Source organism: Hyla sarda, unplaced genomic scaffold, assembly GCF_029499605.1.
Source record: "Hyla sarda isolate aHylSar1 unplaced genomic scaffold, aHylSar1.hap1 scaffold_992, whole genome shotgun sequence".
Taxonomy (NCBI): domain Eukaryota; kingdom Metazoa; phylum Chordata; class Amphibia; order Anura; family Hylidae; genus Hyla; species Hyla sarda.
In genome coordinates this window covers 1-135,000 of record NW_026611023.1, presented here as the reverse complement: position 1 = coordinate 135,000, position 135,000 = coordinate 1, and the positions used below count along the sequence as shown (strand labels likewise).

The following is a 135,000-nucleotide window of genomic DNA, read 5'->3' as shown; positions in this document are numbered from 1 at the left end:
TACACCTAGTGATGTCAGTGGTATTGAGTGACATCACAGCACAGTGCTAAGGCTCCTGGGCCTGGACACAGCAGCGGCTGCAATATCTCAACGGAGAATACGTTTATATCTATGTGTGTGTGTGCGCATATATATATATATATATATATATATATATATATATATATATATATATATATTTCTCCGCCGAAATCACTTTTAAACCCATTTCCACCTTTTTTTCCCTTCTCTTCCTCTTACTTTTTTTTCACGTTTTTTTACGTTTTTCTCCTTTTCGCCTCTTTTCTGGGCGTATTATTCTTCTTTTTCTTCTTTTTTTTCGTCTAATGCATACCCCATCAGTGCAGCAATGCTTATTCAATACCGCCAGCAGATGGAGACACTGGGGGATAATTTTCTAAGGATTTATACTGATTTTTCCTGTCTGAATTTGTCGCACAGAAAGTTGCAGGCCAAATATGTGTGACATTTCTGCGACTTTAGCTTCTAGAGCATTTTTACAACATTATACATAGGTGCTGAATACATAAAAAGCGACTGTTCAGCGACAGACAAGTCGCATCGGCTGAAAGTAGGCCAGAATGTCAGTCCATGTTGGAGCAGGTTTAGATACAGTCTAAAGCATAGATCTCAAAGTCTGTGCACAGAATTTAGCAAGGGCCTCGCACCTTCTGATGCATCAGGTAGGTGCACAATAGCATAGCCTAACCCTCTGTACTTTGGTCTATATTGATGCGGGACATAGACAGCCAGCTGATGACCAATCCATTAGTGCAATGGATGGCTGGAAGCATTTGTCTTTGCCTTTGCAATACCACAGAAGCAATGCATGGTCAATGTACAGCAATGACACACCTGTGTGAACAGCCAGGAGACCCCCCCCCCCCCCCCATGTTATGTTACATAGTTACATAGTTAGTACGGTCGAAAAAAGACATATGTCCATCACGTTCAACCAGGGAATTAAGGGGTAGGGGTGTGGCGCGATATTGGGGAAGGGATGAGATTTTATATTTCTTCATAAGCATTAATCTTATTTTGTCAATTAGGAACATTCAGCACCCACCCGCTATCAAGGCAGCTGCCTATCATGTCATGCCCTACCTGCACAGGTGTGCTGGCTACTCAAATGATCCAATTAAGGAGGCCATTTAGTCAGCAGCAGCAGAAGTCCTGTGCCTGGACGCTCCAACAGGGGCCAGACACAAGCAGAAGCAGAAGCAGCAGAAGCAGCAGCAGCACCACCTTTTGTTTTTTGGCTGCAGCAGCAGCAAGGCCCACAGGGCTGGCTAGCTGGCTAGCCAGCAAGCAGGTAGCAATGAAAGTAGGAATCTTTCTTTTTAACCCTGTAAGGGGGTGGTGCACTGTACCCGAAGATACTGCCATATCGGGTCAATGCATAGGGCGACGGAAGCAAGCTTCGAAATCGGCCCCCGTTCTCAAAAATCCATTTAATATATGGTCCCCAGATAGGGGACGTATCAGATATTAAACTGATAAGAACAGATACTACACTTGATCTTAGCCAAAAGGCCGAGAAGCGATAACCGTGAAAGGGGCGGGCCCAACAAGGTCCCCTTCATGGGCACTATCACTGCTTGCTGTCAGGGAGGCTGCCAGACAATTTTCCATGCACACTCTGGGCTGGGGGGCAGTCAACCACCAGTACACACAGCAGAACCTAAACCCATACCATTATTGCTAAGCAGCAAGACAGGGGTCCATTGCACTCCCACGGGGCCTTTTTAAATGCAATCCATAACCCGGATTTGCCAGGAACCCTTCTTACTCCTCCTACTTGCATGTGACACTGGGCTTAGGATCTGCATAGGAAACACACACACAAGCACACACCTACCTTTGTTGCCTGCAGATGCCTCCTTGGCTGTCCCCAAACGGTATCAAACCAACACCCACGGGAAGCTGTAAGCATAGAGGACATGCCTGCACCCCATTGGACTTACCTGTGTGGGTTAAATCCGGGTTATTTGACAACCTATGGCGGTGATGGTTCTGCTCAGGCAGAGCAGTGCTGATGCTCCTCATAAAGCTGTCGCTGCTGTGAAGGTTCTAGGTGACATCACAAATCCCTATGGTTACATACACAACAAAGCTGGGTTGTTGTTGTTTACACTCTGCAAGGCCTGTGGAAGTGAGTGACATCATAGCACTGTAGTTCTGAGGGTTCAAGATGGATGCAACAATCTCCTGTTGCTTCTATGAAGGCCGTAATAGACGACATCACCAAACAGCTCCATAGTCACATACACAGCAAAGGAGAGATGTTGTTTACACCTAGTGATGTCAGTGGTATTGAGTGACATCACAGCACAGTGCTAAGGCTCCTGGGCCTGGACACAGCAGCGGCTGCAATATCTCAACGGAGAATACGTTTATATCTATGTGTGTGTGTGCGCATATATATATATATATATATATATATATATATATATATATATATTTCTCCGCCGAAATCACTTTTAAACCCATTTCCACCTTTTTTTCCCTTCTCTTCCTCTTACTTTTTTTTCACGTTTTTTTACGTTTTTCTCCTTTTCGCCTCTTTTCTGGGCGTATTATTCTTCTTTTTCTTCTTTTTTTTCGTCTAATGCATACCCCATCAGTGCAGCAATGCTTATTCAATACCGCCAGCAGATGGAGACACTGGGGGATAATTTTCTAAGGATTTATACTGATTTTTCCTGTCTGAATTTGTCGCACAGAAAGTTGCAGGCCAAATATGTGTGACATTTCTGCGACTTTAGCTTCTAGAGCATTTTTACAACATTATACATAGGTGCTGAATACATAAAAAGCGACTGTTCAGCGACAGACAAGTCGCATCGGCTGAAAGTAGGCCAGAATGTCAGTCCATGTTGGAGCAGGTTTAGATACAGTCTAAAGCATAGATCTCAAAGTCTGTGCACAGAATTTAGCAAGGGCCTCGCACCTTCTGATGCATCAGGTAGGTGCACAATAGCATAGCCTAACCCTCTGTACTTTGGTCTATATTGATGCGGGACATAGACAGCCAGCTGATGACCAATCCATTAGTGCAATGGATGGCTGGAAGCATTTGTCTTTGCCTTTGCAATACCACAGAAGCAATGCATGGTCAATGTACAGCAATGACACACCTGTGTGAACAGCCAGGAGACCCCCCCCCCCCCCCCCATGTTATGTTACATAGTTACATAGTTAGTACGGTCGAAAAAAGACATATGTCCATCACGTTCAACCAGGGAATTAAGGGGTAGGGGTGTGGCGCGATATTGGGGAAGGGATGAGATTTTATATTTCTTCATAAGCATTAATCTTATTTTGTCAATTAGGAACATTCAGCACCCACCCGCTATCAAGGCAGCTGCCTATCATGTCATGCCCTACCTGCACAGGTGTGCTGGCTACTCAAATGATCCAATTAAGGAGGCCATTTAGTCAGCAGCAGCAGAAGTCCTGTGCCTGGACGCTCCAACAGGGGCCAGACACAAGCAGAAGCAGAAGCAGCAGAAGCAGCAGCAGCACCACCTTTTGTTTTTTGGCTGCAGCAGCAGCAAGGCCCACAGGGCTGGCTAGCTGGCTAGCCAGCAAGCAGGTAGCAATGAAAGTAGGAATCTTTCTTTTTAACCCTGTAAGGGGGTGGTGCACTGTACCCGAAGATACTGCCATATCGGGTCAATGCATAGGGCGACGGAAGCAAGCTTCGAAATCGGCCCCCGTTCTCAAAAATCCATTTAATATATGGTCCCCAGATAGGGGACGTATCAGATATTAAACTGATAAGAACAGATACTACACTTGATCTTAGCCAAAAGGCCGAGAAGCGATAACCGTGAAAGGGGCGGGCCCAACAAGGTCCCCTTCATGGGCACTATCACTGCTTGCTGTCAGGGAGGCTGCCAGACAATTTTCCATGCACACTCTGGGCTGGGGGGCAGTCAACCACCAGTACACACAGCAGAACCTAAACCCATACCATTATTGCTAAGCAGCAAGACAGGGGCCCATTGCACTCCCACGGGGCCTTTTTAAATGCAATCCATAACCCGGATTTGCCAGGAACCCTTCTTACTCCTCCTACTTGCATGTGACACTGGGCTTAGGATCTGCATAGGAAACACACACACAAGCACACACCTACCTTTGTTGCCTGCAGATGCCTCCTTGGCTGTCCCCAAACGGTATCAAACCAACACCCACGGGAAGCTGTAAGCATAGAGGACATGCCTGCACCCCATTGGACTTACCTGTGTGGGTTAAATCCGGGTTATTTGACAACCTATGGCGGTGATGGTTCTGCTCAGGCAGAGCAGTGCTGATGCTCCTCATAAAGCTGTCGCTGCTGTGAAGGTTCTAGGTGACATCACAAATCCCTATGGTTACATACACAACAAAGCTGGGTTGTTGTTGTTTACACTCTGCAAGGCCTGTGGAAGTGAGTGACATCATAGCACTGTAGTTCTGAGGGTTCAAGATGGATGCAACAATCTCCTGTTGCTTCTATGAAGGCCGTAATAGACGACATCACCAAACAGCTCCATAGTCACATACACAGCAAAGGAGAGATGTTGTTTACACCTAGTGATGTCAGTGGTATTGAGTGACATCACAGCACAGTGCTAAGGCTCCTGGGCCTGGACACAGCAGCGGCTGCAATATCTCAACGGAGAATACGTTTATATCTATGTGTGTGTGTGCGCATATATATATATATATATATATATATATATATATATATATATATATATTTCTCCGCCGAAATCACTTTTAAACCCATTTCCACCTTTTTTTCCCTTCTCTTCCTCTTACTTTTTTTTCACGTTTTTTTACGTTTTTCTCCTTTTCGCCTCTTTTCTGGGCGTATTATTCTTCTTTTTCTTCTTTTTTTTCGTCTAATGCATACCCCATCAGTGCAGCAATGCTTATTCAATACCGCCAGCAGATGGAGACACTGGGGGATAATTTTCTAAGGATTTATACTGATTTTTCCTGTCTGAATTTGTCGCACAGAAAGTTGCAGGCCAAATATGTGTGACATTTCTGCGACTTTAGCTTCTAGAGCATTTTTACAACATTATACATAGGTGCTGAATACATAAAAAGCGACTGTTCAGCGACAGACAAGTCGCATCGGCTGAAAGTAGGCCAGAATGTCAGTCCATGTTGGAGCAGGTTTAGATACAGTCTAAAGCATAGATCTCAAAGTCTGTGCACAGAATTTAGCAAGGGCCTCGCACCTTCTGATGCATCAGGTAGGTGCACAATAGCATAGCCTAACCCTCTGTACTTTGGTCTATATTGATGCGGGACATAGACAGCCAGCTGATGACCAATCCATTAGTGCAATGGATGGCTGGAAGCATTTGTCTTTGTTGCAATACCACAGAAGCAATGCATGGTCAATGTACAGCAATGACACACCTGTGTGAACAGCCAGGAGACCCCCCCCCCCCCCCCCATGTTATGTTACATAGTTACATAGTTAGTACGGTCGAAAAAAGACATATGTCCATCACGTTCAACCAGGGAATTAAGGGGTAGGGGTGTGGCGCGATATTGGGGAAGGGATGAGATTTTATATTTCTTCATAAGCATTAATCTTATTTTGTCAATTAGGAACATTCAGCACCCACCCGCTATCAAGGCAGCTGCCTATCATGTCATGCCCTACCTGCACAGGTGTGCTGGCTACTCAAATGATCCAATTAAGGAGGCCATTTAGTCAGCAGCAGCAGAAGTCCTGTGCCTGGACGCTCCAACAGGGGCCAGACACAAGCAGAAGCAGAAGCAGCAGAAGCAGCAGCAGCACCACCTTTTGTTTTTTGGCTGCAGCAGCAGCAAGGCCCACAGGGCTGGCTAGCTGGCTAGCCAGCAAGCAGGTAGCAATGAAAGTAGGAATCTTTCTTTTTAACCCTGTAAGGGGGTGGTGCACTGTACCCGAAGATACTGCCATATCGGGTCAATGCATAGGGCGATGGAAGCAAGCTTCGAAATCGGCCCCCGTTCTCAAAAATCCATTTAATATATGGTCCCCAGATAGGGGACGTATCAGATATTAAACTGATAAGAACAGATACTACACTTGATCTTAGCCAAAAGGCCGAGAAGCGATAACCGTGAAAGGGGCGGGCCCAACAAGGTCCCCTTCATGGGCACTATCACTGCTTGCTGTCAGGGAGGCTGCCAGACAATTTTCCATGCACACTCTGGGCTGGGGGGCAGTCAACCACCAGTACACACAGCAGAACCTAAACCCATACCATTATTGCTAAGCAGCAAGACAGGGGCCCATTGCACTCCCACGGGGCCTTTTTAAATGCAATCCATAACCCGGATTTGCCAGGAACCCTTCTTACTCCTCCTACTTGCATGTGACACTGGGCTTAGGATCTGCATAGGAAACACACACACAAGCACACACCTACCTTTGTTGCCTGCAGATGCCTCCTTGGCTGTCCCCAAACGGTATCAAACCAACACCCACGGGAAGCTGTAAGCATAGAGGACATGCCTGCACCCCATTGGACTTACCTGTGTGGGTTAAATCCGGGTTATTTGACAACCTATGGCGGTGATGGTTCTGCTCAGGCAGAGCAGTGCTGATGCTCCTCATAAAGCTGTCGCTGCTGTGAAGGTTCTAGGTGACATCACAAATCCCTTTGGTTACATACACAACAAAGCTGGGTTGTTGTTGTTTACACTCTGCAAGGCCTGTGGAAGTGAGTGACATCATAGCACTGTAGTTCTGAGGGTTCAAGATGGATGCAACAATCTCCTGTTGCTTCTATGAAGGCCGTAATAGACGACATCACCAAACAGCTCCATAGTCACATACACAGCAAAGGAGAGATGTTGTTTACACCTAGTGATGTCAGTGGTATTGAGTGACATCACAGCACAGTGCTAAGGCTCCTGGGCCTGGACACAGCAGCGGCTGCAATATCTCAACGGAGAATACGTTTATATCTATGTGTGTGTGTGCGCATATATATATATATATATATATATATATATATATATATATATATATATATATATTCTCCGCCGAAATCACTTTTAAACCCATTTCCACCTTTTTTTCCCTTCTCTTCCTCTTACTTTTTTTTCACGTTTTTTTACGTTTTTCTCCTTTTCGCCTCTTTTCTGGGCGTATTATTCTTCTTTTTCTTCTTTTTTTTCGTCTAATGCATACCCCATCAGTGCAGCAATGCTTATTCAATACCGCCAGCAGATGGAGACACTGGGGGATAATTTTCTAAGGATTTATACTGATTTTTCCTGTCTGAATTTGTCGCACAGAAAGTTGCAGGCCAAATATGTGTGACATTTCTGCGACTTTAGCTTCTAGAGCATTTTTACAACATTATACATAGGTGCTGAATACATAAAAAGCGACTGTTCAGCGACAGACAAGTCGCATCGGCTGAAAGTAGGCCAGAATGTCAGTCCATGTTGGAGCAGGTTTAGATACAGTCTAAAGCATAGATCTCAAAGTCTGTGCACAGAATTTAGCAAGGGCCTCGCACCTTCTGATGCATCAGGTAGGTGCACAATAGCATAGCCTAACCCTCTGTACTTTGGTCTATATTGATGCGGGACATAGACAGCCAGCTGATGACCAATCCATTAGTGCAATGGATGGCTGGAAGCATTTGTCTTTGCCTTTGCAATACCACAGAAGCAATGCATGGTCAATGTACAGCAATGACACACCTGTGTGAACAGCCAGGAGACCCCCCCCCCCCCCCCATGTTATGTTACATAGTTACATAGTTAGTACGGTCGAAAAAAGACATATGTCCATCACGTTCAACCAGGGAATTAAGGGGTAGGGGTGTGGCGCGATATTGGGGAAGGGATGAGATTTTATATTTCTTCATAAGCATTAATCTTATTTTGTCAATTAGGAACATTCAGCACCCACCCGCTATCAAGGCAGCTGCCTATCATGTCATGCCCTACCTGCACAGGTGTGCTGGCTACTCAAATGATCCAATTAAGGAGGCCATTTAGTCAGCAGCAGCAGAAGTCCTGTGCCTGGACGCTCCAACAGGGGCCAGACACAAGCAGAAGCAGAAGCAGCAGAAGCAGCAGCAGCACCACCTTTTGTTTTTTGGCTGCAGCAGCAGCAAGGCCCACAGGGCTGGCTAGCTGGCTAGCCAGCAAGCAGGTAGCAATGAAAGTAGGAATCTTTCTTTTTAACCCTGTAAGGGGGTGGTGCACTGTACCCGAAGATACTGCCATATCGGGTCAATGCATAGGGCGACGGAATATCGGGTCAATGCATAGGGCGACGGAAGCAAGCTTCGAAATCGGCCCCCGTTCTCAAAAATCCATTTAATATATGGTCCCCAGATAGGGGACGTATCAGATATTAAACTGATAAGAACAGATACTACACTTGATCTTAGCCAAAAGGCCGAGAAGCGATAACCGTGAAAGGGGCGGGCCCAACAAGGTCCCCTTCATGGGCACTATCACTGCTTGCTGTCAGGGAGGCTGCCAGACAATTTTCCATGCACACTCTGGGCTGGGGGGCAGTCAACCACCAGTACACACAGCAGAACCTAAACCCATACCATTATTGCTAAGCAGCAAGACAGGGGTCCATTGCACTCCCACGGGGCCTTTTTAAATGCAATCCATAACCCGGATTTGCCAGGAACCCTTCTTACTCCTCCTACTTGCATGTGACACTGGGCTTAGGATCTGCATAGGAAACACACACACAAGCACACACCTACCTTTGTTGCCTGCAGATGCCTCCTTGGCTGTCCCCAAACGGTATCAAACCAACACCCACGGGAAGCTGTAAGCATAGAGGACATGCCTGCACCCCATTGGACTTACCTGTGTGGGTTAAATCCGGGTTATTTGACAACCTATGGCGGTGATGGTTCTGCTCAGGCAGAGCAGTGCTGATGCTCCTCATAAAGCTGTCGCTGCTGTGAAGGTTCTAGGTGACATCACAAATCCCTATGGTTACATACACAACAAAGCTGGGTTGTTGTTGTTTACACTCTGCAAGGCCTGTGGAAGTGAGTGACATCATAGCACTGTAGTTCTGAGGGTTCAAGATGGATGCAACAATCTCCTGTTGCTTCTATGAAGGCCGTAATAGACGACATCACCAAACAGCTCCATAGTCACATACACAGCAAAGGAGAGATGTTGTTTACACCTAGTGATGTCAGTGGTATTGAGTGACATCACAGCACAGTGCTAAGGCTCCTGGGCCTGGACACAGCAGCGGCTGCAATATCTCAACGGAGAATACGTTTATATCTATGTGTGTGTGTGCGCATATATATATATATATATATATATATATATATATATATATATATATTTCTCCGCCGAAATCACTTTTAAACCCATTTCCACCTTTTTTTCCCTTCTCTTCCTCTTACTTTTTTTTCACGTTTTTTTACGTTTTTCTCCTTTTCGCCTCTTTTCTGGGCGTATTATTCTTCTTTTTCTTCTTTTTTTTCGTCTAATGCATACCCCATCAGTGCAGCAATGCTTATTCAATACCGCCAGCAGATGGAGACACTGGGGGATAATTTTCTAAGGATTTATACTGATTTTTCCTGTCTGAATTTGTCGCACAGAAAGTTGCAGGCCAAATATGTGTGACATTTCTGCGACTTTAGCTTCTAGAGCATTTTTACAACATTATACATAGGTGCTGAATACATAAAAAGCGACTGTTCAGCGACAGACAAGTCGCATCGGCTGAAAGTAGGCCAGAATGTCAGTCCATGTTGGAGCAGGTTTAGATACAGTCTAAAGCATAGATCTCAAAGTCTGTGCACAGAATTTAGCAAGGGCCTCGCACCTTCTGATGCATCAGGTAGGTGCACAATAGCATAGCCTAACCCTCTGTACTTTGGTCTATATTGATGCGGGACATAGACAGCCAGCTGATGACCAATCCATTAGTGCAATGGATGGCTGGAAGCATTTGTCTTTGCCTTTGCAATACCACAGAAGCAATGCATGGTCAATGTACAGCAATGACACACCTGTGTGAACAGCCAGGAGACCCCCCCCCCCCCCCCCATGTTATGTTACATAGTTACATAGTTAGTACGGTCGAAAAAAGACATATGTCCATCACGTTCAACCAGGGAATTAAGGGGTAGGGGTGTGGCGCGATATTGGGGAAGGGATGAGATTTTATATTTCTTCATAAGCATTAATCTTATTTTGTCAATTAGGAACATTCAGCACCCACCCGCTATCAAGGCAGCTGCCTATCATGTCATGCCCTACCTGCACAGGTGTGCTGGCTACTCAAATGATCCAATTAAGGAGGCCATTTAGTCAGCAGCAGCAGAAGTCCTGTGCCTGGACGCTCCAACAGGGGCCAGACACAAGCAGAAGCAGAAGCAGCAGAAGCAGCAGCAGCACCACCTTTTGTTTTTTGGCTGCAGCAGCAGCAAGGCCCACAGGGCTGGCTAGCTGGCTAGCCAGCAAGCAGGTAGCAATGAAAGTAGGAATCTTTCTTTTTAACCCTGTAAGGGGGTGGTGCACTGTACCCGAAGATACTGCCATATCGGGTCAATGCATAGGGCGACGGAAGCAAGCTTCGAAATCGGCCCCCGTTCTCAAAAATCCATTTAATATATGGTCCCCAGATAGGGGACGTATCAGATATTAAACTGATAAGAACAGATACTACACTTGATCTTAGCCAAAAGGCCGAGAAGCGATAACCGTGAAAGGGGCGGGCCCAACAAGGTCCCCTTCATGGGCACTATCACTGCTTGCTGTCAGGGAGGCTGCCAGACAATTTTCCATGCACACTCTGGGCTGGGGGGCAGTCAACCACCAGTACACACAGCAGAACCTAAACCCATACCATTATTGCTAAGCAGCAAGACAGGGGCCCATTGCACTCCCACGGGGCCTTTTTAAATGCAATCCATAACCCGGATTTGCCAGGAACCCTTCTTACTCCTCCTACTTGCATGTGACACTGGGCTTAGGATCTGCATAGGAAACACACACACAAGCACACACCTACCTTTGTTGCCTGCAGATGCCTCCTTGGCTGTCCCCAAACGGTATCAAACCAACACCCACGGGAAGCTGTAAGCATAGAGGACATGCCTGCACCCCATTGGACTTACCTGTGTGGGTTAAATCCGGGTTATTTGACAACCTATGGCGGTGATGGTTCTGCTCAGGCAGAGCAGTGCTGATGCTCCTCATAAAGCTGTCGCTGCTGTGAAGGTTCTAGGTGACATCACAAATCCCTATGGTTACATACACAACAAAGCTGGGTTGTTGTTGTTTACACTCTGCAAGGCCTGTGGAAGTGAGTGACATCATAGCACTGTAGTTCTGAGGGTTCAAGATGGATGCAACAATCTCCTGTTGCTTCTATGAAGGCCGTAATAGACGACATCACCAAACAGCTCCATAGTCACATACACAGCAAAGGAGAGATGTTGTTTACACCTAGTGATGTCAGTGGTATTGAGTGACATCACAGCACAGTGCTAAGGCTCCTGGGCCTGGACACAGCAGCGGCTGCAATATCTCAACGGAGAATACGTTTATATCTATGTGTGTGTGTGCGCATATATATATATATATATATATATATATATATATATATATATATATTTCTCCGCCGAAATCACTTTTAAACCCATTTCCACCTTTTTTTCCCTTCTCTTCCTCTTACTTTTTTTTCACGTTTTTTTACGTTTTTCTCCTTTTCGCCTCTTTTCTGGGCGTATTATTCTTCTTTTTCTTCTTTTTTTTCGTCTAATGCATACCCCATCAGTGCAGCAATGCTTATTCAATACCGCCAGCAGATGGAGACACTGGGGGATAATTTTCTAAGGATTTATACTGATTTTTCCTGTCTGAATTTGTCGCACAGAAAGTTGCAGGCCAAATATGTGTGACATTTCTGCGACTTTAGCTTCTAGAGCATTTTTACAACATTATACATAGGTGCTGAATACATAAAAAGCGACTGTTCAGCGACAGACAAGTCGCATCGGCTGAAAGTAGGCCAGAATGTCAGTCCATGTTGGAGCAGGTTTAGATACAGTCTAAAGCATAGATCTCAAAGTCTGTGCACAGAATTTAGCAAGGGCCTCGCACCTTCTGATGCATCAGGTAGGTGCACAATAGCATAGCCTAACCCTCTGTACTTTGGTCTATATTGATGCGGGACATAGACAGCCAGCTGATGACCAATCCATTAGTGCAATGGATGGCTGGAAGCATTTGTCTTTGCCTTTGCAATACCACAGAAGCAATGCATGGTCAATGTACAGCAATGACACACCTGTGTGAACAGCCAGGAGACCCCCCCCCCCCCCCCATGTTATGTTACATAGTTACATAGTTAGTACGGTCGAAAAAAGACATATGTCCATCACGTTCAACCAGGGAATTAAGGGGTAGGGGTGTGGCGCGATATTGGGGAAGGGATGAGATTTTATATTTCTTCATAAGCATTAATCTTATTTTGTCAATTAGGAACATTCAGCACCCACCCGCTATCAAGGCAGCTGCCTATCATGTCATGCCCTACCTGCACAGGTGTGCTGGCTACTCAAATGATCCAATTAAGGAGGCCATTTAGTCAGCAGCAGCAGAAGTCCTGTGCCTGGACGCTCCAACAGGGGCCAGACACAAGCAGAAGCAGAAGCAGCAGAAGCAGCAGCAGCACCACCTTTTGTTTTTTGGCTGCAGCAGCAGCAAGGCCCACAGGGCTGGCTAGCTGGCTAGCCAGCAAGCAGGTAGCAATGAAAGTAGGAATCTTTCTTTTTAACCCTGTAAGGGGGTGGTGCACTGTACCCGAAGATACTGCCATATCGGGTCAATGCATAGGGCGACGGAAGCAAGCTTCGAAATCGGCCCCCGTTCTCAAAAATCCATTTAATATATGGTCCCCAGATAGGGGACGTATCAGATATTAAACTGATAAGAACAGATACTACACTTGATCTTAGCCAAAAGGCCGAGAAGCGATAACCGTGAAAGGGGCGGGCCCAACAAGGTCCCCTTCATGGGCACTATCACTGCTTGCTGTCAGGGAGGCTGCCAGACAATTTTCCATGCACACTCTGGGCTGGGGGGCAGTCAACCACCAGTACACACAGCAGAACCTAAACCCATACCATTATTGCTAAGCAGCAAGACAGGGGCCCATTGCACTCCCACGGGGCCTTTTTAAATGCAATCCATAACCCGGATTTGCCAGGAACCCTTCTTACTCCTCCTACTTGCATGTGACACTGGGCTTAGGATCTGCATAGGAAACACACACACAAGCACACACCTACCTTTGTTGCCTGCAGATGCCTCCTTGGCTGTCCCCAAACGGTATCAAACCAACACCCACGGGAAGCTGTAAGCATAGAGGACATGCCTGCACCCCATTGGACTTACCTGTGTGGGTTAAATCCGGGTTATTTGACAACCTATGGCGGTGATGGTTCTGCTCAGGCAGAGCAGTGCTGATGCTCCTCATAAAGCTGTCGCTGCTGTGAAGGTTCTAGGTGACATCACAAATCCCTTTGGTTACATACACAACAAAGCTGGGTTGTTGTTGTTTACACTCTGCAAGGCCTGTGGAAGTGAGTGACATCATAGCACTGTAGTTCTGAGGGTTCAAGATGGATGCAACAATCTCCTGTTGCTTCTATGAAGGCCGTAATAGACGACATCACCAAACAGCTCCATAGTCACATACACAGCAAAGGAGAGATGTTGTTTACACCTAGTGATGTCAGTGGTATTGAGTGACATCACAGCACAGTGCTAAGGCTCCTGGGCCTGGACACAGCAGCGGCTGCAATATCTCAACGGAGAATACGTTTATATCTATGTGTGTGTGTGCGCATATATATATATATATATATATATATATATATATATATATATTTCTCCGCCGAAATCACTTTTAAACCCATTTCCACCTTTTTTTCCCTTCTCTTCCTCTTACTTTTTTTTCACGTTTTTTTACGTTTTTCTCCTTTTCGCCTCTTTTCTGGGCGTATTATTCTTCTTTTTCTTCTTTTTTTTCGTCTAATGCATACCCCATCAGTGCAGCAATGCTTATTCAATACCGCCAGCAGATGGAGACACTGGGGGATAATTTTCTAAGGATTTATACTGATTTTTCCTGTCTGAATTTGTCGCACAGAAAGTTGCAGGCCAAATATGTGTGACATTTCTGCGACTTTAGCTTCTAGAGCATTTTTACAACATTATACATAGGTGCTGAATACATAAAAAGCGACTGTTCAGCGACAGACAAGTCGCATCGGCTGAAAGTAGGCCAGAATGTCAGTCCATGTTGGAGCAGGTTTAGATACAGTCTAAAGCATAGATCTCAAAGTCTGTGCACAGAATTTAGCAAGGGCCTCGCACCTTCTGATGCATCAGGTAGGTGCACAATAGCATAGCCTAACCCTCTGTACTTTGGTCTATATTGATGCGGGACATAGACAGCCAGCTGATGACCAATCCATTAGTGCAATGGATGGCTGGAAGCATTTGTCTTTGCCTTTGCAATACCACAGAAGCAATGCATGGTCAATGTACAGCAATGACACACCTGTGTGAACAGCCAGGAGACCCCCCCCCCCCCCATGTTATGTTACATAGTTACATAGTTAGTACGGTCGAAAAAAGACATATGTCCATCACGTTCAACCAGGGAATTAAGGGGTAGGGGTGTGGCGCGATATTGGGGAAGGGATGAGATTTTATATTTCTTCATAAGCATTAATCTTATTTTGTCAATTAGGAACATTCAGCACCCACCCGCTATCAAGGCAGCTGCCTATCATGTCATGCCCTACCTGCACAGGTGTGCTGGCTACTCAAATGATCCAATTAAGGAGGCCATTTAGTCAGCAGCAGCAGAAGTCCTGTGCCTGGACGCTCCAACAGGGGCCAGACACAAGCAGAAGCAGCAGAAGCAGCAGCAGCACCACCTTTTGTTTTTTGGCTGCAGCAGCAGCAAGGCCCACAGGGCTGGCTAGCTGGCTAGCCAGCAAGCAGGTAGCAATGAAAGTAGGAATCTTTCTTTTTAACCCTGTAAGGGGGTGGTGCACTGTACCCGAAGATACTGCCATATCGGGTCAATGCATAGGGCGACGGAAGCAAGCTTCGAAATCGGCCCCCGTTCTCAAAAATCCATTTAATATATGGTCCCCAGATAGGGGACGTATCAGATATTAAACTGATAAGAACAGATACTACACTTGATCTTAGCCAAAAGGCCGAGAAGCGATAACCGTGAAAGGGGCGGGCCCAACAAGGTCCCCTTCATGGGCACTATCACTGCTTGCTGTCAGGGAGGCTGCCAGACAATTTTCCATGCACACTCTGGGCTGGGGGGCAGTCAACCACCAGTACACACAGCAGAACCTAAACCCATACCATTATTGCTAAGCAGCAAGACAGGGGCCCATTGCACTCCCACGGGGCCTTTTTAAATGCAATCCATAACCCGGATTTGCCAGGAACCCTTCTTACTCCTCCTACTTGCATGTGACACTGGGCTTAGGATCTGCATAGGAAACACACACACAAGCACACACCTACCTTTGTTGCCTGCAGATGCCTCCTTGGCTGTCCCCAAACGGTATCAAACCAACACCCACGGGAAGCTGTAAGCATAGAGGACATGCCTGCACCCCATTGGACTTACCTGTGTGGGTTAAATCCGGGTTATTTGACAACCTATGGCGGTGATGGTTCTGCTCAGGCAGAGCAGTGCTGATGCTCCTCATAAAGCTGTCGCTGCTGTGAAGGTTCTAGGTGACATCACAAATCCCTATGGTTACATACACAACAAAGCTGGGTTGTTGTTGTTTACACTCTGCAAGGCCTGTGGAAGTGAGTGACATCATAGCACTGTAGTTCTGAGGGTTCAAGATGGATGCAACAATCTCCTGTTGCTTCTATGAAGGCCGTAATAGACGACATCACCAAACAGCTCCATAGTCACATACACAGCAAAGGAGAGATGTTGTTTACACCTAGTGATGTCAGTGGTATTGAGTGACATCACAGCACAGTGCTAAGGCTCCTGGGCCTGGACACAGCAGCGGCTGCAATATCTCAACGGAGAATACGTTTATATCTATGTGTGTGTGTGCGCATATATATATATATATATATATATATATATATATATTTCTCCGCCGAAATCACTTTTAAACCCATTTCCACCTTTTTTTCCCTTCTCTTCCTCTTACTTTTTTTTCACGTTTTTTTACGTTTTTCTCCTTTTCGCCTCTTTTCTGGGCGTATTATTCTTCTTTTTCTTCTTTTTTTTCGTCTAATGCATACCCCATCAGTGCAGCAATGCTTATTCAATACCGCCAGCAGATGGAGACACTGGGGGATAATTTTCTAAGGATTTATACTGATTTTTCCTGTCTGAATTTGTCGCACAGAAAGTTGCAGGCCAAATATGTGTGACATTTCTGCGACTTTAGCTTCTAGAGCATTTTTACAACATTATACATAGGTGCTGAATACATAAAAAGCGACTGTTCAGCGACAGACAAGTCGCATCGGCTGAAAGTAGGCCAGAATGTCAGTCCATGTTGGAGCAGGTTTAGATACAGTCTAAAGCATAGATCTCAAAGTCTGTGCACAGAATTTAGCAAGGGCCTCGCACCTTCTGATGCATCAGGTAGGTGCACAATAGCATAGCCTAACCCTCTGTACTTTGGTCTATATTGATGCGGGACATAGACAGCCAGCTGATGACCAATCCATTAGTGCAATGGATGGCTGGAAGCATTTGTCTTTGCCTTTGCAATACCACAGAAGCAATGCATGGTCAATGTACAGCAATGACACACCTGTGTGAACAGCCAGGAGACCCCCCCCCCCCCCCCCATGTTATGTTACATAGTTACATAGTTAGTACGGTCGAAAAAAGACATATGTCCATCACGTTCAACCAGGGAATTAAGGGGTAGGGGTGTGGCGCGATATTGGGGAAGGGATGAGATTTTATATTTCTTCATAAGCATTAATCTTATTTTGTCAATTAGGAACATTCAGCACCCACCCGCTATCAAGGCAGCTGCCTATCATGTCATGCCCTACCTGCACAGGTGTGCTGGCTACTCAAATGATCCAATTAAGGAGGCCATTTAGTCAGCAGCAGCAGAAGTCCTGTGCCTGGACGCTCCAACAGGGGCCAGACACAAGCAGAAGCAGAAGCAGCAGCAGCACCACCTTTTGTTTTTTGGCTGCAGCAGCAGCAAGGCCCACAGGGCTGGCTAGCTGGCTAGCCAGCAAGCAGGTAGCAATGAAAGTAGGAATCTTTCTTTTTAACCCTGTAAGGGGGTGGTGCACTGTACCCGAAGATACTGCCATATCGGGTCAATGCATAGGGCGACGGAAGCAAGCTTCGAAATCGGCCCCCGTTCTCAAAAATCCATTTAATATATGGTCCCCAGATAGGGGACGTATCAGATATTAAACTGATAAGAACAGATTTTTTTTTTTATTTTTATCTAAAGCCGAGGAACGTGCTTTCGATTCACCCAAAGTGCAAGAAAAAGTGCAAACGTGTTACACTAAAAAAACGTGCACAAAGGATGCGGTCTATCGCAAGCCCTTCTCCGATAGGAGAGAGGCCCCCCAACAAACCTTACCCTTCGCCTCCGGACCAAAAGGTACCTGCGAGGTTCCAGGTTCGATGTCCCTTTTCGCCGAAGCTACTAGGGGACCACAAATGCTCCCGGCATCCCCCTTGGCGTTAGCCAAGGTATCTGCCCGCAGAGCCGATTACGGTAGGTACCCTGCCAAGCAGGAGTACCCGGGGTGTTTGCAGGGAGGTGCGGAACCTAATGGCCACACACACCTCCCCTAGACCGCCAGGAGGGACACCCAGAAGGGCTACCGCATCCTGACAAATCCTGTGAACACACAACACGCAAAAAGTGACACAGTGACGAAAAATAAATAAATAAGTGAATGTGTGCAGATATACTGCCCGGACATCCGGCCGGATCTATAAAAATTTCTCTGATCCTAGCCAGAAGGCCGGGAATCAAGAGGTGAGTGCCACAAGGTGAAGAGATTATGGTGCCCGTGCTTCAACTCAGTGAGTCTATCCTCCCAGTGAGTTTCGGCACCTCGGGGTCACCACTCCCCGAGGCACAAAAGTACCTCGGCTCTAGACCCTCTCAGCCTCATGGCGAGACCCGGAGGGAACAGGTCACATCGGGGCAGCCGTCGAGCTGATTCCTCAGAACCAGCCCCGGAAAGCCCTGGTACACCTGCATCCTCCATGCAGCACCCATCCCCACCAGCATGAAAACTGATAAGAACAGATACTACACTTGATCTTAGCCAAAAGGCCGAGAAGCGATAACCGTGAAAGGGGCGGGCCCAACAAGGTCCCCTTCATGGGCACTATCACTGCTTGCTGTCAGGGAGGCTGCCAGACAATTTTCCATGCACACTCTGGGCTGGGGGGCAGTCAACCACCAGTACACACAGCAGAACCTAAACCCATACCATTATTGCTAAGCAGCAAGACAGGGGCCCATTGCACTCCCACGGGGCCTTTTTAAATGCAATCCATAACCCGGATTTGCCAGGAACCCTTCTTACTCCTCCTACTTGCATGTGACACTGGGCTTAGGATCTGCATAGGAAACACACACACAAGCACACACCTACCTTTGTTGCCTGCAGATGCCTCCTTGGCTGTCCCCAAACGGTATCAAACCAACACCCACGGGAAGCTGTAAGCATAGAGGACATGCCTGCACCCCATTGGACTTACCTGTGTGGGTTAAATCCGGGTTATTTGACAACCTATGGCGGTGATGGTTCTGCTCAGGCAGAGCAGTGCTGATGCTCCTCATAAAGCTGTCGCTGCTGTGAAGGTTCTAGGTGACATCACAAATCCCTATGGTTACATACACAACAAAGCTGGGTTGTTGTTGTTTACACTCTGCAAGGCCTGTGGAAGTGAGTGACATCATAGCACTGTAGTTCTGAGGGTTCTAGATGGATGCAACAATCTCCTGTTGCTTCTATGAAGGCCGTAATAGACGACATCACCAAACAGCTCCATAGTCACATACACAGCAAAGGAGAGATGTTGTTTACACCTAGTGATGTCAGTGGTATTGAGTGACATCACAGCACAGTGCTAAGGCTCCTGGGCCTGGACACAGCAGCGGCTGCAATATCTCAACGGAGAATACGTTTATATCTATGTGTGTGTGTGCGCATATATATATATATATATATATATATATATATATATATATATATATATATATTTCTCCGCCGAAATCACTTTTAAACCCATTTCCACCTTTTTTTCCCTTCTCTTCCTCTTACTTTTTTTTCACGTTTTTTTACGTTTTTCTCCTTTTCGCCTCTTTTCTGGGCGTATTATTCTTCTTTTTCTTCTTTTTTTTCGTCTAATGCATACCCCATCAGTGCAGCAATGCTTATTCAATACCGCCAGCAGATGGAGACACTGGGGGATAATTTTCTAAGGATTTATACTGATTTTTCCTGTCTGAATTTGTCGCACAGAAAGTTGCAGGCCAAATATGTGTGACATTTCTGCGACTTTAGCTTCTAGAGCATTTTTACAACATTATACATAGGTGCTGAATACATAAAAAGCGACTGTTCAGCGACAGACAAGTCGCATCGGCTGAAAGTAGGCCAGAATGTCAGTCCATGTTGGAGCAGGTTTAGATACAGTCTAAAGCATAGATCTCAAAGTCTGTGCACAGAATTTAGCAAGGGCCTCGCACCTTCTGATGCATCAGGTAGGTGCACAATAGCATAGCCTAACCCTCTGTACTTTGGTCTATATTGATGCGGGACATAGACAGCCAGCTGATGACCAATCCATTAGTGCAATGGATGGCTGGAAGCATTTGTCTTTGCCTTTGCAATACCACAGAAGCAATGCATGGTCAATGTACAGCAATGACACACCTGTGTGAACAGCCAGGAGACCCCCCCCCCCCCCATGTTATGTTACATAGTTACATAGTTAGTACGGTCGAAAAAAGACATATGTCCATCACGTTCAACCAGGGAATTAAGGGGTAGGGGTGTGGCGCGATATTGGGGAAGGGATGAGATTTTATATTTCTTCATAAGCATTAATCTTATTTTGTCAATTAGGAACATTCAGCACCCACCCGCTATCAAGGCAGCTGCCCATCATGTCATGCCCTACCTGCACAGGTGTGCTGGCTACTCAAATGATCCAATTAAGGAGGCCATTTAGTCAGCAGCAGCAGAAGTCCTGTGCCTGGACGCTCCAACAGGGGCCAGACACAAGCAGAAGCAGCAGAAGCAGCAGCAGCACCACCTTTTGTTTTTTGGCTGCAGCAGCAGCAAGGCCCACAGGGCTGGCTAGCTGGCTAGCCAGCAAGCAGGTAGCAATGAAAGTAGGAATCTTTCTTTTTAACCCTGTAAGGGGGTGGTGCACTGTACCCGAAGATACTGCCATATCGGGTCAATGCATAGGGCGACGGAAGCAAGCTTCGAAATCGGCCCCCGTTCTCAAAAATCCATTTAATATATGGTCCCCAGATAGGGGACGTATCAGATATTAAACTGATAAGAACAGATACTACACTTGATCTTAGCCAAAAGGCCGAGAAGCGATAACCGTGAAAGGGGCGGGCCCAACAAGGTCCCCTTCATGGGCACTATCACTGCTTGCTGTCAGGGAGGCTGCCAGACAATTTTCCATGCACACTCTGGGCTGGGGGGCAGTCAACCACCAGTACACACAGCAGAACCTAAACCCATACCATTATTGCTAAGCAGCAAGACAGGGGCCCATTGCACTCCCACGGGGCCTTTTTAAATGCAATCCATAACCCGGATTTGCCAGGAACCCTTCTTACTCCTCCTACTTGCATGTGACACTGGGCTTAGGATCTGCATAGGAAACACACACACAAGCACACACCTACCTTTGTTGCCTGCAGATGCCTCCTTGGCTGTCCCCAAACGGTATCAAACCAACACCCACGGGAAGCTGTAAGCATAGAGGACATGCCTGCACCCCATTGGACTTACCTGTGTGGGTTAAATCCGGGTTATTTGACAACCTATGGCGGTGATGGTTCTGCTCAGGCAGAGCAGTGCTGATGCTCCTCATAAAGCTGTCGCTGCTGTGAAGGTTCTAGGTGACATCACAAATCCCTATGGTTACATACACAACAAAGCTGGGTTGTTGTTGTTTACACTCTGCAAGGCCTGTGGAAGTGAGTGACATCATAGCACTGTAGTTCTGAGGGTTCAAGATGGATGCAACAATCTCCTGTTGCTTCTATGAAGGCCGTAATAGACGACATCACCAAACAGCTCCATAGTCACATACACAGCAAAGGAGAGATGTTGTTTACACCTAGTGATGTCAGTGGTATTGAGTGACATCACAGCACAGTGCTAAGGCTCCTGGGCCTGGACACAGCAGCGGCTGCAATATCTCAACGGAGAATACGTTTATATCTATGTGTGTGTGTGCGCATATATATATATATATATATATATATATATATATATATATATATTTCTCCGCCGAAATCACTTTTAAACCCATTTCCACCTTTTTTTCCCTTCTCTTCCTCTTACTTTTTTTTCACGTTTTTTTACGTTTTTCTCCTTTTCGCCTCTTTTCTGGGCGTATTATTCTTCTTTTTCTTCTTTTTTTTCGTCTAATGCATACCCCATCAGTGCAGCAATGCTTATTCAATACCGCCAGCAGATGGAGACACTGGGGGATAATTTTCTAAGGATTTATACTGATTTTTCCTGTCTGAATTTGTCGCACAGAAAGTTGCAGGCCAAATATGTGTGACATTTCTGCGACTTTAGCTTCTAGAGCATTTTTACAACATTATACATAGGTGCTGAATACATAAAAAGCGACTGTTCAGCGACAGACAAGTCGCATCGGCTGAAAGTAGGCCAGAATGTCAGTCCATGTTGGAGCAGGTTTAGATACAGTCTAAAGCATAGATCTCAAAGTCTGTGCACAGAATTTAGCAAGGGCCTCGCACCTTCTGATGCATCAGGTAGGTGCACAATAGCATAGCCTAACCCTCTGTACTTTGGTCTATATTGATGCGGGACATAGACAGCCAGCTGATGACCAATCCATTAGTGCAATGGATGGCTGGAAGCATTTGTCTTTGCCTTTGCAATACCACAGAAGCAATGCATGGTCAATGTACAGCAATGACACACCTGTGTGAACAGCCAGGAGACCCCCCCCCCCCCCCCCATGTTATGTTACATAGTTACATAGTTAGTACGGTCGAAAAAAGACATATGTCCATCACGTTCAACCAGGGAATTAAGGGGTAGGGGTGTGGCGCGATATTGGGGAAGGGATGAGATTTTATATTTCTTCATAAGCATTAATCTTATTTTGTCAATTAGGAACATTCAGCACCCACCCGCTATCAAGGCAGCTGCCTATCATGTCATGCCCTACCTGCACAGGTGTGCTGGCTACTCAAATGATCCAATTAAGGAGGCCATTTAGTCAGCAGCAGCAGAAGTCCTGTGCCTGGACGCTCCAACAGGGGCCAGACACAAGCAGAAGCAGAAGCAGCAGAAGCAGCAGCAGCACCACCTTTTGTTTTTTGGCTGCAGCAGCAGCAAGGCCCACAGGGCTGGCTAGCTGGCTAGCCAGCAAGCAGGTAGCAATGAAAGTAGGAATCTTTCTTTTTAACCCTGTAAGGGGGTGGTGCACTGTACCCGAAGATACTGCCATATCGGGTCAATGCATAGGGCGACGGAAGCAAGCTTCGAAATCGGCCCCCGTTCTCAAAAATCCATTTAATATATGGTCCCCAGATAGGGGACGTATCAGATATTAAACTGATAAGAACAGATACTACACTTGATCTTAGCCAAAAGGCCGAGAAGCGATAACCGTGAAAGGGGCGGGCCCAACAAGGTCCCCTTCATGGGCACTATCACTGCTTGCTGTCAGGGAGGCTGCCAGACAATTTTCCATGCACACTCTGGGCTGGGGGGCAGTCAACCACCAGTACACACAGCAGAACCTAAACCCATACCATTATTGCTAAGCAGCAAGACAGGGGCCCATTGCACTCCCACGGGGCCTTTTTAAATGCAATCCATAACCCGGATTTGCCAGGAACCCTTCTTACTCCTCCTACTTGCATGTGACACTGGGCTTAGGATCTGCATAGGAAACACACACACAAGCACACACCTACCTTTGTTGCCTGCAGATGCCTCCTTGGCTGTCCCCAAACGGTATCAAACCAACACCCACGGGAAGCTGTAAGCATAGAGGACATGCCTGCACCCCATTGGACTTACCTGTGTGGGTTAAATCCGGGTTATTTGACAACCTATGGCGGTGATGGTTCTGCTCAGGCAGAGCAGTGCTGATGCTCCTCATAAAGCTGTCGCTGCTGTGAAGGTTCTAGGTGACATCACAAATCCCTATGGTTACATACACAACAAAGCTGGGTTGTTGTTGTTTACACTCTGCAAGGCCTGTGGAAGTGAGTGACATCATAGCACTGTAGTTCTGAGGGTTCAAGATGGATGCAACAATCTCCTGTTGCTTCTATGAAGGCCGTAATAGACGACATCACCAAACAGCTCCATAGTCACATACACAGCAAAGGAGAGATGTTGTTTACACCTAGTGATGTCAGTGGTATTGAGTGACATCACAGCACAGTGCTAAGGCTCCTGGGCCTGGACACAGCAGCGGCTGCAATATCTCAACGGAGAATACGTTTATATCTATGTGTGTGTGTGCGCATATATATATATATATATATATATATATATATATATATATATATATATATATATATTTCTCCGCCGAAATCACTTTTAAACCCATTTCCACCTTTTTTTCCCTTCTCTTCCTCTTACTTTTTTTTCACGTTTTTTTACGTTTTTCTCCTTTTCGCCTCTTTTCTGGGCGTATTATTCTTCTTTTTCTTCTTTTTTTTCGTCTAATGCATACCCCATCAGTGCAGCAATGCTTATTCAATACCGCCAGCAGATGGAGACACTGGGGGATAATTTTCTAAGGATTTATACTGATTTTTCCTGTCTGAATTTGTCGCACAGAAAGTTGCAGGCCAAATATGTGTGACATTTCTGCGACTTTAGCTTCTAGAGCATTTTTACAACATTATACATAGGTGCTGAATACATAAAAAGCGACTGTTCAGCGACAGACAAGTCGCATCGGCTGAAAGTAGGCCAGAATGTCAGTCCATGTTGGAGCAGGTTTAGATACAGTCTAAAGCATAGATCTCAAAGTCTGTGCACAGAATTTAGCAAGGGCCTCGCACCTTCTGATGCATCAGGTAGGTGCACAATAGCATAGCCTAACCCTCTGTACTTTGGTCTATATTGATGCGGGACATAGACAGCCAGCTGATGACCAATCCATTAGTGCAATGGATGGCTGGAAGCATTTGTCTTTGCCTTTGCAATACCACAGAAGCAATGCATGGTCAATGTACAGCAATGACACACCTGTGTGAACAGCCAGGAGACCCCCCCCCCCCCCCATGTTATGTTACATAGTTACATAGTTAGTACGGTCGAAAAAAGACATATGTCCATCACGTTCAACCAGGGAATTAAGGGGTAGGGGTGTGGCGCGATATTGGGGAAGGGATGAGATTTTATATTTCTTCATAAGCATTAATCTTATTTTGTCAATTAGGAACATTCAGCACCCACCCGCTATCAAGGCAGCTGCCTATCATGTCATGCCCTACCTGCACAGGTGTGCTGGCTACTCAAATGATCCAATTAAGGAGGCCATTTAGTCAGCAGCAGCAGAAGTCCTGTGCCTGGACGCTCCAACAGGGGCCAGACACAAGCAGAAGCAGAAGCAGCAGAAGCAGCAGCAGCACCACCTTTTGTTTTTTGGCTGCAGCAGCAGCAAGGCCCACAGGGCTGGCTAGCTGGCTAGCCAGCAAGCAGGTAGCAATGAAAGTAGGAATCTTTCTTTTTAACCCTGTAAGGGGGTGGTGCACTGTACCCGAAGATACTGCCATATCGGGTCAATGCATAGGGCGACGGAAGCAAGCTTCGAAATCGGCCCCCGTTCTCAAAAATCCATTTAATATATGGTCCCCAGATAGGGGACGTATCAGATATTAAACTGATAAGAACAGATACTACACTTGATCTTAGCCAAAAGGCCGAGAAGCGATAACCGTGAAAGGGGCGGGCCCAACAAGGTCCCCTTCATGGGCACTATCACTGCTTGCTGTCAGGGAGGCTGCCAGACAATTTTCCATGCACACTCTGGGCTGGGGGGCAGTCAACCACCAGTACACACAGCAGAACCTAAACCCATACCATTATTGCTAAGCAGCAAGACAGGGGCCCATTGCACTCCCACGGGGCCTTTTTAAATGCAATCCATAACCCGGATTTGCCAGGAACCCTTCTTACTCCTCCTACTTGCATGTGACACTGGGCTTAGGATCTGCATAGGAAACACACACACAAGCACACACCTACCTTTGTTGCCTGCAGATGCCTCCTTGGCTGTCCCCAAACGGTATCAAACCAACACCCACGGGAAGCTGTAAGCATAGAGGACATGCCTGCACCCCATTGGACTTACCTGTGTGGGTTAAATCCGGGTTATTTGACAACCTATGGCGGTGATGGTTCTGCTCAGGCAGAGCAGTGCTGATGCTCCTCATAAAGCTGTCGCTGCTGTGAAGGTTCTAGGTGACATCACAAATCCCTTTGGTTACATACACAACAAAGCTGGGTTGTTGTTGTTTACACTCTGCAAGGCCTGTGGAAGTGAGTGACATCATAGCACTGTAGTTCTGAGGGTTCAAGATGGATGCAACAATCTCCTGTTGCTTCTATGAAGGCCGTAATAGACGACATCACCAAACAGCTCCATAGTCACATACACAGCAAAGGAGAGATGTTGTTTACACCTAGTGATGTCAGTGGTATTGAGTGACATCACAGCACAGTGCTAAGGCTCCTGGGCCTGGACACAGCAGCGGCTGCAATATCTCAACGGAGAATACGTTTATATCTATGTGTGTGTGTGCGCATATATATATATATATATATATATATATATATATATATTTCTCCGCCGAAATCACTTTTAAACCCATTTCCACCTTTTTTTCCCTTCTCTTCCTCTTACTTTTTTTTCACGTTTTTTTACGTTTTTCTCCTTTTCGCCTCTTTTCTGGGCGTATTATTCTTCTTTTTCTTCTTTTTTTTCGTCTAATGCATACCCCATCAGTGCAGCAATGCTTATTCAATACCGCCAGCAGATGGAGACACTGGGGGATAATTTTCTAAGGATTTGTACTGATTTTTCCTGTCTGAATTTGTCGCACAGAAAGTTGCAGGCCAAATATGTGTGACATTTCTGCGACTTTAGCTTCTAGAGCATTTTTACAACATTATACATAGGTGCTGAATACATAAAAAGCGACTGTTCAGCGACAGACAAGTCGCATCGGCTGAAAGTAGGCCAGAATGTCAGTCCATGTTGGAGCAGGTTTAGATACAGTCTAAAGCATAGATCTCAAAGTCTGTGCACAGAATTTAGCAAGGGCCTCGCACCTTCTGATGCATCAGGTAGGTGCACAATAGCATAGCCTAACCCTCTGTACTTTGGTCTATATTGATGCGGGACATAGACAGCCAGCTGATGACCAATCCATTAGTGCAATGGATGGCTGGAAGCATTTGTCTTTGCCTTTGCAATACCACAGAAGCAATGCATGGTCAATGTACAGCAATGACACACCTGTGTGAACAGCCAGGAGACCCCCCCATGTTATGTTACATAGTTACATAGTTAGTACGGTCGAAAAAAGACATATGTCCATCACGTTCAACCAGGGAATTAAGGGGTAGGGGTGTGGCGCGATATTGGGGAAGGGATGAGATTTTATATTTCTTCATAAGCATTAATCTTATTTTGTCAATTAGGAACATTCAGCACCCACCCGCTATCAAGGCAGCTGCCTATCATGTCATGCCCTACCTGCACAGGTGTGCTGGCTACTCAAATGATCCAATTAAGGAGGCCATTTAGTCAGCAGCAGCAGAAGTCCTGTGCCTGGACGCTCCAACAGGGGCCAGACACAAGCAGAAGCAGAAGCAGCAGAAGCAGCAGCAGCACCACCTTTTGTTTTTTGGCTGCAGCAGCAGCAAGGCCCACAGGGCTGGCTAGCTGGCTAGCCAGCAAGCAGGTAGCAATGAAAGTAGGAATCTTTCTTTTTAACCCTGTAAGGGGGTGGTGCACTGTACCCGAAGATACTGCCATATCGGGTCAATGCATAGGGCGACGGAAGCAAGCTTCGAAATCGGCCCCCGTTCTCAAAAATCCATTTAATATATGGTCCCCAGATAGGGGACGTATCAGATATTAAACTGATAAGAACAGATACTACACTTGATCTTAGCCAAAAGGCCGAGAAGCGATAACCGTGAAAGGGGCGGGCCCAACAAGGTCCCCTTCATGGGCACTATCACTGCTTGCTGTCAGGGAGGCTGCCAGACAATTTTCCATGCACACTCTGGGCTGGGGGGCAGTCAACCACCAGTACACACAGCAGAACCTAAACCCATACCATTATTGCTAAGCAGCAAGACAGGGGCCCATTGCACTCCCACGGGGCCTTTTTAAATGCAATCCATAACCCGGATTTGCCAGGAACCCTTCTTACTCCTCCTACTTGCATGTGACACTGGGCTTAGGATCTGCATAGGAAACACACACACAAGCACACACCTACCTTTGTTGCCTGCAGATGCCTCCTTGGCTGTCCCCAAACGGTATCAAACCAACACCCACGGGAAGCTGTAAGCATAGAGGACATGCCTGCACCCCATTGGACTTACCTGTGTGGGTTAAATCCGGGTTATTTGACAACCTATGGCGGTGATGGTTCTGCTCAGGCAGAGCAGTGCTGATGCTCCTCATAAAGTTGTCGCTGCTGTGAAGGTTCTAGGTGACATCACAAATCCCTTTGGTTACATACACAACAAAGCTGGGTTGTTGTTGTTTACACTCTGCAAGGCCTGTGGAAGTGAGTGACATCATAGCACTGTAGTTCTGAGGGTTCAAGATGGATGCAACAATCTCCTGTTGCTTCTATGAAGGCCGTAATAGACGACATCACCAAACAGCTCCATAGTCACATACACAGCAAAGGAGAGATGTTGTTTACACCTAGTGATGTCAGTGGTATTGAGTGACATCACAGCACAGTGCTAAGGCTCCTGGGCCTGGACACAGCAGCGGCTGCAATATCTCAACGGAGAATACGTTTATATCTATGTGTGTGTGTGCGCATATATATATATATATATATATATATATATATATATATATATATATATTTCTCCGCCGAAATCACTTTTAAACCCATTTCCACCTTTTTTTCCCTTCTCTTCCTCTTACTTTTTTTTCACGTTTTTTTACGTTTTTCTCCTTTTCGCCTCTTTTCTGGGCGTATTATTCTTCTTTTTCTTCTTTTTTTTCGTCTAATGCATACCCCATCAGTGCAGCAATGCTTATTCAATACCGCCAGCAGATGGAGACACTGGGGGATAATTTTCTAAGGATTTATACTGATTTTTCCTGTCTGAATTTGTCGCACAGAAAGTTGCAGGCCAAATATGTGTGACATTTCTGCGACTTTAGCTTCTAGAGCATTTTTACAACATTATACATAGGTGCTGAATACATAAAAAGCGACTGTTCAGCGACAGACAAGTCGCATCGGCTGAAAGTAGGCCAGAATGTCAGTCCATGTTGGAGCAGGTTTAGATACAGTCTAAAGCATAGATCTCAAAGTCTGTGCAAAGAATTTAGCAAGGGCCTCGCACCTTCTGATGCATCAGGTAGGTGCACAATAGCATAGCCTAACCCTCTGTACTTTGGTCTATATTGATGCGGGACATAGACAGCCAGCTGATGACCAATCCATTAGTGCAATGGATGGCTGGAAGCATTTGTCTTTGCCTTTGCAATACCACAGAAGCAATGCATGGTCAATGTACAGCAATGACACACCTGTGTGAACAGCCAGGAGACCCCCCCCCCCCCCCCATGTTATGTTACATAGTTACATAGTTAGTACGGTCGAAAAAAGACATATGTCCATCACGTTCAACCAGGGAATTAAGGGGTAGGGGTGTGGCGCGATATTGGGGAAGGGATGAGATTTTATATTTCTTCATAAGCATTAATCTTATTTTGTCAATTAGGAACATTCAGCACCCACCCGCTATCAAGGCAGCTGCCTATCATGTCATGCCCTACCTGCACAGGTGTGCTGGCTACTCAAATGATCCAATTAAGGAGGCCATTTAGTCAGCAGCAGCAGAAGTCCTGTGCCTGGACGCTCCAACAGGGGCCAGACACAAGCAGAAGCAGAAGCAGCAGAAGCAGCAGCAGCACCACCTTTTGTTTTTTGGCTGCAGCAGCAGCAAGGCCCACAGGGCTGGCTAGCTGGCTAGCCAGCAAGCAGGTAGCAATGAAAGTAGGAATCTTTCTTTTTAACCCTGTAAGGGGGTGGTGCACTGTACCCGAAGATACTGCCATATCGGGTCAATGCATAGGGCGACGGAAGCAAGCTTCGAAATCGGCCCCCGTTCTCAAAAATCCATTTAATATATGGTCCCCAGATAGGGGACGTATCAGATATTAAACTGATAAGAACAGATACTACACTTGATCTTAGCCAAAAGGCCGAGAAGCGATAACCGTGAAAGGGGCGGGCCCAACAAGGTCCCCTTCATGGGCACTATCACTGCTTGCTGTCAGGGAGGCTGCCAGACAATTTTCCATGCACACTCTGGGCTGGGGGGCAGTCAACCACCAGTACACACAGCAGAACCTAAACCCATACCATTATTGCTAAGCAGCAAGACAGGGGCCCATTGCACTCCCACGGGGCCTTTTTAAATGCAATCCATAACCCGGATTTGCCAGGAACCCTTCTTACTCCTCCTACTTGCATGTGACACTGGGCTTAGGATCTGCATAGGAAACACACACACAAGCACACACCTACCTTTGTTGCCTGCAGATGCCTCCTTGGCTGTCCCCAAACGGTATCAAACCAACACCCACGGGAAGCTGTAAGCATAGAGGACATGCCTGCACCCCATTGGACTTACCTGTGTGGGTTAAATCCGGGTTATTTGACAACCTATGGCGGTGATGGTTCTGCTCAGGCAGAGCAGTGCTGATGCTCCTCATAAAGCTGTCGCTGCTGTGAAGGTTCTAGGTGACATCACAAATCCCTTTGGTTACATACACAACAAAGCTGGGTTGTTGTTGTTTACACTCTGCAAGGCCTGTGGAAGTGAGTGACATCATAGCACTGTAGTTCTGAGGGTTCAAGATGGATGCAACAATCTCCTGTTGCTTCTATGAAGGCCGTAATAGACGACATCACCAAACAGCTCCATAGTCACATACACAGCAAAGGAGAGATGTTGTTTACACCTAGTGATGTCAGTGGTATTGAGTGACATCACAGCACAGTGCTAAGGCTCCTGGGCCTGGACACAGCAGCGGCTGCAATATCTCAACGGAGAATACGTTTATATCTATGTGTGTGTGTGCGCATATATATATATATATATATATATATATATATATATATATATATATATATATTTCTCCGCCGAAATCACTTTTAAACCCATTTCCACCTTTTTTTCCCTTCTCTTCCTCTTACTTTTTTTTCACGTTTTTTTACGTTTTTCTCCTTTTCGCCTCTTTTCTGGGCGTATTATTCTTCTTTTTCTTCTTTTTTTTCGTCTAATGCATACCCCATCAGTGCAGCAATGCTTATTCAATACCGCCAGCAGATGGAGACACTGGGGGATAATTTTCTAAGGATTTATACTGATTTTTCCTGTCTGAATTTGTCGCACAGAAAGTTGCAGGCCAAATATGTGTGACATTTCTGCGACTTTAGCTTCTAGAGCATTTTTACAACATTATACATAGGTGCTGAATACATAAAAAGCGACTGTTCAGCGACAGACAAGTCGCATCGGCTGAAAGTAGGCCAGAATGTCAGTCCATGTTGGAGCAGGTTTAGATACAGTCTAAAGCATAGATCTCAAAGTCTGTGCACAGAATTTAGCAAGGGCCTCGCACCTTCTGATGCATCAGGTAGGTGCACAATAGCATAGCCTAACCCTCTGTACTTTGGTCTATATTGATGCGGGACATAGACAGCCAGCTGATGACCAATCCATTAGTGCAATGGATGGCTGGAAGCATTTGTCTTTGCCTTTGCAATACCACAGAAGCAATGCATGGTCAATGTACAGCAATGACACACCTGTGTGAACAGCCAGGAGACCCCCCCCCCCCCCCCCCATGTTATGTTACATAGTTACATAGTTAGTACGGTCGAAAAAAGACATATGTCCATCACGTTCAACCAGGGAATTAAGGGGTAGGGGTGTGGCGCGATATTGGGGAAGGGATGAGATTTTATATTTCTTCATAAGCATTAATCTTATTTTGTCAATTAGGAACATTCAGCACCCACCCGCTATCAAGGCAGCTGCCCATCATGTCATGCCCTACCTGCACAGGTGTGCTGGCTACTCAAATGATCCAATTAAGGAGGCCATTTAGTCAGCAGCAGCAGAAGTCCTGTGCCTGGACGCTCCAACAGGGGCCAGACACAAGCAGAAGCAGCAGAAGCAGCAGCAGCACCACCTTTTGTTTTTTGGCTGCAGCAGCAGCAAGGCCCACAGGGCTGGCTAGCTGGCTAGCCAGCAAGCAGGTAGCAATGAAAGTAGGAATCTTTCTTTTTAACCCTGTAAGGGGGTGGTGCACTGTACCCGAAGATACTGCCATATCGGGTCAATGCATAGGGCGACGGAAGCAAGCTTCGAAATCGGCCCCCGTTCTCAAAAATCCATTTAATATATGGTCCCCAGATAGGGGACGTATCAGATATTAAACTGATAAGAACAGATACTACACTTGATCTTAGCCAAAAGGCCGAGAAGCGATAACCGTGAAAGGGGCGGGCCCAACAAGGTCCCCTTCATGGGCACTATCACTGCTTGCTGTCAGGGAGGCTGCCAGACAATTTTCCATGCACACTCTGGGCTGGGGGGCAGTCAACCACCAGTACACACAGCAGAACCTAAACCCATACCATTATTGCTAAGCAGCAAGACAGGGGCCCATTGCACTCCCACGGGGCCTTTTTAAATGCAATCCATAACCCGGATTTGCCAGGAACCCTTCTTACTCCTCCTACTTGCATGTGACACTGGGCTTAGGATCTGCATAGGAAACACACACACAAGCACACACCTACCTTTGTTGCCTGCAGATGCCTCCTTGGCTGTCCCCAAACGGTATCAAACCAACACCCACGGGAAGCTGTAAGCATAGAGGACATGCCTGCACCCCATTGGACTTACCTGTGTGGGTTAAATCCGGGTTATTTGACAACCTATGGCGGTGATGGTTCTGCTCAGGCAGAGCAGTGCTGATGCTCCTCATAAAGCTGTCGCTGCTGTGAAGGTTCTAGGTGACATCACAAATCCCTATGGTTACATACACAACAAAGCTGGGTTGTTGTTGTTTACACTCTGCAAGGCCTGTGGAAGTGAGTGACATCATAGCACTGTAGTTCTGAGGGTTCAAGATGGATGCAACAATCTCCTGTTGCTTCTATGAAGGCCGTAATAGACGACATCACCAAACAGCTCCATAGTCACATACACAGCAAAGGAGAGATGTTGTTTACACCTAGTGATGTCAGTGGTATTGAGTGACATCACAGCACAGTGCTAAGGCTCCTGGGCCTGGACACAGCAGCGGCTGCAATATCTCAACGGAGAATACGTTTATATCTATGTGTGTGTGTGCGCATATATATATATATATATATATATATATATATATATATTTCTCCGCCGAAATCACTTTTAAACCCATTTCCACCTTTTTTTCCCTTCTCTTCCTCTTACTTTTTTTTCACGTTTTTTTACGTTTTTCTCCTTTTCGCCTCTTTTCTGGGCGTATTATTCTTCTTTTTCTTCTTTTTTTTCGTCTAATGCATACCCCATCAGTGCAGCAATGCTTATTCAATACCGCCAGCAGATGGAGACACTGGGGGATAATTTTCTAAGGATTTATACTGATTTTTCCTGTCTGAATTTGTCGCACAGAAAGTTGCAGGCCAAATATGTGTGACATTTCTGCGACTTTAGCTTCTAGAGCATTTTTACAACATTATACATAGGTGCTGAATACATAAAAAGCGACTGTTCAGCGACAGACAAGTCGCATCGGCTGAAAGTAGGCCAGAATGTCAGTCCATGTTGGAGCAGGTTTAGATACAGTCTAAAGCATAGATCTCAAAGTCTGTGCACAGAATTTAGCAAGGGCCTCGCACCTTCTGATGCATCAGGTAGGTGCACAATAGCATAGCCTAACCCTCTGTACTTTGGTCTATATTGATGCGGGACATAGACAGCCAGCTGATGACCAATCCATTAGTGCAATGGATGGCTGGAAGCATTTGTCTTTGCCTTTGCAATACCACAGAAGCAATGCATGGTCAATGTAAAGCAATGACACACCTGTGTGAACAGCCAGGAGACCCCCCCCCCCCCCCCATGTTATGTTACATAGTTACATAGTTAGTACGGTCGAAAAAAGACATATGTCCATCACGTTCAACCAGGGAATTAAGGGGTAGGGGTGTGGCGCGATATTGGGGAAGGGATGAGATTTTATATTTCTTCATAAGCATTAATCTTATTTTGTCAATTAGGAACATTCAGCACCCACCCGCTATCAAGGCAGCTGCCTATCATGTCATGCCCTACCTGCACAGGTGTGCTGGCTACTCAAATGATCCAATTAAGGAGGCCATTTAGTCAGCAGCAGCAGAAGTCCTGTGCCTGGACGCTCCAACAGGGGCCAGACACAAGCAGAAGCAGCAGAAGCACCACCTTTTGTTTTTTGGCTGCAGCAGCAGCAAGGCCCACAGGGCTGGCTAGCTGGCTAGCCAGCAAGCAGGTAGCAATGAAAGTAGGAATCTTTCTTTTTAACCCTGTAAGGGGGTGGTGCACTGTACCCGAAGATACTGCCATATCGGGTCAATGCATAGGGCGACGGAAGCAAGCTTCGAAATCGGCCCCCGTTCTCAAAAATCCATTTAATATATGGTCCCCAGATAGGGGACGTATCAGATATTAAACTGATAAGAACAGATACTACACTTGATCTTAGCCAAAAGGCCGAGAAGCGATAACCGTGAAAGGGGCGGGCCCAACAAGGTCCCCTTCATGGGCACTATCACTGCTTGCTGTCAGGGAGGCTGCCAGACAATTTTCCATGCACACTCTGGGCTGGGGGGCAGTCAACCACCAGTACACACAGCAGAACCTAAACCCATACCATTATTGCTAAGCAGCAAGACAGGGGCCCATTGCACTCCCACGGGGCCTTTTTAAATGCAATCCATAACCCGGATTTGCCAGGAACCCTTCTTACTCCTCCTACTTGCATGTGACACTGGGCTTAGGATCTGCATAGGAAACACACACACAAGCACACACCTACCTTTGTTGCCTGCAGATGCCTCCTTGGCTGTCCCCAAACGGTATCAAACCAACACCCACGGGAAGCTGTAAGCATAGAGGACATGCCTGCACCCCATTGGACTTACCTGTGTGGGTTAAATCCGGGTTATTTGACAACCTATGGCGGTGATGGTTCTGCTCAGGCAGAGCAGTGCTGATGCTCCTCATAAAGCTGTCGCTGCTGTGAAGGTTCTAGGTGACATCACAAATCCCTATGGTTACATACACAACAAAGCTGGGTTGTTGTTGTTTACACTCTGCAAGGCCTGTGGAAGTGAGTGACATCATAGCACTGTAGTTCTGAGGGTTCAAGATGGATGCAACAATCTCCTGTTGCTTCTATGAAGGCCGTAATAGACGACATCACCAAACAGCTCCATAGTCACATACACAGCAAAGGAGAGATGTTGTTTACACCTAGTGATGTCAGTGGTATTGAGTGACATCACAGCACAGTGCTAAGGCTCCTGGGCCTGGACACAGCAGCGGCTGCAATATCTCAACGGAGAATACGTTTATATCTATGTGTGTGTGTGCGCATATATATATATATATATATATATATATATATATATATATATATTTCTCCGCCGAAATCACTTTTAAACCCATTTCCACCTTTTTTTCCCTTCTCTTCCTCTTACTTTTTTTTCACGTTTTTTTACGTTTTTCTCCTTTTCGCCTCTTTTCTGGGCGTATTATTCTTCTTTTTCTTCTTTTTTTTCGTCTAATGGATACCCCATCAGTGCAGCAATGCTTATTCAATACCGCCAGCAGATGGAGACACTGGGGGATAATTTTCTAAGGATTTATACTGATTTTTCCTGTCTGAATTTGTCGCACAGAAAGTTGCAGGCCAAATATGTGTGACATTTCTGCGACTTTAGCTTCTAGAGCATTTTTACAACATTATACATAGGTGCTGAATACATAAAAAGCGACTGTTCAGCGACAGACAAGTCGCATCGGCTGAAAGTAGGCCAGAATGTCAGTCCATGTTGGAGCAGGTTTAGATACAGTCTAAAGCATAGATCTCAAAGTCTGTGCACAGAATTTAGCAAGGGCCTCGCACCTTCTGATGCATCAGGTAGGTGCACAATAGCATAGCCTAACCCTCTGTACTTTGGTCTATATTGATGCGGGACATAGACAGCCAGCTGATGACCAATCCATTAGTGCAATGGATGGCTGGAAGCATTTGTCTTTGCCTTTGCAATACCACAGAAGCAATGCATGGTCAATGTACAGCAATGACACACCTGTGTGAACAGCCAGGAGACCCCCCCCCCCCCCCCCATGTTATGTTACATAGTTACATAGTTAGTACGGTCGAAAAAAGACATATGTCCATCACGTTCAACCAGGGAATTAAGGGGTAGGGGTGTGGCGCGATATTGGGGAAGGGATGAGATTTTATATTTCTTCATAAGCATTAATCTTATTTTGTCAATTAGGAACATTCAGCACCCACCCGCTATCAAGGCAGCTGCCTATCATGTCATGCCCTACCTGCACAGGTGTGCTGGCTACTCAAATGATCCAATTAAGGAGGCCATTTAGTCAGCAGCAGCAGAAGTCCTGTGCCTGGACGCTCCAACAGGGGCCAGACACAAGCAGAAGCAGAAGCAGCAGAAGCAGCAGCAGCACCACCTTTTGTTTTTTGGCTGCAGCAGCAGCAAGGCCCACAGGGCTGGCTAGCTGGCTAGCCAGCAAGCAGGTAGCAATGAAAGTAGGAATCTTTCTTTTTAACCCTGTAAGGGGGTGGTGCACTGTACCCGAAGATACTGCCATATCGGGTCAATGCATAGGGCGACGGAAGCAAGCTTCGAAATCGGCCCCCGTTCTCAAAAATCCATTTAATATATGGTCCCCAGATAGGGGACGTATCAGATATTAAACTGATAAGAACAGATACTACACTTGATCTTAGCCAAAAGGCCGAGAAGCGATAACCGTGAAAGGGGCGGGCCCAACAAGGTCCCCTTCATGGGCACTATCACTGCTTGCTGTCAGGGAGGCTGCCAGACAATTTTCCATGCACACTCTGGGCTGGGGGGCAGTCAACCACCAGTACACACAGCAGAACCTAAACCCATACCATTATTGCTAAGCAGCAAGACAGGGGCCCATTGCACTCCCACGGGGCCTTTTTAAATGCAATCCATAACCCGGATTTGCCAGGAACCCTTCTTACTCCTCCTACTTGCATGTGACACTGGGCTTAGGATCTGCATAGGAAACACACACACAAGCACACACCTACCTTTGTTGCCTGCAGATGCCTCCTTGGCTGTCCCCAAACGGTATCAAACCAACACCCACGGGAAGCTGTAAGCATAGAGGACATGCCTGCACCCCATTGGACTTACCTGTGTGGGTTAAATCCGGGTTATTTGACAACCTATGGCGGTGATGGTTCTGCTCAGGCAGAGCAGTGCTGATGCTCCTCATAAAGCTGTCGCTGCTGTGAAGGTTCTAGGTGACATCACAAATCCCTATGGTTACATACACAACAAAGCTGGGTTGTTGTTGTTTACACTCTGCAAGGCCTGTGGAAGTGAGTGACATCATAGCACTGTAGTTCTGAGGGTTCAAGATGGATGCAACAATCTCCTGTTGCTTCTATGAAGGCCGTAATAGACGACATCACCAAACAGCTCCATAGTCACATACACAGCAAAGGAGAGATGTTGTTTACACCTAGTGATGTCAGTGGTATTGAGTGACATCACAGCACAGTGCTAAGGCTCCTGGGCCTGGACACAGCAGCGGCTGCAATATCTCAACGGAGAATACGTTTATATCTATGTGTGTGTGTGCGCATATATATATATATATATATATATATATATATATATATATATATATATTCTCCGCCGAAATCACTTTTAAACCCATTTCCACCTTTTTTTCCCTTCTCTTCCTCTTACTTTTTTTTCACGTTTTTTTACGTTTTTCTCCTTTTCGCCTCTTTTCTGGGCGTATTATTCTTCTTTTTCTTCTTTTTTTTCGTCTAATGCATACCCCATCAGTGCAGCAATGCTTATTCAATACCGCCAGCAGATGGAGACACTGGGGGATAATTTTCTAAGGATTTATACTGATTTTTCCTGTCTGAATTTGTCGCACAGAAAGTTGCAGGCCAAATATGTGTGACATTTCTGCGACTTTAGCTTCTAGAGCATTTTTACAACATTATACATAGGTGCTGAATACATAAAAAGCGACTGTTCAGCGACAGACAAGTCGCATCGGCTGAAAGTAGGCCAGAATGTCAGTCCATGTTGGAGCAGGTTTAGATACAGTCTAAAGCATAGATCTCAAAGTCTGTGCACAGAATTTAGCAAGGGCCTCGCACCTTCTGATGCATCAGGTAGGTGCACAATAGCATAGCCTAACCCTCTGTACTTTGGTCTATATTGATGCGGGACATAGACAGCCAGCTGATGACCAATCCATTAGTGCAATGGATGGCTGGAAGCATTTGTCTTTGCCTTTGCAATACCACAGAAGCAATGCATGGTCAATGTACAGCAATGACACACCTGTGTGAACAGCCAGGAGACCCCCCCCCCCCCATGTTATGTTACATAGTTACATAGTTAGTACGGTCGAAAAAAGACATATGTCCATCACGTTCAACCAGGGAATTAAGGGGTAGGGGTGTGGCGCGATATTGGGGAAGGGATGAGATTTTATATTTCTTCATAAGCATTAATCTTATTTTGTCAATTAGGAACATTCAGCACCCACCCGCTATCAAGGCAGCTGCCTATCATGTCATGCCCTACCTGCACAGGTGTGCTGGCTACTCAAATGATCCAATTAAGGAGGCCATTTAGTCAGCAGCAGCAGAAGTCCTGTGCCTGGACGCTCCAACAGGGGCCAGACACAAGCAGAAGCAGAAGCAGCAGAAGCAGCAGCAGCACCACCTTTTGTTTTTTGGCTGCAGCAGCAGCAAGGCCCACAGGGCTGGCTAGCTGGCTAGCCAGCAAGCAGGTAGCAATGAAAGTAGGAATCTTTCTTTTTAACCCTGTAAGGGGGTGGTGCACTGTACCCGAAGATACTGCCATATCGGGTCAATGCATAGGGCGACGGAAGCAAGCTTCGAAATCGGCCCCCGTTCTCAAAAATCCATTTAATATATGGTCCCCAGATAGGGGACGTATCAGATATTAAACTGATAAGAACAGATACTACACTTGATCTTAGCCAAAAGGCCGAGAAGCGATAACCGTGAAAGGGGCGGGCCCAACAAGGTCCCCTTCATGGGCACTATCACTGCTTGCTGTCAGGGAGGCTGCCAGACAATTTTCCATGCACACTCTGGGCTGGGGGGCAGTCAACCACCAGTACACACAGCAGAACCTAAACCCATACCATTATTGCTAAGCAGCAAGACAGGGGCCCATTGCACTCCCACGGGGCCTTTTTAAATGCAATCCATAACCCGGATTTGCCAGGAACCCTTCTTACTCCTCCTACTTGCATGTGACACTGGGCTTAGGATCTGCATAGGAAACACACACACAAGCACACACCTACCTTTGTTGCCTGCAGATGCCTCCTTGGCTGTCCCCAAACGGTATCAAACCAACACCCACGGGAAGCTGTAAGCATAGAGGACATGCCTGCACCCCATTGGACTTACCTGTGTGGGTTAAATCCGGGTTATTTGACAACCTATGGCGGTGATGGTTCTGCTCAGGCAGAGCAGTGCTGATGCTCCTCATAAAGCTGTCGCTGCTGTGAAGGTTCTAGGTGACATCACAAATCCCTTTGGTTACATACACAACAAAGCTGGGTTGTTGTTGTTTACACTCTGCAAGGCCTGTGGAAGTGAGTGACATCATAGCACTGTAGTTCTGAGGGTTCAAGATGGATGCAACAATCTCCTGTTGCTTCTATGAAGGCCGTAATAGACGACATCACCAAACAGCTCCATAGTCACATACACAGCAAAGGAGAGATGTTGTTTACACCTAGTGATGTCAGTGGTATTGAGTGACATCACAGCACAGTGCTAAGGCTCCTGGGCCTGGACACAGCAGCGGCTGCAATATCTCAACGGAGAATACGTTTATATCTATGTGTGTGTGTGCGCATATATATATATATATATATATATATATATATATATATATATATATTTCTCCGCCGAAATCACTTTTAAACCCATTTCCACCTTTTTTTCCCTTCTCTTCCTCTTACTTTTTTTTCACGTTTTTTTACGTTTTTCTCCTTTTCGCCTCTTTTCTGGGCGTATTATTCTTCTTTTTCTTCTTTTTTTTCGTCTAATGCATACCCCATCAGTGCAGCAATGCTTATTCAATACCGCCAGCAGATGGAGACACTGGGGGATAATTTTCTAAGGATTTATACTGATTTTTCCTGTCTGAATTTGTCGCACAGAAAGTTGCAGGCCAAATATGTGTGACATTTCTGCGACTTTAGCTTCTAGAGCATTTTTACAACATTATACATAGGTGCTGAATACATAAAAAGCGACTGTTCAGCGACAGACAAGTCGCATCGGCTGAAAGTAGGCCAGAATGTCAGTCCATGTTGGAGCAGGTTTAGATACAGTCTAAAGCATAGATCTCAAAGTCTGTGCACAGAATTTAGCAAGGGCCTCGCACCTTCTGATGCATCAGGTAGGTGCACAATAGCATAGCCTAACCCTCTGTACTTTGGTCTATATTGATGCGGGACATAGACAGCCAGCTGATGACCAATCCATTAGTGCAATGGATGGCTGGAAGCATTTGTCTTTGCCTTTGCAATACCACAGAAGCAATGCATGGTCAATGTACAGCAATGACACACCTGTGTGAACAGCCAGGAGACCCCCCCCCCCCCCCCCCATGTTATGTTACATAGTTACATAGTTAGTACGGTCGAAAAAAGACATATGTCCATCACGTTCAACCAGGGAATTAAGGGGTAGGGGTGTGGCGCGATATTGGGGAAGGGATGAGATTTTATATTTCTTCATAAGCATTAATCTTATTTTGTCAATTAGGAACATTCAGCACCCACCCGCTATCAAGGCAGCTGCCTATCATGTCATGCCCTACCTGCACAGGTGTGCTGGCTACTCAAATGATCCAATTAAGGAGGCCATTTAGTCAGCAGCAGCAGAAGTCCTGTGCCTGGACGCTCCAACAGGGGCCAGACACAAGCAGAAGCAGCAGAAGCAGCAGCAGCACCACCTTTTGTTTTTTGGCTGCAGCAGCAGCAAGGCCCACAGGGCTGGCTAGCTGGCTAGCCAGCAAGCAGGTAGCAATGAAAGTAGGAATCTTTCTTTTTAACCCTGTAAGGGGGTGGTGCACTGTACCCGAAGATACTGCCATATCGGGTCAATGCATAGGGCGACGGAAGCAAGCTTCGAAATCGGCCCCCGTTCTCAAAAATCCATTTAATATATGGTCCCCAGATAGGGGACGTATCAGATATTAAACTGATAAGAACAGATACTACACTTGATCTTAGCCAAAAGGCCGAGAAGCGATAACCGTGAAAGGGGCGGGCCCAACAAGGTCCCCTTCATGGGCACTATCACTGCTTGCTGTCAGGGAGGCTGCCAGACAATTTTCCATGCACACTCTGGGCTGGGGGGCAGTCAACCACCAGTACACACAGCAGAACCTAAACCCATACCATTATTGCTAAGCAGCAAGACAGGGGCCCATTGCACTCCCACGGGGCCTTTTTAAATGCAATCCATAACCCGGATTTGCCAGGAACCCTTCTTACTCCTCCTACTTGCATGTGACACTGGGCTTAGGATCTGCATAGGAAACACACACACAAGCACACACCTACCTTTGTTGCCTGCAGATGCCTCCTTGGCTGTCCCCAAACGGTATCAAACCAACACCCACGGGAAGCTGTAAGCATAGAGGACATGCCTGCACCCCATTGGACTTACCTGTGTGGGTTAAATCCGGGTTATTTGACAACCTATGGCGGTGATGGTTCTGCTCAGGCAGAGCAGTGCTGATGCTCCTCATAAAGCTGTCGCTGCTGTGAAGGTTCTAGGTGACATCACAAATCCCTATGGTTACATACACAACAAAGCTGGGTTGTTGTTGTTTACACTCTGCAAGGCCTGTGGAAGTGAGTGACATCATAGCACTGTAGTTCTGAGGGTTCAAGATGGATGCAACAATCTCCTGTTGCTTCTATGAAGGCCGTAATAGACGACATCACCAAACAGCTCCATAGTCACATACACAGCAAAGGAGAGATGTTGTTTACACCTAGTGATGTCAGTGGTATTGAGTGACATCACAGCACAGTGCTAAGGCTCCTGGGCCTGGACACAGCAGCGGCTGCAATATCTCAACGGAGAATACGTTTATATCTATGTGTGTGTGTGCGCATATATATATATATCTATATATATATAGATATATATATATATATATATATATATTTCTCCGCCGAAATCACTTTTAAACCCATTTCCACCTTTTTTTCCCTTCTCTTCCTCTTACTTTTTTTTCACGTTTTTTTACGTTTTTCTCCTTTTCGCCTCTTTTCTGGGCGTATTATTCTTCTTTTTCTTCTTTTTTTTCGTCTAATGCATACCCCATCAGTGCAGCAATGCTTATTCAATACCGCCAGCAGATGGAGACACTGGGGGATAATTTTCTAAGGATTTATACTGATTTTTCCTGTCTGAATTTGTCGCACAGAAAGTTGCAGGCCAAATATGTGTGACATTTCTGCGACTTTAGCTTCTAGAGCATTTTTACAACATTATACATAGGTGCTGAATACATAAAAAGCGACTGTTCAGCGACAGACAAGTCGCATCGGCTGAAAGTAGGCCAGAATGTCAGTCCATGTTGGAGCAGGTTTAGATACAGTCTAAAGCATAGATCTCAAAGTCTGTGCACAGAATTTAGCAAGGGCCTCGCACCTTCTGATGCATCAGGTAGGTGCACAATAGCATAGCCTAACCCTCTGTACTTTGGTCTATATTGATGCGGGACATAGACAGCCAGCTGATGACCAATCCATTAGTGCAATGGATGGCTGGAAGCATTTGTCTTTGCCTTTGCAATACCACAGAAGCAATGCATGGTCAATGTACAGCAATGACACACCTGTGTGAACAGCCAGGAGACCCCCCCCCCATGTTATGTTACATAGTTACATAGTTAGTACGGTCGAAAAAAGACATATGTCCATCACGTTCAACCAGGGAATTAAGGGGTAGGGGTGTGGCGCGATATTGGGGAAGGGATGAGATTTTATATTTCTTCATAAGCATTAATCTTATTTTGTCAATTAGGAACATTCAGCACCCACCCGCTATCAAGGCAGCTGCCTATCATGTCATGCCCTACCTGCACAGGTGTGCTGGCTACTCAAATGATCCAATTAAGGAGGCCATTTAGTCAGCAGCAGCAGAAGTCCTGTGCCTGGACGCTCCAACAGGGGCCAGACACAAGCAGAAGCAGCAGAAGCAGCAGCAGCACCACCTTTTGTTTTTTGGCTGCAGCAGCAGCAAGGCCCACAGGGCTGGCTAGCTGGCTAGCCAGCAAGCAGGTAGCAATGAAAGTAGGAATCTTTCTTTTTAACCCTGTAAGGGGGTGGTGCACTGTACCCGAAGATACTGCCATATCGGGTCAATGCATAGGGCGACGGAAGCAAGCTTCGAAATCGGCCCCCGTTCTCAAAAATCCATTTAATATATGGTCCCCAGATAGGGGACGTATCAGATATTAAACTGATAAGAACAGATACTACACTTGATCTTAGCCAAAAGGCCGAGAAGCGATAACCGTGAAAGGGGCGGGCCCAACAAGGTCCCCTTCATGGGCACTATCACTGCTTGCTGTCAGGGAGGCTGCCAGACAATTTTCCATGCACACTCTGGGCTGGGGGGCAGTCAACCACCAGTACACACAGCAGAACCTAAACCCATACCATTATTGCTAAGCAGCAAGACAGGGGCCCATTGCACTCCCACGGGGCCTTTTTAAATGCAATCCATAACCCGGATTTGCCAGGAACCCTTCTTACTCCTCCTACTTGCATGTGACACTGGGCTTAGGATCTGCATAGGAAACACACACACAAGCACACACCTACCTTTGTTGCCTGCAGATGCCTCCTTGGCTGTCCCCAAACGGTATCAAACCAACACCCACGGGAAGCTGTAAGCATAGAGGACATGCCTGCACCTCATTGGACTTACCTGTGTGGGTTAAATCCGGGTTATTTGACAACCTATGGCGGTGATGGTTCTGCTCAGGCAGAGCAGTGCTGATGCTCCTCATAAAGCTGTCGCTGCTGTGAAGGTTCTAGGTGACATCACAAATCCCTATGGTTACATACACAACAAAGCTGGGTTGTTGTTGTTTACACTCTGCAAGGCCTGTGGAAGTGAGTGACATCATAGCACTGTAGTTCTGAGGGTTCAAGATGGATGCAACAATCTCCTGTTGCTTCTATGAAGGCCGTAATAGACGACATCACCAAACAGCTCCATAGTCACATACACAGCAAAGGAGAGATGTTGTTTACACCTAGTGATGTCAGTGGTATTGAGTGACATCACAGCACAGTGCTAAGGCTCCTGGGCCTGGACACAGCAGCGGCTGCAATATCTCAACGGAGAATACGTTTATATCTATGTGTGTGTGTGCGCATATATATATATATATATATATATATATATATATATATATATATATATTTCTCCGCCGAAATCACTTTTAAACCCATTTCCACCTTTTTTTCCCTTCTCTTCCTCTTACTTTTTTTTCAAGTTTTTTTACGTTTTTCTCCTTTTCGCCTCTTTTCTGGGCGTATTATTCTTCTTTTTCTTCTTTTTTTTCGTCTAATGCATACCCCATCAGTGCAGCAATGCTTATTCAATACCGCCAGCAGATGGAGACACTGGGGGATAATTTTCTAAGGATTTATACTGATTTTTCCTGTCTGAATTTGTCGCACAGAAAGTTGCAGGCCAAATATGTGTGACATTTCTGCGACTTTAGCTTCTAGAGCATTTTTACAACATTATACATAGGTGCTGAATACATAAAAAGCGACTGTTCAGCGACAGACAAGTCGCATCGGCTGAAAGTAGGCCAGAATGTCAGTCCATGTTGGAGCAGGTTTAGATACAGTCTAAAGCATAGATCTCAAAGTCTGTGCACAGAATTTAGCAAGGGCCTCGCACCTTCTGATGCATCAGGTAGGTGCACAATAGCATAGCCTAACCCTCTGTACTTTGGTCTATATTGATGCGGGACATAGACAGCCAGCTGATGACCAATCCATTAGTGCAATGGATGGCTGGAAGCATTTGTCTTTGCCTTTGCAATACCACAGAAGCAATGCATGGTCAATGTACAGCAATGACACACCTGTGTGAACAGCCAGGAGACCCCCCCCCCCCCCCCATGTTATGTTACATAGTTACATAGTTAGTACGGTCGAAAAAAGACATATGTCCATCACGTTCAACCAGGGAATTAAGGGGTAGGGGTGTGGCGCGATATTGGGGAAGGGATGAGATTTTATATTTCTTCATAAGCATTAATCTTATTTTGTCAATTAGGAACATTCAGCACCCACCCGCTATCAAGGCAGCTGCCTATCATGTCATGCCCTACCTGCACAGGTGTGCTGGCTACTCAAATGATCCAATTAAGGAGGCCATTTAGTCAGCAGCAGCAGAAGTCCTGTGCCTGGACGCTCCAACAGGGGCCAGACACAAGCAGAAGCAGAAGCAGCAGAAGCAGCAGCAGCACCACCTTTTGTTTTTTGGCTGCAGCAGCAGCAAGGCCCACAGGGCTGGCTAGCTGGCTAGCCAGCAAGCAGGTAGCAATGAAAGTAGGAATCTTTCTTTTTAACCCTGTAAGGGGGTGGTGCACTGTACCCGAAGATACTGCCATATCGGGTCAATGCATAGGGCGACGGAAGCAAGCTTCGAAATCGGCCCCCGTTCTCAAAAATCCATTTAATATATGGTCCCCAGATAGGGGACGTATCAGATATTAAACTGATAAGAACAGATACTACACTTGATCTTAGCCAAAAGGCCGAGAAGCGATAACCGTGAAAGGGGCGGGCCCAACAAGGTCCCCTTCATGGGCACTATCACTGCTTGCTGTCAGGGAGGCTGCCAGACAATTTTCCATGCACACTCTGGGCTGGGGGGCAGTCAACCACCAGTACACACAGCAGAACCTAAACCCATACCATTATTGCTAAGCAGCAAGACAGGGGCCCATTGCACTCCCACGGGGCCTTTTTAAATGCAATCCATAACCCGGATTTGCCAGGAACCCTTCTTACTCCTCCTACTTGCATGTGACACTGGGCTTAGGATCTGCATAGGAAACACACACACAAGCACACACCTACCTTTGTTGCCTGCAGATGCCTCCTTGGCTGTCCCCAAACGGTATCAAACCAACACCCACGGGAAGCTGTAAGCATAGAGGACATGCCTGCACCTCATTGGACTTACCTGTGTGGGTTAAATCCGGGTTATTTGACAACCTATGGCGGTGATGGTTCTGCTCAGGCAGAGCAGTGCTGATGCTCCTCATAAAGCTGTCGCTGCTGTGAAGGTTCTAGGTGACATCACAAATCCCTATGGTTACATACACAACAAAGCTGGGTTGTTGTTGTTTACACTCTGCAAGGCCTGTGGAAGTGAGTGACATCATAGCACTGTAGTTCTGAGGGTTCAAGATGGATGCAACAATCTCCTGTTGCTTCTATGAAGGCCGTAATAGACGACATCACCAAACAGCTCCATAGTCACATACACAGCAAAGGAGAGATGTTGTTTACACCTAGTGATGTCAGTGGTATTGAGTGACATCACAGCACAGTGCTAAGGCTCCTGGGCCTGGACACAGCAGCGGCTGCAATATCTCAACGGAGAATACGTTTATATCTATGTGTGTGTGTGCGCATATATATATATATATATATATATATATATATATATATATATATATTTCTCCGCCGAAATCACTTTTAAACCCATTTCCACCTTTTTTTCCCTTCTCTTCCTCTTACTTTTTTTTCACGTTTTTTTACGTTTTTCTCCTTTTCGCCTCTTTTCTGGGCGTATTATTCTTCTTTTTCTTCTTTTTTTTCGTCTAATGCATACCCCATCAGTGCAGCAATGCTTATTCAATACCGCCAGCAGATGGAGACACTGGGGGATAATTTTCTAAGGATTTATACTGATTTTTCCTGTCTGAATTTGTCGCACAGAAAGTTGCAGGCCAAATATGTGTGACATTTCTGCGACTTTAGCTTCTAGAGCATTTTTACAACATTATACATAGGTGCTGAATACATAAAAAGCGACTGTTCAGCGACAGACAAGTCGCATCGGCTGAAAGTAGGCCAGAATGTCAGTCCATGTTGGAGCAGGTTTAGATACAGTCTAAAGCATAGATCTCAAAGTCTGTGCACAGAATTTAGCAAGGGCCTCGCACCTTCTGATGCATCAGGTAGGTGCACAATAGCATAGCCTAACCCTCTGTACTTTGGTCTATATTGATGCGGGACATAGACAGCCAGCTGATGACCAATCCATTAGTGCAATGGATGGCTGGAAGCATTTGTCTTTGCCTTTGCAATACCACAGAAGCAATGCATGGTCAATGTACAGCAATGACACACCTGTGTGAACAGCCAGGAGACCCCCCCCCCCCCCCCCCATGTTATGTTACATAGTTACATAGTTAGTACGGTCGAAAAAAGACATATGTCCATCACGTTCAACCAGGGAATTAAGGGGTAGGGGTGTGGCGCGATATTGGGGAAGGGATGAGATTTTATATTTCTTCATAAGCATTAATCTTATTTTGTCAATTAGGAACATTCAGCACCCACCCGCTATCAAGGCAGCTGCCTATCATGTCATGCCCTACCTGCACAGGTGTGCTGGCTACTCAAATGATCCAATTAAGGAGGCCATTTAGTCAGCAGCAGCAGAAGTCCTGTGCCTGGACGCTCCAACAGGGGCCAGACACAAGCAGAAGCAGAAGCAGCAGAAGCAGCAGCAGCACCACCTTTTGTTTTTTGGCTGCAGCAGCAGCAAGGCCCACAGGGCTGGCTAGCTGGCTAGCCAGCAAGCAGGTAGCAATGAAAGTAGGAATCTTTCTTTTTAACCCTGTAAGGGGGTGGTGCACTGTACCCGAAGATACTGCCATATCGGGTCAATGCATAGGGCGACGGAAGCAAGCTTCGAAATCGGCCCCCGTTCTCAAAAATCCATTTAATATATGGTCCCCAGATAGGGGACGTATCAGATATTAAACTGATAAGAACAGATACTACACTTGATCTTAGCCAAAAGGCCGAGAAGCGATAACCGTGAAAGGGGCGGGCCCAACAAGGTCCCCTTCATGGGCACTATCACTGCTTGCTGTCAGGGAGGCTGCCAGACAATTTTCCATGCACACTCTGGGCTGGGGGGCAGTCAACCACCAGTACACACAGCAGAACCTAAACCCATACCATTATTGCTAAGCAGCAAGACAGGGGCCCATTGCACTCCCACGGGGCCTTTTTAAATGCAATCCATAACCCGGATTTGCCAGGAACCCTTCTTACTCCTCCTACTTGCATGTGACACTGGGCTTAGGATCTGCATAGGAAACACACACACAAGCACACACCTACCTTTGTTGCCTGCAGATGCCTCCTTGGCTGTCCCCAAACGGTATCAAACCAACACCCACGGGAAGCTGTAAGCATAGAGGACATGCCTGCACCCCATTGGACTTACCTGTGTGGGTTAAATCCGGGTTATTTGACAACCTATGGCGGTGATGGTTCTGCTCAGGCAGAGCAGTGCTGATGCTCCTCATAAAGCTGTCGCTGCTGTGAAGGTTCTAGGTGACATCACAAATCCCTATGGTTACATACACAACAAAGCTGGGTTGTTGTTGTTTACACTCTGCAAGGCCTGTGGAAGTGAGTGACATCATAGCACTGTAGTTCTGAGGGTTCAAGATGGATGCAACAATCTCCTGTTGCTTCTATGAAGGCCATAATAGACGACATCACCAAACAGCTCCATAGTCACATACACAGCAAAGGAGAGATGTTGTTTACACCTAGTGATGTCAGTGGTATTGAGTGACATCACAGCACAGTGCTAAGGCTCCTGGGCCTGGACACAGCAGCGGCTGCAATATCTCAACGGAGAATACGTTTATATCTATGTGTGTGTGTGCGCGTATATATATATATATATATATATATATATATATATATATATATATATTTCTCCGCCGAAATCACTTTTAAACCCATTTCCACCTTTTTTTCCCTTCTCTTCCTCTTACTTTTTTTTCAAGTTTTTTTACGTTTTTCTCCTTTTCGCCTCTTTTCTGGGCGTATTATTCTTCTTTTTCTTCTTTTTTTTCGTCTAATGCATACCCCATCAGTGCAGCAATGCTTATTCAATACCGCCAGCAGATGGAGACACTGGGGGATAATTTTCTAAGGATTTATACTGATTTTTCCTGTCTGAATTTGTCGCACAGAAAGTTGCAGGCCAAATATGTGTGACATTTCTGCGACTTTAGCTTCTAGAGCATTTTTACAACATTATACATAGGTGCTGAATACATAAAAAGCAACTGTTCAGCGACAGACAAGTCGCATCGGCTGAAAGTAGGCCAGAATGTCAGTCCATGTTGGAGCAGGTTTAGATACAGTCTAAAGCATAGATCTCAAAGTCTGTGCACAGAATTTAGCAAGGGCCTCGCACCTTCTGATGCATCAGGTAGGTGCACAATAGCATAGCCTAACCCTCTGTACTTTGGTCTATATTGATGCGGGACATAGACAGCCAGCTGATGACCAATCCATTAGTGCAATGGATGGCTGGAAGCATTTGTCTTTGCCTTTGCAATACCACAGAAGCAATGCATGGTCAATGTACAGCAATGACACACCTGTGTGAACAGCCAGGAGACCCCCCCCCCCCCCATGTTATGTTACATAGTTACATAGTTAGTACGGTCGAAAAAAGACATATGTCCATCACGTTCAACCAGGGAATTAAGGGGTAGGGGTGTGGCGCGATATTGGGGAAGGGATGAGATTTTATATTTCTTCATAAGCATTAATCTTATTTTGTCAATTAGGAACATTCAGCACCCACCCGCTATCAAGGCAGCTGCCTATCATGTCATGCCCTACCTGCACAGGTGTGCTGGCTACTCAAATGATCCAATTAAGGAGGCCATTTAGTCAGCAGCAGCAGAAGTCCTGTGCCTGGACGCTCCAACAGGGGCCAGACACAAGCAGAAGCAGAAGCAGCAGAAGCAGCAGCAGCACCACCTTTTGTTTTTTGGCTGCAGCAGCAGCAAGGCCCACAGGGCTGGCTAGCTGGCTAGCCAGCAAGCAGGTAGCAATGAAAGTAGGAATCTTTCTTTTTAACCCTGTAAGGGGGTGGTGCACTGTACCCGAAGATACTGCCATATCGGGTCAATGCATAGGGCGACGGAAGCAAGCTTCGAAATCGGCCCCCGTTCTCAAAAATCCATTTAATATATGGTCCCCAGATAGGGGACGTATCAGATATTAAACTGATAAGAACAGATACTACACTTGATCTTAGCCAAAAGGCCGAGAAGCGATAACCGTGAAAGGGGCGGGCCCAACAAGGTCCCCTTCATGGGCACTATCACTGCTTGCTGTCAGGGAGGCTGCCAGACAATTTTCCATGCACACTCTGGGCTGGGGGGCAGTCAACCACCAGTACACACAGCAGAACCTAAACCCATACCATTATTGCTAAGCAGCAAGACAGGGGCCCATTGCACTCCCACGGGGCCTTTTTAAATGCAATCCATAACCCGGATTTGCCAGGAACCCTTCTTACTCCTCCTACTTGCATGTGACACTGGGCTTAGGATCTGCATAGGAAACACACACACAAGCACACACCTACCTTTGTTGCCTGCAGATGCCTCCTTGGCTGTCCCCAAACGGTATCAAACCAACACCCACGGGAAGCTGTAAGCATAGAGGACATGCCTGCACCCCATTGGACTTACCTGTGTGGGTTAAATCCGGGTTATTTGACAACCTATGGCGGTGATGGTTCTGCTCAGGCAGAGCAGTGCTGATGCTCCTCATAAAGCTGTCGCTGCTGTGAAGGTTCTAGGTGACATCACAAATCCCTTTGGTTACATACACAACAAAGCTGGGTTGTTGTTGTTTACACTCTGCAAGGCCTGTGGAAGTGAGTGACATCATAGCACTGTAGTTCTGAGGGTTCAAGATGGATGCAACAATCTCCTGTTGCTTCTATGAAGGCCGTAATAGACGACATCACCAAACAGCTCCATAGTCACATACACAGCAAAGGAGAGATGTTGTTTACACCTAGTGATGTCAGTGGTATTGAGTGACATCACAGCACAGTGCTAAGGCTCCTGGGCCTGGACACAGCAGCGGCTGCAATATCTCAACGGAGAATACGTTTATATCTATGTGTGTGTGTGCGCATATATATATATATATATATATATATATATATATATATATATATATTTCTCCGCCGAAATCACTTTTAAACCCATTTCCACCTTTTTTTCCCTTCTCTTCCTCTTACTTTTTTTTCACGCTTTTTTACGTTTTTCTCCTTTTCGCCTCTTTTCTGGGCGTATTATTCTTCTTTTTCTTCTTTTTTTTCGTCTAATGCATACCCCATCAGTGCAGCAATGCTTATTCAATACCGCCAGCAGATGGAGACACTGGGGGATAATTTTCTAAGGATTTATACTGATTTTTCCTGTCTGAATTTGTCGCACAGAAAGTTGCAGGCCAAATATGTGTGACATTTCTGCGACTTTAGCTTCTAGAGCATTTTTACAACATTATACATAGGTGCTGAATACATAAAAAGCGACTGTTCAGCGACAGACAAGTCGCATCGGCTGAAAGTAGGCCAGAATGTCAGTCCATGTTGGAGCAGGTTTAGATACAGTCTAAAGCATAGATCTCAAAGTCTGTGCACAGAATTTAGCAAGGGCCTCGCACCTTCTGATGCATCAGGTAGGTGCACAATAGCATAGCCTAACCCTCTGTACTTTGGTCTATATTGATGCGGGACATAGACAGCCAGCTGATGACCAATCCATTAGTGCAATGGATGGCTGGAAGCATTTGTCTTTGCCTTTGCAATACCACAGAAGCAATGCATGGTCAATGTACAGCAATGACACACCTGTGTGAACAGCCAGGAGACCCCCCCCCCCCCCCCCATGTTATGTTACATAGTTACATAGTTAGTACGGTCGAAAAAAGACATATGTCCATCACGTTCAACCAGGGAATTAAGGGGTAGGGGTGTGGCGCGATATTGGGGAAGGGATGAGATTTTATATTTCTTCATAAGCATTAATCTTATTTTGTCAATTAGGAACATTCAGCACCCACCCGCTATCAAGGCAGCTGCCTATCATGTCATGCCCTACCTGCACAGGTGTGCTGGCTACTCAAATGATCCAATTAAGGAGGCCATTTAGTCAGCAGCAGCAGAAGTCCTGTGCCTGGACGCTCCAACAGGGGCCAGACACAAGCAGAAGCAGAAGCAGCAGAAGCAGCACCACCTTTTGTTTTTTGGCTGCAGCAGCAGCAAGGCCCACAGGGCTGGCTAGCTGGCTAGCCAGCAAGCAGGTAGCAATGAAAGTAGGAATCTTTCTTTTTAACCCTGTAAGGGGGTGGTGCACTGTACCCGAAGATACTGCCATATCGGGTCAATGCATAGGGCGACGGAAGCAAGCTTCGAAATCGGCCCCCGTTCTCAAAAATCCATTTAATATATGGTCCCCAGATAGGGGACGTATCAGATATTAAACTGATAAGAACAGATTTTTTTTTTTTTTTTTTGATTGAAAGAGCTTTATTTTCCGTTCAGTCATTACAAGTCGTACAATAAATTACAGTCACACAAAGCATGATAGTACAATACACAGCAAAGGTTCCCTAAGCTATACATCGCACACCATGCTACTCTAACATTCAGCTCAATCCTGCAATAGAAAAGCACAAGAGATCAAACAAAAACCAAATAATACAATCTGTGATCGGGGTAGGGGTGTGGGCGACTATGTGGGGGTAGGGAGGGGGCGGATCACAGGGCCAAACTGTTGGGCTGTATCTTCAGGGAGACATGGGAGAAGGAGAGGGGTCTTCACTCCTCTTCTTCCTCATCAACGGCCGAGCTGTCCAAGATGGAATAGTCTCTAAGCAGGTTCTTGATGAACCTGCGGCAGTCCCGGACGGACATGTTTTCCCTGTTGATCACGAGGCGGTTCCTGGAGAGCCACACTGCGTCCTTAAAACAGTTCATAAGGCGCCAGGCCTCCTGGATGGCCTCCACGTCGTGGGTCCCAGGGAACAGGCCGTAAAGCACCGAATGGTACGATAGGCAGCTCCTGGGCACTGAGTCTCTGAGTTCCTGTTCTAGGGCGTCCAACAGACCCTGTGCAAAGGGGCACTGCCAAAACACGTGGAAAGATGTTTCCTCCACGTAGGGGCAACGGGGGCAGTACCGGGTCTTGCACAGGTTGCGGGCATGCATGAATGACCTGAGAGAGAGACCTCCCATGACGGCCATCCACGACAAGTCCTTGTGTCCATTGGTAAGCCGCTTTGAGGCCACATTGTTCCAAACTGTCTCTGCAGTGGCTGCGGGGAGTCCCGGAACCAGCTCGGTCGAGTCCTTAGCTCGGATGAGCTTGTGGATTGTCTTTGGCTTCCATAGGTCTGGTTTCAGTCCTTCCAGCTGGTGCTCCCTCACAAACCGGACAACATCCCCATAGAACCAGGGAGTGTTCCAGTTGTAAGGGATGGAGCTGTCCCACTTGTCCCAGCCCAGCTGTCTCCAGAGGGGCATGAGAAGCAAGCGAGACATGGACCTGCCCGCTGAGCCAGTCTTTTCTACAAGAGTCCGCTGCACCGTGACACATGCAAAGGAGGCCCTCAGCAGAGCGGGGATGTCGGGTATTCCCTTCCCACCCTTGCGGGGTTCCTTGTACATCACGGTCCTCTTGACTCTGTCCATTTTGCCCCAGACGAAGCCAAATACTGTCCGGGTGATGGCCTTGCAAACGGTGGTATGGGGAGGCCAGGCCTGTGCGGTATATTGGAGCACAGGCAAAACTTCACTCCGCAGGACAAGTGCCTTGCCTTCCATCGTGAGCTTTCTGGAGCTCCACAGTCCGATCTTTGAGTTTATCCTTCCTAGTCGGTCTTGCCAAGACTTAAGGGCCGCTCCTTCCTTCCCGAACCAGACTCCAAGAATTTGAATGAAGTCCGGCTTAATAGTAAAGGGGAAGGGGGCGGAAGAAGCCAGGTGCCACTCCCCGAAGAGCATGGCCTCCGACTTCCCGCAGTTGACTTTTGCCCCCGAAGCTCTGCCGAAGTCCTCGCAGGTCTGGACGAGTGCAGTCACCGAACGCTGGTCAGCGCAGAAGACGGTCACGTCGTCCATGTAGAGCGAGCACTTGACCTCGTGGCGATCTGGTCCTGGTGCGGTGATCCCTCTGATCTCTCCACTCTGCCGGATAGTCTCAGCGAAGAGCTCTATAACACAAACAAAAAGGAGAGGTGAAAGAGGGCAGCCTTGTCTAACCCCTGAAAGAATGGAAAAGGGGTCAGTCTTCCAGCCGTTCACCAACACCGTGCTGTAAATGTCAAAATACATAACGTTAACAAAAGAGCAAAACATCTTCCCCAGACCCAGCCTGCGCAAAACCCTGTCCATGAATGCGTGGGAGACACGGTCGAACGCCTTCTCCTGATCTAAGCTGACCAGGGCGGCGCGGCCCCCGCGGTCCTGGATGTAATGGACCGTGTCTCTCACAAGGGCAAGGCTGTCGGCAATCCTGCGGCCAGGAATGCTGCAGGTCTGGTCCGGATGGACGATCTGCCCCATGACAGGTTTCAGCCTGTTGGCCAGCACCTTGGCGAGGATCTTGTAGTCCACGTTCAGGAGAGAGATGGGACGCCAGTTTTTCAGGTCACATCTCTCCCCCTTCCGCTTATACAAGATCGTGATCATCCCTTCCCTCAACGACGGAGGCATTCTGCCCCCCACCACCATCTCCTCGTACACCTCCAACAGGTCCGGACAGGTCAGGTCACCCAGCGCTACGTAGAGCTCGGCCGGGAGACCGTCACTGCCCGGGGTCCTGCCGGGCTTAAAGGATTTAGCGGCAGAGAGCAGCTCCCCCACCGTCAAGGGATCGTCCATAGCCGCCGCACCTGCGGGATCAACAACGTTAGTGACACCTGACAGGAACCTCTCGGCGGCTTCGGGGTCGGATGACTTGGGGGCGTAGAGGTTGCTGTAGAAGTCGTGGACGACCCCCATCACTTCCTCCTTGCCGCTCCTCATGTGTCCGGTCTCATCTCGTAGCTCAGTCAGGGGCGTGTGGCCGGCATGGAGCTTCCTGAAAAAGAAAGAGTTACATTTCTCACCCTTCTCCAGGTTCTCCACCTTGGAACGAAAGACGATTCGCTTGGATTCCTCCTCAAAGTGCCTTTTCAAGCTCTTTTTGGTCTCCTCCAGCTCCTCCCTGACGTCCCAGCCACACTGGAGCAGGTCCTGCAGGGACCGCAGCTCGCGCTGCAGTTTCCTCAAGTCCCACTTCTTCGCACACGCCTGTTGTCTGCCTTTTGCCTGAAAGAAACAACGGAATTCGACTTTAACATATTCCCACCAGTCGCTGATGCACTTGAACAGACATTTGTCATTTCGCCATACAAGGTACGCATCCCTAAGTTCCTCCATGACCTCCCTCTGCTCCAACAGGGCACAATTCAACTTCCAGGAGCCTGGGCCAGGTGGGAATCCATGGCCCAGAGTCCCCCGGAATCGAATGGCCCTGTGGTCAGAGAAGAAGCAGGGGACCATAGAGTACGACACCTTTCTGACTGCTCTCGAAGTGAAGATGAAGTCTATCCGAGAACGGAGCGAGCCATCGGGGCGGCTCCACGTATAGTTTACGGAGCCGTTCCCGATGGACCCGACAACGTCCTGCAAGGATGCCTCCGTCACCATCTCAATCAGCAGTTTAGACGTCACGTCCAGGTTGGCGGATGTGCCAGAACTGCGCCCGTCCACCTCAATGGGGCAGTTGAAGTCACCACCCAACACTACTGCCCTAGTGGTGGCGAGTTCAGCCCGCAGGGCCTGGAGAACCTCCAGTCGGACATCCCTCTCAGGGGAGGCGTACACGTTGATGAGCCGCACGGGCTCACCCGCCCAGGAACCGTCTGCGACAAGAAGTCTGCCACAGACGAGCTCCCGGACGGAATCAAGTGCAAAGTTACCTCCCCTGATCAGGATGGCCACCCCCGCAGACCTATTGTCGCCCCCACCAGACCAGTAGGAAGGGCCGTGAGGCCACTGCCTGGCCAGATGGTTGTAAGACCTAGAAGCAGACAAAGCACATTCCTGCAACATGTAAACATCACACCTCTGGGAATCTAAGAACGTAAGAACAGTCTGGAATCTAAACCAAGCTCTAATACTCCTCACATTAATGCAGAAGATGTTGAGATCAGCCATGGGAATAAAAAAGAGAGGTTAGTTCTGATACTAGTTACCAGTCTGGTCGGACGGGTCCTCTTCTCTGGCGCCTGTCGGCTCGTGTGGCTTCTCGTAGCGCCCTTCCAAGAACTCGTCGTAGACCGTGTTGGACGGAGTGTCCAGGATTTTCTTAACCTCTGGGTCCTGCAGCAGCTCCTCCATAGATTGAGCTTGGACTGGCTCTGCTTGGACCTGCTCCACTTGGGCCTGCTCCATCACCTCCTCTCCTTCTGAAGCCTCAGGGCTCTCGCAGACCTGCTCCATCTCCTCCTCCTCATCTGAAGCTTGAGGGGTTTCGCAGGTCTCGATTATCTTTCTTTTGTGGGACTCTTCTGATACGTTGTCCCTTCCTTTCCTCTTCCTCTGTATGGTACCTGGGGGAGGAAGCACAGGAAAGTCCTCCGAAGGGCGGGCACCAGCAGCTGGAGGGGGGTTAGGTGCTGCTGGGCCAGGAGAGAAAGGAGGCTGGGTGGGGCGGGGGGCAGGAGAGAGTGCCCGGGCAGGGGAGGACGGGGCAGGGGTGGGCCGGGCAGGGGAGGACGGGGCAGGGGTGGGCCGGGCAGGGGAGGACGGGGCAGGGGTGGGCCGGGGTGGGGTACGGGGGGCAGGGGTGGGCCGGGGTGGGGTACGGGGGGCAGGGGTGGGGCGGGATGGGGCAGGAGGGGTGGGGGTGGGACGGGATGGGGCAGGAGGGGCAGGGGTGGGACGGGATGGGGCAGGAGGGGCAGGGGTGGGACGGGATGGGGCAGGGGTGGGACGGGATGGGGCAGGGGTGGGGCGGGATGGGGCAGGAGATGGGGCGGGAGGGGCAGGGGATGGGGCGGGAGGTGCAGGGGAGGGGCGGGACGGGGCAGGGGTGGTGGCTTTCGCCTTCTTACCCTCCTTGGTCGGCTTGGCCATCCGTGGTGTTGGCTCCGGAGCTGGGGCTGGCTTCGGTGCTCTCGCTGCCACAGATGCCCATGTTCTCTCCCTCTGGGGGCAGTCCTTGTAGCTGTGGGCTGCCAGTCCGCAGAGGTTGCAGGTCTTGCTCTTGGGGCAGTCCTTGGTCGTGTGACCTGTCACACGGCAATACCTGCAGGCATCCTCCGTACAGTCCTTGCCCTCGTGGCCCATCTTGCCACATCTCCTGCAGGTCTGCGGCATGTCCGGGTAGAAGATAAGTCCTGTGGAGTTGCCCAAGGAAAATGTCGTTGGCAGGTGCTGTAGTCCGTCTGGAGAAGCAGGGTTCTTGTTGAGTCTGACGACCACAGACCACTTGCAGGTCCAGTATCCGAGTGAGTTCAGGATGCGGGTGGGCTCCCTCACCACGGTGCAGAAGCGCTTCAGGAAGGTCGAGATGTCCGTGCCTGGGGTGTGTGGGTTCCGCATTGAGACCGTCACCCGCCTCTCCTCTCCTTGAATAAGGCAGTTGCCCACAAAGCGAGAGAAAGGGGATTCGGGACTCGCCGCTTTCACCACCTCCCAGTATCTTCTACAGGTCCCAATGGTGGCAAAGGTGATGTAGAAGATTCCCGAAAAGAAGGTTGCTATTCCCAGGGTGTCAGCCGTGGGGAAGCCTTGATCCGCCAGCATCTTCTTGCAGAACACGTCGTGGGACATGTCCGGCACCCTTCCGTCCACGGGCTTGAGCTTCAAGGCAACAGTCTGCCTCATCCAGGGCTCCAGGGTTGGAGCTTCCAGGTTAGGAATTCTGCCGCCCTTCTGCCTTGCCGTGGTGGAGGTTGAAGCTTGCTGTGGTTGGGGCTGGACCTCCAGGCCTTGCCCTGCAGCCTCCTGGGTGGACTTGCTGGTTGAGGCCATGGCTTCTTCCAGCAGGCTCTTTTCCGCTTCCTTGCTTGCTTGTGGAGAGAGGCTTCGCAAAGTCTTCTTTCCCGGGTGGGAGGAGCTATGCAGATCCGGTCCCGGTGGGAGGAGCTATGCAAATCCTTCTCCAGAGGCAGCGAGTTTCTTCGAAAAGATTCTGCGCCGCCTTCCTCTTCGCCGCTGTTCCGGAATTCACCGCCGATTCCCTTCTTCCAGGTTCTTCGTCGGCTTCTTCCGGAGCTGCAGTCTTCAAGATCTTCTCCTTCTTCAGATGTTCCGAGGCAGGCAGGAGACGATCTTCAGGTGGTATGCTCTAGAGAAATGCGGTTCTAATAAGAACGAAAAGTACTGCAATCGTACTACGCAAAATCTCTACCACAATGCTTGGAGTTCTTCAGACCTTAGTGATCATGGTATCTCCCCTGCCAGGTAAGTAAACTGATAAGAACAGATACTACACTTGATCTTAGCCAAAAGGCCGAGAAGCGATAACCGTGAAAGGGGCGGGCCCAACAAGGTCCCCTTCATGGGCACTATCACTGCTTGCTGTCAGGGAGGCTGCCAGACAATTTTCCATGCACACTCTGGGCTGGGGGGCAGTCAACCACCAGTACACACAGCAGAACCTAAACCCATACCATTATTGCTAAGCAGCAAGACAGGGGCCCATTGCACTCCCACGGGGCCTTTTTAAATGCAATCCATAACCCGGATTTGCCAGGAACCCTTCTTACTCCTCCTACTTGCATGTGACACTGGGCTTAGGATCTGCATAGGAAACACACACACAAGCACACACCTACCTTTGTTGCCTGCAGATGCCTCCTTGGCTGTCCCCAAACGGTATCAAACCAACACCCACGGGAAGCTGTAAGCATAGAGGACATGCCTGCACCCCATTGGACTTACCTGTGTGGGTTAAATCCGGGTTATTTGACAACCTATGGCGGTGATGGTTCTGCTCAGGCAGAGCAGTGCTGATGCTCCTCATAAAGCTGTCGCTGCTGTGAAGGTTCTAGGTGACATCACAAATCCCTATGGTTACATACACAACAAAGCTGGGTTGTTGTTGTTTACACTCTGCAAGGCCTGTGGAAGTGAGTGACATCATAGCACTGTAGTTCTGAGGGTTCAAGATGGATGCAACAATCTCCTGTTGCTTCTATGAAGGCCGTAATAGACGACATCACCAAACAGCTCCATAGTCACATACACAGCAAAGGAGAGATGTTGTTTACACCTAGTGATGTCAGTGGTATTGAGTGACATCACAGCACAGTGCTAAGGCTCCTGGGCCTGGACACAGCAGCGGCTGCAATATCTCAACGGAGAATACGTTTATATCTATGTGTGTGTGTGCGCATATATATATATATATATATATATATATATATATATATATATATTTCTCCGCCGAAATCACTTTTAAACCCATTTCCACCTTTTTTTCCCTTCTCTTCCTCTTACTTTTTTTTCACGTTTTTTTACGTTTTTCTCCTTTTCGCCTCTTTTCTGGGCGTATTATTCTTCTTTTTCTTCTTTTTTTTCGTCTAATGCATACCCCATCAGTGCAGCAATGCTTATTCAATACCGCCAGCAGATGGAGACACTGGGGGATAATTTTCTAAGGATTTATACTGATTTTTCCTGTCTGAATTTGTCGCACAGAAAGTTGCAGGCCAAATATGTGTGACATTTCTGCGACTTTAGCTTCTAGAGCATTTTTACAACATTATACATAGGTGCTGAATACATAAAAAGCGACTGTTCAGCGACAGACAAGTCGCATCGGCTGAAAGTAGGCCAGAATGTCAGTCCATGTTGGAGCAGGTTTAGATACAGTCTAAAGCATAGATCTCAAAGTCTGTGCACAGAATTTAGCAAGGGCCTCGCACCTTCTGATGCATCAGGTAGGTGCACAATAGCATAGCCTAACCCTCTGTACTTTGGTCTATATTGATGCGGGACATAGACAGCCAGCTGATGACCAATCCATTAGTGCAATGGATGGCTGGAAGCATTTGTCTTTGCCTTTGCAATACCACAGAAGCAATGCATGGTCAATGTACAGCAATGACACACCTGTGTGAACAGCCAGGAGACCCCCCCCCCCCCCCCCATGTTATGTTACATAGTTACATAGTTAGTACGGTCGAAAAAAGACATATGTCCATCACGTTCAACCAGGGAATTAAGGGGTAGGGGTGTGGCGCGATATTGGGGAAGGGATGAGATTTTATATTTCTTCATAAGCATTAATCTTATTTTGTCAATTAGGAACATTCAGCACCCACCCGCTATCAAGGCAGCTGCCTATCATGTCATGCCCTACCTGCACAGGTGTGCTGGCTACTCAAATGATCCAATTAAGGAGGCCATTTAGTCAGCAGCAGCAGAAGTCCTGTGCCTGGACGCTCCAACAGGGGCCAGACACAAGCAGAAGCAGAAGCAGCAGAAGCAGCAGCAGCACCACCTTTTGTTTTTTGGCTGCAGCAGCAGCAAGGCCCACAGGGCTGGCTAGCTGGCTAGCCAGCAAGCAGGTAGCAATGAAAGTAGGAATCTTTCTTTTTAACCCTGTAAGGGGGTGGTGCACTGTACCCGAAGATACTGCCATATCGGGTCAATGCATAGGGCGACGGAAGCAAGCTTCGAAATCGGCCCCCGTTCTCAAAAATCCATTTAATATATGGTCCCCAGATAGGGGACGTATCAGATATTAAACTGATAAGAACAGATACTACACTTGATCTTAGCCAAAAGGCCGAGAAGCGATAACCGTGAAAGGGGCGGGCCCAACAAGGTCCCCTTCATGGGCACTATCACTGCTTGCTGTCAGGGAGGCTGCCAGACAATTTTCCATGCACACTCTGGGCTGGGGGGCAGTCAACCACCAGTACACACAGCAGAACCTAAACCCATACCATTATTGCTAAGCAGCAAGACAGGGGCCCATTGCACTCCCACGGGGCCTTTTTAAATGCAATCCATAACCCGGATTTGCCAGGAACCCTTCTTACTCCTCCTACTTGCATGTGACACTGGGCTTAGGATCTGCATAGGAAACACACACACAAGCACACACCTACCTTTGTTGCCTGCAGATGCCTCCTTGGCTGTCCCCAAACGGTATCAAACCAACACCCACGGGAAGCTGTAAGCATAGAGGACATGCCTGCACCCCATTGGACTTACCTGTGTGGGTTAAATCCGGGTTATTTGACAACCTATGGCGGTGATGGTTCTGCTCAGGCAGAGCAGTGCTGATGCTCCTCATAAAGCTGTCGCTGCTGTGAAGGTTCTAGGTGACATCACAAATCCCTTTGGTTACATACACAACAAAGCTGGGTTGTTGTTGTTTACACTCTGCAAGGCCTGTGGAAGTGAGTGACATCATAGCACTGTAGTTCTGAGGGTTCAAGATGGATGCAACAATCTCCTGTTGCTTCTATGAAGGCCGTAATAGACGACATCACCAAACAGCTCCATAGTCACATACACAGCAAAGGAGAGATGTTGTTTACACCTAGTGATGTCAGTGGTATTGAGTGACATCACAGCACAGTGCTAAGGCTCCTGGGCCTGGACACAGCAGCGGCTGCAATATCTCAACGGAGAATACGTTTATATCTATGTGTGTGTGTGCGCATATATATATATATATATATATATATATATATATATATATTTCTCCGCCGAAATCACTTTTAAACCCATTTCCACCTTTTTTTCCCTTCTCTTCCTCTTACTTTTTTTTCACGTTTTTTTACGTTTTTCTCCTTTTCGCCTCTTTTCTGGGCGTATTATTCTTCTTTTTCTTCTTTTTTTTCGTCTAATGCATACCCCATCAGTGCAGCAATGCTTATTCAATACCGCCAGCAGATGGAGACACTGGGGGATAATTTTCTAAGGATTTATACTGATTTTTCCTGTCTGAATTTGTCGCACAGAAAGTTGCAGGCCAAATATGTGTGACATTTCTGCGACTTTAGCTTCTAGAGCATTTTTACAACATTATACATAGGTGCTGAATACATAAAAAGCGACTGTTCAGCGACAGACAAGTCGCATCGGCTGAAAGTAGGCCAGAATGTCAGTCCATGTTGGAGCAGGTTTAGATACAGTCTAAAGCATAGATCTCAAAGTCTGTGCACAGAATTTAGCAAGGGCCTCGCACCTTCTGATGCATCAGGTAGGTGCACAATAGCATAGCCTAACCCTCTGTACTTTGGTCTATATTGATGCGGGACATAGACAGCCAGCTGATGACCAATCCATTAGTGCAATGGATGGCTGGAAGCATTTGTCTTTGCCTTTGCAATACCACAGAAGCAATGCATGGTCAATGTACAGCAATGACACACCTGTGTGAACAGCCAGGAGACCCCCCCCCCCCCCCCCATGTTATGTTACATAGTTACATAGTTAGTACGGTCGAAAAAAGACATATGTCCATCACGTTCAACCAGGGAATTAAGGGGTAGGGGTGTGGCGCGATATTGGGGAAGGGATGAGATTTTATATTTCTTCATAAGCATTAATCTTATTTTGTCAATTAGGAACATTCAGCACCCACCCGCTATCAAGGCAGCTGCCTATCATGTCATGCCCTACCTGCACAGGTGTGCTGGCTACTCAAATGATCCAATTAAGGAGGCCATTTAGTCAGCAGCAGCAGAAGTCCTGTGCCTGGACGCTCCAACAGGGGCCAGACACAAGCAGAAGCAGAAGCAGCAGAAGCAGCAGCAGCACCACCTTTTGTTTTTTGGCTGCAGCAGCAGCAAGGCCCACAGGGCTGGCTAGCTGGCTAGCCAGCAAGCAGGTAGCAATGAAAGTAGGAATCTTTCTTTTTAACCCTGTAAGGGGGTGGTGCACTGTACCCGAAGATACTGCCATATCGGGTCAATGCATAGGGCGACGGAAGCAAGCTTCGAAATCGGCCCCCGTTCTCAAAAATCCATTTAATATATGGTCCCCAGATAGGGGACGTATCAGATATTAAACTGATAAGAACAGATACTACACTTGATCTTAGCCAAAAGGCCGAGAAGCGATAACCGTGAAAGGGGCGGGCCCAACAAGGTCCCCTTCATGGGCACTATCACTGCTTGCTGTCAGGGAGGCTGCCAGACAATTTTCCATGCACACTCTGGGCTGGGGGGCAGTCAACCACCAGTACACACAGCAGAACCTAAACCCATACCATTATTGCTAAGCAGCAAGACAGGGGCCCATTGCACTCCCACGGGGCCTTTTTAAATGCAATCCATAACCCGGATTTGCCAGGAACCCTTCTTACTCCTCCTACTTGCATGTGACACTGGGCTTAGGATCTGCATAGGAAACACACACACAAGCACACACCTACCTTTGTTGCCTGCAGATGCCTCCTTGGCTGTCCCCAAACGGTATCAAACCAACACCCACGGGAAGCTGTAAGCATAGAGGACATGCCTGCACCCCATTGGACTTACCTGTGTGGGTTAAATCCGGGTTATTTGACAACCTATGGCGGTGATGGTTCTGCTCAGGCAGAGCAGTGCTGATGCTCCTCATAAAGCTGTCGCTGCTGTGAAGGTTCTAGGTGACATCACAAATCCCTATGGTTACATACACAACAAAGCTGGGTTGTTGTTGTTTACACTCTGCAAGGCCTGTGGAAGTGAGTGACATCATAGCACTGTAGTTCTGAGGGTTCAAGATGGATGCAACAATCTCCTGTTGCTTCTATGAAGGCCGTAATAGACGACATCACCAAACAGCTCCATAGTCACATACACAGCAAAGGAGAGATGTTGTTTACACCTAGTGATGTCAGTGGTATTGAGTGACATCACAGCACAGTGCTAAGGCTCCTGGGCCTGGACACAGCAGCGGCTGCAATATCTCAACGGAGAATACGTTTATATCTATGTGTGTGTGTGCGCATATATATATATATATATATATATATATATATATATATATATATATATATATATATATATTTCTCCGCCGAAATCACTTTTAAACCCATTTCCACCTTTTTTTCCCTTCTCTTCCTCTTACTTTTTTTTCACGTTTTTTTACGTTTTTCTCCTTTTCGCCTCTTTTCTGGGCGTATTATTCTTCTTTTTCTTCTTTTTTTTCGTCTAATGCATACCCCATCAGTGCAGCAATGCTTATTCAATACCGCCAGCAGATGGAGACACTGGGGGATAATTTTCTAAGGATTTATACTGATTTTTCCTGTCTGAATTTGTCGCACAGAAAGTTGCAGGCCAAATATGTGTGACATTTCTGCGACTTTAGCTTCTAGAGCATTTTTACAACATTATACATAGGTGCTGAATACATAAAAAGCGACTGTTCAGCGACAGACAAGTCGCATCGGCTGAAAGTAGGCCAGAATGTCAGTCCATGTTGGAGCAGGTTTAGATACAGTCTAAAGCATAGATCTCAAAGTCTGTGCACAGAATTTAGCAAGGGCCTCGCACCTTCTGATGCATCAGGTAGGTGCACAATAGCATAGCCTAACCCTCTGTACTTTGGTCTATATTGATGCGGGACATAGACAGCCAGCTGATGACCAATCCATTAGTGCAATGGATGGCTGGAAGCATTTGTCTTTGCCTTTGCAATACCACAGAAGCAATGCATGGTCAATGTACAGCAATGACACACCTGTGTGAACAGCCAGGAGACCCCCCCCCCCCCCCCCCATGTTATGTTACATAGTTACATAGTTAGTACGGTCGAAAAAAGACATATGTCCATCACGTTCAACCAGGGAATTAAGGGGTAGGGGTGTGGCGCGATATTGGGGAAGGGATGAGATTTTATATTTCTTCATAAGCATTAATCTTATTTTGTCAATTAGGAACATTCAGCACCCACCCGCTATCAAGGCAGCTGCCTATCATGTCATGCCCTACCTGCACAGGTGTGCTGGCTACTCAAATGATCCAATTAAGGAGGCCATTTAGTCAGCAGCAGCAGAAGTCCTGTGCCTGGACGCTCCAACAGGGGCCAGACACAAGCAGAAGCAGAAGCAGCAGAAGCAGCAGCAGCACCACCTTTTGTTTTTTGGCTGCAGCAGCAGCAAGGCCCACAGGGCTGGCTAGCTGGCTAGCCAGCAAGCAGGTAGCAATGAAAGTAGGAATCTTTCTTTTTAACCCTGTAAGGGGGTGGTGCACTGTACCCGAAGATACTGCCATATCGGGTCAATGCATAGGGCGACGGAAGCAAGCTTCGAAATCGGCCCCCGTTCTCAAAAATCCATTTAATATATGGTCCCCAGATAGGGGACGTATCAGATATTAAACTGATAAGAACAGATACTACACTTGATCTTAGCCAAAAGGCCGAGAAGCGATAACCGTGAAAGGGGCGGGCCCAACAAGGTCCCCTTCATGGGCACTATCACTGCTTGCTGTCAGGGAGGCTGCCAGACAATTTTCCATGCACACTCTGGGCTGGGGGGCAGTCAACCACCAGTACACACAGCAGAACCTAAACCCATACCATTATTGCTAAGCAGCAAGACAGGGGCCCATTGCACTCCCACGGGGCCTTTTTAAATGCAATCCATAACCCGGATTTGCCAGGAACCCTTCTTACTCCTCCTACTTGCATGTGACACTGGGCTTAGGATCTGCATAGGAAACACACACACAAGCACACACCTACCTTTGTTGCCTGCAGATGCCTCCTTGGCTGTCCCCAAACGGTATCAAACCAACACCCACGGGAAGCTGTAAGCATAGAGGACATGCCTGCACCCCATTGGACTTACCTGTGTGGGTTAAATCCGGGTTATTTGACAACCTATGGCGGTGATGGTTCTGCTCAGGCAGAGCAGTGCTGATGCTCCTCATAAAGCTGTCGCTGCTGTGAAGGTTCTAGGTGACATCACAAATCCCTATGGTTACATACACAACAAAGCTGGGTTGTTGTTGTTTACACTCTGCAAGGCCTGTGGAAGTGAGTGACATCATAGCACTGTAGTTCTGAGGGTTCAAGATGGATGCAACAATCTCCTGTTGCTTCTATGAAGGCCGTAATAGACGACATCACCAAACAGCTCCATAGTCACATACACAGCAAAGGAGAGATGTTGTTTACACCTAGTGATGTCAGTGGTATTGAGTGACATCACAGCACAGTGCTAAGGCTCCTGGGCCTGGACACAGCAGCGGCTGCAATATCTCAACGGAGAATACGTTTATATCTATGTGTGTGTGTGCGCATATATATATATATATATATATATATATATATATATATATATATATATATTTCTCCGCCGAAATCACTTTTAAACCCATTTCCACCTTTTTTTCCCTTCTCTTCCTCTTACTTTTTTTTCACGTTTTTTTACGTTTTTCTCCTTTTCGCCTCTTTTCTGGGCGTATTATTCTTCTTTTTCTTCTTTTTTTTCGTCTAATGCATACCCCATCAGTGCAGCAATGCTTATTCAATACCGCCAGCAGATGGAGACACTGGGGGATAATTTTCTAAGGATTTATACTGATTTTTCCTGTCTGAATTTGTCGCACAGAAAGTTGCAGGCCAAATATGTGTGACATTTCTGCGACTTTAGCTTCTAGAGCATTTTTACAACATTATACATAGGTGCTGAATACATAAAAAGCGACTGTTCAGCGACAGACAAGTCGCATCGGCTGAAAGTAGGCCAGAATGTCAGTCCATGTTGGAGCAGGTTTAGATACAGTCTAAAGCATAGATCTCAAAGTCTGTGCACAGAATTTAGCAAGGGCCTCGCACCTTCTGATGCATCAGGTAGGTGCACAATAGCATAGCCTAACCCTCTGTACTTTGGTCTATATTGATGCGGGACATAGACAGCCAGCTGATGACCAATCCATTAGTGCAATGGATGGCTGGAAGCATTTGTCTTTGCCTTTGCAATACCACAGAAGCAATGCATGGTCAATGTACAGCAATGACACACCTGTGTGAACAGCCAGGAGACCCCCCCCCCCCCCCCCCCATGTTATGTTACATAGTTACATAGTTAGTACGGTCGAAAAAAGACATATGTCCATCACGTTCAACCAGGGAATTAAGGGGTAGGGGTGTGGCGCGATATTGGGGAAGGGATGAGATTTTATATTTCTTCATAAGCATTAATCTTATTTTGTCAATTAGGAACATTCAGCACCCACCCGCTATCAAGGCAGCTGCCTATCATGTCATGCCCTACCTGCACAGGTGTGCTGGCTACTCAAATGATCCAATTAAGGAGGCCATTTAGTCAGCAGCAGCAGAAGTCCTGTGCCTGGACGCTCCAACAGGGGCCAGACACAAGCAGAAGCAGAAGCAGCAGAAGCAGCAGCAGCACCACCTTTTGTTTTTTGGCTGCAGCAGCAGCAAGGCCCACAGGGCTGGCTAGCTGGCTAGCCAGCAAGCAGGTAGCAATGAAAGTAGGAATCTTTCTTTTTAACCCTGTAAGGGGGTGGTGCACTGTACCCGAAGATACTGCCATATCGGGTCAATGCATAGGGCGACGGAAGCAAGCTTCGAAATCGGCCCCCGTTCTCAAAAATCCATTTAATATATGGTCCCCAGATAGGGGACGTATCAGATATTAAACTGATAAGAACAGATACTACACTTGATCTTAGCCAAAAGGCCGAGAAGCGATAACCGTGAAAGGGGCGGGCCCAACAAGGTCCCCTTCATGGGCACTATCACTGCTTGCTGTCAGGGAGGCTGCCAGACAATTTTCCATGCACACTCTGGGCTGGGGGGCAGTCAACCACCAGTACACACAGCAGAACCTAAACCCATACCATTATTGCTAAGCAGCAAGACAGGGGCCCATTGCACTCCCACGGGGCCTTTTTAAATGCAATCCATAACCCGGATTTGCCAGGAACCCTTCTTACTCCTCCTACTTGCATGTGACACTGGGCTTAGGATCTGCATAGGAAACACACACACAAGCACACACCTACCTTTGTTGCCTGCAGATGCCTCCTTGGCTGTCCCCAAACGGTATCAAACCAACACCCACGGGAAGCTGTAAGCATAGAGGACATGCCTGCACCCCATTGGACTTACCTGTGTGGGTTAAATCCGGGTTATTTGACAACCTATGGCGGTGATGGTTCTGCTCAGGCAGAGCAGTGCTGATGCTCCTCATAAAGCTGTCGCTGCTGTGAAGGTTCTAGGTGACATCACAAATCCCTATGGTTACATACACAACAAAGCTGGGTTGTTGTTGTTTACACTCTGCAAGGCCTGTGGAAGTGAGTGACATCATAGCACTGTAGTTCTGAGGGTTCAAGATGGATGCAACAATCTCCTGTTGCTTCTATGAAGGCCGTAATAGACGACATCACCAAACAGCTCCATAGTCACATACACAGCAAAGGAGAGATGTTGTTTACACCTAGTGATGTCAGTGGTATTGAGTGACATCACAGCACAGTGCTAAGGCTCCTGGGCCTGGACACAGCAGCGGCTGCAATATCTCAACGGAGAATACGTTTATATCTATGTGTGTGTGTGCGCATATATATATATATATATATACATATATATATATATATATATATATATATATATATATATATATATATTTCTCCGCCGAAATCACTTTTAAACCCATTTCCACCTTTTTTTCCCTTCTCTTCCTCTTACTTTTTTTTCACGTTTTTTTACGTTTTTCTCCTTTTCGCCTCTTTTCTGGGCGTATTATTCTTCTTTTTCTTCTTTTTTTTCGTCTAATGCATACCCCATCAGTGCAGCAATGCTTATTCAATACCGCCAGCAGATGGAGACACTGGGGGATAATTTTCTAAGGATTTATACTGATTTTTCCTGTCTGAATTTGTCGCACAGAAAGTTGCAGGCCAAATATGTGTGACATTTCTGCGACTTTAGCTTCTAGAGCATTTTTACAACATTATACATAGGTGCTGAATACATAAAAAGCGACTGTTCAGCGACAGACAAGTCGCATCGGCTGAAAGTAGGCCAGAATGTCAGTCCATGTTGGAGCAGGTTTAGATACAGTCTAAAGCATAGATCTCAAAGTCTGTGCACAGAATTTAGCAAGGGCCTCGCACCTTCTGATGCATCAGGTAGGTGCACAATAGCATAGCCTAACCCTCTGTACTTTGGTCTATATTGATGCGGGACATAGACAGCCAGCTGATGACCAATCCATTAGTGCAATGGATGGCTGGAAGCATTTGTCTTTGCCTTTGCAATACCACAGAAGCAATGCATGGTCAATGTACAGCAATGACACACCTGTGTGAACAGCCAGGAGACCCCCCCCCCCCCCCCCATGTTATGTTACATAGTTACATAGTTAGTACGGTCGAAAAAAGACATATGTCCATCACGTTCAACCAGGGAATTAAGGGGTAGGGGTGTGGCGCGATATTGGGGAAGGGATGAGATTTTATATTTCTTCATAAGCATTAATCTTATTTTGTCAATTAGGAACATTCAGCACCCACCCGCTATCAAGGCAGCTGCCTATCATGTCATGCCCTACCTGCACAGGTGTGCTGGCTACTCAAATGATCCAATTAAGGAGGCCATTTAGTCAGCAGCAGCAGAAGTCCTGTGCCTGGACGCTCCAACAGGGGCCAGACACAAGCAGAAGCAGAAGCAGCAGAAGCAGCAGCAGCACCACCTTTTGTTTTTTGGCTGCAGCAGCAGCAAGGCCCACAGGGCTGGCTAGCTGGCTAGCCAGCAAGCAGGTAGCAATGAAAGTAGGAATCTTTCTTTTTAACCCTGTAAGGGGGTGGTGCACTGTACCCGAAGATACTGCCATATCGGGTCAATGCATAGGGCGACGGAAGCAAGCTTCGAAATCGGCCCCCGTTCTCAAAAATCCATTTAATATATGGTCCCCAGATAGGGGACGTATCAGATATTAAACTGATAAGAACAGATACTACACTTGATCTTAGCCAAAAGGCCGAGAAGCGATAACCGTGAAAGGGGCGGGCCCAACAAGGTCCCCTTCATGGGCACTATCACTGCTTGCTGTCAGGGAGGCTGCCAGACAATTTTCCATGCACACTCTGGGCTGGGGGGCAGTCAACCACCAGTACACACAGCAGAACCTAAACCCATACCATTATTGCTAAGCAGCAAGACAGGGGCCCATTGCACTCCCACGGGGCCTTTTTAAATGCAATCCATAACCCGGATTTGCCAGGAACCCTTCTTACTCCTCCTACTTGCATGTGACACTGGGCTTAGGATCTGCATAGGAAACACACACACAAGCACACACCTACCTTTGTTGCCTGCAGATGCCTCCTTGGCTGTCCCCAAACGGTATCAAACCAACACCCACGGGAAGCTGTAAGCATAGAGGACATGCCTGCACCCCATTGGACTTACCTGTGTGGGTTAAATCCGGGTTATTTGACAACCTATGGCGGTGATGGTTCTGCTCAGGCAGAGCAGTGCTGATGCTCCTCATAAAGCTGTCGCTGCTGTGAAGGTTCTAGGTGACATCACAAATCCCTTTGGTTACATACACAACAAAGCTGGGTTGTTGTTGTTTACACTCTGCAAGGCCTGTGGAAGTGAGTGACATCATAGCACTGTAGTTCTGAGGGTTCAAGATGGATGCAACAATCTCCTGTTGCTTCTATGAAGGCCGTAATAGACGACATCACCAAACAGCTCCATAGTCACATACACAGCAAAGGAGAGATGTTGTTTACACCTAGTGATGTCAGTGGTATTGAGTGACATCACAGCACAGTGCTAAGGCTCCTGGGCCTGGACACAGCAGCGGCTGCAATATCTCAACGGAGAATACGTTTATATCTATGTGTGTGTGTGCGCATATATATATATATATATATATATATATATATATATATATATATATATTTCTCCGCCGAAATCACTTTTAAACCCATTTCCACCTTTTTTTCCCTTCTCTTCCTCTTACTTTTTTTTCACGTTTTTTTACGTTTTTCTCCTTTTCGCCTCTTTTCTGGGCGTATTATTCTTCTTTTTCTTCTTTTTTTTCGTCTAATGCATACCCCATCAGTGCAGCAATGCTTATTCAATACCGCCAGCAGATGGAGACACTGGGGGATAATTTTCTAAGGATTTATACTGATTTTTCCTGTCTGAATTTGTCGCACAGAAAGTTGCAGGCCAAATATGTGTGACATTTCTGCGACTTTAGCTTCTAGAGCATTTTTACAACATTATACATAGGTGCTGAATACATAAAAAGCGACTGTTCAGCGACAGACAAGTCGCATCGGCTGAAAGTAGGCCAGAATGTCAGTCCATGTTGGAGCAGGTTTAGATACAGTCTAAAGCATAGATCTCAAAGTCTGTGCACAGAATTTAGCAAGGGCCTCGCACCTTCTGATGCATCAGGTAGGTGCACAATAGCATAGCCTAACCCTCTGTACTTTGGTCTATATTGATGCGGGACATAGACAGCCAGCTGATGACCAATCCATTAGTGCAATGGATGGCTGGAAGCATTTGTCTTTGCCTTTGCAATACCACAGAAGCAATGCATGGTCAATGTACAGCAATGACACACCTGTGTGAACAGCCAGGAGACCCCCCCATGTTATGTTACATAGTTACATAGTTAGTACGGTCGAAAAAAGACATATGTCCATCACGTTCAACCAGGGAATTAAGGGGTAGGGGTGTGGCGCGATATTGGGGAAGGGATGAGATTTTATATTTCTTCATAAGCATTAATCTTATTTTGTCAATTAGGAACATTCAGCACCCACCCGCTATCAAGGCAGCTGCCTATCATGTCATGCCCTACCTGCACAGGTGTGCTGGCTACTCAAATGATCCAATTAAGGAGGCCATTTAGTCAGCAGCAGCAGAAGTCCTGTGCCTGGACGCTCCAACAGGGGCCAGACACAAGCAGAAGCAGAAGCAGCAGAAGCAGCAGCAGCACCACCTTTTGTTTTTTGGCTGCAGCAGCAGCAAGGCCCACAGGGCTGGCTAGCTGGCTAGCCAGCAAGCAGGTAGCAATGAAAGTAGGAATCTTTCTTTTTAACCCTGTAAGGGGGTGGTGCACTGTACCCGAAGATACTGCCATATCGGGTCAATGCATAGGGCGACGGAAGCAAGCTTCGAAATCGGCCCCCGTTCTCAAAAATCCATTTAATATATGGTCCCCAGATAGGGGACGTATCAGATATTAAACTGATAAGAACAGATACTACACTTGATCTTAGCCAAAAGGCCGAGAAGCGATAACCGTGAAAGGGGCGGGCCCAACAAGGTCCCCTTCATGGGCACTATCACTGCTTGCTGTCAGGGAGGCTGCCAGACAATTTTCCATGCACACTCTGGGCTGGGGGGCAGTCAACCACCAGTACACACAGCAGAACCTAAACCCATACCATTATTGCTAAGCAGCAAGACAGGGGCCCATTGCACTCCCACGGGGCCTTTTTAAATGCAATCCATAACCCGGATTTGCCAGGAACCCTTCTTACTCCTCCTACTTGCATGTGACACTGGGCTTAGGATCTGCATAGGAAACACACACACAAGCACACACCTACCTTTGTTGCCTGCAGATGCCTCCTTGGCTGTCCCCAAACGGTATCAAACCAACACCCACGGGAAGCTGTAAGCATAGAGGACATGCCTGCACCCCATTGGACTTACCTGTGTGGGTTAAATCCGGGTTATTTGACAACCTATGGCGGTGATGGTTCTGCTCAGGCAGAGCAGTGCTGATGCTCCTCATAAAGCTGTCGCTGCTGTGAAGGTTCTAGGTGACATCACAAATCCCTATGGTTACATACACAACAAAGCTGGGTTGTTGTTGTTTACACTCTGCAAGGCCTGTGGAAGTGAGTGACATCATAGCACTGTAGTTCTGAGGGTTCAAGATGGATGCAACAATCTCCTGTTGCTTCTATGAAGGCCGTAATAGACGACATCACCAAACAGCTCCATAGTCACATACACAGCAAAGGAGAGATGTTGTTTACACCTAGTGATGTCAGTGGTATTGAGTGACATCACAGCACAGTGCTAAGGCTCCTGGGCCTGGACACAGCAGCGGCTGCAATATCTCAACGGAGAATACGTTTATATCTATGTGTGTGTGTGCGCATATATATATATATATATATATATATATATATATATATATATATATATTTCTCCGCCGAAATCACTTTTAAACCCATTTCCACCTTTTTTTCCCTTCTCTTCCTCTTACTTTTTTTTCACGTTTTTTTACGTTTTTCTCCTTTTCGCCTCTTTTCTGGGCGTATTATTCTTCTTTTTCTTCTTTTTTTTCGTCTAATGCATACCCCATCAGTGCAGCAATGCTTATTCAATACCGCCAGCAGATGGAGACACTGGGGGATAATTTTCTAAGGATTTATACTGATTTTTCCTGTCTGAATTTGTCGCACAGAAAGTTGCAGGCCAAATATGTGTGACATTTCTGCGACTTTAGCTTCTAGAGCATTTTTACAACATTATACATAGGTGCTGAATACATAAAAAGCGACTGTTCAGCGACAGACAAGTCGCATCGGCTGAAAGTAGGCCAGAATGTCAGTCCATGTTGGAGCAGGTTTAGATACAGTCTAAAGCATAGATCTCAAAGTCTGTGCACAGAATTTAGCAAGGGCCTCGCACCTTCTGATGCATCAGGTAGGTGCACAATAGCATAGCCTAACCCTCTGTACTTTGGTCTATATTGATGCGGGACATAGACAGCCAGCTGATGACCAATCCATTAGTGCAATGGATGGCTGGAAGCATTTGTCTTTGCCTTTGCAATACCACAGAAGCAATGCATGGTCAATGTACAGCAATGACACACCTGTGTGAACAGCCAGGAGACCCCCCCCCCCCCCCCCCCATGTTATGTTACATAGTTACATAGTTAGTACGGTCGAAAAAAGACATATGTCCATCACGTTCAACCAGGGAATTAAGGGGTAGGGGTGTGGCGCGATATTGGGGAAGGGATGAGATTTTATATTTCTTCATAAGCATTAATCTTATTTTGTCAATTAGGAACATTCAGCACCCACCCGCTATCAAGGCAGCTGCCTATCATGTCATGCCCTACCTGCACAGGTGTGCTGGCTACTCAAATGATCCAATTAAGGAGGCCATTTAGTCAGCAGCAGCAGAAGTCCTGTGCCTGGACGCTCCAACAGGGGCCAGACACAAGCAGAAGCAGAAGCAGCAGAAGCAGCAGCAGCACCACCTTTTGTTTTTTGGCTGCAGCAGCAGCAAGGCCCACAGGGCTGGCTAGCTGGCTAGCCAGCAAGCAGGTAGCAATGAAAGTAGGAATCTTTCTTTTTAACCCTGTAAGGGGGTGGTGCACTGTACCCGAAGATACTGCCATATCGGGTCAATGCATAGGGCGACGGAAGCAAGCTTCGAAATCGGCCCCCGTTCTCAAAAATCCATTTAATATATGGTCCCCAGATAGGGGACGTATCAGATATTAAACTGATAAGAACAGATACTACACTTGATCTTAGCCAAAAGGCCGAGAAGCGATAACCGTGAAAGGGGCGGGCCCAACAAGGTCCCCTTCATGGGCACTATCACTGCTTGCTGTCAGGGAGGCTGCCAGACAATTTTCCATGCACACTCTGGGCTGGGGGGCAGTCAACCACCAGTACACACAGCAGAACCTAAACCCATACCATTATTGCTAAGCAGCAAGACAGGGGCCCATTGCACTCCCACGGGGCCTTTTTAAATGCAATCCATAACCCGGATTTGCCAGGAACCCTTCTTACTCCTCCTACTTGCATGTGACACTGGGCTTAGGATCTGCATAGGAAACACACACACAAGCACACACCTACCTTTGTTGCCTGCAGATGCCTCCTTGGCTGTCCCCAAACGGTATCAAACCAACACCCACGGGAAGCTGTAAGCATAGAGGACATGCCTGCACCCCATTGGACTTACCTGTGTGGGTTAAATCCGGGTTATTTGACAACCTATGGCGGTGATGGTTCTGCTCAGGCAGAGCAGTGCTGATGCTCCTCATAAAGCTGTCGCTGCTGTGAAGGTTCTAGGTGACATCACAAATCCCTATGGTTACATACACAACAAAGCTGGGTTGTTGTTGTTTACACTCTGCAAGGCCTGTGGAAGTGAGTGACATCATAGCACTGTAGTTCTGAGGGTTCAAGATGGATGCAACAATCTCCTGTTGCTTCTATGAAGGCCGTAATAGACGACATCACCAAACAGCTCCATAGTCACATACACAGCAAAGGAGAGATGTTGTTTACACCTAGTGATGTCAGTGGTATTGAGTGACATCACAGCACAGTGCTAAGGCTCCTGGGCCTGGACACAGCAGCGGCTGCAATATCTCAACGGAGAATACGTTTATATCTATGTGTGTGTGTGCGCATATATATATATATATATATATATATATATATATATATATATATTTCTCCGCCGAAATCACTTTTAAACCCATTTCCACCTTTTTTTCCCTTCTCTTCCTCTTACTTTTTTTTCACGTTTTTTTACGTTTTTCTCCTTTTCGCCTCTTTTCTGGGCGTATTATTCTTCTTTTTCTTCTTTTTTTTCGTCTAATGCATACCCCATCAGTGCAGCAATGCTTATTCAATACCGCCAGCAGATGGAGACACTGGGGGATAATTTTCTAAGGATTTATACTGATTTTTCCTGTCTGAATTTGTCGCACAGAAAGTTGCAGGCCAAATATGTGTGACATTTCTGCGACTTTAGCTTCTAGAGCATTTTTACAACATTATACATAGGTGCTGAATACATAAAAAGCGACTGTTCAGCGACAGACAAGTCGCATCGGCTGAAAGTAGGCCAGAATGTCAGTCCATGTTGGAGCAGGTTTAGATACAGTCTAAAGCATAGATCTCAAAGTCTGTGCACAGAATTTAGCAAGGGCCTCGCACCTTCTGATGCATCAGGTAGGTGCACAATAGCATAGCCTAACCCTCTGTACTTTGGTCTATATTGATGCGGGACATAGACAGCCAGCTGATGACCAATCCATTAGTGCAATGGATGGCTGGAAGCATTTGTCTTTGCCTTTGCAATACCACAGAAGCAATGCATGGTCAATGTACAGCAATGACACACCTGTGTGAACAGCCAGGAGACCCCCCCCCCCCATGTTATGTTACATAGTTACATAGTTAGTACGGTCGAAAAAAGACATATGTCCATCACGTTCAACCAGGGAATTAAGGGGTAGGGGTGTGGCGCGATATTGGGGAAGGGATGAGATTTTATATTTCTTCATAAGCATTAATCTTATTTTGTCAATTAGGAACATTCAGCACCCACCCGCTATCAAGGCAGCTGCCTATCATGTCATGCCCTACCTGCACAGGTGTGCTGGCTACTCAAATGATCCAATTAAGGAGGCCATTTAGTCAGCAGCAGCAGAAGTCCTGTGCCTGGACGCTCCAACAGGGGCCAGACACAAGCAGAAGCAGAAGCAGCAGAAGCAGCAGCAGCACCACCTTTTGTTTTTTGGCTGCAGCAGCAGCAAGGCCCACAGGGCTGGCTAGCTGGCTAGCCAGCAAGCAGGTAGCAATGAAAGTAGGAATCTTTCTTTTTAACCCTGTAAGGGGGTGGTGCACTGTACCCGAAGATACTGCCATATCGGGTCAATGCATAGGGCGACGGAAGCAAGCTTCGAAATCGGCCCCCGTTCTCAAAAATCCATTTAATATATGGTCCCCAGATAGGGGACGTATCAGATATTAAACTGATAAGAACAGATTTTTTTTTTTATCTAAAGCCGAGGAACGTGCTTTCGATTCACCCAAAGTGCAAGAAAAAGTGCAAACGTGTTACACTAAAAAAACGTGCACAAAGGATGCGGTCTATCGCAAGCCCTACTCCGATAGGAGAGAGGCCCCCCAACAAACCTTACCCTTCGCCTCCGGACCAAAAGGTACCTGCGAGGTTCCAGGTTCGATGTCCCTTTTCGCCGAAGCTACTAGGGGACCACAAATGCTCCCGGCATCCCCCTTGGCGTTAGCCAAGGTATCTGCCCGCAGAGCCGATTACGGTAGGTACCCTGCCAAAGCAGGAGTACCCGGGGTGTTTGCAGGGAGGTGCGGAACCTAATGGCCACACACACCTCCCCTAGACCGCCAGGAGGGACACCCAGAAGGGCTACCGCATCCTGACAAATCCCGTGAACACACAACACGCAAAAAGTGACACAGTGAGACAAAAAAGAAATAAATAAGTGAATGTGTGCAGATATACTGCCCGGACATCCGGCCGGATCTATAAAAATTTCTCTGATCCTAGCCAGAAGGCCGGGAATCAAGAGGTGAGTGCCACAAGGTGAAGAGATTATGGTGCCCGTGCTTCAACTCAGTGAGTCTATTCTCCCAGTGAGTTTCGGCACCTCGGGGTCACCACTCCCCGAAGCACAAAAGTACCTCGGCTCTAGACCCTCTCAGCCTCATGGCGAGACCCGGAGGGAACAGGTCACATCGGGGCAGCCGTCGAGCTGATTCCTCAGAACCAGCCCCGGAAAGCCCTGGTACACCTGCATCCTCCATGCAGCACCCATCCCCACCAGCATGAAAACTGATAAGAACAGATACTACACTTGATCTTAGCCAAAAGGCCGAGAAGCGATAACCGTGAAAGGGGCGGGCCCAACAAGGTCCCCTTCATGGGCACTATCACTGCTTGCTGTCAGGGAGGCTGCCAGACAATTTTCCATGCACACTCTGGGCTGGGGGGCAGTCAACCACCAGTACACACAGCAGAACCTAAACCCATACCATTATTGCTAAGCAGCAAGACAGGGGCCCATTGCACTCCCACGGGGCCTTTTTAAATGCAATCCATAACCCGGATTTGCCAGGAACCCTTCTTACTCCTCCTACTTGCATGTGACACTGGGCTTAGGATCTGCATAGGAAACACACACACAAGCACACACCTACCTTTGTTGCCTGCAGATGCCTCCTTGGCTGTCCCCAAACGGTATCAAACCAACACCCACGGGAAGCTGTAAGCATAGAGGACATGCCTGCACCCCATTGGACTTACCTGTGTGGGTTAAATCCGGGTTATTTGACAACCTATGGCGGTGATGGTTCTGCTCAGGCAGAGCAGTGCTGATGCTCCTCATAAAGCTGTCGCTGCTGTGAAGGTTCTAGGTGACATCACAAATCCCTATGGTTACATACACAACAAAGCTGGGTTGTTGTTGTTTACACTCTGCAAGGCCTGTGGAAGTGAGTGACATCATAGCACTGTAGTTCTGAGGGTTCAAGATGGATGCAACAATCTCCTGTTGCTTCTATGAAGGCCGTAATAGACGACATCACCAAACAGCTCCATAGTCACATACACAGCAAAGGAGAGATGTTGTTTACACCTAGTGATGTCAGTGGTATTGAGTGACATCACAGCACAGTGCTAAGGCTCCTGGGCCTGGACACAGCAGCGGCTGCAATATCTCAACGGAGAATACGTTTATATCTATGTGTGTGTGTGCGCATATATATATATATATATATATATATATATATATATATATATATATTTCTCCGCCGAAATCACTTTTAAACCCATTTCCACCTTTTTTTCCCTTCTCTTCCTCTTACTTTTTTTTCACGTTTTTTTACGTTTTTCTCCTTTTCGCCTCTTTTCTGGGCGTATTATTCTTCTTTTTCTTCTTTTTTTTCGTCTAATGCATACCCCATCAGTGCAGCAATGCTTATTCAATACCGCCAGCAGATGGAGACACTGGGGGATAATTTTCTAAGGATTTAAACTGATTTTTCCTGTCTGAATTTGTCGCACAGAAAGTTGCAGGCCAAATATGTGTGACATTTCTGCGACTTTAGCTTCTAGAGCATTTTTACAACATTATACATAGGTGCTGAATACATAAAAAGCGACTGTTCAGCGACAGACAAGTCGCATCGGCTGAAAGTAGGCCAGAATGTCAGTCCATGTTGGAGCAGGTTTAGATACAGTCTAAAGCATAGATCTCAAAGTCTGTGCACAGAATTTAGCAAGGGCCTCGCACCTTCTGATGCATCAGGTAGGTGCACAATAGCATAGCCTAACCCTCTGTACTTTGGTCTATATTGATGCGGGACATAGACAGCCAGCTGATGACCAATCCATTAGTGCAATGGATGGCTGGAAGCATTTGTCTTTGCCTTTGCAATACCACAGAAGCAATGCATGGTCAATGTACAGCAATGACACACCTGTGTGAACAGCCAGGAGACCCCCCCCCCCCATGTTATGTTACATAGTTACATAGTTAGTACGGTCGAAAAAAGACATATGTCCATCACGTTCAACCAGGGAATTAAGGGGTAGGGGTGTGGCGCGATATTGGGGAAGGGATGAGATTTTATATTTCTTCATAAGCATTAATCTTATTTTGTCAATTAGGAACATTCAGCACCCACCCGCTATCAAGGCAGCTGCCTATCATGTCATGCCCTACCTGCACAGGTGTGCTGGCTACTCAAATGATCCAATTAAGGAGGCCATTTAGTCAGCAGCAGCAGAAGTCCTGTGCCTGGACGCTCCAACAGGGGCCAGACACAAGCAGAAGCAGAAGCAGCAGAAGCAGCAGCAGCACCACCTTTTGTTTTTTGGCTGCAGCAGCAGCAAGGCCCACAGGGCTGGCTAGCTGGCTAGCCAGCAAGCAGGTAGCAATGAAAGTAGGAATCTTTCTTTTTAACCCTGTAAGGGGGTGGTGCACTGTACCCGAAGATACTGCCATATCGGGTCAATGCATAGGGCGACGGAAGCAAGCTTCGAAATCGGCCCCCGTTCTCAAAAATCCATTTAATATATGGTCCCCAGATAGGGGACGTATCAGATATTAAACTGATAAGAACAGATACTACACTTGATCTTAGCCAAAAGGCCGAGAAGCGATAACCGTGAAAGGGGCGGGCCCAACAAGGTCCCCTTCATGGGCACTATCACTGCTTGCTGTCAGGGAGGCTGCCAGACAATTTTCCATGCACACTCTGGGCTGGGGGGCAGTCAACCACCAGTACACACAGCAGAACCTAAACCCATACCATTATTGCTAAGCAGCAAGACAGGGGCCCATTGCACTCCCACGGGGCCTTTTTAAATGCAATCCATAACCCGGATTTGCCAGGAACCCTTCTTACTCCTCCTACTTGCATGTGACACTGGGCTTAGGATCTGCATAGGAAACACACACACAAGCACACACCTACCTTTGTTGCCTGCAGATGCCTCCTTGGCTGTCCCCAAACGGTATCAAACCAACACCCACGGGAAGCTGTAAGCATAGAGGACATGCCTGCACCCCATTGGACTTACCTGTGTGGGTTAAATCCGGGTTATTTGACAACCTATGGCGGTGATGGTTCTGCTCAGGCAGAGCAGTGCTGATGCTCCTCATAAAGCTGTCGCTGCTGTGAAGGTTCTAGGTGACATCACAAATCCCTTTGGTTACATACACAACAAAGCTGGGTTGTTGTTGTTTACACTCTGCAAGGCCTGTGGAAGTGAGTGACATCATAGCACTGTAGTTCTGAGGGTTCAAGATGGATGCAAAAATCTCCTGTTGCTTCTATGAAGGCCGTAATAGACGACATCACCAAACAGCTCCATAGTCACATACACAGCAAAGGAGAGATGTTGTTTACACCTAGTGATGTCAGTGGTATTGAGTGACATCACAGCACAGTGCTAAGGCTCCTGGGCCTGGACACAGCAGCGGCTGCAATATCTCAACAGAGAATACGTTTATATCTATGTGTGTGTGTGCGCATATATATATATATATATATATATATATATATATATATATATATTTCTCCGCCGAAATCACTTTTAAACCCATTTCCACCTTTTTTTCCCTTCTCTTCCTCTTACTTTTTTTTCACGTTTTTTTACGTTTTTCTCCTTTTCGCCTCTTTTCTGGGCGTATTATTCTTCTTTTTCTTCTTTTTTTTCGTCTAATGCATACCCCATCAGTGCAGCAATGCTTATTCAATACCGCCAGCAGATGGAGACACTGGGGGATAATTTTCTAAGGATTTATACTGATTTTTCCTGTCTGAATTTGTCGCACAGAAAGTTGCAGGCCAAATATGTGTGACATTTCTGCGACTTTAGCTTCTAGAGCATTTTTACAACATTATACATAGGTGCTGAATACATAAAAAGCGACTGTTCAGCGACAGACAAGTCGCATCGGCTGAAAGTAGGCCAGAATGTCAGTCCATGTTGGAGCAGGTTTAGATACAGTCTAAAGCATAGATCTCAAAGTCTGTGCACAGAATTTAGCAAGGGCCTCGCACCTTCTGATGCATCAGGTAGGTGCACAATAGCATAGCCTAACCCTCTGTACTTTGGTCTATATTGATGCGGGACATAGACAGCCAGCTGATGACCAATCCATTAGTGCAATGGATGGCTGGAAGCATTTGTCTTTGCCTTTGCAATACCACAGAAGCAATGCATGGTCAATGTACAGCAATGACACACCTGTGTGAACAGCCAGGAGACCCCCCCCCCCCCCCCCCATGTTATGTTACATAGTTACATAGTTAGTACGGTCGAAAAAAGACATATGTCCATCACGTTCAACCAGGGAATTAAGGGGTAGGGGTGTGGCGCGATATTGGGGAAGGGATGAGATTTTATATTTCTTCATAAGCATTAATCTTATTTTGTCAATTAGGAACATTCAGCACCCACCCGCTATCAAGGCAGCTGCCTATCATGTCATGCCCTACCTGCACAGGTGTGCTGGCTACTCAAATGATCCAATTAAGGAGGCCATTTAGTCAGCAGCAGCAGAAGTCCTGTGCCTGGACGCTCCAACAGGGGCCAGACACAAGCAGAAGCAGAAGCAGCAGAAGCAGCAGCAGCACCACCTTTTGTTTTTTGGCTGCAGCAGCAGCAAGGCCCACAGGGCTGGCTAGCTGGCTAGCCAGCAAGCAGGTAGCAATGAAAGTAGGAATCTTTCTTTTTAACCCTGTAAGGGGGTGGTGCACTGTACCCGAAGATACTGCCATATCGGGTCAATGCATAGGGCGACGGAAGCAAGCTTCGAAATCGGCCCCCGTTCTCAAAAATCCATTTAATATATGGTCCCCAGATAGGGGACGTATCAGATATTAAACTGATAAGAACAGATACTACACTTGATCTTAGCCAAAAGGCCGAGAAGCGATAACCGTGAAAGGGGCGGGCCCAACAAGGTCCCCTTCATGGGCACTATCACTGCTTGCTGTCAGGGAGGCTGCCAGACAATTTTCCATGCACACTCTGGGCTGGGGGGCAGTCAACCACCAGTACACACAGCAGAACCTAAACCCATACCATTATTGCTAAGCAGCAAGACAGGGGCCCATTGCACTCCCACGGGGCCTTTTTAAATGCAATCCATAACCCGGATTTGCCAGGAACCCTTCTTACTCCTCCTACTTGCATGTGACACTGGGCTTAGGATCTGCATAGGAAACACACACACAAGCACACACCTACCTTTGTTGCCTGCAGATGCCTCCTTGGCTGTCCCCAAACGGTATCAAACCAACACCCACGGGAAGCTGTAAGCATAGAGGACATGCCTGCACCCCATTGGACTTACCTGTGTGGGTTAAATCCGGGTTATTTGACAACCTATGGCGGTGATGGTTCTGCTCAGGCAGAGCAGTGCTGATGCTCCTCATAAAGCTGTCGCTGCTGTGAAGGTTCTAGGTGACATCACAAATCCCTATGGTTACATACACAACAAAGCTGGGTTGTTGTTGTTTACACTCTGCAAGGCCTGTGGAAGTGAGTGACATCATAGCACTGTAGTTCTGAGGGTTCAAGATGGATGCAACAATCTCCTGTTGCTTCTATGAAGGCCGTAATAGACGACATCACCAAACAGCTCCATAGTCACATACACAGCAAAGGAGAGATGTTGTTTACACCTAGTGATGTCAGTGGTATTGAGTGACATCACAGCACAGTGCTAAGGCTCCTGGGCCTGGACACAGCAGCGGCTGCAATATCTCAACGGAGAATACGTTTATATCTATGTGTGTGTGTGCGCATATATATATATATATATATATATATATATATATATATATATATATATATATATTTCTCCGCCGAAATCACTTTTAAACCCATTTCCACCTTTTTTTCCCTTCTCTTCCTCTTACTTTTTTTTCACGTTTTTTTACGTTTTTCTCCTTTTCGCCTCTTTTCTGGGCGTATTATTCTTCTTTTTCTTCTTTTTTTTCATCTAATGCATACCCCATCAGTGCAGCAATGCTTATTCAATACCGCCAGCAGATGGAGACACTGGGGGATAATTTTCTAAGGATTTATACTGATTTTTCCTGTCTGAATTTGTCGCACAGAAAGTTGCAGGCCAAATATGTGTGACATTTCTGCGACTTTAGCTTCTAGAGCATTTTTACAACATTATACATAGGTGCTGAATACATAAAAAGCGACTGTTCAGCGACAGACAAGTCGCATCGGCTGAAAGTAGGCCAGAATGTCAGTCCATGTTGGAGCAGGTTTAGATACAGTCTAAAGCATAGATCTCAAAGTCTGTGCACAGAATTTAGCAAGGGCCTCGCACCTTCTGATGCATCAGGTAGGTGCACAATAGCATAGCCTAACCCTCTGTACTTTGGTCTATATTGATGCGGGACATAGACAGCCAGCTGATGACCAATCCATTAGTGCAATGGATGGCTGGAAGCATTTGTCTTTGCCTTTGCAATACCACAGAAGCAATGCATGGTCAATGTACAGCAATGACACACCTGTGTGAACAGCCAGGAGACCCCCCCCCCCCCCCCCCCCATGTTATGTTACATAGTTACATAGTTAGTACGGTCGAAAAAAGACATATGTCCATCACGTTCAACCAGGGAATTAAGGGGTAGGGGTGTGGCGCGATATTGGGGAAGGGATGAGATTTTATATTTCTTCATAAGCATTAATCTTATTTTGTCAATTAGGAACATTCAGCACCCACCCGCTATCAAGGCAGCTGCCTATCATGTCATGCCCTACCTGCACAGGTGTGCTGGCTACTCAAATGATCCAATTAAGGAGGCCATTTAGTCAGCAGCAGCAGAAGTCCTGTGCCTGGACGCTCCAACAGGGGCCAGACACAAGCAGAAGCAGAAGCAGCAGAAGCAGCAGCAGCACCACCTTTTGTTTTTTGGCTGCAGCAGCAGCAAGGCCCACAGGGCTGGCTAGCTGGCTAGCCAGCAAGCAGGTAGCAATGAAAGTAGGAATCTTTCTTTTTAACCCTGTAAGGGGGTGGTGCACTGTACCCGAAGATACTGCCATATCGGGTCAATGCATAGGGCGACGGAAGCAAGCTTCGAAATCGGCCCCCGTTCTCAAAAATCCATTTAATATATGGTCCCCAGATAGGGGACGTATCAGATATTAAACTGATAAGAACAGATACTACACTTGATCTTAGCCAAAAGGCCGAGAAGCGATAACCGTGAAAGGGGCGGGCCCAACAAGGTCCCCTTCATGGGCACTATCACTGCTTGCTGTCAGGGAGGCTGCCAGACAATTTTCCATGCACACTCTGGGCTGGGGGGCAGTCAACCACCAGTACACACAGCAGAACCTAAACCCATACCATTATTGCTAAGCAGCAAGACAGGGGCCCATTGCACTCCCACGGGGCCTTTTTAAATGCAATCCATAACCCGGATTTGCCAGGAACCCTTCTTACTCCTCCTACTTGCATGTGACACTGGGCTTAGGATCTGCATAGGAAACACACACACAAGCACACACCTACCTTTGTTGCCTGCAGATGCCTCCTTGGCTGTCCCCAAACGGTATCAAACCAACACCCACGGGAAGCTGTAAGCATAGAGGACATGCCTGCACCCCATTGGACTTACCTGTGTGGGTTAAATCCGGGTTATTTGACAACCTATGGCGGTGATGGTTCTGCTCAGGCAGAGCAGTGCTGATGCTCCTCATAAAGCTGTCGCTGCTGTGAAGGTTCTAGGTGACATCACAAATCCCTATGGTTACATACACAACAAAGCTGGGTTGTTGTTGTTTACACTCTGCAAGGCCTGTGGAAGTGAGTGACATCATAGCACTGTAGTTCTGAGGGTTCAAGATGGATGCAACAATCTCCTGTTGCTTCTATGAAGGCCGTAATAGACGACATCACCAAACAGCTCCATAGTCACATACACAGCAAAGGAGAGATGTTGTTTACACCTAGTGATGTCAGTGGTATTGAGTGACATCACAGCACAGTGCTAAGGCTCCTGGGCCTGGACACAGCAGCGGCTGCAATATCTCAACGGAGAATACGTTTATATCTATGTGTGTGTGTGCGCGTATATATATATATATATATATATATATATATATATATATATATATATTTCTCCGCCGAAATCACTTTTAAACCCATTTCCACCTTTTTTTCCCTTCTCTTCCTCTTACTTTTTTTTCAAGTTTTTTTACGTTTTTCTCCTTTTCGCCTCTTTTCTGGGCGTATTATTCTTCTTTTTCTTCTTTTTTTTCGTCTAATGCATACCCCATCAGTGCAGCAATGCTTATTCAATACCGCCAGCAGATGGAGACACTGGGGGATAATTTTCTAAGGATTTATACTGATTTTTCCTGTCTGAATTTGTCGCACAGAAAGTTGCAGGCCAAATATGTGTGACATTTCTGCGACTTTAGCTTCTAGAGCATTTTTACAACATTATACATAGGTGCTGAATACATAAAAAGCGACTGTTCAGCGACAGACAAGTCGCATCGGCTGAAAGTAGGCCAGAATGTCAGTCCATGTTGGAGCAGGTTTAGATACAGTCTAAAGCATAGATCTCAAAGTCTGTGCACAGAATTTAGCAAGGGCCTCGCACCTTCTGATGCATCAGGTAGGTGCACAATAGCATAGCCTAACCCTCTGTACTTTGGTCTATATTGATGCGGGACATAGACAGCCAGCTGATGACCAATCCATTAGTGCAATGGATGGCTGGAAGCATTTGTCTTTGCCTTTGCAATACCACAGAAGCAATGCATGGTCAATGTACAGCAATGACACACCTGTGTGAACAGCCAGGAGACCCCCCCCCCCCCCCCATGTTATGTTACATAGTTACATAGTTAGTACGGTCGAAAAAAGACATATGTCCATCACGTTCAACCAGGGAATTAAGGGGTAGGGGTGTGGCGCGATATTGGGGAAGGGATGAGATTTTATATTTCTTCATAAGCATTAATCTTATTTTGTCAATTAGGAACATTCAGCACCCACCCGCTATCAAGGCAGCTGCCTATCATGTCATGCCCTACCTGCACAGGTGTGCTGGCTACTCAAATGATCCAATTAAGGAGGCCATTTAGTCAGCAGCAGCAGAAGTCCTGTGCCTGGACGCTCCAACAGGGGCCAGACACAAGCAGAAGCAGAAGCAGCAGAAGCAGCAGCAGCACCACCTTTTGTTTTTTGGCTGCAGCAGCAGCAAGGCCCACAGGGCTGGCTAGCTGGCTAGCCAGCAAGCAGGTAGCAATGAAAGTAGGAATCTTTCTTTTTAACCCTGTAAGGGGGTGGTGCACTGTACCCGAAGATACTGCCATATCGGGTCAATGCATAGGGCGACGGAAGCAAGCTTCGAAATCGGCCCCCGTTCTCAAAAATCCATTTAATATATGGTCCCCAGATAGGGGACGTATCAGATATTAAACTGATAAGAACAGATACTACACTTGATCTTAGCCAAAAGGCCGAGAAGCGATAACCGTGAAAGGGGCGGGCCCAACAAGGTCCCCTTCATGGGCACTATCACTGCTTGCTGTCAGGGAGGCTGCCAGACAATTTTCCATGCACACTCTGGGCTGGGGGGCAGTCAACCACCAGTACACACAGCAGAACCTAAACCCATACCATTATTGCTAAGCAGCAAGACAGGGGCCCATTGCACTCCCACGGGGCCTTTTTAAATGCAATCCATAACCCGGATTTGCCAGGAACCCTTCTTACTCCTCCTACTTGCATGTGACACTGGGCTTAGGATCTGCATAGGAAACACACACACAAGCACACACCTACCTTTGTTGCCTGCAGATGCCTCCTTGGCTGTCCCCAAACGGTATCAAACCAACACCCACGGGAAGCTGTAAGCATAGAGGACATGCCTGCACCCCATTGGACTTACCTGTGTGGGTTAAATCCGGGTTATTTGACAACCTATGGCGGTGATGGTTCTGCTCAGGCAGAGCAGTGCTGATGCTCCTCATAAAGCTGTCGCTGCTGTGAAGGTTCTAGGTGACATCACAAATCCCTTTGGTTACATACACAACAAAGCTGGGTTGTTGTTGTTTACACTCTGCAAGGCCTGTGGAAGTGAGTGACATCATAGCACTGTAGTTCTGAGGGTTCAAGATGGATGCAACAATCTCCTGTTGCTTCTATGAAGGCCGTAATAGACGACATCACCAAACAGCTCCATAGTCACATACACAGCAAAGGAGAGATGTTGTTTACACCTAGTGATGTCAGTGGTATTGAGTGACATCACAGCACAGTGCTAAGGCTCCTGGGCCTGGACACAGCAGCGGCTGCAATATCTCAACGGAGAATACGTTTATATCTATGTGTGTGTGTGCGCATATATATATATATATATATATATATATATATATATATATTTCTCCGCCGAAATCACTTTTAAACCCATTTCCACCTTTTTTTCCCTTCTCTTCCTCTTACTTTTTTTTCACGTTTTTTTACGTTTTTCTCCTTTTCGCCTCTTTTCTGGGCGTATTATTCTTCTTTTTCTTCTTTTTTTTCGTCTAATGCATACCCCATCAGTGCAGCAATGCTTATTCAATACCGCCAGCAGATGGAGACACTGGGGGATAATTTTCTAAGGATTTATACTGATTTTTCCTGTCTGAATTTGTCGCACAGAAAGTTGCAGGCCAAATATGTGTGACATTTCTGCGACTTTAGCTTCTAGAGCATTTTTACAACATTATACATAGGTGCTGAATACATAAAAAGCGACTGTTCAGCGACAGACAAGTCGCATCGGCTGAAAGTAGGCCAGAATGTCAGTCCATGTTGGAGCAGGTTTAGATACAGTCTAAAGCATAGATCTCAAAGTCTGTGCACAGAATTTAGCAAGGGCCTCGCACCTTCTGATGCATCAGGTAGGTGCACAATAGCATAGCCTAACCCTCTGTACTTTGGTCTATATTGATGCGGGACATAGACAGCCAGCTGATGACCAATCCATTAGTGCAATGGATGGCTGGAAGCATTTGTCTTTGCCTTTGCAATACCACAGAAGCAATGCATGGTCAATGTACAGCAATGACACACCTGTGTGAACAGCCAGGAGACCCCAACCCCCCCCCCCCCCCATGTTATGTTACATAGTTACATAGTTAGTACGGTCGAAAAAAGACATATGTCCATCACGTTCAACCAGGGAATTAAGGGGTAGGGGTGTGGCGCGATATTGGGGAAGGGATGAGATTTTATATTTCTTCATAAGCATTAATCTTATTTTGTCAATTAGGAACATTCAGCACCCACCCGCTATCAAGGCAGCTGCCTATCATGTCATGCCCTACCTGCACAGGTGTGCTGGCTACTCAAATGATCCAATTAAGGAGGCCATTTAGTCAGCAGCAGCAGAAGTCCTGTGCCTGGACGCTCCAACAGGGGCCAGACACAAGCAGAAGCAGAAGCAGCAGAAGCAGCAGCAGCACCACCTTTTGTTTTTTGGCTGCAGTAGCAGCAAGGCCCACAGGGCTGGCTAGCTGGCTAGCCAGCAAGCAGGTAGCAATGAAAGTAGGAATCTTTCTTTTTAACCCTGTAAGGGGGTGGTGCACTGTACCCGAAGATACTGCCATATCGGGTCAATGCATAGGGCGACGGAAGCAAGCTTCGAAATCGGCCCCCGTTCTCAAAAATCCATTTAATATATGGTCCCCAGATAGGGGACGTATCAGATATTAAACTGATAAGAACAGATACTACACTTGATCTTAGCCAAAAGGCCGAGAAGCGATAACCGTGAAAGGGGCGGGCCCAACAAGGTCCCCTTCATGGGCACTATCACTGCTTGCTGTCAGGGAGGCTGCCAGACAATTTTCCATGCACACTCTGGGCTGGGGGGCAGTCAACCACCAGTACACACAGCAGAACCTAAACCCATACCATTATTGCTAAGCAGCAAGACAGGGGCCCATTGCACTCCCACGGGGCCTTTTTAAATGCAATCCATAACCCGGATTTGCCAGGAACCCTTCTTACTCCTCCTACTTGCATGTGACACTGGGCTTAGGATCTGCATAGGAAACACACACACAAGCACACACCTACCTTTGTTGCCTGCAGATGCCTCCTTGGCTGTCCCCAAACGGTATCAAACCAACACCCACGGGAAGCTGTAAGCATAGAGGACATGCCTGCACCCCATTGGACTTACCTGTGTGGGTTAAATCCGGGTTATTTGACAACCTATGGCGGTGATGGTTCTGCTCAGGCAGAGCAGTGCTGATGCTCCTCATAAAGCTGTCGCTGCTGTGAAGGTTCTAGGTGACATCACAAATCCCTTTGGTTACATACACAACAAAGCTGGGTTGTTGTTGTTTACACTCTGCAAGGCCTGTGGAAGTGAGTGACATCATAGCACTGTAGTTCTGAGGGTTCAAGATGGATGCAACAATCTCCTGTTGCTTCTATGAAGGCCGTAATAGACGACATCACCAAACAGCTCCATAGTCACATACACAGCAAAGGAGAGATGTTGTTTACACCTAGTGATGTCAGTGGTATTGAGTGACATCACAGCACAGTGCTAAGGCTCCTGGGCCTGGACACAGCAGCGGCTGCAATATCTCAACGGAGAATACGTTTATATCTATGTGTGTGTGTGCGCATATATATATATATATATATATATATATATATATATATATATATTTCTCCGCCGAAATCACTTTTAAACCCATTTCCACCTTTTTTTCCCTTCTCTTCCTCTTACTTTTTTTTCACGTTTTTTTACGTTTTTCTCCTTTTCGCCTCTTTTCTGGGCGTATTATTCTTCTTTTTCTTCTTTTTTTTCGTCTAATGCATACCCCATCAGTGCAGCAATGCTTATTCAATACCGCCAGCAGATGGAGACACTGGGGGATAATTTTCTAAGGATTTATACTGATTTTTCCTGTCTGAATTTGTCGCACAGAAAGTTGCAGGCCAAATATGTGTGACATTTCTGCGACTTTAGCTTCTAGAGCATTTTTACAACATTATACATAGGTGCTGAATACATAAAAAGCGACTGTTCAGCGACAGACAAGTCGCATCGGCTGAAAGTAGGCCAGAATGTCAGTCCATGTTGGAGCAGGTTTAGATACAGTCTAAAGCATAGATCTCAAAGTCTGTGCACAGAATTTAGCAAGGGCCTCGCACCTTCTGATGCATCAGGTAGGTGCACAATAGCATAGCCTAACCCTCTGTACTTTGGTCTATATTGATGCGGGACATAGACAGCCAGCTGATGACCAATCCATTAGTGCAATGGATGGCTGGAAGCATTTGTCTTTGCCTTTGCAATACCACAGAAGCAATGCATGGTCAATGTACAGCAATGACACACCTGTGTGAACAGCCAGGAGACCCCAACCCCCCCCCCCCCCCATGTTATGTTACATAGTTACATAGTTAGTACGGTCGAAAAAAGACATATGTCCATCACGTTCAACCAGGGAATTAAGGGGTAGGGGTGTGGCGCGATATTGGGGAAGGGATGAGATTTTATATTTCTTCATAAGCATTAATCTTATTTTGTCAATTAGGAACATTCAGCACCCACCCGCTATCAAGGCAGCTGCCTATCATGTCATGCCCTACCTGCACAGGTGTGCTGGCTACTCAAATGATCCAATTAAGGAGGCCATTTAGTCAGCAGCAGCAGAAGTCCTGTGCCTGGACGCTCCAACAGGGGCCAGACACAAGCAGAAGCAGAAGCAGCAGAAGCAGCAGCAGCACCACCTTTTGTTTTTTGGCTGCAGCAGCAGCAAGGCCCACAGGGCTGGCTAGCTGGCTAGCCAGCAAGCAGGTAGCAATGAAAGTAGGAATCTTTCTTTTTAACCCTGTAAGGGGGTGGTGCACTGTACCCGAAGATACTGCCATATCGGGTCAATGCATAGGGCGACGGAAGCAAGCTTCGAAATCGGCCCCCGTTCTCAAAAATCCATTTAATATATGGTCCCCAGATAGGGGACGTATCAGATATTAAACTGATAAGAACAGATACTACACTTGATCTTAGCCAAAAGGCCGAGAAGCGATAACCGTGAAAGGGGCGGGCCCAACAAGGTCCCCTTCATGGGCACTATCACTGCTTGCTGTCAGGGAGGCTGCCAGACAATTTTCCATGCACACTCTGGGCTGGGGGGCAGTCAACCACCAGTACACACAGCAGAACCTAAACCCATACCATTATTGCTAAGCAGCAAGACAGGGGCCCATTGCACTCCCACGGGGCCTTTTTAAATGCAATCCATAACCCGGATTTGCCAGGAACCCTTCTTACTCCTCCTACTTGCATGTGACACTGGGCTTAGGATCTGCATAGGAAACACACACACAAGCACACACCTACCTTTGTTGCCTGCAGATGCCTCCTTGGCTGTCCCCAAACGGTATCAAACCAACACCCACGGGAAGCTGTAAGCATAGAGGACATGCCTGCACCCCATTGGACTTACCTGTGTGGGTTAAATCCGGGTTATTTGACAACCTATGGCGGTGATGGTTCTGCTCAGGCAGAGCAGTGCTGATGCTCCTCATAAAGCTGTCGCTGCTGTGAAGGTTCTAGGTGACATCACAAATCCCTTTGGTTACATACACAACAAAGCTGGGTTGTTGTTGTTTACACTCTGCAAGGCCTGTGGAAGTGAGTGACATCATAGCACTGTAGTTCTGAGGGTTCAAGATGGATGCAACAATCTCCTGTTGCTTCTATGAAGGCCGTAATAGACGACATCACCAAACAGCTCCATAGTCACATACACAGCAAAGGAGAGATGTTGTTTACACCTAGTGATGTCAGTGGTATTGAGTGACATCACAGCACAGTGCTAAGGCTCCTGGGCCTGGACACAGCAGCGGCTGCAATATCTCAACGGAGAATACGTTTATATCTATGTGTGTGTGTGCGCATATATATATATATATATATATATATATATATATATATATATATATTTCTCCGCCGAAATCACTTTTAAACCCATTTCCACCTTTTTTTCCCTTCTCTTCCTCTTACTTTTTTTTCACGTTTTTTTACGTTTTTCTCCTTTTCGCCTCTTTTCTGGGCGTATTATTCTTCTTTTTCTTCTTTTTTTTCGTCTAATGCATACCCCATCAGTGCAGCAATGCTTATTCAATACCGCCAGCAGATGGAGACACTGGGGGATAATTTTCTAAGGATTTATACTGATTTTTCCTGTCTGAATTTGTCGCACAGAAAGTTGCAGGCCAAATATGTGTGACATTTCTGCGACTTTAGCTTCTAGAGCATTTTTACAACATTATACATAGGTGCTGAATACATAAAAAGCGACTGTTCAGCGACAGACAAGTCGCATCGGCTGAAAGTAGGCCAGAATGTCAGTCCATGTTGGAGCAGGTTTAGATACAGTCTAAAGCATAGATCTCAAAGTCTGTGCACAGAATTTAGCAAGGGCCTCGCACCTTCTGATGCATCAGGTAGGTGCACAATAGCATAGCCTAACCCTCTGTACTTTGGTCTATATTGATGCGGGACATAGACAGCCAGCTGATGACCAATCCATTAGTGCAATGGATGGCTGGAAGCATTTGTCTTTGCCTTTGCAATACCACAGAAGCAATGCATGGTCAATGTACAGCAATGACACACCTGTGTGAACAGCCAGGAGACCCCCCCCCCCCCCCCCATGTTATGTTACATAGTTACATAGTTAGTACGGTCGAAAAAAGACATATGTCCATCACGTTCAACCAGGGAATTAAGGGGTAGGGGTGTGGCGCGATATTGGGGAAGGGATGAGATTTTATATTTCTTCATAAGCATTAATCTTATTTTGTCAATTAGGAACATTCAGCACCCACCCGCTATCAAGGCAGCTGCCTATCATGTCATGCCCTACCTGCACAGGTGTGCTGGCTACTCAAATGATCCAATTAAGGAGGCCATTTAGTCAGCAGCAGCAGAAGTCCTGTGCCTGGACGCTCCAACAGGGGCCAGACACAAGCAGAAGCAGAAGCAGCAGAAGCAGCAGCAGCACCACCTTTTGTTTTTTGGCTGCAGTAGCAGCAAGGCCCACAGGGCTGGCTAGCTGGCTAGCCAGCAAGCAGGTAGCAATGAAAGTAGGAATCTTTCTTTTTAACCCTGTAAGGGGGTGGTGCACTGTACCCGAAGATACTGCCATATCGGGTCAATGCATAGGGCGACGGAAGCAAGCTTCGAAATCGGCCCCCGTTCTCAAAAATCCATTTAATATATGGTCCCCAGATAGGGGACGTATCAGATATTAAACTGATAAGAACAGATACTACACTTGATCTTAGCCAAAAGGCCGAGAAGCGATAACCGTGAAAGGGGCGGGCCCAACAAGGTCCCCTTCATGGGCACTATCACTGCTTGCTGTCAGGGAGGCTGCCAGACAATTTTCCATGCACACTCTGGGCTGGGGGGCAGTCAACCACCAGTACACACAGCAGAACCTAAACCCATACCATTATTGCTAAGCAGCAAGACAGGGGCCCATTGCACTCCCACGGGGCCTTTTTAAATGCAATCCATAACCCGGATTTGCCAGGAACCCTTCTTACTCCTCCTACTTGCATGTGACACTGGGCTTAGGATCTGCATAGGAAACACACACACAAGCACACACCTACCTTTGTTGCCTGCAGATGCCTCCTTGGCTGTCCCCAAACGGTATCAAACCAACACCCACGGGAAGCTGTAAGCATAGAGGACATGCCTGCACCCCATTGGACTTACCTGTGTGGGTTAAATCCGGGTTATTTGACAACCTATGGCGGTGATGGTTCTGCTCAGGCAGAGCAGTGCTGATGCTCCTCATAAAGCTGTCGCTGCTGTGAAGGTTCTAGGTGACATCACAAATCCCTTTGGTTACATACACAACAAAGCTGGGTTGTTGTTGTTTACACTCTGCAAGGCCTGTGGAAGTGAGTGACATCATAGCACTGTAGTTCTGAGGGTTCAAGATGGATGCAACAATCTCCTGTTGCTTCTATGAAGGCCGTAATAGACGACATCACCAAACAGCTCCATAGTCACATACACAGCAAAGGAGAGATGTTGTTTACACCTAGTGATGTCAGTGGTATTGAGTGACATCACAGCACAGTGCTAAGGCTCCTGGGCCTGGACACAGCAGCGGCTGCAATATCTCAACGGAGAATACGTTTATATCTATGTGTGTGTGTGCGCATATATATATATATATATATATATATATATATATATATATATATTTCTCCGCCGAAATCACTTTTAAACCCATTTCCACCTTTTTTTCCCTTCTCTTCCTCTTACTTTTTTTTCACGTTTTTTTACGTTTTTCTCCTTTTCGCCTCTTTTCTGGGCGTATTATTCTTCTTTTTCTTCTTTTTTTTCGTCTAATGCATACCCCATCAGTGCAGCAATGCTTATTCAATACCGCCAGCAGATGGAGACACTGGGGGATAATTTTCTAAGGATTTATACTGATTTTTCCTGTCTGAATTTGTCGCACAGAAAGTTGCAGGCCAAATATGTGTGACATTTCTGCGACTTTAGCTTCTAGAGCATTTTTACAACATTATACATAGGTGCTGAATACATAAAAAGCGACTGTTCAGCGACAGACAAGTCGCATCGGCTGAAAGTAGGCCAGAATGTCAGTCCATGTTGGAGCAGGTTTAGATACAGTCTAAAGCATAGATCTCAAAGTCTGTGCACAGAATTTAGCAAGGGCCTCGCACCTTCTGATGCATCAGGTAGGTGCACAATAGCATAGCCTAACCCTCTGTACTTTGGTCTATATTGATGCGGGACATAGACAGCCAGCTGATGACCAATCCATTAGTGCAATGGATGGCTGGAAGCATTTGTCTTTGCCTTTGCAATACCACAGAAGCAATGCATGGTCAATGTACAGCAATGACACACCTGTGTGAACAGCCAGGAGACCCCCCCCCCCCCCCCATGTTATGTTACATAGTTACATAGTTAGTACGGTCGAAAAAAGACATATGTCCATCACGTTCAACCAGGGAATTAAGGGGTAGGGGTGTGGCGCGATATTGGGGAAGGGATGAGATTTTATATTTCTTCATAAGCATTAATCTTATTTTGTCAATTAGGAACATTCAGCACCCACCCGCTATCAAGGCAGCTGCCTATCATGTCATGCCCTACCTGCACAGGTGTGCTGGCTACTCAAATGATCCAATTAAGGAGGCCATTTAGTCAGCAGCAGCAGAAGTCCTGTGCCTGGACGCTCCAACAGGGGCCAGACACAAGCAGAAGCAGAAGCAGCAGAAGCAGCAGCAGCACCACCTTTTGTTTTTTGGCTGCAGCAGCAGCAAGGCCCACAGGGCTGGCTAGCTGGCTAGCCAGCAAGCAGGTAGCAATGAAAGTAGGAATCTTTCTTTTTAACCCTGTAAGGGGGTGGTGCACTGTACCCGAAGATACTGCCATATCGGGTCAATGCATAGGGCGACGGAAGCAAGCTTCGAAATCGGCCCCCGTTCTCAAAAATCCATTTAATATATGGTCCCCAGATAGGGGACGTATCAGATATTAAACTGATAAGAACAGATACTACACTTGATCTTAGCCAAAAGGCCGAGAAGCGATAACCGTGAAAGGGGCGGGCCCAACAAGGTCCCCTTCATGGGCACTATCACTGCTTGCTGTCAGGGAGGCTGCCAGACAATTTTCCATGCACACTCTGGGCTGGGGGGCAGTCAACCACCAGTACACACAGCAGAACCTAAACCCATACCATTATTGCTAAGCAGCAAGACAGGGGCCCATTGCACTCCCACGGGGCCTTTTTAAATGCAATCCATAACCCGGATTTGCCAGGAACCCTTCTTACTCCTCCTACTTGCATGTGACACTGGGCTTAGGATCTGCATAGGAAACACACACACAAGCACACACCTACCTTTGTTGCCTGCAGATGCCTCCTTGGCTGTCCCCAAACGGTATCAAACCAACACCCACGGGAAGCTGTAAGCATAGAGGACATGCCTGCACCCCATTGGACTTACCTGTGTGGGTTAAATCCGGGTTATTTGACAACCTATGGCGGTGATGGTTCTGCTCAGGCAGAGCAGTGCTGATGCTCCTCATAAAGCTGTCGCTGCTGTGAAGGTTCTAGGTGACATCACAAATCCCTTTGGTTACATACACAACAAAGCTGGGTTGTTGTTGTTTACACTCTGCAAGGCCTGTGGAAGTGAGTGACATCATAGCACTGTAGTTCTGAGGGTTCAAGATGGATGCAACAATCTCCTGTTGCTTCTATGAAGGCCGTAATAGACGACATCACCAAACAGCTCCATAGTCACATACACAGCAAAGGAGAGATGTTGTTTACACCTAGTGATGTCAGTGGTATTGAGTGACATCACAGCACAGTGCTAAGGCTCCTGGGCCTGGACACAGCAGCGGCTGCAATATCTCAACGGAGAATACGTTTATATCTATGTGTGTGTGTGCGCATATATATATATATATATATATATATATATATATATATTCCTCCGCCGAAATCACTTTTAAACCCATTTCCACCTTTTTTTCCCTTCTCTTCCTCTTACTTTTTTTTCACGTTTTTTTTACGTTTTTCTCCTTTTCGCCTCTTTTCTGGGCGTATTATTCTTCTTTTTCTTCTTTTTTTTCGTCTAATGCATACCCCATCAGTGCAGCAATGCTTATTCAATACCGCCAGCAGATGGAGACACTGGGGGATAATTTTCTAAGGATTTATACTGATTTTTCCTGTCTGAATTTGTCGCACAGAAAGTTGCAGGCCAAATATGTGTGACATTTCTGCGACTTTAGCTTCTAGAGCATTTTTACAACATTATACATAGGTGCTGAATACATAAAAAGCGACTGTTCAGCGACAGACAAGTCGCATCGGCTGAAAGTAGGCCAGAATGTCAGTCCATGTTGGAGCAGGTTTAGATACAGTCTAAAGCATAGATCTCAAAGTCTGTGCACAGAATTTAGCAAGGGCCTCGCACCTTCTGATGCATCAGGTAGGTGCACAATAGCATAGCCTAACCCTCTGTACTTTGGTCTATATTGATGCGGGACATAGACAGCCAGCTGATGACCAATCCATTAGTGCAATGGATGGCTGGAAGCATTTGTCTTTGCCTTTGCAATACCACAGAAGCAATGCATGGTCAATGTACAGCAATGACACACCTGTGTGAACAGCCAGGAGACCCCCCCCCCCCCCCCATGTTATGTTACATAGTTACATAGTTAGTACGGTCGAAAAAAGACATATGTCCATCACGTTCAACCAGGGAATTAAGGGGTAGGGGTGTGGCGCGATATTGGGGAAGGGATGAGATTTTATATTTCTTCATAAGCATTAATCTTATTTTGTCAATTAGGAACATTCAGCACCCACCCGCTATCAAGGCAGCTGCCTATCATGTCATGCCCTACCTGCACAGGTGTGCTGGCTACTCAAATGATCCAATTAAGGAGGCCATTTAGTCAGCAGCAGCAGAAGTCCTGTGCCTGGACGCTCCAACAGGGGCCAGACACAAGCAGAAGCAGAAGCAGCAGAAGCAGCAGCAGCACCACCTTTTGTTTTTTGGCTGCAGCAGCAGCAAGGCCCACAGGGCTGGCTAGCTGGCTAGCCAGCAAGCAGGTAGCAATGAAAGTAGGAATCTTTCTTTTTAACCCTGTAAGGGGGTGGTGCACTGTACCCGAAGATACTGCCATATCGGGTCAATGCATAGGGCGACGGAAGCAAGCTTCGAAATCGGCCCCCGTTCTCAAAAATCCATTTAATATATGGTCCCCAGATAGGGGACGTATCAGATATTAAACTGATAAGAACAGATTTTTTACTTTTAGATATAATATTCTTAGACTAAAAGACCTTACGCAGTCCAGATTACACTTAGTCTGCTAAAAGCATATTCCACAGATGTAGATTCCAAAGACTTTTAGCCACTTTGTGACCTAATCTTTTTTTATCCAATAAATAGAAAACATACATCTCACTAAGAGCTAGGCGAACACAATCTTTAGAGGTAATAGTGTCTCTTTTAAAAAGAAGAATATTCCTTGTCTTCCATAGTGCAATTTTAATACAATTTATACTAATCCACAAAACCCGAGACTTCTCCACAGATAAAACATTATAAAATCCATATAAAATAACTTCATGATTTAAAAAATTAAGATCAGAAATGAATTTTAGTAAGGGTCCTATCAAAGTCCATATCTCTTGGGCGTAAAAACAGTTCCAAAAAATGTGTAAAACTGTTTCCTCACTAGGACACCCCATTCTCGGGCACTTTGCACTTCGACACAATCCTCTTCTGTGTTGGAATTCTCTGGTAGGCAAACATTGATGTGCTATCTGCCAGGCCAGATCTTTTAAGTCATTAGATAAGAATCCCATATTCACCATCCTCCAAACTTTTAGAGATTTCTCAGTGGAATAATTAGATATTAAGCAAATCTGTTCTATCTTCCTGATTTCAGGAACTAATTTTCGTGCATTACTACAAATTTCTTGACTAAAATTAGCAATGCCATAAATACGAATAATCTTTTCTAAAACCACATAGTGCGCTGGGGGAATAAATAAGATTGGGGACGTTAAAGGTAAGGTTATCCACTTTCTTTTTCTAAAAATGTGACCTGCAGCATATTTTAAAAAATAAGACCAATAACAGTTTCTTTGCAAGCCATTAAAACACATAGAAAAAAAGTGAATATATAAAAACCTTTTTAAATCAGGCACATCCTTACCCCCCAATTTCTTTGTCTTCATCATTACATCTCTCCTGAGTTTATCCATTTTAGACCCCCATAAAAAATGAAAGCAAATCTTGTTTAAAAACTTTAAGGTGCGTTCACTCGGTGGGAAAACCAAGCTTAAATATAGCATGATAGGTAGCAACAAAGCTTTCATTATCAGTACTTTTCCTTCTATTGTTAATTTCCTCATTTTCCAAAAACTTATTTTCTTTTGCACTTTCTCTTTGACGATGGACCAGCTTTCCTCTCCATTATTTTCATTGTCAAAGATGACACCCAAGATTTTGATTTTATCATATTGCACATTCACCTCCGTATTGCCCCAATTCCCTATTGCAAAGCAATCACATTTATTTTTATTTAATTTGAAGCCAGAGCCCTCACAAAAAAATTCTGTCTGTCTGATAGCACGTTTCAGGGATGGTTCATCTGAACATAGAATATTAACATCATCCATGTATGCTATCGTCTTTACGCTCTGTCCTCCACTTCCAGGGATTGGCACTCCTCTAATGAGCTTATCTTTTCTCAAAACATTCAACAGAGGTTCTATTGCACATATGAAAAGAATGGGTGATAGGGGGCACCCCTGTTTCACCCCAGACTGTAAACATACCTCTTGGGATAAAAAACCGTTAATTAAAATACGACTAAAACAGTTTTTATATAAAAGTGCAATTTTTCCAACAATAAAATCAGGAAAATTCATTTTCTTTAAAACCAACCATAAAAAATCATGAGAAACACGGTCATAAGCCTTTTGAAAATCCAAGGATAAAATTGCCAATTTCTGATCACATTGTTTCTGATACCATAAAACATCTTTTACAAGGTTTAGATGATCACTTATTTTCCTTCCAGGTACTCCGCATACTTGGTCACTGTGTATAACCTTAGCAATTACCTGCTTGAGCCTATTTGCTAAAATTTTTGCTAAAACCTTATAGTCTGTATTTAGCAGGGTAATAGGCCTCCAATTTTCTAATTTAGAGATGTCTCCTTTTTTAAAAATCAGAGTAACAACACCATCTCTCCAGGACGCAGGTAAAATCTCAGATTTAAAAGCACAGTTAAAAATACCTAAAAGATCATCTTTTAAAATGGACCAAAAACACAGATAAAATTCAACTGGCAACCCATCCGAACCAGGTGTTTTACCATTTAAAAAACTCTTAAAAGTGCTTAAAAGTTCAGGTAAAAAGATTTCATCACAAAGGCTCTCTTGGTCAGTTTTGTCAAGTTTTGAATCCAAGGTATCTAAAACATCATTAGTAAAGGAAATATCAATATCTTTTTTATTAAAAAGCTCCTGATAAAATACTTGTGCTTCTCGCAACATCTCTTCATTAGTTATCTTCCCTTCTATTACAGATATCATTTCTTTCTTTCCCACCACCTTCTTAAAAAAGAATCTTGAACACTTTTCATCATTCTCCAGACATTGCACTTTGCTGTTAAAAATCATTTCTTTTCCTTTTTGACTAATGGCATTTTTTATTTCATTCTTTGTCTGAGCAATAACATCATCCATCTCAAGCCCGGCTTGCTTTAGTTTATAATATGTTTGGATTTTAGTGTTTAACATTTTAAACCATAACTTTTTCTCCTTAGCCTTTTGGATGCCCACACGGATAAAAAACAGTTTAGTCCACTTTTTAACATCCTCCCACCAATCCAAAATATTTTTATATTGGGATTGACGCAATCTCCATTTGTTATAAGCAGCAATAAAATCATTTTTTGTTTTCATGTCCTCTAATAAAGTAGTGTTGAGCTTCCAAACGCCTCTGCCTTTCTCTAGGCCAGGTAAAGTGACATGTGCATATAATAACTTATGATCAGAGAAAATATTCGATAAAAGAGAAACATCAACTAGATTAAAACTTTCCGATAAAAAAATAAAATCAATCCTGGATTTGCAGACATTATTTTCCCATGTGTAACCAGGGTCGTCTGGGTATTTTCTCCTCCAGACATCGGTAAAGTTAAAATCCTCAGTCATACTCTTAATCTGTTTCTCTGTTTTATCCACTCTGACATGCACACTTCCACTCTCACGATGATCACCACTCATACAACAATTAAAATCTCCAGCCATTAAAATAGGTGTTGAACCTGGGATAAAAGCCTGAATATCATTAATCAAGTCGGCTCTCTCATTTTTTTCAGGAGAAGCATAGATGTTAAAAAGCTTAATCTCCGAGCCATTGTACTTAATATTAACTAATTGCGCTCTACCAGGTATAATTTCTAAGAAGGACAAAACTTGTACATCTGAACCTCTAAACAAGATCCCAACACCTGAAGATCTGTTCATATTGTCACCCGACCAGACCGATGGTCCCAAAGTCCAGCCACGACAAAGGTCCTCATAATTTGGACTATGTTCAATTCCACATTCTTGTAAAAAGAACAGAGAACAGTCCAAGGTCTCTAAAAAACTAAACAAAGCAGCCCTTCTCGTAGGGCTCTTTAGACCTCTCACATTAAGAGAGGAGCACTTTAAGGAAGCTATTCGCTACTGGAGTTTGAGTCCGATATGAAACCCACAGGTGACTCCGGGCTTTCGAACTCTTTGATATTTTTTGGATCGGACGCTGATCTTATAGAAGGCCTCCATGCATGTTGACTGTCCTCACATTCGTCTGAGCTTTTTTTGACAGGCCGTTTAATGCCAAGTTGTGGCTCATCTCCGAGTTCCTTCTTTCGCTTGATCTCCTTCACGCCAACCTCCATGGCTTCACTGCTCACTAGTGACCCTCCACCGCCAGAACCCTCCACAGAAGGTCTCCCCTCTGTCTCAGGCACAGCAGCAGAAAGGTCCATAAGCTCCGCCACGACATCAGAAGTTACAGCCGGCTTTTCTGAAGGCGCCTCAGACCGCTGGGGTGCTTTCGCAGGTGGTACTTCAGCTTGCACTACACCCACTCTCCCTGCTACACGGTCAGCCCACGATCTAGCTACACTGGAACGGAGACTGCAATCTTTAAAGGCATGGCCTTCTTCACCACAAATGTTGCAGACGATTTTAGCGCAGTCCTTAGAAACATGGCCTTCTTGATTGCACCGACCACAGCGAACTGTAGTGTCCGTGCAAACTTCCACAGTATGTCCGAATTTCTTACATTTCCTACAAAAAGTAGGCATCTCGGGATAAAACAAATAGCCCTTATCCCGACCGATAGAAAAGTTGGAGGGTGGATGACACAACCCTCCAATGCCAGTAGCATCCTCCTTCATTTTCACAAAAAACTTATGTTTCCCCGTCCATAGGTCTTCTGAATTCATCACCTTATGGGAATACTTAACAGAACTGCAGTATTTCCCCAAAAAGAGCTCAATATGGGACACAGTCACAAAGGGATTGTGCATACACACAACTAGAGGAATATCGCCTCCAGTATACAACACTGTGACCGTGATCCCATCAAGCTCAGCAAGGTCTTGATTGCTTTTCAGCTTCTCAAAAAGATTCTGGCATGCATAAGCAGAGTCCAGAGTTAGGATGAAGCTGCCCTTCCGAGGATCTCTGAGACAGACGATGTTCTCTTTCTTCACCCCAAGAAGCTTGTAGAGAGTTTCTTTCACAAAATAAGAAAGTTGGACGAGTTCTTGCTTGTCTTCAGCAACATCAAAGCGAAAGGAAAAACGAATCCGCGTTTCACCGGATGTAAGGTAACGGATGCGGACACCCATCTTGTCGATCGCCTTTTCGGTTCCTCGTAGCAGCCCCCCTTGGAAAAGGTAGGACAAACTCCCAGGATCCTCCTGACCAGACACTTGATCTAGCCAAAAGGCCGAGAAGCGATAACCGTGAAAGGGGCGGGCCCAACAAGGTCCCCTTCATGGGCACTATCACTGCTTGCTGTCAGGGAGGCTGCCAGACAATTTTCCATGCACACTCTGGGCTGGGGGGCAGTCAACCACCAGTACACACAGCAGAACCTAAACCCATACCATTATTGCTAAGCAGCAAGACAGGGGCCCATTGCACTCCCACGGGGCCTTTTTAAATGCAATCCATAACCCGGATTTGCCAGGAACCCTTCTTACTCCTCCTACTTGCATGTGACACTGGGCTTAGGATCTGCATAGGAAACACACACACAAGCACACACCTACCTTTGTTGCCTGCAGATGCCTCCTTGGCTGTCCCCAAACGGTATCAAACCAACACCCACGGGAAGCTGTAAGCATAGAGGACATGCCTGCACCCCATTGGACTTACCTGTGTGGGTTAAATCCGGGTTATTTGACAACCTATGGCGGTGATGGTTCTGCTCAGGCAGAGCAGTGCTGATGCTCCTCATAAAGCTGTCGCTGCTGTGAAGGTTCTAGGTGACATCACAAATCCCTTTGGTTACATACACAACAAAGCTGGGTTGTTGTTGTTTACACTCTGCAAGGCCTGTGGAAGTGAGTGACATCATAGCACTGTAGTTCTGAGGGTTCAAGATGGATGCAACAATCTCCTGTTGCTTCTATGAAGGCCGTAATAGACGACATCACCAAACAGCTCCATAGTCACATACACAGCAAAGGAGAGATGTTGTTTACACCTAGTGATGTCAGTGGTATTGAGTGACATCACAGCACAGTGCTAAGGCTCCTGGGCCTGGACACAGCAGCGGCTGCAATATCTCAACGGAGAATACGTTTATATCTATGTGTGTGTGTGCGCATATATATATATATATATATATATATATATATTTCTCCGCCGAAATCACTTTTAAACCCATTTCCACCTTTTTTTCCCTTCTCTTCCTCTTACTTTTTTTTCACGTTTTTTTACGTTTTTCTCCTTTTCGCCTCTTTTCTGGGCGTATTATTCTTCTTTTTCTTCTTTTTTTTCGTCTAATGCATACCCCATCAGTGCAGCAATGCTTATTCAATACCGCCAGCAGATGGAGACACTGGGGGATAATTTTCTAAGGATTTATACTGATTTTTCCTGTCTGAATTTGTCGCACAGAAAGTTGCAGGCCAAATATGTGTGACATTTCTGCGACTTTAGCTTCTAGAGCATTTTTACAACATTATACATAGGTGCTGAATACATAAAAAGCGACTGTTCAGCGACAGACAAGTCGCATCGGCTGAAAGTAGGCCAGAATGTCAGTCCATGTTGGAGCAGGTTTAGATACAGTCTGAAGCATAGATCTCAAAGTCTGTGCACAGAATTTAGCAAGGGCCTCGCACCTTCTGATGCATCAGGTAGGTGCACAATAGCATAGCCTAACCCTCTGTACTTTGGTCTATATTGATGCGGGACATAGACAGCCAGCTGATGACCAATCCATTAGTGCAATGGATGGCTGGAAGCATTTGTCTTTGCCTTTGCAATACCACAGAAGCAATGCATGGTCAATGTACAGCAATGACACACCTGTGTGAACAGCCAGGAGACCCCCCCCCCCCCCCCCCCATGTTATGTTACATAGTTACATAGTTAGTACGGTCGAAAAAAGACATATGTCCATCACGTTCAACCAGGGAATTAAGGGGTAGGGGTGTGGCGCGATATTGGGGAAGGGATGAGATTTTATATTTCTTCATAAGCATTAATCTTATTTTGTCAATTAGGAACCCACCCGCTATCAAGGCAGCTGCCTATCATGTCATGCCCTACCTGCACAGGTGTGCTGGCTACTCAAATGATCCAATTAAGGAGGCCATTTAGTCAGCAGCAGCAGAAGTCCTGTGCCTGGACGCTCCAACAGGGGCCAGACACAAGCAGAAGCAGAAGCAGCAGAAGCAGCAGCAGCACCACCTTTTGTTTTTTGGCTGCAGCAGCAGCAAGGCCCACAGGGCTGGCTAGCTGGCTAGCCAGCAAGCAGGTAGCAATGAAAGTAGGAATCTTTCTTTTTAACCCTGTAAGGGGGTGGTGCACTGTACCCGAAGATACTGCCATATCGGGTCAATGCATAGGGCGACGGAAGCAAGCTTCGAAATCGGCCCCCGTTCTCAAAAATCCATTTAATATATGGTCCCCAGATAGGGGACGTATCAGATATTAAACTGATAAGAACAGATTTTTTTTTTTTTTTATTATCTTTTTTTTTTTTTTTTTTTTTTTTTTTTTTTCCTCAGTTACAGACTATTGTTTGGACGATCATCAGGTCACCTACCAAGACTCGTCACTTAAAACAATATCTGAAAAAACATCATACGGAAAAAACTAACTAAGGGAACCGAGTGCCAAGAAAAAGTGACCAAACAACAAAACAAAAAAACATGTCAAAAACAATCACAGAAATTGGTCAAAAACTTACAGCTTTCTCCTTTACGTACTTCTTATAAATTTTTCCATCGTGTATGCATCCAGATTTTCTCCGCTTCTTCTTCACCAATTCTCTTTTTGTCCAGTAGAAAGATAGTAAAAATCCTTCCTAAAAACAATCTTTTCAATTCCCTCGGAGAAATAACAACATTTTTAAAAACAAGCAAATTGCGTGAGTCCCATAAAACCTCTTTAAAAACAGAAAAAAGAATCCAATTAGTACGTGTATCTTCCTTTTTACTAAGATCTTGACCAATAAAAACTTTCTCAAAAGAAAAACTGTTATATCCAGTGAGTTGGATTAAAAACTTCTTTAAAAACATAAAAAATTCTTTTGCATAAAAACAGTCCCAATAAAGGTGCACTAAGTCTTCTCTACCTCCACAACCCTCTCTTGGGCATCTGTCACTTATTCTCAAACCTCTTCCATTTAAAAAAGATCGGGTTGGGAGGCAGCCATGAAAGGACATCCAACTAACGTCTTTTTGTCTGTTTGATAGTCCAATAACTTTAAAAAACTTCCAAATCTTCACAGACTGAGCATTAGTGCAGAATGGTACTTCATATAATCTCTCATTTTTCCTTATTTCTTGTTCTATTTTCTTTTTATCAGGTTCACCTAAAGAGCTCAAACCAAATTGATCATTGAAAGACCTGAGGAGCACATAGAAGGTAGGTATCACATGTGCTATGGGTCTCCTCAAATCCCTCTCACACCAGCCCCATTTGGAAAACAACCATCCTGCAAGGTATTTACTCATGTCTGCCGCCCTATTATTGCACTGTATCAATTTAAAAATTAAAAGAAAATAGTGCACCTTTAAAAACAGATCAATGTTTGGAAAGTTATATCCGCCCAAATTCATACTCTTCATCACTTCTTCTCTTCTCATTTTCTCCATCTTAGACCCCCAGAAGAACACAAAAAGCTTCCTTGTGACTCTCCTAGTCCATAACTTCCCTGGAGGAAGCACCATAGCCGTATACAAGAGAAGCGGTAGGATTACAGACTTAATGATAAGAACTTTCCCTTTAAGTGACAAGTTCCTTAACCTCCAGAAGGATAGCTTCTTCTCAATTTTACTGTCCAAAGTCTCATAACTTTTCTTTCCTTTGAGGTCTTTATCAAATATCACTCCTAGCACTTCAATGTCTTCTTTTTCCTTAACACCATCCACTACTATATTCTCTTGGTTCCCAAAACTGCATAATTGGCACTTCCCCCAGTTCACATTCATCCCAGCCACACAACAAAAAATCCTCACATGCAAATTTACTCTGTTGAGATCTGCTTGGGATGTACAAGTAAAAACCACATCGTCCATATAACTTAAAACCTTTAACTTACTACCATCACTACCTGGAATAAAAACACCACTCACACATTTATCTTTCTGCACATTCTTCAACAGGCCCTCTATAACGCATATAAACAGAATTGGGGAGAGTGGGCATCCCTGTCTGACTCCAGACAAGACATTAAAAGCAGGCCCCACATGCCCATTTACTAAAATCTGACTTGTCACCCCATGATAAAAACTCATAATAACAGATAATAACTTTTCTGGAATACCTAAGTGTTTTAGAGCAATGAACATAAAATCATGTGCAACCTTATCATAAGCCTTTTCGAAATCTATGGACTCAACAAACAGTGCATTCTTGTTAAAGTTACTGTAATAAATAGAGTCTCTTAAAAGCAATAAATTATCTGTTATTTTTCTTTTCGGTACTGCACAAACTTGGTATTCTCCCACAAGGTGGTCCACTACATCACTCAGTCTATTAGCCACAATCTTAGCAATTATCTTGTAGTCACAATTTAATAAAGTTATAGGTCTCCAATTTTTAAGATCTCTGCCATCACCTTTTTTATGAATTAATGTTATGACCCCTTTCTTCATAGATTCAGCTAAAACACCTGAGTTAAAAACATATTGCACCACCCGTGTAAACTCTTTACTTAAAATATTCCAGAACGCGGAATAAAACTCAGCGGGGAGACCATCACAGCCTGGTGTCTTCCCTTTGGCCATCTTATCCAGGGCCTGCTTGATCTCCCCTTCACTAACATCATCAATCAAAAAATCTACTTTTTCAACAGGAACATTATTCTCCAAAATATTACAATAATCATTCATCTCCGTCTCACTGGCTCTGCTCTTATTACTAAAGAGTGTCTCATAAAATCTGCCAATCTCCTTCACCATCTCCTCTCCAAAAACTTCCCCCGTAGGGGTAAAAACAGATTTAAAAACACCTTTAGCATTAAAACATTTTTTAAAGAAATACCGTGTACACTGCTCATTTTCTTCTAGGTGCTGCACTTTAGACTTATATACAATATTCCTTCCCTTTTCCAACAACCTTTTTTTCATCTCCCCCTTCACCTTAACAATCTCATCCTCCACCTCCACACCAACACGTTTAAACTTATAGAGAGTCTCTAACCGGGATACAAGCCTTTCATCACTCCTCCTCTTCTCTTGTGCTCTCTTTATGCAAAACATCTTAAAGAAATTAGAAAACTCTCCTTTAGCCCATTCCCACCACACTAAGACATTACTAAAATCAGGTTGTTTAGAAACACAGGATAAAAACACATGATTAAAACCAGCCATTACTTCCTCATCTTCCAATAGACTTACATTTAATTTCCAGAGCCCCCTCCCAAAATGAAGGGACTCTGTGACACTTATCTCAGCCGACACCATCTTGTGGTCTGAGAAAGTTGACATCATTTGATTGCACCGGACCACCTTAATCCCATCAGAGACCAGGATGTAATCGATCCGGGATTTACAGCGGCCACTATCTGATATGTACGTATATCTTTCATCAGTGCTAACCATCAGTCCAACATCAGTAAAATGCAAGTCTTGAATAATTTGATTTAAAACATTGGAAGTAATATCAGTTCTAACCTCAGCAGAGCTCTCACGATCATTGACGGATCTAATGCAGTTAAAATCGCCAACAATAATAGTATCTTCACGACCAGGGATAAAAAACTTAAGGGACTCTAAAAAAGACAAACGTGCTTGTTTTTCTGCTGGAGCATACACATTAAAAATTCTCATCCTCTGGCCCAAAACCTCAAAAATTAAAACCATACAACGACCAGGTACTAAAGTTTGGCAATTTAAAACTTTAATGTCCCTGTTTCGCAATAAAATCCCAACACCTTCATTTTTGTTTTCTGCACATGTGGACCAGAAGGACTGCCCACACTTCCACTCATTTGCATAAGGTGCTGACTTTATTGCACACTCCTGTAAACATATCACATCACTTCTAACATTCTCAAGAATATCAAAAATTGCAGCTCTCCTAATTTCAGACTCAATACTTCTTACATTAATAGTTGTTACAACCAAAGTCATAATAACTAGGAAAAGAAAACCAAATGCTTTAAAATCCATCTTAACTTAGAAATTAACATTTTGGCCTTCAACTTTCCTATGTAAACTTGCAAAACAATCAGGCGACCCTATGTTAGAGTCCCTGTCTATTTCATTATCACTACCAAGAACAAGGGCTTCCTGATCCTCAGACCAGCTCCCTGTCTTACACCTTTTATTCACAACCTGCACATCCTCATCTTCCTCCTCCTCTTCTTCCTTACTGCGAGAAACTCTCTGACCAGGTGTTAGAGATCTCTGAGATGACCCAACAACCTCCATTCCCTCCTCCTCCCCCACAATTGGGTTTGGACATTCAATATCATCCATAGCCTCTTCACTAGAAAGAACATCACCATACACTGTCTCAATTTTCTCCACCACTTTCACTTTTTTTGCTTTTTTCTTTTTCACCAAGGTAAATTCACCTCCCACACCTGTCTCCTCACCAGTCACAGCAGTGGAAACACCCTCCTCCCCTGACCTCTCCTGAGTGCTAATGTGCTCCACTATCACAGAACTTTCCTCAGCCACCTGTGCCACATTAACACTCACACTCACACTCTCACCAACTCCAGGAACAAACCTCCCTCCCCCTTTTTCTCTTTGCTCTCCTCTATTCCCAGCTGCATCAGCATAACTTCTCTTCTTTTTATACCACATATCACAGCCTCTTGCCAAATGTTCCTCACTTCCACAGATATCACATGTCTTCTTCTCTGTACAAATACTTGCTTCATGACCAGTTTTCCCACAATTTCTGCAACATTCTCCTTTCTCAGGGCAATAATCCTGCACATGGCCATAGGCATGGCACTTTCTACAATATTGCAACTGGCCTTCATAAAAGCAGAAACCTCTCTCTCCTCCGATAGAAAACACCTGTGGTATGCTCTTCCTTCCATCTTGCATTCCTTCATCTTTTTTAAATTTTACAATAAACTTTCTCTTACAATTAAAGTACCCAAACTTGTTCTTAAGTCTTCCTATAAATTTCACTTCCTCGCAATACCGGAACAAAAAGTTTGTAACCATTTCATCAGAAACCTTAGGATTATACATGTGGACAATTACTACCTTTGTTGTATTCATAAATAACGGTTCCACTTTAATCTTCTTCATTATAGCAGGCTCACTTTTCCTCTTCATTTCTTCAAGATCCATATAGACTCTCTGGCAAATCTCAGAACCACAAAAAGTAATATCATAAATTCCTTGCCTAGGAAAATCCTGTATAGCCAATACATTCCATACCTGTAGGTAATCAAGCTTGCGAAGAATCTCCACAACGATTTGGTCAAGTCCGATCGTCCCCCGGTGCTCGCCAGGAACGTAGATCCGCACCGTGTCCTCAAGTCCACGCGCCTTCTCGCTCATTTTTGCAGGTAAAACCCACGATCGCAGCTCAGCAACAATCCAGGGCCCCCCGTAAAGAGGGCCCCGATCACCACTCCTTTCAACCCAAACCACGCACAGAAATCCACACGTGATCTTAGCCAAAAGGCCGAGAAGCGATAACCGTGAAAGGGGCGGGCCCAACAAGGTCCCCTTCATGGGCACTATCACTGCTTGCTGTCAGGGAGGCTGCCAGACAATTTTCCATGCACACTCTGGGCTGGGGGGCAGTCAACCACCAGTACACACAGCAGAACCTAAACCCATACCATTATTGCTAAGCAGCAAGACAGGGGCCCATTGCACTCCCACGGGGCCTTTTTAAATGCAATCCATAACCCGGATTTGCCAGGAACCCTTCTTACTCCTCCTACTTGCATGTGACACTGGGCTTAGGATCTGCATAGGAAACACACACACAAGCACACACCTACCTTTGTTGCCTGCAGATGCCTCCTTGGCTGTCCCCAAACGGTATCAAACCAACACCCACGGGAAGCTGTAAGCATAGAGGACATGCCTGCACCCCATTGGACTTACCTGTGTGGGTTAAATCCGGGTTATTTGACAACCTATGGCGGTGATGGTTCTGCTCAGGCAGAGCAGTGCTGATGCTCCTCATAAAGCTGTCGCTGCTGTGAAGGTTCTAGGTGACATCACAAATCCCTTTGGTTACATACACAACAAAGCTGGGTTGTTGTTGTTTACACTCTGCAAGGCCTGTGGAAGTGAGTGACATCATAGCACTGTAGTTCTGAGGGTTCAAGATGGATGCAACAATCTCCTGTTGCTTCTATGAAGGCCGTAATAGACGACATCACCAAACAGCTCCATAGTCACATACACAGCAAAGGAGAGATGTTGTTTACACCTAGTGATGTCAGTGGTATTGAGTGACATCACAGCACAGTGCTAAGGCTCCTGGGCCTGGACACAGCAGCGGCTGCAATATCTCAACGGAGAATACGTTTATATCTATGTGTGTGTGTGCGCATATATATATATATATATATATATATATATATATATATATATATTTCTCCGCCGAAATCACTTTTAAACCCATTTCCACCTTTTTTTCCCTTCTCTTCCTCTTACTTTTTTTTCACGTTTTTTTACGTTTTTCTCCTTTTCGCCTCTTTTCTGGGCGTATTATTCTTCTTTTTCTTCTTTTTTTTCGTCTAATGCATACCCCATCAGTGCAGCAATGCTTATTCAATACCGCCAGCAGATGGAGACACTGGGGGATAATTTTCTAAGGATTTATACTGATTTTTCCTGTCTGAATTTGTCGCACAGAAAGTTGCAGGCCAAATATGTGTGACATTTCTGCGACTTTAGCTTCTAGAGCATTTTTACAACATTATACATAGGTGCTGAATACATAAAAAGCGACTGTTCAGCGACAGACAAGTCGCATCGGCTGAAAGTAGGCCAGAATGTCAGTCCATGTTGGAGCAGGTTTAGATACAGTCTAAAGCATAGATCTCAAAGTCTGTGCACAGAATTTAGCAAGGGCCTCGCACCTTCTGATGCATCAGGTAGGTGCACAATAGCATAGCCTAACCCTCTGTACTTTGGTCTATATTGATGCGGGACATAGACAGCCAGCTGATGACCAATCCATTAGTGCAATGGATGGCTGGAAGCATTTGTCTTTGCCTTTGCAATACCACAGAAGCAATGCATGGTCAATGTACAGCAATGACACACCTGTGTGAACAGCCAGGAGACCCCCCCCCCCCCCCATGTTATGTTACATAGTTACATAGTTAGTACGGTCGAAAAAAGACATATGTCCATCACGTTCAACCAGGGAATTAAGGGGTAGGGGTGTGGCGCGATATTGGGGAAGGGATGAGATTTTATATTTCTTCATAAGCATTAATCTTATTTTGTCAATTAGGAACATTCAGCACCCACCCGCTATCAAGGCAGCTGCCTATCATGTCATGCCCTACCTGCACAGGTGTGCTGGCTACTCAAATGATCCAATTAAGGAGGCCATTTAGTCAGCAGCAGCAGAAGTCCTGTGCCTGGACGCTCCAACAGGGGCCAGACACAAGCAGAAGCAGAAGCAGCAGAAGCAGCAGCAGCACCACCTTTTGTTTTTTGGCTGCAGCAGCAGCAAGGCCCACAGGGCTGGCTAGCTGGCTAGCCAGCAAGCAGGTAGCAATGAAAGTAGGAATCTTTCTTTTTAACCCTGTAAGGGGGTGGTGCACTGTACCCGAAGATACTGCCATATCGGGTCAATGCATAGGGCGACGGAAGCAAGCTTCGAAATCGGCCCCCGTTCTCAAAAATCCATTTAATATATGGTCCCCAGATAGGGGACGTATCAGATATTAAACTGATAAGAACAGATACTACACTTGATCTTAGCCAAAAGGCCGAGAAGCGATAACCGTGAAAGGGGCGGGCCCAACAAGGTCCCCTTCATGGGCACTATCACTGCTTGCTGTCAGGGAGGCTGCCAGACAATTTTCCATGCACACTCTGGGCTGGGGGGCAGTCAACCACCAGTACACACAGCAGAACCTAAACCCATACCATTATTGCTAAGCAGCAAGACAGGGGCCCATTGCACTCCCACGGGGCCTTTTTAAATGCAATCCATAACCCGGATTTGCCAGGAACCCTTCTTACTCCTCCTACTTGCATGTGACACTGGGCTTAGGATCTGCATAGGAAACACACACACAAGCACACACCTACCTTTGTTGCCTGCAGATGCCTCCTTGGCTGTCCCCAAACGGTATCAAACCAACACCCACGGGAAGCTGTAAGCATAGAGGACATGCCTGCACCCCATTGGACTTACCTGTGTGGGTTAAATCCGGGTTATTTGACAACCTATGGCGGTGATGGTTCTGCTCAGGCAGAGCAGTGCTGATGCTCCTCATAAAGCTGTCGCTGCTGTGAAGGTTCTAGGTGACATCACAAATCCCTTTGGTTACATACACAACAAAGCTGGGTTGTTGTTGTTTACACTCTGCAAGGCCTGTGGAAGTGAGTGACATCATAGCACTGTAGTTCTGAGGGTTCAAGATGGATGCAACAATCTCCTGTTGCTTCTATGAAGGCCGTAATAGACGACATCACCAAACAGCTCCATAGTCACATACACAGCAAAGGAGAGATGTTGTTTACACCTAGTGATGTCAGTGGTATTGAGTGACATCACAGCACAGTGCTAAGACTCCTGGGCCTGGACACAGCAGCGGCTGCAATATCTCAACGGAGAATACGTTTATATCTATGTGTGTGTGTGCGCATATATATATATATATATATATATATATATATATATATATATATTCTCCGACGAAATCACTTTTAAACCCATTTCCACCTTTTTTTCCCCTCTCTTCCTCTTACTTTTTTTTCACGTTTTTTTACGTTTTTCTCCTTTTCGCCTCTTTTCTGGGCGTATTATTCTTCTTTTTCTTCTTTTTTTTCGTCTAATGCATACCCCATCAGTGCAGCAATGCTTATTCAATACCGCCAGCAGATGGAGACACTGGGGGATAATTTTCTAAGGATTTATACTGATTTTTCCTGTCTGAATTTGTCGCACAGAAAGTTGCAGGCCAAATATGTGTGACATTTCTGCGACTTTAGCTTCTAGAGCATTTTTACAACATTATACATAGGTGCTGAATACATAAAAAGCGACTGTTCAGCGACAGACAAGTCGCATCGGCTGAAAGTAGGCCAGAATGTCAGTCCATGTTGGAGCAGGTTTAGATACAGTCTAAAGCATAGATCTCAAAGTCTGTGCACAGAATTTAGCAAGGGCCTCGCACCTTCTGATGCATCAGGTAGGTGCACAATAGCATAGCCTAACCCTCTGTACTTTGGTCTATATTGATGCGGGACATAGACAGCCAGCTGATGACCAATCCATTAGTGCAATGGATGGCTGGAAGCATTTGTCTTTGCCTTTGCAATACCACAGAAGCAATGCATGGTCAATGTACAGCAATGACACACCTGTGTGAACAGCCAGGAGACCCCCCCCCCCCCCCCATGTTATGTTACATAGTTACATAGTTAGTACGGTCGAAAAAAGACATATGTCCATCACGTTCAACCAGGGAATTAAGGGGTAGGGGTGTGGCGCGATATTGGGGAAGGGATGAGATTTTATATTTCTTCATAAGCATTAATCTTATTTTGTCAATTAGGAACTGTCACGATGCCGGCTGGCAGGTAGTGGATCCTCTGTGCCAGAGAGGGATTGGCGTGGACCGTGCTAGTGGACCGGTTCTAAGCCACTACTGGTTTTCACCAGAGCCCGCCGCAAAGCGGGATGGTCTTGCTGCGGCGGTAGTGACCAGGTCGTATCCACTAGCAACGGCTCACCTCTCTGGCTGCTGAAGATAGGCGCGGTACAAGGGAGTAGGCAAAAGCAAGGTCGGACGTAGCAGAAGGTCGGGGCAGGCAGCAAGGATCGTAGTCAGGGGCAACGGCAGAAGGTCTGGAAACACAGGCAAGGAACACACAAGGAACGCTTTCACTGGCACTAAGGCAACAAGATCCGGCGAGGGAGTGAAGGGGAAGTGAGGTGATATAGGGAAGTGCACAGGTGTGAACACTAATTGGAACCACTGCGCCAATCAGCGGCGCAGTGGCCCTTTAAATCGCAGAGACCCGGCGCGCGCGCGCCCTAGGGAGCGGGGCCGCGCGCGCCGGGACAGAACAGACGGAGAGCGAGTCAGGTAGGGGAGCCGGGGTGCGCATCGCGAGCGGGCGCTACCCGCATCGCGAATCGCATCCCGGCTGGCAGCGGAATCGCAGCGCCCCGGGTCAGAGGACGTGACCGGAGCGCTGCCGCGGGGAGAGTGAAGCGAGCGCTCCGGGGAGGAGCGGGGACCCGGAGCGCTCGGCGTAACAGTACCCCCCCCCTTGGGTCTCCCCCTCTTCTTAGAGCCTGAGAACCTGAGGAGCAGACTTTTGTCTAGGATGTTGTCCTCAGGTTCCCAGGATCTCTCTTCAGGACCACAACCCTCCCAGTCCACTAAAAAAAAATTTCGCCCTCTGACCTTTTTGGCAGCTAAAATTTCTTTGACCGAGAAGATGTCCGAGGAGCCGGAAACAGGAGTGGGAGGAACAGACTTGGGAGAAAAACGGTTGAGGATGAGTGGTTTGAGAAGAGAGACGTGAAAGGCATTAGGGATACGAAGAGAGGGAGGAAGAAGAAGTTTATAAGAGACAGGATTAATTTGACACAAAATTTTGAAAGGACCAAGATAGCGTGGTCCCAACTTGTAGCTAGGGACACGGAAGCGGACATATTTAGCGGAGAGCCATACCTTGTCTCCAGGGGAAAAAACGGGGGGAGCTCTTCTTTTCTTATCCGCGAACTTCTTCATGCGTGATGAAGCCTGTAAGAGAGAATTTTGGGTCTCTCTCCATATGATGGAAAGGTCACGAGAAATTTCATCCACAGCGGGCAGACCAGAGGGCAAGGGAGTAGGGAGGGGGGGAAGAGGGTGACGGCCGTACACCACGAAAAATGGGGATTTGGAGGAAGACTCAGAGACCCTGAAGTTATACGAGAATTCGGCCCATGGGAGGAGATCTGCCCAGTCATCCTGGCGGGAGGAAACAAAATGTCGCAAATAATCACCCAAGATCTGGTTAATCCTTTCTACTTGTCCATTGGACTGGGGATGATATGCAGAAGAAAAATTTAATTTAATCTTGAGTTGTTTACAGAGAGCCCTCCAGAATTTAGACACGAATTGGACGCCTCTATCCGAGACAATCTGCGTAGGCAATCCGTGAAGACGAAAAATGTGTACAAAAAATTGTTTAACCAACTGAGGCGCAGAAGGAAGACCAGGAAGAGGGATGAAATGTGCCATTTTGGAGAATCGATCAACGACCACCCAAATAACAGTGTTGCCACGGGAAGGGGGTAAATCAGTAATAAAATCCATACCAATCAGAGACCAAGGCTGTTCGGGGACAGGCAGAGGATGAAGAAAACCAGCGGGCTTCTGGCGAGGAGTCTTATCCCGGGCACAGATAGTGCAGGCTCGCACAAAGTCCACAACATCCGTCTCCAGAGTCGGCCACCAATAGAAGCGGGAGATGAGTTGCACAGATTTCTTGATACCCGCATGACCTGCGAGATGGGAGGAGTGACCCCATTTGAGGATTCCGAGGCGTTGGCGAGGAGAAACAAAGGTCTTTCCTGGAGGAGTCTGCCTGATGGAGGCAGGAGAAGTGGAGATCAGGCAGTCAGGTGGAATGATGTGTTGCGGAGAGAGTTCAACTTCTGAGGCATCCGAGGAACGAGAGAGAGCATCGGCCCTAATGTTCTTATCGGCAGGACGAAAGTGAATCTCAAAATTAAATCGGGCAAAGAACAGAGACCACCGGGCCTGGCGAGGATTCAGCCGTTGGGCAGACTGGAGGTAGGAGAGGTTCTTGTGGTCGGTGTAGATAATAACAGGAGAACTTGATCCCTCCAGCAGATGCCTCCATTCCTCAAGTGCTAATTTAATGGCTAGAAGCTCTCGATCCCCGATGGAGTAGTTCCTCTCCGCTGGAGAGAAGGTCCTAGAGAAAAAACCACAAGTGACAGCATGCCCGGAAGAATTTTTTTGTAGAAGAACAGCTCCAGCTCCCACTGAGGAGGCATCAACCTCCAATAGGAAGGGTTTGGAAGGGTCAGGTCTGGAGAGGACGGGAGCCGAAGAAAAGGCAGACTTGAGTCGTTTAAAGGCGTCTTCTGCTTGAGGAGGCCAGGACTTGGGATCAGCATTTTTTTTGGTTAAAGCCACGATAGGAGCCACAATGGTAGAAAAATGTGGAATAAATTGCCTGTAATAATTGGCGAACCCCAAAAAGCGTTGGATAGCACGGAGTCCGGAGGGGCGTGGCCAATCTAAGACGGCAGAGAGTTTGTCTGGATCCATCTGTAGTCCCTGGCCAGAGACCAAATATCCTAGAAAAGGAAGAGATTGGCATTCAAACAGACATTTCTCAATTTTGGCATAGAGTTGGTTGTCACGAAGTCTCTGAAGAACCATACGGACATGCTGGCGGTGTTCTTCTAGATTGGCAGAAAAAATTAGGATATCGTCCAGATATACAACAACACAGGAGTATAACAGATCACGAAAAATTTCATTGACAAAGTCTTGGAAGACGGCAGGGGCGTTGCACAGTCCAAAGGGCATGACCAGATACTCAAAGTGTCCATCTCTGGTGTTAAATGCCGTTTTCCACTCGTCCCCCTCTCTGATGCGGATGAGGTTATAGGCGCCTCTTAAGTCCAATTTAGTGAAGATGTGGGCACCTTGGAGGCGATCAAAGAGTTCAGAGATGAGGGGTAAGGGGTAGCGGTTCTTAACCGTGATTTTATTAAGACCGCGGTAGTCAATGCAAGGACGTAGGGAGCCATCCTTTTTGGACACAAAGAAAAATCCGGCTCCGGCAGGAGAGGAGGATTTACGGATAAAGCCCTTTTTTAGATTCTCCTGGACGTATTCGGACATGGCAAGAGTCTCTGGGGCAGAGAGAGGATAAATTCTGCCCCGGGGTGGAGTAGTGCCCGGGAGGAGGTCGATAGGGCAATCATAAGGCCTGTGAGGAGGTAGAGTCTCAGCTTGTTTTTTGCAGAAAACATCCGCGAAGTCCATATAGGCCTTAGGGAGACCGGTTACTGGAGGAACCACAGAGTTACGGCAAGGGTTACTGGGAACCGGTTTTAGACAGTTCTTGGAACAAGAGGACCCCCAACTCTTGATCTCCCCAGTGGACCAATCCAGGGTAGGGGAATGAAGTTGAAGCCAGGGAAGTCCAAGGAGAATTTCCGAGGTGCAATTGGGGAGGACCAAAAGTTCAATCCTCTCATGATGAGATCCGATGCTCATAAGAAGGGGCTCCGTGCGGAAACGTATGGTACAGTCCAATCTTTCATTATTTACACAATTGATGTAGAGGGGTCTGGCGAGACTGGTCACCGGGATGTTGAACCTGTTGACGAGAGAGGCCAAAATAAAATTTCCTGCAGATCCAGAGTCCAAGAAGGCCACTGTAGAGAAGGAGAAGGCAGAGGCAGACATCCGCACAGGCACAGTAAGACGTGGAGAAGCTGAGTAGACATCAAGGACTGTCTCACCTTTGTGCGGAGTCAGCGTACGTCTTTCCAGGCGGGGAGGACGGATAGGACAATCTCTCAGGAAGTGTTCGGTACTAGCACAGTACAGGCAGAGGTTCTCCATACGGCGTCGTGTCCTCTCTTGAGGTGTCAGGCGAGACCGGTCGACCTGCATAGCCTCCACGGCGGGAGGCACAGGAACAGATTGCAGGGGACCAGAGGAGAGAGGAGCCGAGGAGAAGAAACGCCTCGTGCGAACAGAGTCCATATCTTGGCGGAGTTCCTGACGCCTTTCGGAAAAACGCATGTCAATGCGAGTGGCTAGGTGAATAAGTTCATGTAGATTAGCAGGAATTTCTCGTGCGGCCAGAACATCTTTAATGTTGCTGGATAGGCCTTTTTTGAAGGTCGCGCAGAGGGCCTCATTATTCCAGGACAATTCTGAAGCAAGAGTACAGAATTGTACGGCATACACGCCAACGGAAGAATTACCCTGGACCAGGTTCAACAGGGCAGTCTCAGCAGAAGAGGCTCGGGCAGGTTCCTCAAAGACACTTCGGATTTCCGAGAAGAAGGAGTGTACAGAGGCAGTGACGGGGTCATTGCGGTCCCAGAGCGGTGTGGCCCATGACAGGGCTTTTCCAGACAGAAGGCTGACTACGAAAGCCACCTTAGACCTTTCAGTGGGAAACAGGTCCGACATCATCTCCAGATGCAGGGAACATTGGGAAAGAAAGCCACGGCAAAACTTAGAGTCCCCATCAAATTTATCCGGCAAGGATAAGCGTATCCCAGGAGCGGCCACTCGCTGCGGAGGAGGTGCAGGAGCTGGCGGAGGAGATGACTGCTGAAGCTGTGGTAGTAACTGTTGTAGCATAACGGTCAGTTGAGACAGCTGTTGGCCTTGTTGCGCTATCTGTTGTGACTGCTGGGCGACCACCGTGGTGAGGTCAGCGACAACTGGCAGAGGAACTTCAGCGGGATCCATGGCCGGATCTACTGTCACGATGCCGGCTGGCAGGTAGTGGATCCTCTGTGCCAGAGAGGGATTGGCGTGGACCGTGCTAGTGGACCGGTTCTAAGCCACTACTGGTTTTCACCAGAGCCCGCCGCAAAGCGGGATGGTCTTGCTGCGGCGGTAGTGACCAGGTCGTATCCACTAGCAACGGCTCACCTCTCTGGCTGCTGAAGATAGGCGCGGTACAAGGGAGTAGGCAAAAGCAAGGTCGGACGTAGCAGAAGGTCGGGGCAGGCAGCAAGGATCGTAGTCAGGGGCAACGGCAGAAGGTCTGGAAACACAGGCAAGGAACACACAAGGAACGCTTTCACTGGCACTAAGGCAACAAGATCCGGCGAGGGAGTGAAGGGGAAGTGAGGTGATATAGGGAAGTGCACAGGTGTGAACACTAATTGGAACCACTGCGCCAATCAGCGGCGCAGTGGCCCTTTAAATCGCAGAGACCCGGCGCGCGCGCGCCCTAGGGAGCGGGGCCGCGCGCGCCGGGACAGAACAGACGGAGAGCGAGTCAGGTAGGGGAGCCGGGGTGCGCATCGCGAGCGGGCGCTACCCGCATCGCGAATCGCATCCCGGCTGGCAGCGGAATCGCAGCGCCCCGGGTCAGAGGACGTGACCGGAGCGCTGCCGCGGGGAGAGTGAAGCGAGCGCTCCGGGGAGGAGCGGGGACCCGGAGCGCTCGGCGTAACAGGAACATTCAGCACCCACCCGCTATCAAGGCAGCTGCCTATCATGTCATGCCCTACCTGCACAGGTGTGCTGGCTACTCAAATGATCCAATTAAGGAGGCCATTTAGTCAGCAGCAGCAGAAGTCCTGTGCCTGGACGCTCCAACAGGGGCCAGACACAAGCAGAAGCAGAAGCAGCAGAAGCAGCAGCAGCACCACCTTTTGTTTTTTGGCTGCAGCAGCAGCAAGGCCCACAGGGCTGGCTAGCTGGCTAGCCAGCAAGCAGGTAGCAATGAAAGTAGGAATCTTTCTTTTTAACCCTGTAAGGGGGTGGTGCACTGTACCCGAAGATACTGCCATATCGGGTCAATGCATAGGGCGACGGAAGCAAGCTTCGAAATCGGCCCCCGTTCTCAAAAATCCATTTAATATATGGTCCCCAGATAGGGGACGTATCAGATATTAAACTGATAAGAACAGATTTTTTTTTTTTTTTTTTTTTTTTTAAACCTTCAGGTTTGGACATTAAAACATCAAAATCCAACTCCATACTTCGTCACTTAGACTTTCTGTAGTAAAGTCCAACTCATCATTAGGTCTTTCTTTTTATTTTCAATTTCAAACAAACATAAATACCATCACCAATTACAAACTTACAAGATATCTCCATTTCAAAAACTTCCATATCCCCTCAGCATCCTTATCCCCCAAATTCTTCCTATCACACAAATAAACAACATATAACCTATCTAGAATCATCTTAATACAACCCTCCACCGACACGTTTTTTCTTTTGAATACACATAAATTCCTAACATCCCAAAGTACTTCTTTAATAATGGCAAGCAACACAAAAAAAACCCTTTCCTTATCTCTCCCTACCATACTAAGTCCAAACATAACCACATCATACGACATATACCTTATACCAGTCAATTCTTTAAACAGCAAACTCATCCCTTTCCACACACCTTGCGCCATTTCACAATTCCAAAATACATGCATCACACTCTCAATCCCATCACACCCATCTCTTGGACACCTCTCATACCTTCCAATCCCTCTATTTCTTTGAAATTCTCTTACCGGTAACGCACCATGCAAACTCTGCCATACTATCTCACGTTGTCTATTTGTTACTCCAACAGTCATTATACTCTTCCACACTCTCCCCACATCTACAGCTCTCACCATATTAATTGAACATTCAACTTCGTCTTTTTTAATGTACCCAATCATACTCTTTTTACTCACAAACACTTCTGGACCCACACCAATCAACCTATAATTCTCCAAAAATTTCACCACATATACATACCAACTAGGACACACAAAAGCATAAGGCACTCTCAAATCTCTTTCCAACCAACCCAATTTACATAACACACTGCCACCCAAATATCTCACCATACATGCACAACTCTTTTCACCTCCCATCATTCTTTTCAAAGCAAAAACAATATTCACACCCAGATACACATCAACATTCGGAAAGTCCATTCCTCCATTTTTACCATCTTTCATTACAATCTCTCTCTTAACTCTTTCCATCTTTGTACCCCACAAAAACACAAATAACATTCTTTTCACCTTTCGCAAAACCATATAACTTGGCGGAAACACAACAGCAACATATAACAGTATTGGCAAAATCACACTCTTCACTATCATAACCTTACCAACCATTGACAACTCTCTCAACCTCCAAAAATTCAATTTCTTTTGCACTCTCTTCCCCACATCCTCCCAACTATTTCTACCATCCAACCGTTCATCCATCTTCACCCCCAACACCTGAATAGGCCCTTCCACCCCTTCCATACCAACATCCTCACTCTGAGTCACACCACCAAAACATTTATATTCACTCTTTCCCCAATTGACCTTAAAACCAGACGCACCACAAAACAGACTTACCAATAACTTGGATCTTCTTACAGCCGCAACAGATTCACTTACCACACATACATCATCCATATAAGCCAACACTTTAACCTCTTTACCACGACCCCCCGGAACTCTCACACCTCTCACACATTTATCCTTACGCAATAATTCTAATAATGGTTCCATAGCACAAATAAAAGCAATAGGTGACAAGGGACATCCCTGTCTCACCCCTGAACATACTTTAATCTCCTCAGTCATCCATCCATTAATCAGAATCTTACTATACACTTCCTTATACAACATTCTCACAATATTCACAAAATCACCTGGAAACCCCATTTTAACTAGCACCTTAAACAAAAACCCATGCGACAAACGGTCAAAAGCTTTTTCAAAATCAATTGACAACACACGAACCACCTGCTTTCTACACATACCATCCCACAATATATCTCTCAACAAACACAAATTCTCACTAATTCTTCTTCCTGGCACACCACACACTTGCTCCTCCCCAATCACTTGCTCTATCACGTCCCTCATTCTATTTGTAATCAGCTTTGCAAATATTTTATAATCCACATTCAACAAAGTTATCGGCCTCCAATTCCTTACATCATTCACATCCCCTTTCTTATAAATCAAAACCACTATCCCACTCTTCATACTTTCCACCAATCTTCCATTAGCCCACATATACTTAAAGATACTCTCCATATCATCCTTCAGTACATCCCACAATTTCACATAAAACTCAGCCGGCAACCCATCCTCTCCAGGAGTCTTATTTTTAGCCATACTATCAACCGTCCTTTTAATTTCTTCCATTCCAATCTCTCTCATTAAACTCTCATACTCATTACAATCTACCTTCTTATCAATCACTTCCAGCACTTCCTCAGCCAAACCCCTATCACACTGTTTGACTGCATATAAGTCCTCATAAAACTCTTTCACCACATTCAGTACAGCTTTGCCTCTCACCAAACCACCATCCTTATCATACACACTCACTAAATCATCCTTTCTCCCAATCACTTTCTTAAAAAAATATCTTGAACACTTTTCATCCTTCTCCAATTTGTCCACTTTTGCTCGGTACATTAACTCTTTTCCTCTTTCATTCAACCAATCCTTTATATCTCTTTTCACAGCATCAATCTTACCATCCACTCTCCATCCCTTCTTTTTCAACTTAATGAGAAACCCCAACCTTTTATTCAGCCATTCATACTTCTTTCTTTCCCTAGCTTTCCTTTTATAACCTTCCCTCTTGAAAAAAACCTTAGTTCTTTCTTTAACCCACTCCCACCAACACAATAAATCCAAAAATTCTTTTTTCTTCTCACACCATAACTTATACTTCTTAATATACCTATCATATACCTCCTTTTCATCCAACAGTTTCACATTAAGCTTCCAGTAACCCCTCCCACTTATGCAAATCTCATCCAACACCAAACCACAACTCACACGCTCATGATCAGAATAAATCACTCTCTCTTGCTTATACCACATACATCCTATCATTTTGGACACAAAACACATATCTAATCTTGACTCACTCCTTCCACTCTCAGCATGATATGTTGCTAACACAGGATTCACACCACACACTTCAACCACATCTCTTAACTTGAAATCACTCACCATACTCTTAAGCATATTTCCAGAAACATCCGCATCCCTCCCAATCTCACAGTTGAAATCACCTACTAACAACACTGGTTCCTTCCCAGACAAAAAACCCTTAATTATTTCAAACAAACCCACCCTCTCCTCCTTATTCACAGGTGCATAAACATTAATTAACTTAAACTTAAACCCATGTAACCCAACCTCCACCAACACACACCTTCCTTCCCTTAACACCATTTGACTACAAACTTTAAACTTATTATTCCTAAACAAAACTCCAACTCCATCATTTCTATTTACATTAGAGCAAGACCACACTGCTGGTCCATATCTCCACTCCTCCTTTTTTGGAGGAAAATCCAATCCACATTCCTGTAGACAAATTATGTCATTATTAGTTCCTGCCAATTCCTCCAGAATGGCCGCTCTTCTATTCTTATTTTTAAAGACTCTAACATTTGACAAACTAACCGAAAAAGACATATCAAATCAAATAACAACCCATAGGAAGAAAAAACCTAGAAGAGAGTTAATGAACTTTACGGCTCAGTGTCGAGGGAGAAGTTTCTTCTCCAATGCATTTATCCATTTCACCCTCAGATATTGCGGCAAAACGATTACTCGTCTCCACCACCGTCTGCTCCATCTTTTCACCACTGGCACCTCTCGCCGCCTTCCGTGGGGGACGAAAAAGATCTTCCTCTCTCTCTTTAGCACTTTCCTCTTCTGAATTCGACCATTCAACTTTTTGAGTGCCAGACACCTGAGGACTAGGCACCTCTTCAATTCTCACCTCCTCCTCCATCTCCTCTTCAATCTCCTCCTGCACCTTCTCTTCCACCACCGTTGCTTTCTCAATAATGCTAGCAATCACACTCTTTTCTGCCATGTCTGCCTTTGCCTTTTCCCTTTTTTTAATTGCCAAATCTTTTCTGGCCTCTTTCTCCTTCTCCCTCTTAGCCACCTCCGGACAATTTCTATACACATGTCCAACAAGGCCACAAAGATCACAAGTTCTGGGCTGTGGACAAGCTCCCGCCTCATGCCCTGGCATTTTACAATTTCGGCACTTCTTATTACCTGGACAAGCCTCTTTAACATGTCCAAACAGCAAACAATCACGGCAAAACAATGGCTGGCCATAATAATAGACATAACCCCGGTTTCCAGCGATTGAAAAATTGGCCGGTGGGTGTTTCACTCCACCAATGCTCCCAGGATCCAGCTTCAGTTTTACAAAAAACTTCCATGTGCCATTAAACACACCCAAACTACTAGTTTGCTTCACTCCCCCTTGGACACTTTCACAGTAGATACTTAGAAAGTTCTTAATCATATCCGGGTCTAAGAACGGATTGTACATATGTACAAACAGAGTCTTCACTCCCATCTCAAACAAAGGAAAAAACTTTACATTTTCCAAGACAGGGTTATTGGCATTTCTTTTCAAACATTCATAGAAGTTCTGGCAATCAGCTTCATAGATGAAGGACACATCATATATTCCTTGCTTCCTATTCTCTTGCACACAGAACAAACTATCCATGCCAAAACCGCCCAATTTCTCCACAAGTTCATGTCCAATGTACTCAATCCGATTCTTACCCCGGTCAGAAGTTTCCACCACAAAACGTACAGTCTTCTCAATCGCAGGGAGGTATTCCTTTCCAGCCATTGTTCTTCTCTTGTCTGTCGATTCCACAGTAAGATCACCACTCCGGATTCCTGCTCAGCAGAACACCCGCACCCCTGACCCAGACCAAGTTTACACTTGATCTTAGCCAAAAGGCCGAGAAGCGATAACCGTGAAAGGGGCGGGCCCAACAAGGTCCCCTTCATGGGCACTATCACTGCTTGCTGTCAGGGAGGCTGCCAGACAATTTTCCATGCACACTCTGGGCTGGGGGGCAGTCAACCACCAGTACACACAGCAGAACCTAAACCCATACCATTATTGCTAAGCAGCAAGACAGGGGCCCATTGCACTCCCACGGGGCCTTTTTAAATGCAATCCATAACCCGGATTTGCCAGGAACCCTTCTTACTCCTCCTACTTGCATGTGACACTGGGCTTAGGATCTGCATAGGAAACACACACACAAGCACACACCTACCTTTGTTGCCTGCAGATGCCTCCTTGGCTGTCCCCAAACGGTATCAAACCAACACCCACGGGAAGCTGTAAGCATAGAGGACATGCCTGCACCCCATTGGACTTACCTGTGTGGGTTAAATCCGGGTTATTTGACAACCTATGGCGGTGATGGTTCTGCTCAGGCAGAGCAGTGCTGATGCTCCTCATAAAGCTGTCGCTGCTGTGAAGGTTCTAGGTGACATCACAAATCCCTTTGGTTACATACACAACAAAGCTGGGTTGTTGTTGTTTACACTCTGCAAGGCCTGTGGAAGTGAGTGACATCATAGCACTGTAGTTCTGAGGGTTCAAGATGGATGCAACAATCTCCTGTTGCTTCTATGAAGGCCGTAATAGACGACATCACCAAACAGCTCCATAGTCACATACACAGCAAAGGAGAGATGTTGTTTACACCTAGTGATGTCAGTGGTATTGAGTGACATCACAGCACAGTGCTAAGGCTCCTGGGCCTGGACACAGCAGCGGCTGCAATATCTCAACGGAGAATACGTTTATATCTATGTGTGTGTGTGCGCATATATATATATATATATATATATATAATATATATATATATATATATTTCTCCGCCGAAATCACTTTTAAACCCATTTCCACCTTTTTTTCCCTTCTCTTCCTCTTACTTTTTTTTCACGTTTTTTTACGTTTTTCTCCTTTTCGCCTCTTTTCTGGGCGTATTATTCTTCTTTTTCTTCTTTTTTTTCGTCTAATGCATACCCCATCAGTGCAGCAATGCTTATTCAATACCGCCAGCAGATGGAGACACTGGGGGATAATTTTCTAAGGATTTATACTGATTTTTCCTGTCTGAATTTGTCGCACAGAAAGTTGCAGGCCAAATATGTGTGACATTTCTGCGACTTTAGCTTCTAGAGCATTTTTACAACATTATACATAGGTGCTGAATACATAAAAAGCGACTGTTCAGCGACAGACAAGTCGCATCGGCTGAAAGTAGGCCAGAATGTCAGTCCATGTTGGAGCAGGTTTAGATACAGTCTAAAGCATAGATCTCAAAGTCTGTGCACAGAATTTAGCAAGGGCCTCGCACCTTCTGATGCATCAGGTAGGTGCACAATAGCATAGCCTAACCCTCTGTACTTTGGTCTATATTGATGCGGGACATAGACAGCCAGCTGATGACCAATCCATTAGTGCAATGGATGGCTGGAAGCATTTGTCTTTGCCTTTGCAATACCACAGAAGCAATGCATGGTCAATGTACAGCAATGACACACCTGTGTGAACAGCCAGGAGACCCCCCCCCCCCCCCCCCATGTTATGTTACATAGTTACATAGTTAGTACGGTCGAAAAAAGACATATGTCCATCACGTTCAACCAGGGAATTAAGGGGTAGGGGTGTGGCGCGATATTGGGGAAGGGATGAGATTTTATATTTCTTCATAAGCATTAATCTTATTTTGTCAATTAGGAACATTCAGCACCCACCCGCTATCAAGGCAGCTGCCTATCATGTCATGCCCTACCTGCACAGGTGTGCTGGCTACTCAAATGATCCAATTAAGGAGGCCATTTAGTCAGCAGCAGCAGAAGTCCTGTGCCTGGACGCTCCAACAGGGGCCAGACACAAGCAGAAGCAGAAGCAGCAGAAGCAGCAGCAGCACCACCTTTTGTTTTTTGGCTGCAGCAGCAGCAAGGCCCACAGGGCTGGCTAGCTGGCTAGCCAGCAAGCAGGTAGCAATGAAAGTAGGAATCTTTCTTTTTAACCCTGTAAGGGGGTGGTGCACTGTACCCGAAGATACTGCCATATCGGGTCAATGCATAGGGCGACGGAAGCAAGCTTCGAAATCGGCCCCCGTTCTCAAAAATCCATTTAATATATGGTCCCCAGATAGGGGACGTATCAGATATTAAACTGATAAGAACAGATACTACACTTGATCTTAGCCAAAAGGCCGAGAAGCGATAACCGTGAAAGGGGCGGGCCCAACAAGGTCCCCTTCATGGGCACTATCACTGCTTGCTGTCAGGGAGGCTGCCAGACAATTTTCCATGCACACTCTGGGCTGGGGGGCAGTCAACCACCAGTACACACAGCAGAACCTAAACCCATACCATTATTGCTAAGCAGCAAGACAGGGGCCCATTGCACTCCCACGGGGCCTTTTTAAATGCAATCCATAACCCGGATTTGCCAGGAACCCTTCTTACTCCTCCTACTTGCATGTGACACTGGGCTTAGGATCTGCATAGGAAACACACACACAAGCACACACCTACCTTTGTTGCCTGCAGATGCCTCCTTGGCTGTCCCCAAACGGTATCAAACCAACACCCACGGGAAGCTGTAAGCATAGAGGACATGCCTGCACCCCATTGGACTTACCTGTGTGGGTTAAATCCGGGTTATTTGACAACCTATGGCGGTGATGGTTCTGCTCAGGCAGAGCAGTGCTGATGCTCCTCATAAAGCTGTCGCTGCTGTGAAGGTTCTAGGTGACATCACAAATCCCTTTGGTTACATACACAACAAAGCTGGGTTGTTGTTGTTTACACTCTGCAAGGCCTGTGGAAGTGAGTGACATCATAGCACTGTAGTTCTGAGGGTTCAAGATGGATGCAACAATCTCCTGTTGCTTCTATGAAGGCCGTAATAGACGACATCACCAAACAGCTCCATAGTCACATACACAGCAAAGGAGAGATGTTGTTTACACCTAGTGATGTCAGTGGTATTGAGTGACATCACAGCACAGTGCTAAGGCTCCTGGGCCTGGACACAGCAGCGGCTGCAATATCTCAACGGAGAATACGTTTATATCTATGTGTGTGTGTGCGCATATATATATATATATATATATATATATATATATATTTCTCCGCCGAAATCACTTTTAAACCCATTTCCACCTTTTTTTCCCTTCTCTTCCTCTTACTTTTTTTTCACGTTTTTTTACGTTTTTCTCCTTTTCGCCTCTTTTCTGGGCGTATTATTCTTCTTTTTCTTCTTTTTTTTCGTCTAATGCATACCCCATCAGTGCAGCAATGCTTATTCAATACCGCCAGCAGATGGAGACACTGGGGGATAATTTTCTAAGGATTTATACTGATTTTTCCTGTCTGAATTTGTCGCACAGAAAGTTGCAGGCCAAATATGTGTGACATTTCTGCGACTTTAGCTTCTAGAGCATTTTTACAACATTATACATAGGTGCTGAATACATAAAAAGCGACTGTTCAGCGACAGACAAGTCGCATCGGCTGAAAGTAGGCCAGAATGTCAGTCCATGTTGGAGCAGGTTTAGATACAGTCTAAAGCATAGATCTCAAAGTCTGTGCACAGAATTTAGCAAGGGCCTCGCACCTTCTGATGCATCAGGTAGGTGCACAATAGCATAGCCTAACCCTCTGTACTTTGGTCTATATTGATGCGGGACATAGACAGCCAGCTGATGACCAATCCATTAGTGCAATGGATGGCTGGAAGCATTTGTCTTTGCCTTTGCAATACCACAGAAGCAATGCATGGTCAATGTACAGCAATGACACACCTGTGTGAACAGCCAGGAGACCCCCCCCCCCCCATGTTATGTTACATAGTAACATAGTTAGTACGGTCAAAAAAAGACATATGTCCATCACGTTCAAACCAGGGAATTAAGGGGTAGGGGTGTGGCGCGATATTGGGGAAGGGATGAGATTTTATATTTCTTCATAAGCATTAATCTTATTTTGTCAATTAGGAACATTCAGCACCCACCCGCTATCAAGGCAGCTGCCTATCATGTCATGCCCTACCTGCACAGGTGTGCTGGCTACTCAAATGATCCAATTAAGGAGGCCATTTAGTCAGCAGCAGCAGAAGTCCTGTGGCCTGGACGCTCCAACAGGGGCCAGACACAAGCAGAAGCAGAAGCAGCAGAAGCAGCAGCAGCACCACCTTTTGTTTTTTGGCTGCAGCAGCAGCAAGGCCCACAGGGCTGGCTAGCTGGCTAGCCAGCAAGCAGGTAGCAATGAAAGTAGGAATCTTTCTTTTTAACCCTGTAAGGGGGTGGTGCACTGTACCCGAAGATACTGCCATATCGGGTCAATGCATAGGGCGACGGAAGCAAGCTTCGAAATCGGGCCCCCGTCTCAAAAATCCATTTAATATATGGTCCCCAGATAGGGGACGTATCAGATATTAAACTGATAAGAACAGATACTACACTTGATCTTAGCCAAAAGGCCGAGAAGCGATAACCGTGAAAGGGGCGGGCCCAACAAGGTCCCCTTCATGGGCACTATCACTGCTTGCTGTCAGGGAGGCTGCCAGACAATTTTCCATGCACACTCTGGGCTGGGGGGCAGTCAACCACCAGTACACACAGCAGAACCTAAACCCATACCATTATTGCTAAGCAGCAAGACAGGGGCCCATTGCACTCCCACGGGGCCTTTTTAAATGCAATCCATAACCCGGATTTGCCAGGAACCCTTCTTACTCCTCCTACTTGCATGTGACACTGGGCTTAGGATCTGTCATAGGAAACACACACACAAGCACACACCTACCTTTGTTGCCTGCAGATGCCTCCTTGGCTGTCCCCAAACGGTATCAAACCAACACCCACGGGAAGCTGTAAGCATAGAGGACATGCCTGCACCCCATTGGACTTACCTGTGTGGGTTAAATCCGGGTTATTTGACAACCTATGGCGGTGATGGTTCTGCTCAGGCAGAGCAGTGCTGATGCTCCTCATAAAGCTGTCGCTGCTGTGAAGGTTCTAGGTGACATCACAAATCCCTTTGGTTACATACACAACAAAGCTGGGTTGTTGTTGTTTACACTCTGCAAGGCCTGTGGAAGTGAGTGACATCATAGCACTGTAGTTCTGAGGGTTCAAGATGGATGCAACAATCTCCTGTTGCTTCTATGAAGGCCGTAATAGACGACATCACCAAACAGCTCCATAGTCACATACACAGCAAAGGAGAGATGTTGTTTACACCTAGTGATGTCAGTGGTATTGAGTGACATCACAGCACAGTGCTAAGGCTCCTGGGCCTGGACACAGCAGCGGCTGCAATATCTCAACGGAGAATACGTTTTATATCTATATGTGTGTGTGCGCATATATATATATATATATATATATATATATATATATATATATATATATATATATATATATATTTCTCCGCCGAAATCACTTTTAAACCCATTTCCACCTTTTTTTTCCCTTCTCTTCCTCTTACTTTTTTTTCACGTTTTTTTACGTTTTCTCCTTTTCGCCTCTTTTCTGGGCGTATTATTCTTCTTTTTCTTCTTTTTTTTCGTCTAATGCATACCCCATCAGTGCAGCAATGCTTATTCAATACCGCCAGCAGATGGAGACACTGGGGGATAATTTTCTAAGGATTTATACTGATTTTTCCTGTCTGAATTTGTCGCACAGAAAGTTGCAGGCCAAATATGTGTGACATTTCTGCGACTTTAGCTTCTAGAGCATTTTTACAACATTATACATAGGTGCTGAATACATAAAAAGCGACTGTCAGCGACAGACAAGTCGCATCGGCTGAAAGTAGGCCAGAATGTCAGTCCATGTTGGAGCAGGTTTAGATACAGTCTAAAGCATAGATCTCAAAGTCTGTGCACAGAATTTAGCAAGGGCCTCGCACCTTCTGATGCATCAGGTAGGTGCACAATAGCATAGCCTAACCCTCTGTACTTTGGTCTATATTGATGCGGGACATAGACAGCCAGCTGATGACCAATCCATTAGTGCAATGGATGGCTGGAAGCATTTGTCTTTGCCTTTGCAATACCACAGAAGCAATGCATGGTCAATGTACAGCAATGACACACCTGTGTGAACAGCCAGGAGACCCCCCCCCCCCCCATGTTATGTTACATAGTTACATAGTTAGTACGGTCGAAAAAAGACATATGTCCATCACGTTCAACCAGGGAATTAAGGGGTAGGGGTGTGGCGCGATATTGGGGAAGGGATGAGATTTTATATTTCTTCATAAGCATTAATCTTATTTTGTCAATTAGGAACATTCAGCACCCACCCGCTATCAAGGCAGCTGCCTATCATGTCATGCCCTACCCTGCACAGGTGTGCTGGCTACTCAAATGATCCAATTAAGGAGGCCATTTAGTCAGCAGCAGCAGAAGTCCTGTGCCTGGACGCTCCAACAGGGGCCAGACACAAGCAGAAGCAGAAGCAGCAGAAGCAGCAGCAGCACCACCTTTTGTTTTTTGGCTGCAGCAGCAGCAAGGCCCACAGGGCTGGCTAGCTGGCTAGCCAGCAAGCAGGTAGCAATGAAAGTAGGAATCTTTCTTTTTAACCCTGTAAGGGGGTGGTGCACTGTACCCGAAGATACTGCCATATCGGGTCAATGCATAGGGCGACGGAAGCAAGCTTCGAAATCGGCCCCCGTTCTCAAAAATCCATTTAATATATGGTCCCCAGATAGGGGACGTATCAGATATTAAACTGATAAGAACAGATACTACACTTGATCTTAGCCAAAAGGCCGAGAAGCGATAACCGTGAAAGGGGCGGGCCCAACAAGGTCCCCTTCATGGGCACTATCACTGCTTGCTGTCAGGGAGGCTGCCAGACAATTTTCCATGCACACTCTGGGCTGGGGGGCAGTCAACCACCAGTACACACAGCAGAACCTAAACCCATACCATTATTGCTAAGCAGCAAGACAGGGGCCCATTGCACTCCCACGGGGCCTTTTTAAATGCAATCCATAACCCGGATTTGCCAGGAACCCTTCTTACTCCTCCTACTTGCATGTGACACTGGGCTTAGGATCTGCATAGGAAACACACACACAAGCACACACCTACCTTTGTTGCCTGCAGATGCCTCCTTGGCTGTCCCCAAACGGTATCAAACCAACACCCACGGGAAGCTGTAAGCATAGAGGACATGCCTGCACCCCATTGGACTTACCTGTGTGGGTTAAATCCGGGTTATTTGACAACCTATGGCGGTGATGGTTCTGCTCAGGCAGAGCAGTGCTGATGCTCCTCATAAAGCTGTCGCTGCTGTGAAGGTTCTAGGTGACATCACAAATCCCTTTGGTTACATACACAACAAAGCTGGGTTGTTGTTGTTTACACTCTGCAAGGCCTGTGGAAGTGAGTGACATCATAGCACTGTAGTTCTGAGGGTTCAAGATGGATGCAACAATCTCCTGTTGCTTCTATGAAGGCCGTAATAGACGACATCACCAAACAGCTCCATAGTCACATACACAGCAAAGGAGAGATGTTGTTTACCACCTAGTGATGTCAGTGGTATTGAGTGACATCACAGCACAGTGCTAAGGCTCCTGGGCCTGGACACAGCAGCGGCTGCAATATCTCAACGGAGAATACGTTTATATCTATATGTGTGTGTGCGCATATATATATATATATATATATATATATATTATATATATATATATATATATATATATATATATTTCTCCGCCGAAATCACTTTTAAACCCATTTCCACCTTTTTTTCCCTTCTCTTCCTCTTACTTTTTTTTCACGTTTTTTTACGTTTTTCTCCTTTTCGCCTCTTTTCTGGGCGTATTATTCTTCTTTTTCTTCTTTTTTTTCGTCTAATGCATACCCCATCAGTGCAGCAATGCTTATTCAATACCGCCAGCAGATGGAGACACTGGGGGATAATTTTCTAAGGATTTATACTGATTTTTCCTGTCTGAATTTGTCGCACAGAAAGTTGCAGGCCAAATATGTGTGACATTTCTGCGACTTTAGCTTCTAGAGCATTTTTACAACATTATACATAGGTGCTGAATACATAAAAAGCGACTGTTCAGCGACAGACAAGTCGCATCGGCTGAAAGTAGGCCAGAATGTCAGTCCATGTTGGAGCAGGTTTAGATACAGTCTAAAGCATAGATCTCAAAGTCTGTGCACAGAATTTAGCAAGGGCCTCGCACCTTCTGATGCATCAGGTAGGTGCACAATAGCATAGCCTAACCCTCTGTACTTTGGTCTATATTGATGCGGGACATAGACAGCCAGCTGATGACCAATCCATTAGTGCAATGGATGGCTGGAAGCATTTGTCTTTGCCTTTGCAATACCACAGAAGCAATGCATGGTCAATGTACAGCAATGACACACCTGTGTGAACAGCCAGGAGACCCCCCCCCCCCCCCATGTTATGTTACATAGTTACATAGTTAGTACGGTCGAAAAAAGACATATGTCCATCACGTTCAACCAGGGAATTAAGGGGTAGGGGTGTGGCGCGATATTGGGGAAGGGATGAGATTTTATATTTCTTCATAAGCATTAATCTTATTTTGTCAATTAGGAACATTCAGCACCCACCCGCTATCAAGGCAGCTGCCTATCATGTCATGCCCTACCTGCACAGGTGTGCTGGCTACTCAAATGATCCAATTAAGGAGGCCATTTAGTCAGCAGCAGCAGAAGTCCTGTGCCTGGACGCTCCAACAGGGGCCAGACACAAGCAGAAGCAGAAGCAGCAGAAGCAGCAGCAGCACCACCTTTTGTTTTTTGGCTGCAGCAGCAGCAAGGCCCACAGGGCTGGCTAGCTGGCTAGCCAGCAAGCAGGTAGCAATGAAAGTAGGAATCTTTCTTTTTAACCCTGTAAGGGGGTGGTGCACTGTACCCGAAGATACTGCCATATCGGGTCAATGCATAGGGCGACGGAAGCAAGCTTCGAAATCGGCCCCCGTTCTCAAAAATCCATTTAATATATGGTCCCCAGATAGGGGACGTATCAGATATTAAACTGATAAGAACAGATACTACACTTGATCTTAGCCAAAAGGCCGAGAAGCGATAACCGTGAAAGGGGCGGGCCCAACAAGGTCCCCTTCATGGGCACTATCACTGCTTGCTGTCAGGGAGGCTGCCAGACAATTTTCCATGCACACTCTGGGCTGGGGGGCAGTCAACCACCAGTACACACAGCAGAACCTAAACCCATACCATTATTGCTAAGCAGCAAGACAGGGGCCCATTGCACTCCCACGGGGCCTTTTTAAATGCAATCCATAACCCGGATTTGCCAGGAACCCTTCTTACTCCTCCTACTTGCATGTGACACTGGGCTTAGGATCTGCATAGGAAACACACACACAAGCACACACCTACCTTTGTTGCCTGCAGATGCCTCCTTGGCTGTCCCCAAACGGTATCAAACCAACACCCACGGGAAGCTGTAAGCATAGAGGACATGCCTGCACCCCATTGGACTTACCTGTGTGGGTTAAATCCGGGTTATTTGACAACCTATGGC

General features: G+C 46.2%; 44 non-coding genes and 6 pseudogenes across 44 annotated transcripts; all 50 read right to left on the bottom strand.

Annotated features, from left to right (window-relative positions):
- Positions 1–1,354: 1,354 nt before the first annotated feature.
- LOC130351701 (U2 spliceosomal RNA) lies at positions 1,355–1,545 on the bottom strand. Its single transcript, XR_008888279.1, has one exon. It is a non-coding gene; the product is annotated as a U2 spliceosomal RNA (small nuclear RNA).
- Positions 1,546–3,637: 2,092 nt separating this feature from the next.
- LOC130351700 (U2 spliceosomal RNA) lies at positions 3,638–3,828 on the bottom strand. Its single transcript, XR_008888278.1, has one exon. It is a non-coding gene; the product is annotated as a U2 spliceosomal RNA (small nuclear RNA).
- A 2,093-nt stretch (positions 3,829–5,921) lies between these two features.
- On the bottom strand, positions 5,922–6,112 carry LOC130351660 (U2 spliceosomal RNA). The gene has a single exon (XR_008888242.1). It is a non-coding gene; the product is annotated as a U2 spliceosomal RNA (small nuclear RNA).
- Positions 6,113–8,212: 2,100 nt separating this feature from the next.
- LOC130351703 (U2 spliceosomal RNA) lies at positions 8,213–8,431 on the bottom strand (annotated as a pseudogene).
- A 2,094-nt stretch (positions 8,432–10,525) lies between these two features.
- LOC130351699 (U2 spliceosomal RNA) lies at positions 10,526–10,716 on the bottom strand. The gene has a single exon (XR_008888277.1). It is a non-coding gene; the product is annotated as a U2 spliceosomal RNA (small nuclear RNA).
- A 2,093-nt stretch (positions 10,717–12,809) lies between these two features.
- LOC130351697 (U2 spliceosomal RNA) lies at positions 12,810–13,000 on the bottom strand. The gene has a single exon (XR_008888276.1). It is a non-coding gene; the product is annotated as a U2 spliceosomal RNA (small nuclear RNA).
- A 2,081-nt stretch (positions 13,001–15,081) lies between these two features.
- On the bottom strand, positions 15,082–15,272 carry LOC130351695 (U2 spliceosomal RNA). The gene has a single exon (XR_008888274.1). It is a non-coding gene; the product is annotated as a U2 spliceosomal RNA (small nuclear RNA).
- Positions 15,273–17,347: 2,075 nt separating this feature from the next.
- LOC130351707 (U2 spliceosomal RNA) lies at positions 17,348–17,530 on the bottom strand. Its single transcript, XR_008888283.1, has one exon. It is a non-coding gene; the product is annotated as a U2 spliceosomal RNA (small nuclear RNA).
- Positions 17,531–18,220: 690 nt separating this feature from the next.
- On the bottom strand, positions 18,221–18,380 carry LOC130351714 (U2 spliceosomal RNA; annotated as a pseudogene).
- Positions 18,381–20,471: 2,091 nt separating this feature from the next.
- On the bottom strand, positions 20,472–20,662 carry LOC130351694 (U2 spliceosomal RNA). Its single transcript, XR_008888273.1, has one exon. It is a non-coding gene; the product is annotated as a U2 spliceosomal RNA (small nuclear RNA).
- Positions 20,663–22,754: 2,092 nt separating this feature from the next.
- LOC130351693 (U2 spliceosomal RNA) lies at positions 22,755–22,945 on the bottom strand. The gene has a single exon (XR_008888272.1). It is a non-coding gene; the product is annotated as a U2 spliceosomal RNA (small nuclear RNA).
- Positions 22,946–25,047: 2,102 nt separating this feature from the next.
- LOC130351692 (U2 spliceosomal RNA) lies at positions 25,048–25,238 on the bottom strand. The gene has a single exon (XR_008888271.1). It is a non-coding gene; the product is annotated as a U2 spliceosomal RNA (small nuclear RNA).
- A 2,076-nt stretch (positions 25,239–27,314) lies between these two features.
- LOC130351691 (U2 spliceosomal RNA) lies at positions 27,315–27,505 on the bottom strand. Its single transcript, XR_008888270.1, has one exon. It is a non-coding gene; the product is annotated as a U2 spliceosomal RNA (small nuclear RNA).
- Positions 27,506–29,600: 2,095 nt separating this feature from the next.
- On the bottom strand, positions 29,601–29,791 carry LOC130351690 (U2 spliceosomal RNA). The gene has a single exon (XR_008888269.1). It is a non-coding gene; the product is annotated as a U2 spliceosomal RNA (small nuclear RNA).
- A 2,095-nt stretch (positions 29,792–31,886) lies between these two features.
- On the bottom strand, positions 31,887–32,077 carry LOC130351689 (U2 spliceosomal RNA). The gene has a single exon (XR_008888268.1). It is a non-coding gene; the product is annotated as a U2 spliceosomal RNA (small nuclear RNA).
- A 2,070-nt stretch (positions 32,078–34,147) lies between these two features.
- Positions 34,148–34,338, bottom strand: LOC130351688 (U2 spliceosomal RNA). Its single transcript, XR_008888267.1, has one exon. It is a non-coding gene; the product is annotated as a U2 spliceosomal RNA (small nuclear RNA).
- A 2,092-nt stretch (positions 34,339–36,430) lies between these two features.
- On the bottom strand, positions 36,431–36,621 carry LOC130351686 (U2 spliceosomal RNA). Its single transcript, XR_008888266.1, has one exon. It is a non-coding gene; the product is annotated as a U2 spliceosomal RNA (small nuclear RNA).
- A 2,091-nt stretch (positions 36,622–38,712) lies between these two features.
- Positions 38,713–38,903, bottom strand: LOC130351685 (U2 spliceosomal RNA). Its single transcript, XR_008888265.1, has one exon. It is a non-coding gene; the product is annotated as a U2 spliceosomal RNA (small nuclear RNA).
- Positions 38,904–40,992: 2,089 nt separating this feature from the next.
- LOC130351683 (U2 spliceosomal RNA) lies at positions 40,993–41,183 on the bottom strand. The gene has a single exon (XR_008888263.1). It is a non-coding gene; the product is annotated as a U2 spliceosomal RNA (small nuclear RNA).
- A 2,089-nt stretch (positions 41,184–43,272) lies between these two features.
- On the bottom strand, positions 43,273–43,463 carry LOC130351682 (U2 spliceosomal RNA). The gene has a single exon (XR_008888262.1). It is a non-coding gene; the product is annotated as a U2 spliceosomal RNA (small nuclear RNA).
- A 2,095-nt stretch (positions 43,464–45,558) lies between these two features.
- Positions 45,559–45,749, bottom strand: LOC130351681 (U2 spliceosomal RNA). Its single transcript, XR_008888261.1, has one exon. It is a non-coding gene; the product is annotated as a U2 spliceosomal RNA (small nuclear RNA).
- Positions 45,750–47,844: 2,095 nt separating this feature from the next.
- LOC130351680 (U2 spliceosomal RNA) lies at positions 47,845–48,035 on the bottom strand. The gene has a single exon (XR_008888260.1). It is a non-coding gene; the product is annotated as a U2 spliceosomal RNA (small nuclear RNA).
- A 2,093-nt stretch (positions 48,036–50,128) lies between these two features.
- On the bottom strand, positions 50,129–50,319 carry LOC130351679 (U2 spliceosomal RNA). Its single transcript, XR_008888259.1, has one exon. It is a non-coding gene; the product is annotated as a U2 spliceosomal RNA (small nuclear RNA).
- Positions 50,320–52,407: 2,088 nt separating this feature from the next.
- LOC130351706 (U2 spliceosomal RNA) lies at positions 52,408–52,593 on the bottom strand. Its single transcript, XR_008888282.1, has one exon. It is a non-coding gene; the product is annotated as a U2 spliceosomal RNA (small nuclear RNA).
- A 5,818-nt stretch (positions 52,594–58,411) lies between these two features.
- On the bottom strand, positions 58,412–58,580 carry LOC130351712 (U2 spliceosomal RNA; annotated as a pseudogene).
- A 2,092-nt stretch (positions 58,581–60,672) lies between these two features.
- On the bottom strand, positions 60,673–60,863 carry LOC130351678 (U2 spliceosomal RNA). The gene has a single exon (XR_008888258.1). It is a non-coding gene; the product is annotated as a U2 spliceosomal RNA (small nuclear RNA).
- Positions 60,864–62,951: 2,088 nt separating this feature from the next.
- Positions 62,952–63,142, bottom strand: LOC130351677 (U2 spliceosomal RNA). The gene has a single exon (XR_008888257.1). It is a non-coding gene; the product is annotated as a U2 spliceosomal RNA (small nuclear RNA).
- A 2,109-nt stretch (positions 63,143–65,251) lies between these two features.
- Positions 65,252–65,442, bottom strand: LOC130351675 (U2 spliceosomal RNA). Its single transcript, XR_008888256.1, has one exon. It is a non-coding gene; the product is annotated as a U2 spliceosomal RNA (small nuclear RNA).
- A 2,100-nt stretch (positions 65,443–67,542) lies between these two features.
- LOC130351674 (U2 spliceosomal RNA) lies at positions 67,543–67,733 on the bottom strand. Its single transcript, XR_008888255.1, has one exon. It is a non-coding gene; the product is annotated as a U2 spliceosomal RNA (small nuclear RNA).
- Positions 67,734–69,849: 2,116 nt separating this feature from the next.
- On the bottom strand, positions 69,850–70,040 carry LOC130351673 (U2 spliceosomal RNA). Its single transcript, XR_008888254.1, has one exon. It is a non-coding gene; the product is annotated as a U2 spliceosomal RNA (small nuclear RNA).
- Positions 70,041–72,126: 2,086 nt separating this feature from the next.
- Positions 72,127–72,317, bottom strand: LOC130351671 (U2 spliceosomal RNA). The gene has a single exon (XR_008888252.1). It is a non-coding gene; the product is annotated as a U2 spliceosomal RNA (small nuclear RNA).
- A 2,098-nt stretch (positions 72,318–74,415) lies between these two features.
- LOC130351670 (U2 spliceosomal RNA) lies at positions 74,416–74,606 on the bottom strand. Its single transcript, XR_008888251.1, has one exon. It is a non-coding gene; the product is annotated as a U2 spliceosomal RNA (small nuclear RNA).
- Positions 74,607–76,693: 2,087 nt separating this feature from the next.
- On the bottom strand, positions 76,694–76,877 carry LOC130351705 (U2 spliceosomal RNA). Its single transcript, XR_008888281.1, has one exon. It is a non-coding gene; the product is annotated as a U2 spliceosomal RNA (small nuclear RNA).
- Positions 76,878–77,563: 686 nt separating this feature from the next.
- Positions 77,564–77,723, bottom strand: LOC130351713 (U2 spliceosomal RNA; annotated as a pseudogene).
- A 2,089-nt stretch (positions 77,724–79,812) lies between these two features.
- On the bottom strand, positions 79,813–80,003 carry LOC130351669 (U2 spliceosomal RNA). The gene has a single exon (XR_008888250.1). It is a non-coding gene; the product is annotated as a U2 spliceosomal RNA (small nuclear RNA).
- Positions 80,004–82,096: 2,093 nt separating this feature from the next.
- On the bottom strand, positions 82,097–82,287 carry LOC130351668 (U2 spliceosomal RNA). The gene has a single exon (XR_008888249.1). It is a non-coding gene; the product is annotated as a U2 spliceosomal RNA (small nuclear RNA).
- A 2,105-nt stretch (positions 82,288–84,392) lies between these two features.
- LOC130351667 (U2 spliceosomal RNA) lies at positions 84,393–84,583 on the bottom strand. The gene has a single exon (XR_008888248.1). It is a non-coding gene; the product is annotated as a U2 spliceosomal RNA (small nuclear RNA).
- A 2,095-nt stretch (positions 84,584–86,678) lies between these two features.
- LOC130351666 (U2 spliceosomal RNA) lies at positions 86,679–86,869 on the bottom strand. The gene has a single exon (XR_008888247.1). It is a non-coding gene; the product is annotated as a U2 spliceosomal RNA (small nuclear RNA).
- A 2,092-nt stretch (positions 86,870–88,961) lies between these two features.
- LOC130351664 (U2 spliceosomal RNA) lies at positions 88,962–89,152 on the bottom strand. The gene has a single exon (XR_008888246.1). It is a non-coding gene; the product is annotated as a U2 spliceosomal RNA (small nuclear RNA).
- A 2,096-nt stretch (positions 89,153–91,248) lies between these two features.
- On the bottom strand, positions 91,249–91,439 carry LOC130351663 (U2 spliceosomal RNA). Its single transcript, XR_008888245.1, has one exon. It is a non-coding gene; the product is annotated as a U2 spliceosomal RNA (small nuclear RNA).
- A 2,094-nt stretch (positions 91,440–93,533) lies between these two features.
- On the bottom strand, positions 93,534–93,724 carry LOC130351662 (U2 spliceosomal RNA). Its single transcript, XR_008888244.1, has one exon. It is a non-coding gene; the product is annotated as a U2 spliceosomal RNA (small nuclear RNA).
- A 2,091-nt stretch (positions 93,725–95,815) lies between these two features.
- LOC130351661 (U2 spliceosomal RNA) lies at positions 95,816–96,006 on the bottom strand. Its single transcript, XR_008888243.1, has one exon. It is a non-coding gene; the product is annotated as a U2 spliceosomal RNA (small nuclear RNA).
- A 2,086-nt stretch (positions 96,007–98,092) lies between these two features.
- On the bottom strand, positions 98,093–98,268 carry LOC130351704 (U2 spliceosomal RNA; annotated as a pseudogene).
- A 6,788-nt stretch (positions 98,269–105,056) lies between these two features.
- LOC130351711 (U2 spliceosomal RNA) lies at positions 105,057–105,229 on the bottom strand (annotated as a pseudogene).
- Positions 105,230–112,464: 7,235 nt separating this feature from the next.
- On the bottom strand, positions 112,465–112,655 carry LOC130351708 (U2 spliceosomal RNA). Its single transcript, XR_008888284.1, has one exon. It is a non-coding gene; the product is annotated as a U2 spliceosomal RNA (small nuclear RNA).
- A 7,725-nt stretch (positions 112,656–120,380) lies between these two features.
- Positions 120,381–120,565, bottom strand: LOC130351710 (U2 spliceosomal RNA). The gene has a single exon (XR_008888285.1). It is a non-coding gene; the product is annotated as a U2 spliceosomal RNA (small nuclear RNA).
- A 6,912-nt stretch (positions 120,566–127,477) lies between these two features.
- LOC130351696 (U2 spliceosomal RNA) lies at positions 127,478–127,668 on the bottom strand. Its single transcript, XR_008888275.1, has one exon. It is a non-coding gene; the product is annotated as a U2 spliceosomal RNA (small nuclear RNA).
- Positions 127,669–129,750: 2,082 nt separating this feature from the next.
- On the bottom strand, positions 129,751–129,941 carry LOC130351702 (U2 spliceosomal RNA). The gene has a single exon (XR_008888280.1). It is a non-coding gene; the product is annotated as a U2 spliceosomal RNA (small nuclear RNA).
- Positions 129,942–132,050: 2,109 nt separating this feature from the next.
- LOC130351684 (U2 spliceosomal RNA) lies at positions 132,051–132,241 on the bottom strand. Its single transcript, XR_008888264.1, has one exon. It is a non-coding gene; the product is annotated as a U2 spliceosomal RNA (small nuclear RNA).
- A 2,110-nt stretch (positions 132,242–134,351) lies between these two features.
- On the bottom strand, positions 134,352–134,542 carry LOC130351672 (U2 spliceosomal RNA). The gene has a single exon (XR_008888253.1). It is a non-coding gene; the product is annotated as a U2 spliceosomal RNA (small nuclear RNA).
- Between the last annotated feature and the right edge of the window lie 458 nt (positions 134,543–135,000).